The 144,179-nt window shown below is 42.6% G+C and overlaps 2 protein-coding genes across 9 annotated transcripts; both read right to left on the reverse strand.

Moving 5' to 3' along the window:
- Positions 1-2,746: 2,746 nt before the first annotated feature.
- Positions 2,747-70,531, reverse strand: EFHC1 (EF-hand domain containing 1). 2 transcript variants are annotated; one of them, XM_060110894.1, is made up of 11 exons: positions 70,315-70,531; positions 55,142-55,363; positions 46,963-47,250; positions 42,354-42,503; positions 41,004-41,196; positions 31,719-31,939; positions 26,045-26,185; positions 22,333-22,546; positions 21,837-21,984; positions 4,371-4,581; positions 2,747-2,973 (listed from the first exon to the last, which is right to left on the reverse strand). In XM_060110894.1, exons 1-11 carry the CDS (start codon positions 70,372-70,374, stop codon positions 2,902-2,904), a joined length of 1,920 nt encoding a protein of 639 aa, XP_059966877.1. In that variant the 5' UTR covers positions 70,375-70,531; the 3' UTR covers positions 2,747-2,901. The 2 variants fall into 2 exon arrangements, with proteins under 2 accessions (XP_059966877.1, XP_059966878.1); XM_060110895.1 differs by lacking the exon at positions 55,142-55,363.
- Positions 70,532-78,306: 7,775 nt separating this feature from the next.
- Positions 78,307-118,681, reverse strand: PAQR8 (progestin and adipoQ receptor family member 8). 7 transcript variants are annotated; one of them, XM_060110356.1, is made up of 5 exons: positions 118,501-118,681; positions 116,194-116,412; positions 89,004-89,108; positions 88,171-88,264; positions 78,307-84,823 (listed from the first exon to the last, which is right to left on the reverse strand). In XM_060110356.1, exon 5 carries the CDS (start codon positions 84,802-84,804, stop codon positions 83,740-83,742), a length of 1,065 nt encoding a protein of 354 aa, XP_059966339.1. In that variant the 5' UTR covers positions 84,805-84,823; positions 88,171-88,264; positions 89,004-89,108; positions 116,194-116,412; positions 118,501-118,681; the 3' UTR covers positions 78,307-83,739. The 7 variants fall into 7 exon arrangements, with proteins under 7 accessions (XP_059966339.1, XP_059966337.1, XP_059966338.1 ...); XM_060110354.1 differs by lacking the exon at positions 89,004-89,108 and adding an exon at positions 115,577-115,691; XM_060110355.1 differs by lacking the exon at positions 89,004-89,108.
- Positions 118,682-144,179: the final 25,498 nt, after the last annotated feature.

The raw sequence follows: 144,179 nt of genomic DNA on the forward strand, positions 1-144,179 counted from the left end.
ATATTTGTTCGTTGTGGTCATGTGAGTTAGGGAATTGGAATTAAGGACGGAGAAGGAGTCAGTTATATTGAGTGGTGGGTAGTAATTAGCCTCGTGTTTATTGGTGTCTGTAACAGGGAAGTGTGAACGTGGAAAGGAGTGTGATGACATGGGGGGGCAGGAAGCGCCACAAGGAGGCGCACTGTGCCTGCTGTACGGCTGCCCCCATCACCCATGGGAATATGTTCTGAGACCCACTCCCCCAGTGGATGCCTGAAACCCCAGAGAGTTCCGGGCCCTAAATGTGCTGTTTTTTCCTATACATACCTACCTATGGTGAAGTCTATAAATTAGGCACAGTAAGAGATTAACAATGATAATAAAATAGAACAATTATAATCATATACCATAATGAAAGTTATGTGAATGTGGTCTCTAAAATATCTTACTGAGCTGCACTCACCCTTCTTCTTACGATGTGAGGTGACTGAATGCCCGAGTGATGAGGTGACGTGAGCTGGATGATGCAGACGCTGTGGTGGAGCACTGGGCTACTACTGGCCTTCTGACGACACGTCAGGAGAGGATCACTTGCTTCAGGTGATCGTGGATCACTGAGCCATGACAATGTCAACGGCTGGGGATCCCGGGTGGGACCAAGTGGGAGGCTGCAAGATCTCATCACGCTACTTAGAATGGCGCACAGTTTAAAACTGATGAATTGTTTCTGGAGCTTTCCATTTAATATTTCCAGACCATGGTTGACCATGTTTAACTAAAACTGTGGAAAGTGAAAGTGTGGATAAGGGGGACGACTGTGTTATGGCGTCACCTGGCTAGGAGAGGGTGGGGCTAAGTCTGTGTATAAAAGCCACCAGATGTCAGTATAGGTGCTGAATAGGTGCTGTCCGAGCGTTGGTGCCAGCAGCGGGCACGGACACTGCTGGCGTCAGATGGCCTGTTGCCCATGGCTGTCTGCTGTTTTTCCAGAACCATCTCCAGAGAGAGCTCAGGAGATGAGTGCAGTTAGTTGAGGACAGGCATGGGCTATGAGGACCAAACAGGAACCATGTACCCTGGCAAAGGCACGGTGCCAACGGAGAGCAAGCGGCTCAGCCGGAGAAGCTGGTGACCTTGGGCAGTCAGCCTTTCTGAGCCTGCTTGCTCATCTGGGTTCAGCATTTTGGGGGGGTGTCGGCTGGCTGGTTTGCTTGTTTTTGCAGGGAATGGTGGTGGTAAGATTTAGTGATGGTGAATGCTAAGTTCATGGTTCAAATAAAGCACTCAATAATTAATTTCTTACAGGAACATGCTCGTGCTCCTACACCAGCAGGCTAGTCACTCACCCAAGTGATCCTTGATTTTCTGAAAACATCTAGAGACATCTTCTCAGGTACCTCTAAAGCCTATAGATACGGGCTTGATACACCCTAATTAGATGGTATTTTCAGGCCCCTGGTGGTGTAGACAGAGTACAGGTAGGAAGGAATCAGAGACAGCATTTATAAAGATGAAGTTGGTGGCTGACTTCAACTAAGGAGCAGCCCTGCTTCTGAAAAGTCCATCAGAGCTCAGTTGATAACCAGTAGCTGCTACTAGTCTTTTCTGCCTATCTTGAGGCCAGGCTCTCTAAAAGCAGTTTTTCTAAAAAAATTTTTTTTTAACTACAGCCCACCATCAAAAAATGTTTTACATCATGACCCAGTAAATACACACTCATTTGAAACAAAAGATTCATGAAACAAATCAGTGTACCAAACTGTGATACTTCCTGTTATCACAGTGTCTGCCTGCCAATGCAGGGGACACGGGTTTGAGCCCTGGTCCAGGAAGATCCCACATGCCGTGGAGCAACTAAGCCTGTGCGCCACAACTACTGAGCCTACGCTCTAGAGCCCATGTGCCACAACTGCTGAGCCCGCGTGCCTAGAGCCCGTGCTCCGCAACAAGAGAAGCCACTGCGGTTGAGAAGCTCGCACACCGCAAGGAAGAGTAGCCCCCGCTCGCCACAACTAAACAAAGCCCCCACGCAGCAACTAAGACCCAACACAGCCAAAAATAAATTTAAATAATAAATAATAAAATGATATAAAATGCAGGTCTACTAATGGGCCTAGAACTGCCATTGAAAAACATGGTGTCTACTTCCCTGCGGGGCAGGGCGGGGCAAGCAGCGCTGTCTGCAGCACCACACCCGACCTGATGTCTCTCTGAGCAAATTCTATGCATCCTCCTCCTGATCTTAGTCACTCTACACCTGCATTAGTCAGGATTCTTTCTCCAGAGAAGCAGAACCGATAGGCTGTATATATAGAGAGAAAGGGACTGACGATTAAGGAATTGGCTCCCGTAACCGAGGAAGCTGACAAGCTCCAGTATCTGTAGCCAGCGACCTGGAGGCCTCTGAGGGCTGATGGAGTAGTTCCTGTCTGAAGGCCAGCGGGCTGGAGCCCCAGAAGAGCCGATGTCTCAGTTTGAGTCCAAAAGCAGGAAAAAGCCAATGTCAAAGCAGGCCGGAGGAATTCTCTCCCATCAGGGAAAGGTCAGCCTTTTTGTATTCAAGCCTTTAATGGAATGGGTGGGGCCCACCCACATTGGAGAGGGCCATCTGCTTTACTCCATCCACCAACTCAAATATTAACCTCATCCAGAAACGGCCTCACAGACACACCCAGAAATGTCCAGGCACCCCATGTCTAATCAAGTTGACACATAAAATTAACCATCACAACACCCCTATCTCCCCTCCCTAAATAAGGCACCAACCTTAGCTCCTACAAGATCCAATTTAATTTAGACTTCAGTGGTAAAAGAACCAAAAAGGAGATATAATTTCAAGAGCTCTGTAAATACCTCTATGAAGAGTACAGGTATACGTAGGCCCAACCTCAAAATACTGTGCTGCGCTCTGTCCTCAGCAGGTCAGCTGGAGAAAGCACGGACGAAGTTACAGTAGTCAACCTTGTCTTCTCCGTGAGAGCACATCCTGATGAGCTGCGGGCGAGAGAAGGGGAGCCCGTGAGAGACAGATGGGCTGCTTTCCGCTCAGCTGCAGCGCGCTCTTTAGTGCCTGTCCCCTGCCTTTGTAAACCAGCTCAGGCTTTTTATACCCTCGGCTGATTCTGAAATGATCCTGTAAACTGGGAAGGTAGGTCAGAGTATCCCCATCTTCACGAAATCAAAGCTCAGATGGAGTAAATGGCCTGCCCAAGGTTTCAGGTTGAACATTTATAAGAGCACTGTCACTTCCAAAGCATTTTTGTTCTTATATTCAATTACAAGACTTTGTCCATCCAGTCAGCACAGAGTAAGACTTAGAATAGCAGGTTGCTGCTATCACAGCCTAACAGAAAAATCTAGTCATGTCACTGCTCAAACCAAGTCCCCTGAAACACCTGTGAGTGGCAGTAAGCACACTGATCTGCTGTGGCTACTTTAAGGACGTGTGCAAATCCATCCCGCCCCTGCTCTCCCTGTCCCACCTCCCCTGACTGCAGCTCCTCTCTCCCAGGTCAGGTCGCAGATAGCACAAATGACTTAGAAATCGAAGGCTGGGTGTGCTGTCAGCCTGAGACTTGGGAAGCTAGATGGGCGTTTGGCCCACTTGAACCGTTATCCTTCTACCTGCCTCCCTCACTCCTTGCTAATGTTCCCGTCTGAAAAACCCTCGTCTCCAACCTAGTCACACTGGCTCCAAACAGAAGGCTTCCCTAAATGAGTCCTAACTTCCAAACATCCCTTTTTGCTAACGTATCATTAAGAAGGACCACAACATCACAATGTTCTTGATCAGTGAGAATGTCTCAATAACATTAGCCACCGTCGTTGGCAACTGTGGGAGAAAGTTTGTCCCGACTTCTAAGGGATCCCTGGTCAAAGGGGTTTATAATGAAAAAGAGGTATGAAATGCCCTCTTCAGCTCCCTCATGGACACTCTCGGAGGAGATCGTCCATGTCATCCCTCCACTGGCAGCTGACCATGGACCCCTACTGGCGGATGCTGCTGTCCAGGGCAGCGGTCACGCCCTCTCCCACGCCAGCCCTACTGATGGGCTAACGTAGGCTGTGAAGGTGTCAAAGGCTCCCACCATCCTGCTCAGTCCAGCTTTTCAATCTGCCCTTGGCAGCCACCCTCCTTTAGCCCTGACATGGCTCACTGGCCGCTCTGTGCTGTCTGGCCCCTGCCCACTTAAAGAGATGCCCTACAGCAGCAGTTAGGAAAGGATGCCGATGCTAGAGTCGAGGGCAAATGCAATAATCAGGACCAAACAGCAGATCTGAACACCCCAAGTCTTCCCCAGTTAAAACAAAATACAAATGCAACCGCCTTTGGGAACGAGTGAGCAGTGCCCAGCCTCTGCAATCAACCCCGAAGAGGAACTCCTACTCACCTCCTTAACCAAGGAATCATCAACTGGGAGGTGAAAAGAGTCACAGATTTTAAAGAACGTCTCCCTGTCCACATGTCCTGAAGCTTCCTTGTCATAAATTTGAAACATCTTGCGGATGTTGTCCCTGCACGGGTGATCTTTCCCTTGCTTCTGGATCGTGTCTATCAGGGCCTCCAGTTCCTGCACGCCTGGGTCCTCTTCCATTTGCTGGCTGTGGAGAGAGGAGATGGATGGATGTGGTGTTTATTCTCGAATGGTCTTACCTCAGTGACCAAAGTTCTCACTTGGTGAAGTCGGGGAAGCATCTGATGACAAACAGCTCTGATGCTGAGCTGATCAGTAACTGAGCACTTGCCTGCAGGGGCTGGCAGATGGCTGAGCTCACGTCAGGAGCCCTGACTAGGCTCAGCCTCCCCTGCTGCCGTCTATCAAATCCCTGCAAAGAGCCAAATCTACCACCACTACCACCCCCAAGTCTGGTGTCTGTGGGAGTCGCATGATTGTCATCATCTATGTTACAGAATCTAAAAATAAATGCTTTAGAAACAGACTTAAAGGTAGTATGATGGGGACTTCCCTGGTGGTCCAGTGGTTAAGAATCCGCCTTTCAATGCAGGGGATGCAGGTTCGATCCCTGGTCAGGGAACTAAGATCCCACATGCTGTGGGGCAACTAAGACCTGATGCAGCCGAATAAATATTTAAAAAAATAGTAGTATGATGAAGAAATCAAAGAGGATCAAAAGGGAAACAAAATATCTAGAAGCAAAAATGGAAATACAGTTGACCCTTGAACAAAGCAGCGTTTAGGGGCATCAACCCTTCGCACAGTCAAAAATCTGCATATAACTTACGGAACAACCACATATTTGGAGGGCTGACTGTATCTGCAGATTCAACGCATTAAGGATTGTGTAGTAGTATAATACATATTTACTGAAAAAAATGTGCATATAAGTAGATGACACAGTTCAAACCTGTGTTGTTCAAGGGTCCCCTGTACTACACACCAAAATTTATGGGATGCAGCAAAAGCAGTTCTAAAAGGGAAGTTCACAGTAATAAATGCCTACATTAAGAAAAAAGAGGGAGTTCCCTGGCGGACCAGTGGTTAGGACTTGGTGCTTTCACTGCTGTGGCCTGGGTTCAATCCCTGGTGGGGGACCGAAGATCCTGCAAGCTGCATGGCACAGGCAAAATAGAAAAAAGAAAGATCTCACATAAACAACCTAGTTTATACCTCAAGGAACTAGAAAAAGAAAAAAACTAAGCCTGAAGTTAGCAGAAGAAAGGAAATAATAAAGATCAGAGCAGAAATAAAGGAAAGAGAGACTAGAAAAATTATAGAAAACATCAGTGAAACTAAGAGCTGTTTTTTAAAAAAAGATAAACAAAACTGACAAACTTTTAGCTTGACCAATTTTTTAAAAAAGAGAAAAGACTTAAAATCAGAAATGAGAGGAGACATTACAACTAATACCACAGAAATACAAAGGGTAGGAAGAGACTACTATGAACAATTACACATCAACAGATTGGATAACCTGGAAGAAATGGATAAATTCCTGGAAACATACAACCTACCAAGCCTGAATCATGAAGAAATAGAAAATCTGAACAGACCGATAACAAGTAAGGAGATTTAATCAGTAGTCAAAAGTTTCCCAAGAAAAGCCCAGGACCAGGTAGTTTCATGGTGAATTGTACCAAATATTTAAAGAATTAATACCAATCCTTCTCAAACTCCTCCAAAAAACTGAAGAGGAGGAAACACTCCCAAATTCATACAAGGCCAGCACTACTTTGACATCAACACCAAACAAGGACACTACAAGAAAAGAAAATTACAGACCAATATCCCTGGTGAACACAAAAGTCCTCAACAAAACACTAGCATAGTGAATTCAACAGCACATTAAAAGGATCGTACATCATGATGAAGTGGGATTTATCCTTACTATGCAAAGATGATTCAACATATACAAATCAATACACCACATTAACAGAATGAAGAATAAAAATTGTATGACCATCTCAATAAATACAGAAAAAGCATCTGACAAAATTCAACATCCTTTCATGATGAAAACTCTCAACAAATTAGGTATAGAAAGAATGTACCTCAACGTTATAAAGGCCACACATGACAAGCCCCCAGCTAACTTCATACCCAGTAGTGAACAAGACAATGCTGCCCACTCTGTAAGATCAGGAACAAGACAAAGATACCTACTCTTGCCACTTCTATTCAACACAGACCTAGCCAGAGAAATTAGGCAAGAAAAAGAAATGAAAGGCATCCAAACAGGAAAGGAGGAAGTAAAACTTTCTGTTTCCAGATGACATGATCTTAATACCATATATTAGTCTTTAGAAAATGTTACAGACTACCAAAAAACTGTTAGAAGTAATCAACAAATTCAGTATACAAAACCAACATACAAAAATTAGTTGCTTTTGAACTTCCCTGGTGGCGCAGTGGTTAGGAATCCACCTGCCAGTGCAGGGGACATGGGTTCGAGCCCTGGTCCGGGAGGATCCCACATGCCGCAGAGCCACAAAGCCTGTGCGCCACAACTACTGAGCCTGCACTCTAGAGCCCGCGAGCCACAACTACTGAGCCTGTGTGCCACAACTACTGGAGCCCGTGCACTTAGAGCCCATGCTCTGCAACAAGAGAAGCCACTGCAATGAAAAGCCCGTGCACCGCAACAGAGTAGCCCCCACTCGCTGCAACTAGAGAAAGCCCGTGCGCAGCAACAAAGACCCAATGCAGCCCAAAATAAAATAAATAAAATTTATTTAAAGATTAGTTGCTTTTCTATATACTAACAATGAACTATCAAAAGAAAAATTAAGAAAACAATTTCATTTACAATAGCTTTTTAAAAATTACTTAGTAATAAATTTAACCAAGGAGGTGAAAGGCCCATACACTGAAAACTGTAAGACATTGATCAAAGAAACTGAAGAAGGCAAATGGAAAGATATTCTGTGTTCTTGAATTGGAAGAATTAACACTGTTAAAATGTTCATACTATGCAAAGCCATCTATAGATTCAATGCAATCCCCACCAAAATTCCAATGGCATTTTTCATAGAAATAGAAAAAAAATCCTACAATTTGTATGGAACTACAAAAAACAAAATAAAAACCCAAATAGCCAAAGCAATATTGAGAAAGAAGAACAAAGCTGGAGGCATCACACTTCCTGATTTCCAACTGTATTACAAAGCTATAGTAATCAAATCAGTATGGAACTGCTATAAAAACAGACACATAGACCAAAGGAATAGAACAGAGAGCCCAGAAATAAGCCCACACATATATGATCAACTAATCTTTAACAAGGGTGCCAAGAATACACAGTGGAGAAAGGATAGACTTCAGTAAATGGTGCTGGGAGAACTGGATATCCACATGCAAAAGAATGAAACTGGGGGCGGAGTCAAGATGGCGGTGTGGGAAGACACAGAGTTCCTGTCTCCCCACAACTAGGGTGCCTGCTGGATGCTGGTGGGGGACCCTGATGCCCAAGGAGACAGGAAGAACCCCCAAGCGAACTGGTAGGACGTCAGGGGACTGAGTAGGGAGGAGAAGTGGAGGCCAGACAGGACCAGAGCCCCTGAGGGGCGGCTGAGAAGGGGGAGGGGTTCGCACGCCTGGAGGGACCCTCAGGGGCTCGGATCGGGGATAGCGCGCCCAGCATTTCCCCTACCCAATTGGCCAAGGAAGTCTGCCCGACTCTCAGGCCAGGTCCTACGCCCTCAGAGGACCCCTGCAGGCCGAGGTGGCCCTGGGGGTGTAGGGGGAGAACAAGAGAGGCAGGTGGGAGGGGCCCTCCAGGACTGGTGGGTGTCTGCCCCACCCACTCGAGCCCAGGAAGCCTGCTGGGCTCCCAGGTGGGGTCCCCCGCCCTCTGAGACTGGAGGCAGGAGGGACACCTGGGCCCCCTCTGTTGAGCCTAAGCTCCACCCCCAACAGCCTCCAGGACCTTTTCCAGCCCTGTGGGTCCTAAGCATAGGCCCTGCCCACCACCCAAACCCCACCCCTGCTTAGGCCCCGCCCTCCACAGCAAGGTCTTTTCCACCTTTTTAAAAAATTTTTTATCCTCCTCTTTTTCACTATTGTGGTTCTGTTTTATTTTCTGGTTGTTGTTTCATCTATATTTTTATTTTTATATTCTTTCTAACATATCTGTTAGTTTCCTAGTCTAATTATATTTTTTACTTTGTTATTGTTCTCCTTTCTTTTGTTTGCCACCCCGCGCGGCTTGTGGGATTTTGGATCATGAGCCGGGGTTCAGGCCGAAGCTCCTGTGGTGGGAGCTCTGAGTCCGAACCACTGGACTAACAGAGAACCTCAGACCCCAGGGAATACTCATCGGAGTGAGGTCTCCCAGAGGTCCTCATCTTGGCACTAAGACCCAGCTCTACCCAACAGCCTACAAACTCCAGTGTTGGAAGCCACAGGCCAAACAACCAGTAAGACAGGAACACAATCCCACACATAAAAAAAAATGAGATGACAAAAAAATATGTCACAGATGAAGGAGCAAGGTAAAAACCTACAAGACCAAATAAATGAAGAGGAAATAGGCAATCTACCTGAAAAAGAATTCAGAGTAATGATAGTAAACGCGATCCAGAATCTCGGAAATATAATGGAGGCACGGATTGAGAAAATACAAGAAATGTTTAACAAAGATCTAGAAGAACTAAAGAAGAAACAGAGATGAACAACACAATAACTGAAATGAAAAATACACTAGAAGGAATCAGTAACAATAACCGAGGCAAAAGAACGAATAAGTAAGCTGGAAGACAAAATGGTGGAAATAACTGCTGAGGAGCAGAATAAACAAAAAAAGAATGAAAAGAAGACAATCTCAGAGACCTCTGGGACAACAATAAATGCAGCAACATTCAAAGTATAGGGGTCCCAGAAGAAGAGGAGAAAAAGAAAGTGTCTGAGAAAATATATGAAGAGATTACAGTTGAAAACTTCCCTAACATGGGAAAGGAAACAGTCACCCAAATCCAAGAAGCACAGAGAGTCCCATTCAGGATAAACCCTAGGAGAAACACACCAAGACACATATTAATCAAAATAACAAAAATTAAATTCAAAGAAAAAATATTAAAAACAGTGAGGGAAAAACAAAAAGTAACATACAAAGGAATCCCCATAAGGCTATCAGCTGATTTTTCAGCAGAAACTCTGCAGGCCAGAAGGGAGTGGCAGGATATACTTAAAGTGATGAAAGAGAAAAACCTACAACCAAGATTACTCTACCCAGCAAGGATCTCATTCAGATTCGATGGAAAAATCAAAAGCTTTTCAGACAAGCAGAAGCTAAGAGAATTCAGCACTACCAAATCAGCTTTACAACAAATGCTAAAGAAACTTCTCTAGGCAGGAAACACAAGAGAAGAAAAAGACCCACAAAAACAAACCAAAAACAATTAAGAAAATGGTGACAGGAACATACATATCGATAATAAGCCTGAATGTAAATGGATTAAATGCCCCAACCAGAAGACACAGACTGGCTGAATGGATACAAAAACAGGCCCATATATATGCTGTCTACAAGACACCCACTTCAGACCTAGGGACACATACAGACTGAAAATGAAGGGATGGAAAAAGATACTCCATGCAAATGGAAATCATAAGAAAGCTGGAGTAGCAGTACTCGTATCAGATAAAATAGACTTTAAAATAAAGACTGTTACAAAAGATAAGGAAGGACAGTACATAATGATCAAGGGATCAATCCAAGTAGAAGATTGTAAATGTTTATGCACCCAACATAGGAACACCCCAATACCTAAGGCAAATGCTAACAACCATGAAAGGGGAAATCGACAGTAACACAATAATAGTAGGGGACTTTAACACCCCACTCACACCAAAGGACAGATCAAACAGAAAATAAAAAAGGAAACACAAGCTTTAAATGACACAACAGACCAGATAGGTTTAACTGATATTTATAAGAACATTCCGCCTGAAAGTAGCAGAATACACTTTCTTTTCAAGTGCACATGGAAGATTCTCCAGGATAGATCACATCTTGGGTCACAAATCAAGCCTCAGAAAATTTAAGAAAATTGAAATCATATCAAGCATCTTTTCTGACCACAACGCTATGAGACTGGGAATCAATTACAGGAAAAAAAACTGTAAAAACACAAATACATGGAGGCTAAACAGTGCACTACTAAATAACCAAGAGATCACTGAAGAAATCAAAGAAGAAATTTAAAAATAGACAGAAACAAATGACAATGAAAACACGACAACCCAAAACCTATGGGATGCAGCAAAAGCAGTTCTAAGAGGGAAGTTTATAGTAATTCAATCTCACCTCAAGAAACAAGAAAAATCTCAAACAATCTAACCCTACACCTAAAGCGACTACAGAAAGAAGAACAAAGAAAACCCAAAGTCAGTAGAAGGAAAGAAATCATAAAGATCAGAGCAGAAATAAATGAAATAGAAACGAAGAAAACAATAGCAAAGATCAGTAAAACTAAAAGCTGGTTCTTTGAGAGGATAAAATTGATAAACCCTTAGCCAGACTCATCAAGAAAAAAAGAGAGGACACAAATCAATAAAATTAGAAATGAAAAAGGAGAAATCACAACTGACACTGCAGAAATACAAAGGATTATAAGAGACTACTACAAACAACTATATGCCAATAAAATGGACAACCATGAAAAAATGGACAAATTCTTGGAAAAGTACAATTTTCCAAGACTGAACCAGGAAGAATTAGAAAATATAAACAGACATATTACAAGTAATGAAATTGAAACTGTAATTAAAAATCATCCAACAAACAAAAGATGGCTTCACAAGCGAATTCTATCAAACATTTAGAGAAGAGCTAACACTGATCCTTATCAAACTCTTCCAAAAAATTGCAGAGGGAGGAACACTCCCAAATTCATTCTATGAAGCCACCATCATCCTGATGCCAAAACCAGAAAAAGATATCACAAAAAAAGAATATTACAAACCAGTATCACTGATGAACATAGATGCAAAAATCCTGAACAAAATACTAGCTAACAGAATCCAACAACATATTAAAAGGATCATACATGATCAAGTGGGATTTATCCCAGGGATGCAAGGATTCTTCAGTATACGTAAGTCAATCAATGTGATACACCATATTAACAAATTAAGGAATAAAAACCATATGATCATCTCAATAGATGCAGAAAAAGCTTTTGACAAAATTCAACACCCATTTATGATAAAAACTCTCCAGAAAATGGGCATAGAGGGAACCTACCTCAACATAATAAAGCCCATATATGACAAACCCACAGCAAACATCATACTCAATGATGAAAAACTGAAAGCATTTCCACTAAGATCAGGAACAAGACAAGGATGTCCACTCTCGCCACTATTATTCAAGATAGTTTTGGAAGCCCTTTCCACAGCAATCAGAGGAGAAAAAGAAATAAAAGGAATACAAATTGGAAAAGAAGTAAAACTGTCACTGTTTGCAGATGACACGATACATAGAAAATCCTACAGATACCACCAGAAAACTACTAGAACTAATCAATGAATTTGGTAAGGCTGTGGGATACAAAATTAACGCACAGAAATCTCTGGCACTCCTATACACTAACAATGAAAAATCAGAAAGAGAAATTGAGGAGACAATCCCATTTACCACTGCAACAAAAAGAATAAAATACCCAGGAATAAACCTACGTAAAGAGACGAAAGACTTGTACTCAGAAAACTATAAAACACTAATGAAAGAAATCAAAGATGACAGAAACAGATGGAGAAATATACCATGTTCTTGGATTGGAAGAATCAATATTGTGAAAATGACTATACTACCCAAAGCAATCTACAGATTCTATGCAGTCCCTATCAAACTACCAATGGCATTCTTCACAGAATTAGAACAAAAAATTTTCCAATTCGTATGGAGACACAAAAGACCCCGAATAGCCAAAGCAATCTTGAGAAAGAAAAACGGAGCTGGAGGAATCAGGCTCCCCGACTTCTGACTATACCACAAAGCTACAGTGATCAAGACAGTATGGTACTGGCACAAAAACAGAAATATAGATCAATGGTACGGGATAGAAAGCCTGGAGATAGACCCACGCACATATTGTCACCTAATTTACGACAAAAGAGGCAAGAACATACAATGGAGAAAAGACAGCCTCTTCAATAAGTGGTGCTGGGAAAACTGGACAGCTACATGTAAAAGAATGAAATTAGAACAATCCCTAACACCATACACAAAAATAAACTCAAAATGGATTAAAGACCTAAATGTAAGATCAGACACTATAAAACTTAGAGGAAAACATTGGAAAAACACTATGACATAAACCACAGCAAAATCTTTTTTGACCCACCTCCTAGAGTAATGAAAATAAAAACAAAAATAAACAAATGGGACCTAATGAAACTTAAAAGCTTTTGCACAGCAAAAGAAAATATAAGACAAAAAGACAACCCTCAGAATGGGAGAAAATATTTGCAAATGAAACAATGGACAAAGGATTAATCTCTAAAATATACATGGAGCTCAATATAAAAAAAAAATCCAATTAAAAAATGGGTGGAAGACCTAAATAGACATTTCACCAAAGATGATATACAGATGGCCAAGAGGCACATGAAAAGATGCTCAACATCACTAATTATTAGAGCAATGCAAACTGAAACTACAATGAAGTATCACCTCACACCGGTCAGAACGGCCATTATCAAAAAATCTAGAACAATAAATGCTGGAGGGGGTGTGGTGAAAAGGGAACCCTCCTGCACTGCTGGTGGGAATGTAAATTGATACAACCACTATGGAGAACAGTACAGAGGTTTCTTAAAAAACTAAAGTAGAACTACCATATGACCCAGCAATCCCACTACTGGGCATATGCCCTGAGAAAACCATAATTCAAAAAGAGACGTATGGGGCTTCCCTGGTGGCGCAGTGGTTGAGAGTCCGCCTGCCGATGCAGGGGACACGGGTTCGTGCCCCGGTCCGGGAAGATCCCACATGCTGTGGAGCGGCTGGGCCCGTGAGCCATGGCCGCTCAGCCTGCACATCTGGAGCCTGTGCTCCGCAACGGGAGAGGCCACAACAGTGAGAGGCCCACATACCGCAAAAAAAAAAAAAAAAAGGAGACATACGTACCACACTGTTCATTGAAGCACTGTTTACAATAGCCAGGATATGGAAGCAACCTAAATGTCCATCGACAGATGAATGGATAAAGAAGATGTGGCACATATATACAATGAAATATTACTCAGCCATAAAAAGAAACGAAACTGAGTTAACTGTAGTGAGGTGGATGGACCTAGAGTCTGTCACACAGAGTGAAGTAAGTCAGAAAGAGAAAAACAAATACTGTATACTAATGCATATATATGCAATCTAAAAAAAAGTGGTACTGATGAACCTAGTGGCAGGGCAGGAATAAAGACGCAGACACAGAGAATGGACTTGAGGACATGGCGGGGGCGGGCAGAGGGGGAAGCTGGCGCGAAGTGAGAGTAGCATCAACATATAACAGTTAGCTAGTGGGAAGCAGCAGCATAGCACAGGGAGATCAGCTTGGTGCTTTGTGACGACCTAGAGGGGTGGGATAGAGGCTCAAAAGGGAGGGGATATGGGGATATATGTATGCATATGGTTGATTAACTTTGTTGTACAACAGAAACTAACACAGTATTGTGAAGCAATTCTACTCCAATAAAGATCTATTTAAAAAAAAAAGGAAGAATGAAACTGCATCCCTATTTTATACAACTCAAAAAAATTAACTCAAAATGCATTGAAGACCTAAACATAAGACCCGAAACTGTAAAACTCCTAGAAGGAAACAGGAAAAAAGGTCCTTGACACTATTCTCAGCAATGATTTTTTGGATATGACACCAAAAGCACAGGCAACAAAAAACAAAAATAAACAAGTAGGACTACATCAAACTAAAAAGCTTCTGCACGGAAAAGGAAATAATCGACAAAACAAAATAACCAACAGAGTGGGAGAAAATATTTGCAAACTGTCTTCATCCATTCGGGCTGCTGTAACAAAAAACTAGAGACTGGGTCGCTTATAAACAACAGAAATGTATTTATCACAGTTCTGGAGGCTAGAAGTCCAAGATCATGGTGCCACAGATTCCATGTGGTGGCTAGTGAGGGCTCTCTTCCTGATTCATGGCCAGTGCTTTCTCACTGTGTCCTTGAAAGGTGGAAGGGGGCTAGTCAGCTTCTGAGGCCTTCTTTATAAAGCCATTAATTACCTCCCAAAGGCTCCACCTCTTAATAGCATCACATCAGGACATCAACACGAATTCTGGGGGGACACAAACATTCAAACCATAGCACAAACCATATATCTGATAAGGCATTAAGATCTAAAATATATAAGGAATTCACATGTATCAACAGCAAAAAACCCAAACAATTCGATTAAAAAATGGGCAGAACTAAAGAGACATTTTTCCAAAGAGGACATACAAATGGACAATAGGTACACAAAAAGATGCTCAACATCAGTAATCATCAGGGAAATGGAAATCAAAACCACAATGAGGTATCACCTCACACCTCTTAGGATAGCAATTCCCAACAGTGGTGGGAATTGGTGCAGCCACTATGGAAAACAGTAAAGAGGTTCCTCAAACAATTAAAAATAGAGCTACCATATGCTCCAGCAATCCCACTTCTGGGTGTGTATATACATATATATGAAGGAAACAAAATTAGTATCCCAAAGAGACATCTGCACTCTCATGTTCTTTGTAGCATGATTCACAATAGCCAAGATATGGAAACAATCAAACTGTCCCTTGAGAGATGAATGGATGTAAAAAAGAAGTCCTGCCACTTGCAACAACATAAATGAACCTGAAGGACATTATGACTAGTGATTTTAGACATATTAAAAAATGCTGAACTCATAAAAACAGAGAGTAGAAGGGTGGTTGCCAGGGGCCGGAGAGTAGGGGGAAAAGGAGATGTTGGTCAAAGGGTACAAACTCAGTTATGAGGTGAATAAGTTCTGGGGACCTAAGGCACAGCACTGTGACCATATAGTACTGTATACCTGAAATTTGCTAAGAGTGTAGATTTTAAGCATTCCCGCCACTCACCCACAAGAATAAATGGTAACTATGTGAGATGGTGGATGTGTTAACTGACTTGACTGTGATATCATCACTTCACAATGTATACGTATATCAAATCATCACATTGTACACTTTAAATATATACGGTTTTGTCAATTATACCTCAATAAAATTGGCAGAGGAGAAGGAGTAGGATGAATTTGGAGCCAAGTTCCAGGATGACTGGTCTGGTCACTGTGTGCAGTGGATTAAGGAAGAGAGTGGAGGTGGGCAGATGAGTCAGGAGGCACTGTGGGTGCCTCAGCAAATACTGGTGGGTACCTGCCCAATATTCACCCTCTCCTTTTTCCTAACAGAGCCCTCACTTTGTTTGGAGCAGCCATCAGGAGCGGCCGAGTGATACAGCCCAGACAATGAGATGTAAGGAGAAGTCGCTAGGTGGTGCTTCTGGATAAGCCCTTTAAAAACAGGAAAGACATGGCAAGATTGGCTTTTCAGTCTCTTACCCCTTTGTCCTTCCCCTCTTCTTGCCTGGAATATAGATGCAATGCTGGAAATGGAACATTCGCTTGTAACCACAGAGAGAAAAGCATGAGGACAAAGGCTACTTGCTCAGAATATCTGAGGAGAGAGAGAAGTCAGGTCTCTGTTGGGCTGGGAAAGCTCTGGACCACTGACCTCCAGACATTGCGTTCCATAAGAAAACATAAAACCCCACTGGGTTAAGCTAATATAAATTGGTTTCTGTTGTTACTGCTGCTGTTGTTAAGTTCAGATAAATGCAATTCCAAACTGATTGAGTGCTTTAAATTAGGAAATGGTGGTGCGAATGAAAAGAAGTCAGAAGCAAGAGATATCGTAGAATAAAATAAAAGAACTTAGCAGCATATTGAATATGGTGCAGAATAGAAGAGGAGGTTTCAAATCAAGGTAAATGGAGCCCTGAGGTGACCAAGAGAAAGAGGGGAGCTGACTTTCACTGCTTGCTTCCTGTGTGCCAGACACCAGGCTGGTGCTTTACACACATTATCACAACTCACTGTCATCGCCACTTGATGAGACAGATGAACAGAAAGAAGGAAGGAGGATGAAGGAACAGCAGGTGTGCCAGGAAGGTGACAACAACAGTGGTCTCATCGGTAGCTGCACGAAGTGAGAGATGCTGGCGGCTCAGAGGCATGGAGACCCATCGAGCAGGCAGACAGGAATCTGGGAGCAGAATCAGGAGAACGTCAGGATGGAGGGCGACTTATTCAGATACTCTGCGATGTGATGAGATCGTCCAGGGTTTAGAGAAAGAGAACAGGAGGACCAAAACCAGAACCTTGAGAAACACCAACCTAGTAGACAGAAATAGGAAAAAGATACAAAGAACAAGCTTCCAGGGAAGTAGGAGGAGTATCAGAGACTCTGACTTTCTAGAACTCAAAAGAAAGAGTTTCAAAAAGGGGGTGGTAAAGAGTAATTTACATTATATGTAGATCAAAAAGGCTCAACGCTAGACCAGGGGGTTGGCCCAGAGGCCAAAGCCAGCTGGCAGCCTGTTTTTCTAAATAAAGTTTAATCAAAATACAGCTACACCTACTCATTTACACATTGTCTATGGCTGCTTTCACCCCCACGGGCGCACAGCTGAGTAGTTACAACAGAGATTCTGGTATGGCCTACAAACCTGAATTATTTACTGCTCTCTCCAAAAAAGTCTGCCAACCTCTGCCCTAGACAATGAGCTCCTATTCCCTCACCTGGCTGCCTAAATGTTTATTAAAGTCTGGCATATGGCACAGGCGCCAATATCACTGAATTGATGAATAAATGACAAGAGACCATTAGATTTGAAAACAATCAGTAACCTCAAGGAAACAACTTCTGAAGAGTGTCTGGATACGAGAGCAGTCAGAGAGGAGGCAGTGACAGACACAAAAGAATTAAATTTGGAGAAGTGGGAGCTACTTAGCTGTGACAAGAAGGTAAAGAGATAAGTAAAGAAACACTCTAAGGTGAAGAGTAGGAGAACAGAAGCAGCTCACACTGCATCACTGGGTCTGTCTGAGACCATCTGCAAAGTGAATATGGAGGCACTTGGGGCTTAAAGAAAATGGAAAAGAAAGTGAGAATATCTGGAAATGCCTATATGGGAAAAATTGCTGGAAGTGAAAAAGAGAGGATGAAAAGGATCATCGAGCAGGGGAGGAGGGTCCTCTTGAAGCTGAAGAGCACAGATGGGCAAGTCAACCGAACAAGGACAAGATATGCGAACACACGGGTGTTTATGCTCTTCACACAGGGAGGGTTTGTGCAGAGGAGTGGGCTTATGAGCAATCTGTTATCTGTAAGTCTGAGTTCAGTGTACAGCAATGAAGATCCAAGCCCGAAAAGAACTTCAGATGAAGTCAATACTCCAACCACTTGTGCACTGTTTTAATCTTCTAGCTCAGAGAAAGAAGATGCTTAACTCCAAATTTCATCATCCTGTAACTAACACTTGATATAAAAAGTTCTCAGGCCTGACAAGTACTCAGGATCCCTTTTCATTATTCTTAGCAATGATTACTCAAATACAGGATTTGTATTTCCTTAGAGCATGACCCTTGTATTCATATCACCTTCAAGCATCTTCTCTCATTCACCTCTCTGACCCATCAGAGAGGTGAGGGGTAAAGTGAGGATCAAAACAAGGATAGCATGGATTTCTTAACCCAGAAGTTGAATTTCTCTTTATCTTATTCTAAGACACCAATACCTTCTCTTGACCCCACTTCGCCGGCCAGCTACTCCCCCATTTCTCTGTTCCCCTTTGCACCAACTTCCTCAAGAGGGGGCTATACTTCCAAGCTCGAATTCCTCTCCTCCCATTCCCTTAAGCCCACTCCCGCCCCTCCTATTCCAGTGGCAGTCTGCACTGAGGTCCCCAGTGTCCCCTACACATTGCCAAATCCCCATGTGACACAATGAATCACTGTCTTCCTTGATTTGCAGGCAATTCTTGTTTTTGCAAGGCTCAGATATGCATGAATTTCACTTACCACCATTTGGTCAAATAACCCAGTCCCTCAACAACACAGTTCAAATTTCAGTTAGTAACTGTGAGTAACTGCCTAAAGTGCAAATTGACTGTCAGATTTTCAGTCCAGGAATCATTACATAAATAATAGATGTGCATCACGATCAGCGACAATCATACCACTTCTTTGAAAGTCTGTCAGTGACTGATCACCGGGCATCTGTTTTTCAAGTCACACACAGACAGCAAAGTGTGTAGCTATGTTGCCTCCTTTTCTCTAAAGGATAAACTCAAGTGACATTTTACAAAAATGGATAACTGAAAGAGAGAACTGGTCAACAAAGATGAGAGTGTGGCAAAGAAACCAAAAGAGATAGAGCTAGAAGCAGAATTCAAGTCAAACACAACGGAGTTACAGAAGAACTAGCTGACCGTGGGAATGCTGACACTGCTGTGGTTTAAGAGACTCTCGATGTGCAGGCAGAGGACCCTAGCAAAGGCTGGCTTATTGACATAAGTGAGGGGAGTGGTTGTAACGAAAAGGATGAAGACACATGCCTTGGAGCAACTAAGCCTGTGCGCCACAACTACTGAGCCTGCACTCTAGAGCCCTCGAGCCACAACTACTGAGGCCCGTGCGCCTAGAGCCCGTGCTCTGCAGCAAGAGAAGCCACTGCAATGAGAAGCCTGCACACTGCAACAAAGACCCAACGTAGCCAAAAAAAGAAAAAAAAGGATGAAGATATCCCAGATGCCAGCAAACAAAAAACTTCACATTAAAAGAACTCTGAGATATTTCATTCATTAAAGGAACTCTAGGATGTATTTCGCAACACTGAAAGCAAAAATAATAAAATGTTGGAAGTCAATCCAAACTTGGAAAGAAACATGACAATTTGCCGAGGCACAGAAAAGACGTTCACTCTGTATCATAAGTTACGTGACAAGAAGGCAAGCACTGTTCCAACTACTCTTAATATGCTTTTTATAAAGAAATAAAACACTCTTAATTCTCAATGTTGCCAATGTCTTAAATTACAGTGCACTAAATAAAAATCAATTTTACTATTTTTCATTTCCCTATACATTTATAACCATCAGAGCTTTTCATGTTTTGACAAAAATTTTTTAAAGTTGCAGAACAGCAGTAAATTTTCCCATTGGTGCTGAGATTGTTTGCATGGTCACGTTTACAGTCCCGCACTACTGTGCAAAAGGGGACGGCCTGGATTCAGGACACCACACCCACTTGGCTTTCTTCCTGCCTCACTAGTTGTCCTGCTCAGTTTCTCTTCCCAACTCTTAGCGCTGTAGAACCCCAGAGTGCAATCCTTGGAGCTATTCTCTCTTCTTTGTCTACAATGACTACCTGAGAGATTTCACCCAGTCTCATGGCTGAAAATATCATCTATATGCCCACAACTCCCACAGCCCCACACCTCTCACCTGAGCTCCAGATTTATATATCCAACAGCCCATTTGATCTCTCTACTTGAATATCTAATAGGTATCTTAAACCTAGTACATTGGACTTCCCTGGTGGCGCAGTGGTTAAGAATCCGCCTGCCAATGCAGGGGACACGGGTTTGGAGCCCTGGTCGGGGAAGATCTCACATGCCGTGGAGCAACTAAGCTCGTGTGCCACAACTACTGACTGAGCCTGTGCTCTAGAGCCCATGAGCCACAACTACTGAGCCCGCAAGCCACAACTACTGCAGCCCGTGCACCTAGAGTCCATGCTCTGCAACAAAAGAAACCACTGCAACGAGAAGCCTGCACGCCGCAACTAGAGAAAGCCTGTGTGCAGCAATGAAGACCCAACGCAGCCAAAAAAATAAGTAAAATTAAATAAAAATTAAAAAAAAAACAAAACAAAAAACCCCCTAGTGTATCCCTCCTGTCCCCGCCCTGCCAGAAAAAACCCTCCTCTACCCACAATGGACTTCTTCCCCATCTCAGTTGGTGCCAACTCCTTTCCAGTTGCTCAGGCCAAAACCCTTAGTCATCCTTACCTACTCTCTCTCTTAGCTCCCCTGTATCATCTGTCTGAATCCTTATTAGCTCTACCTTAAAATATACCCCAGGGCCTCCCTGGTGGCGCAAGTGGTTGAGAGTCCGCCTGCCGATGCAGGGGATACGGGTTCGTGCCCCGGTCTGGGAGGATCCCATATGCCGCGGAGCGGCTGGGCCCGTGAGCCATGGCCGCTGAGCCTGCGCGTCCGGAGCCTGTGCTCCGCAACGGGGGAGGCCACAACAGTGAGAGGCCCGCATACCGCAAAAAAAAAAAAAAAAAAAAAAAAAAACTGTCCTTGTATAATCTAGAGATGAAGGGTAAAGATCGTGCTAATAAATCATATTTATAAAAAAAAAAATATATATACCCCAGATCAGACCACTTCTCCCCACCTTCACTGATACTACCCTGGTCCATGCACCGTCATCTCTTGCCTAGATCACTGCCACATTCTCCTAACTAATCTCCCTCTGAATCTATTCTTAACACAACAGCCCCTTCTTTTAAAACACATGTCAAATTGTGCCCCTCCTCTATTCAGAAGCCCCACAGTGGCTCTCGCTTTCACTCAGAGAAAAGCCAACATCCTTCCAGAGACCTAGCAGGTCCTACACAATCTGGCCCCTTGCTAACTTCCTAACTCCAGCTTCTGATCCTCTTCCTCACTCCTCCACTGCAGCCACTCACCGGCCTACTTCTTGCCAGTGTTACCTGTGTGCTCCACGTATGCTAATACGTAGGGTCTTAGCACTCACTGCTCCCTCTTCCTGGAAAGCTCTTCCTCCACACGTCCACGCAGCTGACTCCTTTACCTTCACGTGTCTGCTCAGTGCCACCTTCTCAAGGTGTGACCACCTCCCCCAACCAACTGCAACCCAGCCCCACCTTCCAGAACCCTTATCACCCTTGTTTTGCTCCACTTCCCTACAGCACTCATCACCCAACACACTGCATAACTAACTTACTGGTGCTGTTTATTAGCTATCTCCCACTGCTTAGAGGGTCAACTCCATGAGGGCAGCAACTTCTGGTCTATTTTGTTTACTGATAAAAGCCTAAAGGCCTAGTGATAGTGTCTGATACATACAAGGCACTCAATAATTATTTGCTAAATATATGAAGTTGAAAAAGTTCTAAGTTACTAGTTATTATACTGGACCCAGGTAACCTAGGTATGTCTAAGACCTTCCATTGGTGAGGGAAATCTGAAAATCTAAAATGTGATCATCCACTCATTTTAAGAACTGCTTCCTGAATATCTCATTGTGCCAAAGCCAAAATGGACCTTAGATGGTCAAACATACTTGTCCAATTCTGGTGCAGGAGCTTCTTGCTTTCGAACACGGTTCTGAATTGACAGGAGGGCTTCTGGTGAATACTGGGCAGCATTGCTCTCCATGTATTTCAGAACATGGTCGTCTGTATCAAGGATGACGAACCGGTGGCCAAACACTGGGGAAAGGGTACAAATACACTTAGCCTGGTTATGTTCTTATCAGGCAACCAAGAGTAAAAATTCACAGATACGTATATGTGACCTAGACTAATGAACTTTCAGTTGCTCTCTAAACTAATGTGCACTAGTTTGCTCAGTGTTTAGGGAGCTCAGAGTTTCCATCTACAGCCAACAAATGCAACCAATTTACAGTTTAATTGGTAAAGGAGATTTATACACTATACCACATGTATAGCTGGACTGCAGACTAACTGCTTCCTACAAGGGTTAACTGAATTAAATTCCCAATAAGAAGAACCCATTCACTTGGCCAGAAAGAGAGCCTAAACTGTGCTGAGACTTACCCTCAATCACAGCACCAATGAAGAAGTCACTGGGGCCATAATAGATGGGGTTTTCCACCGAGGAGCCTGGCTTGACAACTTTAGTTCTGCCAAGATACTTGCCCCCAATGATACCAGAATTGCGAACAGGAGGCTCAAAGATACTGATCATGTCAGTGGCTAGAAAATAAGAGAAGACAAATCGGCGGTCTTTGTCTTCTGGGATGGGGGATTCCTGGAAAGGTGAAGCAAAGAGGATGTTACGAAGGTACGTGATCTACGCAGAAGCCTCAAACTGAAATATCTACGGGGACTAGGGTACAATAGAAGCCTAACATATGAAGTATAATATAAATGAACAGTATGGGGTGGGCCTCGGGGGGGCCGGGAAAGGACATACCTCATCTAAGGGAGGCTGCCCCAACTCACCTCCACTTGATTGTTGCCATGTGGGAATGAATATAGGCCCAGTGTTGCTAGATCCAATTTTTCATGAGAAAACAGAAATCTGGATTACTGTATAAAAGCCCCGACTTTAAAATGTTGACTTCAACTCTTTGAAAGCACCAGGCAGGCCAAAGAAAACATATGGGCTACATTCTGTCCACAGGCTGCCGGTGTGAAACCTCGTGGCTGACATTACGTTCAACTTCGAGGACACTAAAGTGATTAAGCAAAGCTTATGCCTTTAAACAAATCCATTTTTATACACAATTTAAAAAAGAAAATTTAAGAAGGGAGGAAGGAGTAATATAATGTCATAGAGTTGAAAGTGATTCTGAGAAACTACGTTGTTGATAAGACTTTTCCTAAATCAAATCACCAAGAAACAAATTCCAGACTGAACAAGCCTAAATACAGACATGCTTATTCTTGACTAAAATCCTCTCACATCACAGTTTCAGCACACACCTTCTCATTCAGACCATGGAATTATTTGTGTCATAATTTCTCATTTAGTAGAGAAAGTCATTGGATTTCCTCTTAGTAAAATAATTTCCTCATACCATTCCCTATCTGACAGTCTCCAAACTTTTTTTGTTGAACACACTTATAATAAAAAAATTTTTTTTTTAACAAACAAAAAATAAAAATAAAATCACATCATTTCTCTCCTCTCAAACCTCCAGAGGATTCCCATCACACTTAGAATAAAATAAAGTTCTGAGCAGGACTACAGGCACGGGTTTAGAATAAAATAAAGTTCTGAGCAGGACTACAGGCACGGGTGTACAAGGGGGTTGGGAGCAACAGCTCACCCTGGCAGGAAGTATTTAAAAATTTTTTTAAAATTGTTTTTGCCATTTTATTTTGAACTAAGTTTATCAGACTTACAGAAGAGTTGCATAGTTGAGAATTCTCATAAGCCCATCACCAAGCCTCACCTAACAGTAATATCTTACATAACCATAGCACAATTATCAAACCTAGAAAATGATGGTATAATGCTTTAAATAAACTACTGTCCTTATTCAAATTTCACCTGTTTTCCACTTATGTTCTTTCTCTGTTTCAGGATCCTATACTGCATTAGTTATTATTTCTCTTTAATCTCATCCGATTTGTGACAGTTCCTCAGTCTGCTCTTGTCTTTCATGACCCTGACATGAGTACTGGCCAATTATTTTGTTGACTGTCCCTCATGCATCTCACTTTTGCATCTTTGGCAAAAATACCACAGGGAAAAAAAAAACAACATGTCCTTCTCTGTGCATATCAAGGAGTTCATGATAACAAAACATCTTCTTATTGGTGATGTTGAACTTGATCACTTGGTTAAGAAGATGCCTGGTGGGTTTCTCCCCTGTAAAGTTACCATCTTTCCCTTTGCAGTTAGTAAATATCTTGAGGGAGATACTTTGAAATCATGAAAATCTTGTTTCTCCTCAAAGGTTTTCCCACTAATTTTAGCATCCGTTGATGGACCTTGTCAGCAACAAGTACTGCTGAGGTGTGTGCTTAATGGTAATATTCTATTGCACTCTTCTCTTCTCCATTTGTTCACTGAAATTCCACTGTATGATAATCTCCAGGTCCATCATATTGCTGCAAATGGCATTATTTCATTCTTTTTTATGGTTGAGTAACAGTCCATTGTATGTATGTATGTAAGTGTGTCTGTGTGTGTGTGTATATACATACATGCATATATATGCCACAACTTCTTTATCCATTCATCTGTCGATGGACATTTAGGTTGCTTCCATGTCTTGCCTATTGTAAATAGTGCTGCTATGAACATTGGGGTGCATGTACCTTTTCAAATTATATTTTTCGTTAGGTTGAGTCCTAGTCCTGCCTCTGTCTAAGCAGTAAGACCTGGGACACACCAATTAGCCTCTCTGATTCTTATGTTTTGAAACATAAAATGAGTATATTAAATTGCCTGACCCACAGATAGTGTATGTGTAAATAAATTCATTTACCCATTCACCCAACAGTTATTGAGTGCCTACAAAGTCTAAAGAGACATGACCCCTGCCCTCAAGGAGTTCATAGTTACTATGTCATAATTCAACAAACCTCTTGAACTTTAACAGTAACTCAAAGAACTTAGCAACAATGCAAAATCTTCATTAATCAGAATTCTTAACGTATGGAGTGTTCTAGTTGACCTAGAATTTGCTAGAACTCCCTTGTTTCAAAGCTTTTTCAATATTTGAAAAATACATTAGTCAACTATGTTCTCATTTAATTTTTATTTTTTCAAATACATTTCTATTCCCAGAGTAACTTATTTCAATTTCTCCTATTTATGTCTATATTTCTAAATAAAATGGTTATATTTCTATTTCTGCATTTTTTTCTATTTTTAAAGACATTATCCTTTGAATTCTTATCAGTAATTTGCTTCAGGTAATTCAGCCAGTGAGTGGGACACTCAGGATTTGAATTTATGTCTGTTTCCAAACCTCTTAGCCACTAGCCACATGACCTCTCAAAGTTCACATCTATTAAATTAGTATGATTCCATTTGTTACATTTAATGAATATAAAATACATCAAGCTAGATATCACCAGTGATAAAAATTAGTAAGACATGGTCCTTACCCTCAAGAAAATCACAATTCACTGGAAAGGCACACAAATAGATAATTTGAGTGTAAGTCAGGCTTTCATAATTGCTTAATAAAAAAGGCCAAAATGCCTGTCAAAATTTGAGGGATAGAGAGATTAATGATTTAAGGAAGATTGTGAGGGCAGATAGCACTTGAGCTAGGTCTTGGTTCAGGGGCACCATACTTAATACTATCCAACCTGCCTGAAGGTTGGAGCCAATGGTTGTTTAAATAAACACATAACTCTGACAGCTGTTACTCTAGAGCTTACAGACAAAACGGACAACTGTGCACAGTACTGAGACAGAACAGAATCTTAGGATATAAAAATTGTCCTTGGGGCTTCCCTGGTGGTGCAGTGGTTGGGAGTCTGCCTGCCGGTGCGGGGGACGTGGGTTCGGGCCCTGGTCCAGGAGGATCCCGCGTGCTGCGGAGCGGCTGGACCCATGCGCCGCAGGTACTGAGCCTGCGTTCCGGAGCCTGTGAGCCACAACTACTGAGCCCGTGTGCCACAACTGCTGAAGCCCGTGCACCTAGAACCTGTGCTCCACAGCAGAGGCCTGCGCACCACAACGAAGAGTGGCCCCTGGTCACAACTAGAGAGGGCCCGTGTGCAGTGGCGAAGACCCAGCACAGCCAAAAATAAAGTAAATTAAAAAAAAAATTGTCCTCACCAGTGCAGCCAAATAACGAAGCACCTTGTTCTCATTCATCAGCATTTTAATAACATCTTTTTTGGGAGCTTTTGGAATGAGCGCAAAGCAATTCTGAGCAGAGTCTTCAACTAGTCCATAACCATTATAGGGAGGTAATTCCTGAAGAAACACAGGAAGCAAGAAATAAAGCAGATGCTCCTTGTTCTAAAAATTAAAGGTAACTGTAAGTTTCTTTTTAAAATCTAGAAAACATTTATTTAAAAGCAATTTCTACATATACAAATGTAATCAGAAAAAATAACATATCACATACTCCATTCCTCTTTATAGATTTTACACCATGATCACTGCTCATACAAGTGACTGATGATGCTACAAAGTAACCCTCAGGGCTGGATTTAATCTATCACAGATGTCCACTGACCCCTTACTGCCAAAGCAGAACCTGGCCCTGCTCCCAGCCCTAATCCTGGCCCCTGTGGCCCTCCAGCACGGTGAAGCCCATGGGTCTGTCTGTGACCTCTTTGTCTGGGGTGTGGGTCTCAGCCTGGCAGATCTGGAAACTGTTTTCTCAATTCACCCAAAGTGGGCACGTGTGTGTGTCGGAGGTGGGGGTAGGGTGGGGGTGTCAGGACTTGGTTCATGCTACTTACTTCCGATTTACCTCCGTATTTCTAATATTTTAATTTCTTTTTTTTTATTTTTAATTTTATTTATTTATTTTTGGCTGCGTTGGGTCTTTGTTGCTGCGTGCGGGCTTTCTCTAGTCGCAGCGAGCGGGGGCTACTCTTCGTTGCGGTGCACAGGCTTCTCATTGCAGTGGCTTCTCTTTATTGTGAAGCATGGGCTCTGGGCGCATGGGCTTCAGCAGTTGTGGCTCGGGCTCAGTAGTTGTGGCGCACGGGCTTAGTTGCTCCGCGGCATGTGGGACCTTCCCGGACCAGAGCTCGAACATGTGTCCCCTGCATTGGCAGGCAATTCTTAACCACTGCACCACCAGGGAAGTTCCTATTTTTATTTCTTCATTTTTGCCTAAGAGACTGATAGCCATACTTCCCTGAGAACTCACACCCCCCTGTCCACACAGGATTCCCCTTTCTTAGTGAAGGAGCAAACTCATGGAACTAAATTCCAGATGCAAAGGTTATTTGGTGAGTGTGAAAGTTTAGGATGAACTTATGTTTTTCATTTAGGTTCCATGAAGGGCTGAAAGCACCGCTATAGGATGCTAAGATTTGTTTGTCTAAAAACTTAAGTAGAGGGCTTCCCTGGTGGCGCAGTGGTTGAGAATCTGCCTGCCAGTGCAGGGGACACGGGTTCGAGCCCTGGTCTGGGAAGATCCCCCATGCCATGGAGCAATTAGGCCCGTGAGCCACAACTACTGAGCCTGCGCGTCTGGAGCCTGTGTTCCACAACAAGAGAGGCCGCGATAGTGAGAGGCCTGCGCACCGCGATGAAGAGTGGCCCCCGCTTGCCGCAACTAGAGAAAGCCCACGCACAGAAACGAAGACCCAACACAGCCACAAATAAAAATAAATAAATAGATAAATTAAAGTAATAATAATAATAATAATAAAACTTAAGTAGTTCAGAGGTTGCTTTCCTCCCTCTCATCAATGCTAGGCAGACTGCAGCTGAGTTCTTTTTCTCTGACTCCTTTCTGCTATGCTTTCTCAGCAAACTAGCTTGTACCATGCTTTTACTTGTAGATACCCTCCCCAAATCTTTTAATATACTGTATTCAGGGACTTTAACAAATTAGTCTATATGAGCCCTGCTCTATCTGCAACAGGGGACTCCCTCAGAAACCAGGGACTCTGCTATGTTCGTCCAAGGTGGGGTGCTTAGAACACTGATCCTTCACCCACTTCCTGGGCTATAGTTAATGTGATCTTCATGGCTGGAATATGACTAATGGATCCAGTAGATGGATGATGACTTAATTTGCTCCAAACGCAAAACCACTACTCAGTGAATATACACGGTTGCCATGGACAGAGGGACTTTGGGTGAGACACTGCATGCTAAGCTCTGACTTACTCTGGAGGTGGGCGGAAATGCACAGTGGTGGAGTCTAGTATCAATACACTGTGAGCGCAGCCTGGTTGGGGGGTGTGGGGGGAGGTTAAGGAGTTTTAAAATAGGGAGGTAAGTTTCTGAGCACCTTCCTCTCAAATTCCTTTTGTTTTAACAGGCTTCTACCTATTTTTCCCAAGTTGCATCTCATTTCCTCTGCTTGGAATAAAGACCTTCTCTAAATATCAGCCCCTGTGCCTGTGGTCCTGGCACCATGCTTTTCATGCTCCAAGCTACCGCCTGGGTCCTGTTCTAAACTAGAACCATTCCTCTGACTGTGGACATTATCACGCCTAGACACTCCTGTTCGTATGACCCACCTTCCAGAGTTTCTGCCCAGGCTTTCTTCATTATGCACGCACACACAAAGTCCTAGAGTCCCTCATCCTTCAGATGCTGCCTTCAGAGGCCAGCTCCACGGCCGATGAGCTCTCCTGGTCCTGGCTTCTTCCTCCTCCCTGCTAGCATGTCTCCAGATGGATCCAGCACATTTGGCTTCTGGATCCATGTGGACTTACTCCTGATCTGGCAGAGCAGCCTGACCTGGGTGTCGGATTCTCGAATTAAATATACGCACTGCATACCCACCTCTGTCCCTGCCCCTCAGCTTGACTCCAGCTTGGTCCCTCTAGAACCTGCTACGGCTCTCATCCCTGTGTTCCAACTATACTGTGTAGAGTTTAGATGACTGAGAGGTAATGATTGAGGAGAGCTAAAAGGTATTTGCTGCTTGGTTAAGTGGAGCATTCCTACTCATTTCCAACAGACTTTCATGGACAGGCAGAGAGGATTTATTTGTAGCAGAGTTATTTATTATAGAGAAAATAAACTGACCAAACACTACAATTAATGTGCCGTATGTAAGGATGGAGAATTCATTGTATTATACAGAATGACTGAGACAGGGCAAAACAAACCAAAATCTATAGTGCTTCTCCCGTTCTCTCTGCTCTCTAGCCAAGTCTTCCCTCCCTTTCTTTCTTTAGAAAACAAGTTTGGGGGGTGGAAAGGTAATAGTAATGAGGATGGAGAGCAGGGCTATTCTAGGACTCAAAGCTTTTATCAGCTCAAAAGACAGATCAAAGCCGTCCACTAGGAAAAGTGCACCAGTGTGCTACAAGCCCTCCCCATCCTACTTCCTGGTTAGGTGAGACTACTCCTTATGAGAATGTTTGACATTTAACAGGATCACCCTTGTACTTTTCCTTGTGATGCCTGGACAGCGATCTCACACAATACTTATCTATAAACTCAAGTGGTGGAGTAGTTTGGTTGATCAAAATCTAGACCTGTTCACATGGTATTTTTCCTGTAGACTGCATCAAATGCTGCCCCCAAAACGGGGGCATAGGGACATGGGTTTTACTGTAATTCTTAATACATGAGCACATTCATGGGTAAGGAGTTCTATCAGAGGAAAAACTGACAGCAAGAGGTATTATCATCACCCACACTCCCTTCTGGAAGTTTTATTGCCCCAGGAATGCCTAGCACCAAAATCAAATCCTTCTTTGTAATTGTTTTTATGAGATGTTGGTTCTAAAAGCCTTGCCTAAGATATCACTTGCCTTTGAGGGGAACAAATACGTACTGCCTAGGCAGTCTTCTTCAGTCTATCCAGGAAACATACCACATACCTCCTAGTTGCCAGGCACCGTGTTAGGTGCTAGGAGCACAAAGATGAACAGTGGTCCTGCTGTCAAGGAACTTAGTCTCATAGAAAAATTCATAAATAGATGTTCTAATACGATAAGTGCTAGTGGAGGGAGGCACAGAGTATCCCAGGAACACAGACGATGCGGGGCGAGCCCTGCCTGGGACTTCAGAGAAGCCTTCTTGGAAGAGAGAAAGCCTACACTGAGTTGTGAGAGGTAAGAAAAAGCCGTGTAGAGAAATGATGGAGAAGTGGTTCAAGCAGGAGAAAGAGCATTAGCAAAAGTCCAGGGGAATAAAACCGGATGCAGAACTACCTATTCAGTAGAATTGGAGGCTAAGTGCAAGCAGCATGGGCAGCAGATGCGGGGGAGGCAGGGGCCCAGGCTAGAGGAATTCAATCATTCCATCCTTCCAGTAGTGTCTTCCAAAAAGAAAAGAGCCCACGGACATTATTTTATACACACGCTGGCAAAATAAAGATGGGTCACAGGTGCTAACACTCTATTTTATACATGGGCAACAAAGAGGTTGTTTGAGTTGTTCCTGCTCCAAATAGGTACAACAAGCACCAGTGTTTTGGTCTACGACACTGTGGGCCTTAATACTTCAGATGCTTGTTGAATCTGCTGTGTAATGTGTAATTCTGAAAACATGCAATTGTCATTTCAAACTCTAAAATATGTGGCTGAGCCACTCTGAAGGTTCAAGTTTATTAAATTACTATTTTGGTGCATTAAAGACACCATGAACTTAGTCTCAGAGTGGACTCTGAGGTGTACAGAACTGAATTTTGGGGTTCTGCGTGATTATAAGGAGAGTGATGTTGCAATTAAAGAACACCGTCTTCCAACATCTTCAGTGAATCAGTTTTTGTTTTGCTCCCAATCACTTTTTAAGTAAAAGGGTTTGATAAATAGGCAAGAAAAAATGAAATGCCTTAGGGGTCTGGAATTTGAAAAGATGTCTTTTTTTCAATCAAAAGGTTTTTAAATTATTAAAGTAACACAAGGCTTGGTATAAAAACTGAAATTAAGGGAACTCCCTGGTGGTCCAGTGGTTAGGACTCCACGCTTCCACTGCAGGGGACATGGGTTCAAGCCCTGGTCAGGGAACTAAGATCCCGTAAGCCACGTGGCATGGCCAAAAAAAAAAAAAAAAAAAAGCGAAATTAAAACCACATAGTATAGAAAGAAAGCAAGCTCCCTGGTCATCTCCCACTTCCCTCCCTCCCTCCCCTTCCCACGGTGAACTAACCACTGTTAATAGTCCGGGGAAACATTCCTCCGGGTCTTTTTCTCAGTAATATAAGCAGATGTTGTATACAGTAATCTACAAAAATAGTGCCATGTCATGTATTCACAATCCCTTAAAAATGTTATGGACATTTTCTCATGTTAATATGCAAAGACTCCCTCTTTTTTTTAACAAGTCTTATAGTCCTCTAATTATATGGATGGATATACTATAATTTATTCTGCCAATGTCCTTACACTTTATTATAAGTAATGCTACACTACACATCCTCACACATATCTATTTATAATCCCCAAACCAGATTTTCTGGGTCAAGAGATACGTGATATTTTATTTTGAAAAAGTTAAAATGAGACTAACTGCCCCTCGGAAAAGTTTTTCTCATTGGTTCGCCTATTAACAGGACACGAAATGCCTACTGCATCACACCAGGGCAAACACTGGATATTGTGAGTCTTTTTAAATCAAATAGATCCTAAACCTCATTATTTTCATTTCTCTTTGTTTGATTATCAGTTGAGGGTCTTTCCGTATGTTCATTAGCCATTTGTAGTTCTTCTTTTGTGAACTGCTCTATTTCACATGCTTTGTCCATTTTTTGGGGGGGGTATTCACATAAGAGCCTTTTTTATCCTTTTCCTTAAACTTCTATTAATGCATCAGAAGATAAACTCTCTCTCTAACCTCAGAACCAGTGTCCTGTTACCTGTTTCACAGGAGGTGGTTCCTTTTTGCTCACATCAATGCGTGGTAAATCGGAGATTCCAAATTTTTCTTTGTAATACTGCCGAGTAAATGGATCACAATCATAAATGAAGAAAGTTCTCCCAAGTATAGTGAGTGGCTTCCCAACAATGAAGTCTTTGGCAGTATACCATTCCAACACCTCCTTGTCTGAGATTTCCAGCACACACCGAGGGAAGTTCTCTAACAAAAGACAGCAGGGAGAGGAAAGAAAAGGAATGAGGATGGAAAGAAAGACTGACACACAGCAGCCAGGCATTCCTGAGAACCAGAGGGAGTGCAGGCTTCAGCTCTGACCGAGGGTCAGGGACTCCTCCACACTCCCGGCAGAACACAGGGCTGAGTATTTCCATCTGCGAACAGGACACATAAATAATAACCCAGATTGTTTCTGTAAAGTCTCTCTCCCATATTCGGCTTGAACTATCCCTAGAGGTCACCAATCTTAGTAGAATTAACGCTTACAAGGAATCATTACAAGAGAAAAGAATAAATGTCCTTCTATAAAGACAGAGTATTGGATCCAGGGTGGGCGGTGCAAGTCATTTACTTCAACCACCCACCCATTTATCCATTCATCTAACAAATTATTAGTGACCACATATACCGTGTACCAGGTGCACTGCTGAATACAGAGATTATAACAATTAACAGTATGGATAAAATTCCTGCCTTGATGGAAAAAACATTCTATTCGGGGCCACAGACTCTAAACACACAAAACATGGTTTCATTTCAATTGTGGTCACTGCTATGAGGGCAGTCTGATCTAATCCTGTGCCAAGAGGCAGGGATAGTCGGCACAATGGTTCTGGTAATCCATTCATCTGGGGAATCAACAGATTTTCAAATGTAGAATCAACCTTCCAATTTTGGAATAAATCTAATTTGTCACACTCTCTTATGAAAACTAGGTATTGATTGTTTAAGACTGATTCCCTGCAACTTGGCCTCCATGGAAACCATAAGATCATCAGTCAGTTCTAGTGAGGTGCCACACTTTGTAGCTGGAACCACAAAGCCTGGCCCCAGAACTCTGATGACAGGGGGCATAAGAGGGGGGTTGGTACTATCCTAATTGATAATTGCTAAGAAAATAAGGAAGGAGGCTAAGGTTCTGCTACAGCATTCAGAAAACCTAACACTCCAGCCCTTGATTTGCCAAAAGAAAAGGGTTGGCTGCTTCCCAATCATGCATCTTAAATGCCCTATAGACCAAGGGTTCCTTCTCCCAGTGTCTAGTGCCCAACCCTACTAGAGCTCTCTGAGTTACCCCAGGAAGTGATGGGCAGTGGAGGACACAGCTCATGACTCTGTGGCATTGTTTTCTTTTTTTGGCCACACCATGTGGCTTGTAGGATCCCAGTTCCCTGACCAGGGAACAAACCCAGGCCCTTGACAGTGAAAACACAGAGTCCCAGCCACTGGACTGCCAGAGAATTCTCCAATAATTATTACTTTAAATGTAAGTGGACTAAATGCTCCAATCAAAAGACACAGAGGGGCTGAATGAATAAAAAAACAAGATCCATCTACATGCTGCTTACAAGAGACTCACTTCAGACCTAAGACAGACAGACTGAAAGTGAGAGGATGAGAAAGGGTATTCCATGCAAATGAAAATGAAAAGAAAGCTGGGGTACCAATATTTATATCACACCAAGTAGACTTTAAAACAAAGGCTGTAAAAAGAGACAAAAAAGGGCATTACATAATGATAAAGGGATCAATCCAAGAAGATATAATAATTGTAAATATCTATACAGCCAACATAGAAGCACCTAAGTACATAAGGCAAATATTAACAAACAAAAGGAGAAACTGATGGTAACACAACAATAGAAGGGGACTTTAACACTCCAGTTACATCAATGGACAGATCATCCAGACAGAAAATCAAAAAGGAAACACTGGCCTTAAATGACATTAGACCAGATGAACTTAATAGAAATATATAGAACATTCCATCCCAAAGCAGCAGAATACATTCTTTTCAAGTGCACATGGAACATTCTCCAGGACAGATCACATGCTAGGCCACAAAACAAGTCTCAGTAAATTTAAGAAGACTGAAATCAGATGAAGCATCTTCTCCAACCACAACACCATGAGACTAGAAATCAACTACAAGGAAAAAAAAAAAACTGTAGACCTTGAGATTACCTTACTAGTGAAGTCAGAAGGAGAAAGACAAATATCATATGATATCACTTATATGTGGAATCTAAAATATGACACAAATGAACCTATCTACAAAATAGAAACAGACTCAAAGACAGAGAACAGATTTGTGGTTGTCAGGGGTGGGGTGGGGGAGGGATGGATTCAGAGTTTGGGGTTAGCAGATGTAAACTATGATATATAGAATGGATAAACAACAAGTTTCTACTGTACAGCACAGGGAACAATATTCAACATCCTGTGATAAACCATAATGGAAAAGAACATAAAAAGAATGTGTGTGGGCTTCCCTGGTGGTGCGGTGGTTGAGAGTCTGCCTGCCGATGCAGGGGACACGGGTTCGTGCCCCGGTCTGGGAAGATCCCACATGCCACGGAGCGGCTAGGCCCGTGAGCCATGGCCGCTGAGCCTGCACGCCCGGAGCCTGTGCTGTGCAACGGGAGAGGCCACAACAGTGAGAGGCCCGTGTACCGCAAAAAAAAAAAAAAAAAAAAAAAGAATGTGTGTGTGTGTGTATATGTATGTATATATACGTATAACTGAACCACTTTGCTGTATAGAAATTAACACAACATTGTAAATCAACTATACTTCAATTAAAAAAAGAAAAAACACTGTAAGAAACACAAACGTATGGAGGCTAAACAATATAGTACGAAACAACCAATCAGTCACTGAAGAAATCAAAGAGGAAATAAAAAATACCCGGAGACAAATGAAAATGGAAACACAATGATACAAAATGCTATGCGACACAGCAAAAGCAGTTCTAAAAAGAAAGTGTATAGCAATATAAGCCTACCTCAGGAAATAAAAAATCTCAATCTAACCTTACACTTAAAGGAAGTAGAAAAAGAAGAATAAGCAGAATCCAAAGTGAGTAGAAGGAAAGAAATAATAAAGATCAGAGAGGAAATAAATGAAATAGAGACTAAAAAAAAACAACAGAAAAGATGAATGAAACTAAGAGGTGTTTCTTTGAAAAGATAAACAAAATTATAAAACTTTAGCCAGATTCATCAACTAAAAAATGAGAGAGGATCCAAATAAATAAAATCAAAAATGAAAGAGAAGTTACAACTGACACCACAGGAATACAAAGAATCGTAAGAGATTAGTATGAACAATTACATGTCAGCAAAATGGACAACCTAGAAGAAATGGATAAATTCCTAAAAACACACCATCTTCTAAGACTGAATCAGGAGGATATAGAAAATATGAATAGGCTGATTATTAGTAATGAAATTGAATCAGTAATCAAATAACCCTAAAAAACAAAAGTCTAGGACCAGAGGGCTTCACAGGTGAATTCTATTAAACATTTAAAGAAGAGTTAACACCTAACCTTCTAAAGTATTCCAAAAAATTGAAGGAGGAGAAATGCTTCTGAACTCATTCCATGAGGCCAGCATCAACTTGATACCAAAACCAGACAAAGGCACCACAAGAAAAGAAAATTGTAGGCCAATATCACTGATGAACATAGATTCAAAAACCCTCAAAAATATTAGCAAACAGGATACAACACTATGTTAAAAGCATAATACAATATGATCAAGTAGGAGTTATCCCAGGGGTGCAAGGATGGTTCAAAACCCACAAATCAATCAATGTGATTAACAAATTGAAGGATAAAAATCATATGATCATCTCAATAGGTGCAAAAAAAGCTTTTGGTGAAACTCAGCATCCATGTATGATAAAATCTCTCAACAAAGTGGGCAGAGAGGGAACTTTCCTCAACTTAATATAGGCCATACATGACAAGCCCACAGCTAACTTCACACTCAACAGTAAAAAGCTGAGAGCATTTTGTCGAAGACTAGAAACAAGAGAAGGAAGACCACTCACTCCAATTTTATTCACCATAGTACTGGAAGTCCTAGCCATAGCGATCAGACAAGAAAAACAAATAAAAGGAATGCAAGTTGGAAAGGAAAAAGTAAAACTGCTACTGTTTGCAGATGATATGATACTATATATATAAAATCCTAAAGGTGCCGCAATAAAATTTAGAACTAATAAATGAATTCAGTAAAGCCTTAAGATACAAAATATACAGAAATCTGTTGCAATTCTATACGCTAACAAAGAACTAACAGAAAGAGAAAACAAATCCATTTACAACTGCATCAAAAAGAATAAAATACCTAGAAATAAATCTAACCAAGGAGGTAAAATACTTTTACTCAGAAAACTGTTAAGACTCTGATGAGAGAAACTGAAGACAACACAAACAAATGGAAAGGTACACTGTGCTCATGGATTGCAAGAATTAATATTGTTAAAATAAACATATTACCTCAGGTAGTCTACAGATTCAATGCAGTCCCTATCAAAATACCAATGGCATTTTCCACAGAACTAGAACAAATAATTCTAAAATTTGTATGGAAACACATAAGGCTCTGAATAGCCAAAACAATCTTGAGAAAGAAAAACAAAACTGGAGGTACCATGCTCACTAATTTCAAACTATACTACAATCCTACAATAATCAAAACAGTATGGTACTGGCACATAGATCACATAGATCAATGGAACAGAACAAAGAGCCCAGAAAGAAACCCACACTTATATGGTCAATTACTCTATGACAAATCAGGCAAGCATACACAATGGGGAAAAGACAGACTCTTCAATAAGTGGTGTGGAGAAAACTGGACAGCCACACGTTAAAAGAATCAAACTGGACTACTTACTCACACCATATACAAAAATTAGCTCAAAATATAATTAAAATTTAAACCTAAGAATTGAAACCATAAAACTCCTATTAGAATACATAAGCAGTACATTCTTTGACATCAGTCTTAGCAACATTTTTTTTTTGGATATGTCTCCTCAGGCAAGGGAAACAAAAGAAAAAATAAACCAATGGGACTACAACAAACTAAAAAGCTTTTGCACAGTGAAGGAAACTGAGAACCAAACAAAAAGGCAGCCTACTGAATGGGAGAAGCTATTTGCAAATAATACATCTGATAAGGGGTTTAATATCCAAAATATAGAAAGAACTCATACAACTCGACATCAAACAAAAAACCCACCTGATTAAAAAAATGGTCTGAGGACTTGAATAGAGATTTTTCCAAAGAAGACATACAGATAGCCAACAGGCACATGAAAAGATGCTCAACATCACTAATCACAGAGAAACACAAATCAAACCCACAATGAGATATCACATCACACCTCTCAGAATGGCTATTATCAAGATGACAACAAATAACAAATGTTGGCAAGGATGTGGAGGAAAGGGAACCCTTGTGCACTGTTGGTGGGAATGTAAAATTAGTGCAGCTACTATGGAAAACAGTATGGAGATTCCTCAAAAAATTAAAAACAGAACTATCATGTGATCCACCAATTCCACTTCTGGGTATTTTTCTGGGGAAAAAAAAACACTAATTCAAAAAGATTTATGCACCCCTCTGTTCACTACAGCATTATTTACAATAGCCAAGATATGGAAGCACTCTAAATGTCCATGGATAGATGAATGGATAATGAGAAAGTGCTGTATACACACACACACACACACACACACACACACACAATATTACTCAACGATAAAAAAGAATGAAATCTTGCCATTTTTGACAACAAGGACCTAAAGGGTATTATGCTAAGTGAAATAAGTCAGACAGAGAAAGACAAATACTGCATTTCACTTGTATGTGGAATCTAAAAAAGTAAAACAAAAGAATAAACATAACAAAACAGAAACAGACTCATAGATACAGAGAACTAACTGGTGGTTCTCAGAGGGGAGTGGGGTAAGATGATGAGTGTCACTGATGAGGGAAACTAAGAGGTACAAACTTTAGTTGTAAAATAAATAAGTCATGGGGGTGTAATATACAGCATAGGGAATATAGTCAATGATACCGTAGGGACTTCCCTGGTGGTGCAGTGGTTAAGATGCCATGCTCCCAGTGCAGAGGGCCCAGGTTTGATCCCTGGTCAGGGAACTAGATCCCACATGCACTCCACAACCAAGGAGCTGGCAAGCCGCAACTAAAGAGCCCACGTGGCGCAACTAAGCAGCCAGTGAGCGGCAACTAAGGAGCCTGCGAGCAGCAACTAAGGAGCCTGCGAGCCACAAATAAGAAGCCCGCCAGCCACAACTAAGGAGCACACGTGCCACAACTAAGACCTGGCCACAACCAAATAAATAAATAAATATTTTTTAAAAAGCCTGGCTATGCATTAGAGTTGTCAGGGGAACACTGAAAATAACAACAATAATAATAATACTGTAATAACTCTGTGTGATGACAGATGATAACTAGAATTATCCTGGTGATCATTTTGTAATGTATAAAAGTATCAGATCACTGTGTTGTACACCTGAAACTAATATAGTATTGTAAGTTAATTCTATTTCAAGAAAAATAAATAATCCATAAAAATACCCAAACATTTTTCAAAATTTGTTGTTTTTTAATCCTATCACTGCTCCAATATCATTACTGTAATATACTTTAATTTTACCTTGATATGTTTTAAGCCCCTCAAATTTAACATTGTTCCTTTAGTTTGTATAGTCAACGTTTATTTAGATTTACCTACATTTTACCATTTTCTTTATTTATCACTTCTTATATCTCAGATCTTACTTCTGGAATCATTTTCTTTCTATACATTAGATTTTTTCTAGTAAGGGTCCATTGTTTAGGTCCACTCCCAGCTCTCCCACAAAGCCTTTAGGCTTTCTAGCTCACACCTCTTCTTCTGAGCTTTGTCTACATGACATAACTAGTTAGCAATCAGATAATCTGGAGTACCTGTGTTACTGTTTAAGAGCTTTGAGTATTTATATTACTTGTCTCCCCAGCCACTAGAAGTGACTGAAGGACAGGGATTCTAGGTCTAGGAGTTACATTTTCATCTTATCCTCCATAGCACAGCACTTAGCACATGACATAGTTCGCATAGCAGATATTTAACCCTTGTTTAACTGAATTCAATAAAAATTATCCTTTGGATTAATGCCTCTGGGAGTCAGTCAGACACTTTAACACCGTGGTTCCAGTTAAAGGAATTATTTAGCTGATGGAAGCTTAGCCTTTTCTGTCTGCAAGACTAACAATAACTTTCACAAAAAGATATGTGTCCTACCTTTTCAAAGGACCCTACATAGGTCACCAGGCTGCCTTTCCATCTATCCCTGCTGAAAATTGTTAAAATTTGGGAAGTTATAGATGAGGATGATTACATATTGAAAAGTCTAAACACAGGCCACAATGATAAGGCACATTGATAAGGCAGACACAAACATGGAATCTGAGAGTTCAAGAGATTTAGTGACACTTTTTTCATGCCACCCTGAATACATCCCCATTCTTCTTCTTAATCATAACTCTGATGTTTGTTAGCTCCAGATGGCAGGCATTGCAGGCTCATTTAAGCATTCTGGAAGGCCAAAATTAGTATATTAGCCCCAGTGTCACAGAACTTTAAGAGGGTTCTATGGGAGCTAAGTAGAAGAAACACGGCAGGCAGCAGCCAGACTAAGTTGAACTAGGGCATGGATCCAGTTATCGCTATTTGAGAATGTAAACTGTGTTAGCAATTATTCTCATTTTTCAAAAAAAGAGGTGTTTAATGTTAAGTCTCTTAATTTAAAAATGATGACAATTTTGACTCCCCTTTATCCTTTTCCCCAATCTCATTCTCCTCTGCCTCACATGTAACCATGCTAATGAGCAGCTTTCTGATTATATGCATACTTACACTGTTTTGTGTGCATTTTACTTCATGTAAATGGTATTGCGTTATACATCTCCTTTTACTTTTTTTCTACACAGCACGATGCATTTAAGATGCATCCAGGGGCTTCCCTGGTGGCGCAGTGGTTGAGAGTCTGCCTGCCAATGCAGGGGACACGGGTTCATGCCCTGGTCCGGGAAGATCCCACATGCCGCGGAGCGGCTGGGCCCGTGAGCCATGGCCGCTGGGCCTGCGCGTCCGGAGCCTGTGCTCCGCAACGGGAGAGGCCACAACAGTGAGAGGCCCGCGTACCAAAAAAAAAAAAAAAAAAAGATGCATCCATTTGCTTTCTTGTACATTTTGCTTCTATTACATATTTATCAGGATATACCTTCACCACATTCTGATTATCCACTCTCCCAGTGATGGAAATCTCCACCTCCTTGCCCCCAAATAACTCTGCATTTTTAAAAAACACCGTGCAGACCAAGCAATACATGTGGGTAGGCTGGATTTAGCTTTCAGACTGCCAATTTGTTTATAACCTCTAAGACAAATCTCTTGCTCAATACCTGGAATTTCTTATCTCTTAGTTCCAAAACAGAGTTAAAAAAAAAAAAAGTATTTATTACAGAGTTCTGTCAGCCATCCAAACATTGGTCATTACATGTGACCAAGATGACACTTTTGTAAGAGAAAATTCTTAAACTATTAAGTCAATAACTAAAGCAAGTCTACTTATTCCAGAAAAGTAGTGAGACAGCCTGTCTCGGCTGCATTTTGTTTGCATTCTCACACTCCAATTGATAAGGTTATTTTATATCAGCAAAGAAAGACCAAGGGTTGATACAATGGGGATCCACCATTATGAACCACAGACATGCCTTTTCCCATCTGACGTTATCCCACATAAAACTTCCTGATTAGGAAGTGGTTGAGGTGAGAAGCAAAGTCTGAAAAGCACATAAGGAAATGGTAAGCTGTATCTCTGAATGAAAACAAGCTTGTTTTAGAAATGCATTAAAAATCTGACATGAAATTGCTTCAGCTCAGAAGCCTTGCTCTTCCACACTTTAAATAAATTTTCCACACTTTAAATAAATCTTCCACTGCTGTTTTGGTTTTGTTCCCTTGATCTTGGTATCAGTCATCTCTGCCAGACCATTTCAGATACAAGCTTGGATCGAGGGGCCAGTAAAGAAGGGAAGTTATGGGAAAGCTGCTTTTTGAGAACCTAAGAGAACACAGCAGGCACCTCCCAAGTGTAAAGGGAATGACCACACTGATTAACTCCTTTGAGATCCAGGAAAGGTCCCAATTAACAGAGGATAAACTGAATCACACATACTTGCATTCTCCACCAAAACCTTGGGGATGCGCTGGCGGCTCATGAGGAGTGGGAAGGGATCTCGCCCATCATTCCGTTCGTGGACCTCTCGAATTTCCACTGTATCATCCATGAGATAGTAATGAATGATGTAGGTCCGACATTCACCAAACATGCTGTCTGTATCATCCCAGATCGCATAGAATCGAAGAACCTTTGAGGAACCCAAAGCAGTGACTTAAGTAAAAATTCTACAGGTGGAGAGTTTAACTTAGCTACTTTGGCATTTCTGTATCAGACAATGATGAAAAGATTAACCAGAAAGACTATGACATAATCTCAGATGGTTAAAAACAAAGTATTCACCAAAGATACAAAAACATATGAAATCATATGCCAGATGTCAACAGCTGGAAAGTATTAAATAATAGTCTTATAAGCTTGTGCTGAGAAAGAATGATTCATTTTGATCCAAAATATTAGTCAGTGAAAGAGAAGCTGAATTAAAAGAGCAGTGGGCCCTTTGTTCAGTGCTTTATGCGTATTAATAAAGGTACATGTGAATGGTTTGTATATAATTAGTATGGAAAGAATTTTCAATTATTAATCAGTCTTTTTTTAGCTCTTTCAACTGTTCCTTCTAGTAACAGTATCAACAATACAATCTTTAAATACAAAATAATGACAGACATATGACTGATATAAAGAATGTTCTTAAAAGACCTTGCTAGTGCTAGGTAAAATTTTCTGAACTAAACGGAATTAGATGTCTGAGAGAAAAAAGCAGCAAAGAAACACTGAGGGTGATCTCTCTGCTTTCTCTTTCCCTTTAGTACAGTAAAGGAGAAGACTCAAATACACCAGTCCACAAGGGGAAGATAGGAAGGTTGGAACAGAGCTGGAAAATACCCAGAACATTCTGTACTCACACATCAATATAAAATTGAACAAGGAAGCATCTGTAATGGGAATGCTGTGAAATTACTAGTTTAACACTAGAAACCTACATAAATGCAATAGCTTTGAAATATCCCAATAATTCATTTAAGGTTTCCCAAATGATTCTTTGACATTAATTCATATTTGAGAAAAGAAGTAGGTGGTTAGAAGTAAAAAGCAGGGAGCAGATGTTGCTCAGCAATTGCTTTAAGATTTAAAAGTTTGGTGGAGCTCACAAGACTTAACTCCACAATCATCTTTGAACCTCTGATATGAAACTCAGGCATTCCTGTACCTCTAACCCCAGAAAGATAACACTGTATCTGACCAGTTAAATTACAGATGTAATGTTTCAAAATATACATCTACCAAAATAACTTGCTAATAAGCAGTGCTACATTTGGAAACAAGTAAACCTACTGGGTCACTTACTTGTTTGTCAAAGGTGAGAAACTGCTTCAGTTGATCAAAGTCTGTTGGGGTCACATACTTACGAAGAGGCTGTTTCCGGAGTTCAGTGTAAGGATCGAGAGCCATCTTCTCTGGTGGATTTAGTTCAATTCCTTGACTTTCCAAAAATACCTACATAATTCAAAAATTAATAATGAATCTCTTTCTTGAAACTTCTCAAAGTAAATATTAAGTGACACTGTAAAAATAAGTATAATAAGAATTTCTAAGCTACTGCCCCCCTTAACCATTAGTTTGAAGCTTGAACATGTCTTAGCAGTACTAAGCCTTTGATTGACTCAGTTCTATAATGCAGATAATAACTGATAATCACCTTAAGTATAAATGGAAGACATGATGGTAAGGTAACTGGCTTCAAATATGAATTCAGATCAATTAGATTTAAGTAGGTACCCAGGAACAGAGGAAGTACTAGGACTGCTTACATACATACATCGGGAACCTAACCATAGTTTGAACAATATGTAATTCATATCAGGTTTGGGGGCAAGCTGCACAATGGCAAAGTTAAGCTGAAGTCAAATCCCCAGCTTTCCATCTCATTTAAAACAAATATATGATTAAGTACTTCCCGCAAAAAAAAGAAAGCATACCCACTAATTATTTTAGACCAAAAAATATTTCAGCCAAATAGGAAAGACGAATCAAGTGCTCAAATCTCCCTAAAAAAAAGTTAAAGAAAGCATCTGAACTTGATGTGATCATTGAATTTTATTTTGCTAATTATGAGTAAATAAAATATTTTAAGTCACTATATATTTTAATACAACTTGACAATTCTTCTTAAAAGCACAATAAACTATCTTTTTTATTGACCAGAAAAGAACAATTTCCTGGGATCTGTTTACATTGCGGAACTGGAAATTAATCTGAAGTCTGGATTTCTTTTGGGAATTGTGTGGTTTGCTTTTGGACAATTCAATAGAAAATATACAGAACTCAGGGCCAAAATACATGGGTTCTAGTATCAGCTCTGCTAACTAGCTTATAATCTTAGTATTTAAAGTTTTATTAGGCAGTCTCCAATATCCTTTCTTTAAAAAAAAATTATTTATTATTATTATTTTTTGGCTGTGTTGGGTCTTCATTGCTGCACACAGGCTTTCTCTAGTTGTGACAAGCAGGGGTTACTCTTCATTGTGGTGCGCGGGCTTCTCACTGCAGTGGCTTCTCTTGTTGTGGAGCACAGGCTCTAGGTCCGGGGGCTTCAGTAGTTGCGGCAGGGGCAGGCGGGCTCAGTAGCTGTGGCTCACGGGCTCTAGAGCGCAGGCTCAGTAGCTGGGGCACACAGGCTTAGATGCTCCGTAGCATGTGGGATCTTCCCGGACCAGGGCTCGAACCTGTGTCCCCTGCGTTGGCAGGCAGATTCCTAACCACTGTGCCACCAGGGAAGTCCCACCACTATCCTTTCAATATTATAATATTATGATCTCAACATCTATTAAAACTACTGAATTGCAGATGAAAAAATTCTCCCCTCCCTTGAGATGGTCTACTAATGTAGCAGGATTATTGACTGAGAAATTTAATGGGTGTTTTACTCCTTTTTGTTGCTTACAACTGATAACCAGGCCCTTTGTTAACCTTACTTTAGGGATTTCGGCAGCAACGTAGAAGCTTCCTGAAGTTGACTATTCTTCCTGTCTCTTAGAAAAAGCCTAAACTCTTTGAAGTGATTATTCTAAAGTGTCCCAGGAGGAGGGGAGAGAAGGGAATGTCTTTGAGGGCAAGAAGACAGAAAGGGGGAGATTCCCCCAGCCTGGAAAACAGACACAGGTCCGTGGGCCTTAGAAGAGCAAGACTCCCCAGGTCTCTTCAGGGACGCTTGGAGAACAGGTGTTCAGAGTCCAGTCTCTTACTCAGCACCAAGCTTCAGGGGGGTGCCCTTGGTCACTGGACAACCTAGGGACCCTGCATAGATAACCCCTTTGGGTCTGGGAGTGCTGCTGCTTACTTGCTATTCTTAGGGCTTAGAATCTTTGGCAAAGCTGAGGGCGAACAGAAACACCAGGCCAGTTTGACTGGGGCTCAATTAGGTCTTAAGTTACTTTTCAAAAACAAAGTAACATTTCTTGTGCACCTGTATCTGTGGAGTAGGATTCACATCTGTGACACCAGCGGTAATACTTTGGTGAAGATAATAAATTCTAGCTCTCTGAGTTCTGGAGCTCTATCTTTTAACGTGTTCAGTTCATTCTGTCTATAGGACCATTTATGTGGAGCCATGAGGAGGGGGTGAGAAGGGATGGTGATGATGATTTGTGTGAATAGAGGTGGTTCCTTGTCTAAATCAAACTATAAAGCCAGTCTCTTCCTTATCCACTCATAGGTCCAGCTGTAGTGAAAACCATCAAATTAGATAAGATGTGAACAAATCTCAAACTGTTATAGAAGCCAACTTGTAACCTAACAGATCAATTATTGAAAACATAATTCAATCTAATCATCAGTGCCTGAAATACTCAGCTCTTGTCTATCATTAGTAATTAAAATACAGCTGATCCCCATTATTCACAAATTTCTGTATTTACAAATTTGTCCACTTGCTAAAACTTATTTGTAATCAACCCTCCTGGCGCTTTTGTGGTCCTTTGCAGCTGTGCACGGAGCAGTGAAAATTCTGAGTTGCCAGCTGAGGCTGAACAACGTGAAGTTCTGCCTTCTTGTTTTCAGCTTTCCTGGTGAAGAAGTGTCCTTTTCATGGTCTATTTGGAGCCACTTTTTCTCACTTAACGTGCTTTCTGTTGGTGATTTTGCTGTGTAAAGTAGCCCCCAAAGAGCAGTGCTGTTTTCTGTTCTCAATACAAGAAGACTGTGATATGTACTCAGTGCCACTAAACTGTACATCTAAAAATGGTTAAAGTGCTAAATTTCAGGTTATGTATATTTTACCAGAGAAAAAAAGGCAGCTGTGATGTATCTTAAGGAAAAAATACAAGTGTCAGCTAAGCTTCATTCAGGCATGACTTACAGTGCTTTGGCCATGACCTCAATGTTAATGAATCAACAATATATTTTAAATATGGCATCTGTAAACAGAAAGAACACACAGAACAAGGTAACATTTTGACCAGAGGCTTGTAGGAACCTAACTCTGTATCTCTCTTAGGAGCAATGGTTCAGTATTTGCTAACTCAGTGTTTGTGGCGACTGCACTGAACACAACTACCATTAATAATGAGAACTGACTGTAACTGGCTTAGATCAATGGCTCAGTGATCAACTTGCAAATGTTCAAACTGTCTATAAAGACACAATTGTAAAAACAATTGTAATACCTTAAATTTATACATTTCATAATTTTTCATTGTCGGCACAATTCTGGAACTGCCTATGATAAAAAGAACTTCAAAACCTAAAAAATGAGAGATCAGAACACATTTGAAGGGGACAGTATCTCAAAGATGGTCTGGCACCTCCACCTTCTATACAGTTTTCTCGGCAGCTCTGGGGCGACAAGCCAAGGATGCCATAGCTCCTTTCCTCACTGCCCTGAGGTCCTGTCCCTGCATCATCTCATCAGTGAGGCCTTCCCTGCCCAGCCTTTACATATCGTGCCCCCTCCAACTCCCATCTCCTTTACTCTCTTTAGTTTCTTCCATAGCTCTTAGCAGCATCTGACATATTATACATTTATTTGCTTATTATTTGTCTCCTCCAACCACAATGTAATAACCTCCATAAGGGCAAATACTTTTACCTGGCACCTAGAACAGTGCCTGGCACACAGCAGGCACTCAGTAAGCATTTGCTAAATAAATTACTAAATGAAAAAAATAAATGAGTGAACTCACAGGAGCTCAGTGCATGGTAAAAATTAATCACATTTGGCATTAAGTCACATGGGATTAAAGGCATAAAAAATTCAGAAACTATACTTTTGCTACTAACATTTTTTTTAAGTGAAACAAATTTGGAATTGATTTCCTAATACCTACACTTTGTGCTAAAGAAAGCGCTCTCTCTCTCTCGCTTCTTTCTTTCTCTCTCTCTCTACAATTAAGTTATCAAAAAATCCATATTTACAAAATAGAGAAATGGAGGATTTTTCTCACTATAAAAAAGTGTTTTCCTTTAAAAATGCTTTTATTCCAGGAATTCTTTAGATAGCAAGTTTCCCTAGAACAAAGCAAGTATGAGTTATGGAAAAAATACGAATTGTACAAAAAATTTTAGGCTCATATCTGCTAATAGTGGTAGTGCTATTTTTGTAAACCCAAACTTCAGCTAAATTGCCCAATGCCTCTTCCATATTTCTACCCCATCAAGGGAACTAGCTCCCCTATTCTCTATCTGAACTGGCATGTGAACTGATTTCTTATCAAATGATTCAGCTGTGAAGGGAATTTAACTTTATTTGAATGGATATGTAGCAATATCATTTTGTAAAAAATGATGTCACTACATAGTGATGGCACATAGGACATAGACAAATGCCATATTAACCTACACGATAATCCACTCAGGACAGATGATCAGTGCCCTCCTCTTACCCTAACAAGTGACATGTATCCTTCTGTAGATTAGAATAATGCCTAAGCACCACAGCTTCCAAAAACATATACTATACCTGTGTGAACCTGTCACAGTCAACAATGCGGAAAGTTCTGCCATAAATTGTGATGTTTATTCCTCGGTTTAGGTCTTTCCAATGGTAATGGTCTCCCCGGTCATTCTTGGCTAGGCGCTGTCGTTTGATTAACTTGCCTTGAGGGATCCCGGAGTTTTCCACAACAGGCTCTATGACAGACATGCTGCCATCTTCCAGATAGTAGTAAATGTTCACTTGGCGGATCCTGTAATGTTCCTCAGTTGACAGAGGAACATCTTCTTGGAAATAGGCATCAAATTTCAGCACCTGTAATACAAAAGGGAGGGAAAAATGGTGTATTAGTGTCTCATCCAAAAATACCAAGTACCTTCCTGTGCCGAGAAACACTCAGGGAGATTCGAATACTCATCCCTCCTTCTTCTAACTCAAGGGTTGCCAAACTACGATCATGGGACAAACCTACCCCTGCCACCTGTTTTTGTATAACCTGCAAGCTAAGAATGTTTTCATATCTAAATTGTTGAAAAATCAAAAGAATAAAATTTCAAAACACATGGAAATTATATGAAATAATTAACACGTAATTGCTAATGGTTGCTTTCCCATTACGAAGGCAGAGCTGAGTAGCTGGGCTACTGCTATGGACTGAACTGTCTCCCACCCCCACAATACTCATATGTTGGAACCCTAACCCCCAACGTGACTGTATTTGGAAATAGGGTCTTTAGGAGGTAATTCGGATTAAATGAGCCCTAAGGGTGGGGCCCTAATCCGACAGAACCGGTGGCTTTGTAAGAAGAGGAGGAGAGCTCTCCCCTCTCTTAGCCCACAGGCACTGAGGAACAGCCACGTGAGGACACAGCAAGAAGGCATCTCTCTGGAAGCCAGGAAGAGAGCCTTCACCAGAAACCAAATTAGCAGGAGTCCTGATCTTGGACTTGAAGCCTCCAGAACTGTGAGAAAACTAATTTCTATTGTTTAAGTCACCTGTCTGTCTGTATTTTATTACGGCAGCTCAAGCAGACAGCTGCAAAGCCCAAAATATTTATTATTTGGCTCTTCACAGAAAAAGCTTGCTGACCTCTGCTCTAAATACTCAAACTACGTGTAGACTGTTTATTAACACGGTCCTTGACAAGATGGCTTAAAGACCTTAACTCTACTAGCTTTACTTCAATGTCAAAAATCCCTCTTAGAATTTCTGGAAAGAATAAGAGACTATGACTCTGGTTTCAAAATGAAAATGAAGTCTCCAGTCCATTTCTTCAGGAGTGCAGTCCCCTGTAAATGCACATTAATGACATATTCATTCTTAGAGACTTTATAGGAATGACTCTCAAATCAACAATCCACCGTAGACTCTTGGGTGGTGTGTCAATACCCTCACTGCACTCAGAAACATCTATTCTAGATGAAGCAAATCCTAGGTCCTCTGGAAGCATCAGTGCAAAGTCAAAATGACACATCTACTGTACATTTGAAAAAACATTTAAAAATAATATAAAAGGCTTATGTTGGGAATTCCCTGGTGGTCCAGTGGTTAGGACTCTGCGCTTTCACTGACAAGGACGTCGGATCGAGCCCTGGTCTGTGCACTAAGATCCTACAAGCGGCACGGCGTGGCCAAAGAAAAAAAAAACTCATGTTGACATGCGCTGGGATTTTAAAATTTCTATAATTCTATTTTTAATACTTCTTTTCAGGGCAAGAACGTATTAGAATGATGCTTCAGGGAGGCAAGAGTGTTAACCCGAACCTCTACTAGAGTAAGAAGAACAAACCAAGGAGACTCTTTAGTGAAGACAATTATGGTTCAATGGATGGGAAGATGAGATAATGTATAATGTCTGCTGCGGAAGAACAAGATAAAAAGCAAGAGAGAACAGGCAGTTGCATAGGAGAAATATGAATATAATGAAGTCAAGACCTTAAAACTCATAATAAAAAGATGAGATGGATGAATGTAATGGAATGTTTAAAGGAGAAAAATCACATGGTAAAAGCAAAAGACAAAGATCCTTTAAAAGTAACATTTTACAACAGTTGCAAAGAATTGAAAGAGGACATGATCAGTAATTCACGTACGAAATGGTCTGTACTTGAGCCACAGGCTTACACAGATTTACCTGAGAAGATAGCTCTGTAGAGCAGACGGTGAGCTGGATTTTAGACTTCTGAATTCAGCACGCACAGTTACTGTGGCAGGAGGCAACCTGAGATGCAGGGCTGGGTTTTGGGAAAGAAGTCAGTATTAGAGGAGAATCAGGATGGCTCAACATTCTGACTTGACCAACCGAGAAGATGGAACTGCTATCAACTTGATACGGAGCAGAATGCAGTGGAGCAAGTTTGGGGGTGGGGGAAACAAAATTAGGGGTTCAGTTTTGAACATGTTTAGTTTCAGATATCCACTGAATATTCAAGAGGAGATGTCAGATAGGCAGTTACATCTAGAATTCAGGACACAATTCACTGTGTAAAGCAGGGGTCCCCAACCCCCGGGCCGCACAGCAGGACATGAGTGGCTGGCGGGCAAGCAAAACTTCATCCGTATTTACAGCTGCTCCCCATCAGTCACATTACCACCTGAGCTCCGCCTCCTGTCAGCAGAATTATTTCATTACATATTACAATGTAATAATAATAGAAATAAAGTGCACAATAAATGTAATGCGCTTGAATCATCCCAAAACCTTTACCCGCCCCTCTCCCCAGGGTCCGTGGAAAAACTGTCTTCCACGAAACCCGTCTGAGGTGCCAAAAAGGTTGGGGACCGCTTGTGTAAAGGACATTTCAAGGCATGAGTCTGGAGCAAAGGAGTGAGCATAGACAAAGAAGAAGACGAAAGATTGAAGCCTGGGGCACCCCCAGTTTCCTATGCCATCTGTTTTCTAAGATGGAGGGGATGAAAATACCTTTGGCAACAGGAACCCGGCCTCAGAATGGGAGGCAGGGAAAAGATACACACACATTTTAAAGGCTCAAATAATCAGAATTTTTTGCATTCTGTTTTTTAAAATGTTAATGATAATGAATTATTTAAAAACAAACCCTATAGAATTATGCCATGTGATCAGTACAAATGAATCCTAATCTCCTATCTTTGTACATTTACAGTAGTGAATTGTGACCACATGATCATTTTGTAAAATCCAAAACATTCCTTTTGAAGCAAAGAAAAATTAAATAATGTAAAATTAAATAATGCACAGTTAAGTGTTCGCTTTATATTCATTTTAGTACATTCAGATTGTACAGGGAAAAGAAGTAACTGATTATGTATATATGGTATATTTGGTATTTATTGAAGAAACTGACTATTCAGTTAACTAGGGCACTAAATTCTTAAGTTCTCGGTTATTTGGGAGTTTGTTGTCTGACATAAACTGTAAGTGGTAAAAATTTTACCCATTAAAAGAAAACCTAGAAGTTTTTTTCTGTCTGTACATTTATCTCTGATTTTTAAAAATGAATCCGTTTGTGCAATAAAGTACTTGGGTTTCCTCTGGCATGTGATCTATACATATGGCTAAAACTACATGTTTTCACCATGTAAGTCACATTACAGAGAGCCAGACCAACATGTGAAGACTCAGGAAAAAATACTCTAACCCTGAATGTACTTATTTATTTGACTGTTAATCAAAAAGGCACTTAGCTACTTATTAAGAACAGAATTAAGAGTTCTGTGCTCCACCCAGAAAGAAATGACTGGATTAGAGTTAATCTAGGAAAACTGTTTAGCAAGTAGTTAAGATAACATTAGCTTTCCCAGATAGAATAAGAAGGAAATATATTATGTAAAAAGGAAGGAAAAAGGAATATTTAGATACTGTGCTTAAAAATTTATTTTTCATGGAATTTTACAGCTGGATAGATTCCTACATGTATTCTAACTAATTATATAGATGAGGACACTAAATATTGAGCCTCCTCAAGGTGCCAACACAACACCCAGAATTAGAATCCAAGTCTCCTAACTCCCAGGAAGTGCTCAGAATGCCCCAAGAAACTTGGAACTATTCGCAATGATGTCAAATTGATGGGGAAGATGCTGAATATTTTTCATATCACATACGATTATAAAAGCCTAGGTACTTTTTTTTATTATTTTTTATTTTAGTCTATTATATCTGTGCGTTGCATGCTCAGCTTGCCAATTTTCAGCAGTGACACAAATATGTTAATTTTATTTCTTAAATAATGATTCATCTCATTTTTTTCAACTAATATTTATTGTGTACCAATCACAGAATAGACCAGATGAATCCTTGCGCTAATGAAGTATACACTCAAGTAGGACAGATAAACACTAAACAAATCAGCAATACAAACTGTAATACACTACTGTGAAGGAAACAAAGAAAAAAATGATGGAGAAAAATATGGAGGGACCACCTTAGCATAGTGGCCAGAAGAAGCTTCATAGTAAGTCACACTGAAGGATGAGATGGAGTCAGCTGCTTAAGAGCAGAGGGAAAGCTATTCCAGGTAGGGGGAACAGCACATGCAAAGGTCCTGGGGTGGTGTATTACAATCTCAAGAAAATAAGGAAAATAAACCGAGTATGACTGAAACACAGTGGGTGAGGAAAAGAGAGGCCCAGGAAAAGGCTGCAGAAACAGCAGGGAAGGCCAGGTCTTGTGGTGACTGCAAGGAACCTGTACAGTTGTATATATGAGAAAGCCATGGAGAAGTATTTTGGTCAGTACGTGACATGTTCTGATATTTATTTTTAAAAGATAGGCCTGGTTGTTCTGTGGAAAATGAATTAATGGTAATGGTGGAGTTGGAAATATGTAAATGGATTAGTTATATATTTTAGAGACAGAAATGACAGAGCTTGATGATAAGATTGGATGTGGGTTTTGAGGGAAAAGAAGAGTCAAGGATGACTTTCAGGAGGGGGTGGATAAATTAGGAGTTTGCGATTAACAGATACACACTGTTATATATGAAATAAATAACCAACAAGGACCCACTGTATAACTCAGGGAACTATACTCAATATTTTGTATAATAACCTTATAATAATAAGGGAAAAGAATCTGAAAAAGAATATATATATATATGTATAACTGAATCACTTTGCTGTACAGCTGAAACACAACATTGTAAATCAACTATACTTCAATTAAAAAAATAAAATTAAAAAAATTTTTTAAAAAGGATGACTTTCAGCTGGGGGCTAGAGCAGCTGGGTAGTGGTAATGTTCTCCCTGAGAAGTGATATCATCAGAGCTGTGCTTTGGGGAATAAACCAAGCAGTAGACCTGTTATGAACATAAAAAACAAGAATGAGACTAATACAACAGTTAACGACATGTTAGCTGTTAACACGCTGCTTGTTTGAACTAAGATAGCAGGAGAGGAAAGGGAAGTGAGAGATGCTCGATTCGGCAAATCACTGAATGTGGGGAGTGAAGCAAGAAAGAGCCAAACGTGGCTCAGATTTCAAGCTCTTCAAGCTTGCATTACCTAGGGGGACACAGAAAGAGCACATCTGCGGGAAAAGGTGATGAGCTGAGCTACAGACACACAGACCCTGAGGTGCCAACAGCTCATCAGGTGAAGAGATCCCACGGCAGGTCTGGAGTTTCAATAAGGTCAGAATTGGAAATAAACATTGACAGTTGTCTACCTTGAGATGACAGCTGAAATCACAAAAGTGGGTGAAATCTCTCAACAATATAGAATAAGGAATGAGAACAGAACCTTGAAAACACTTACCGTTAATAAATGAGAGGAGGAAGGAAGGCCAGAGCAGGAGCATTGAGAGAGAGAAAGAGAGAAGAAAACCAGGAGAGTGAAGAGTCCTGGTAGCAAAAGAAAAGCAGAGTTTCAAAGAGGAAGGGGGGTCAGCAATGGCAGATGTTGTAAACAGGTAAAAGAGAATGCTGGCAAAGAAAACCTCTCCAGATCTGACAAGAAAAACAACCACTGGCTACTAAGAAAAAGTAGTTTTGGGCTTGAGGGTGAAGTCAGCTTCTAAGCAAAGTGACAATCAAGTGAGGAAAAAAGTTGCTTAAAGGGTTACAAGTAGAAAGAAGGCTTCTTAAGACAGGATGGTATGACCCTAGGTAGAGAAATAGTCACCTGAGTGTTTGAAATGGCAGTAGGATGGAAGTTAAAGATGAAGAAGATGAAAGAAGAAGAACACCAGGAACACAGAGTGGAAAGTTAGCCTGGGAAATGGATACAGTGGGTGATGATGATGAGAACAGTACAGGAACAAAGAGAAAAGATGCATGCACTCCTTGGAGATATCCTGGTCTTTATAATCTACGTAAGAAATAGTTATATTCTAAGGATGAGGAACGGTACAAAGAATGTCCAAAACATGGACAAATATGTTGGCTATTAAGTGGACTTCTGTGTATTACCAAAAAAATTTAAACTCTGATTTAATTCAGAAAACCCATAGTTTTCTTATCACAAAAAAAATCTTAGTTTCAAAACCATGCATTTAACTACTCTACCTCATTATCTATGGTAAGAATCATTTATAGAGAAATGGTGATGATCCAAGTAAAAAGGGTAGGAAAACAAAAATGTAAATATTCTTTTCATGAGCACTATTTTTAAAGAAATGAATTACAAATAATATTTTAAAAGTAAAAATTACGTAATGACAATTAGCATAAAATTACATAGAAAAACAAAAAATAAGAAGCTTATTTCCTATTCTGGCACAATTCTCCCTCTTTGAATTTCATTAATACTTTTTTTCTTAAGTCTTTACTGAATTTGTTACAATACTGCTTCTGTTTTATGTTTTGGATTTTTGGTCGCGAGGCATGTGGGATCTTAGCTCCCCGACCAGGGGTCGAACCTGCACCCCCTGCATTGAAAGGCGAAGTCTTAACCACTGGACCATCAGGGAAGTCCCTCATTAATACTTTATTACTTTCTAGTTTACGATAGTTATTTGCGATTGTTTTCAGTAAAAATTGAACCTAACCATTTGTATCTTGATAAACTGTTAAAATGCCTATCCCACTCCTCTCTTGTATTTTCACCCCTTTCCCTTTTCTACTGGTTTTGCAGTGCCTGTCACAGCTGTAAATAAACAAGAGAAATAAGAAAAAGGTAAAGAAATACCCAATCATACCACTGATATGGATGTTTAGGTTCAGCCTATAAGTGGACATGTCAACAAGTTTGTATCAAATGAGTTAGTTGAGATGGGGAAGGGGAGATGATACAGATTACGTCTGATACATTAAAAAAATTTTTAATTAAGGGATTATTAATGTAAATGGCATATTTTCACCACTAGATTATTTTGTACCTTCCAGCCTCTAGCTTCAACAGGTACTCTATTAATAAAGATTGGCCAGCTGGATGAAAATGGTATAGACATTTAACAAAAATAATAAAATGAAAAGTAAGACCAAAAAAAGAGAGAAATAAGATAGGCTAGGAGTAAATGAAGAAAGCTAACTTATAAAAACTAGTCAGTAGTTCTCACAGCCAGTTATACATAAAAATCATCTAGAAATTAGAATCAGTGAGGGCTGGGGCAACATCCAAGTTTCTTAAAAGTCCCATCAGTAATTCTGCTGCATGGCTAGGGTTAGGGCAAGCTCACCTTAGTGAAAAGAGGAAGCTCAGTGACAAGGAAAATCAAGGATGATGTGGAAATGTTAACAGATGGAAATAAAGCAACTCACATTACAAAAGCATAAGGGTAAACAAGACACAAACAAAAATGTTATACTACCCTTTGGTTATATTATGCCAAATCTGAAATGTTCCCTGAAAAACAAAACTTATGGAGACAGCCTGGAGAAAACCGACAACAGATGAAGTCATTGTCACGATACACTCTGCACTACACAGAGATTAAGGATTTGTCATTACTACAGAATACAGGATTTTTACAAAGTAGAAAACACAGAACAGGTAAACATAGCAATATGAACTCAAGAATTCAGAACTCATCCAACTTTTTAAAACTGTATTTAGAAAATATTTCAGTGACGTCTACAGGGAATTATTTTCTGTAATCGGCTTCCTGAGTAAAGAAAGGGTCTTTCAATCCTGAGTTCAGCTGTCTATGACTAAGGGTTGAGGCATTTGAACAATTTTCTCCTCAGAGTATCTGGAAAGGCTGTGGTTTACTGCTGCCTTTTCTGAAAACAGTTGGCTCTCAGAGATTTGAATTCAAGGGGTACCCTTCCATCCCAGATGATACCTTTTTGTCGAAAGCCACATAGGCAGGAATGAATTCTGCGCGCGGGGCCTGCTTGGGCTGGCCGTACGTGAGGACTGGTGCCTCGCTGGCCAGCTTGTCCAGCTCAGCCTGAGACAGCTGGCTGACCTGGAGCCGGTCCCCGCCGATCCCAACTGTTGGACGTCGAACAACTGCATAGCCATTCCTATAGCCAAGCGTCTGGCTTCTATGAAATGCTGTTTTCTGAAGAAAAAAACGAAGTGTGTCTTTATAATATATTATAAATATTTGTTAAGTAAAAAAGCTAACATTCAAAAATATCATAACTTCAACCTTTGTTTATAAACATCCACAAACCTTACATCAAAAAGTTTACCTACTTTAGAAGGTTCTTGTATTTTAAGCTAAAACACTCGGCCAGAAAGGAGGAGGGATGCAGCAGCCTGGGCTTAAAATAAAACTTAAAGCCCTGCTGCTCAAAGTCCAATTTAATTACCAGCTCACTTTCCACAAAAAACTAAAATATTATCTCATGTATACTCCTAATTTTGTACTAGTCTTCCCATGTTTTTCATTTTATCTGGTGGTCATAAACCATGGAACTGAGAAGATCTAGTTCTGTGAAATGAATTTTTACCTGAAATGAAACAAAGGCCCTCTTGCTACAGTGATGCTAATATACTCATATAACTTTTTGGAAAGCAAATGGATATTACAGACTTAAATTGAACAGACTTGAACTCAATAATTCCACCCCCAATCCTTTAAGGGTATAATCCAAAGTCACAGGAAAGAACAATATGCCTAAGGCTGACCATTATAATGTTCAATAGTTATAATTACAATAGTAAATTATAATAGTTATAATTACCATAGTAAAACATGGCATGGGAAACAATCTAAAAGACAAGCATAAGTAACTGATGGAAAGCTCACCTAATGGGCTATTATGCAGCCATTAAAATACTGGTTTTAAAGACCATGTGGTAATCTGGGAAAAATATTTATGATTTAATAAATCCAAAAAAGCAGCTTACAAAATTATATGCATATTAATTACAAGCATTCAAACACGTGCACAAAAAAGACTGGACTTGGAGAATGTTCTCTGTCTGTACTATACATTTCTTTTTTTTTTTTTTTGTGGTACGCGGGCCTCTCACTGTTGTGGCCTCTCCCGTTGCGGAGCACAGGCTCCGGATGCGCAGGCTCAGCGGCCATGGCTCACGGGCCCAGCCACTCCGCAGCATGTGGGATCTTCCCGGACCGGGGCACGAACCCGTGTCCCCTGCATTGGCAGGCAGACTCCCAACCACTGTGCCACCAGGGAAGCCCTGTACTATACATTTCTGAATTATGTTGCTTTTTTTTTTTTTTTTTTTTTTACAATCAACACATTTTCAATGGTAAATGGAAAAAACAAAAGATTACAGAAAAAAGTGTAAAGGAAATATTTTTGAAGGTACAGGAGACCAAAACAGTGGCATAGGATACCCAGCCTCCCCATCCCTCCACAAAGATCAATGGTTGGACAGCTGTCCATGAACACCTCTGGAAGAGGTCCAGAGTCCATTTAGGAGGTTTCAGCAACACAGTAAAACAAAAAACTGAGGATATTCATACAGGAAGAGAAGGAAGACAACCCATTTTGTCTGCATCATCCCATCCCCCAAGCCAGCACTGTTCAGCCCCAGGAGGCAACTTCCCCTCAACCAGGAAAGGAAAAGCAGGGTGGGCAGTCAGCTCTCCAGTCGTTGGGAGACACTGCACGAAGGTCCCACCTCAGTTTCACCCCACAGACTAGTGAAGCAGAAGTGTACAGAGCCAGTTAGGAACAAGGAAGAAAAGTAGGGGCTACTGGCAGCACCCACTCAGTGGGAGCCACTGTGGTTCACAGAGACCTGCTTGGCAGACAAACAGCAGATTTTGACCCACAGCCAACAGCCAGCATAATTGCAGCTGCCATGTAGCCCCTGCAGACTTCACCAGCTTTTGTCCCACAGGCATTCAGGGTTGCCCAGGCCACCACCTGAGTCCCTCCTGGCTCCCTCCTCTCCCCTGTCCCCAGCAGAGCCCAGTAACCACACAGGCAGCCAGCTTAGGCCTCTAGAAAGTGATGAAGAAAAAAACTGCCAACCAAGAGTACCTTACCCAGAAAAGTTGTCCTTCAGAAATGAAGGCAAGATAAAGACTTTTCCTAATAAGTATAAGCTAAAGAACTTCATCACCACTAAGTTTGCCTTACATGAAATGCTGAAAAGAGTTCTTTGAGCTGAAACAAAAAGGTGTTTATTAGTAACATGAAACTATACAACACACTGGTAAAGGTAAACGGAGACACCCTAATACTGTAACATGGTGATGTGTTATCTACTTAACACTACTATAAAGACTACTTAACCCTAGCTTCAACAATTTGTTAATGGATACACAATACAAAAAGATGTAAATGGTGACATCAAAAAAATAAGGGGCAGGGAGTAAAAGGGTAGATTTTTATGTGAACAAATACTGTTGATCTGAAGGGTGAAATAGACAACAAAACAATTTTAGCAAGGGACTTCAATACCCCACTCTCAACAATGGACAGATCAGCCAGATAAAAAAAATCAACAAGGAAAACACTGCACTTGAACCATACTTTAGATCAAACAGACCTAACAGACACATACAGAACAATCCATTCAACAGCAGCACTCTTTATTCTCAAGCATGTGCAAAACATTCTCCAGTATAGATCATATGATAGGCCACAAAATAAGTCTCAGCAATTTAAGAAGATTGAAATCATACCAAGTGTCTTTTCCAATCAAAACGGCATGAAACTAGAAATCAATAAGTGTAGGAAAGCTGGAAAATTCACAAATATGTGAAAATTAAAAAACACACTCCTGAACAACCAATGAGTCAAAGAAATCAAAGGGAAATTTTAAAAATCTTGAACAGATGAAAATGGAAGCACAAAAATGAAAATCTACAGGATGCTGCAAAAGCAGGTTTAAGTTTATAATGATATATGCCTGCATTGAGAAATAAGATCTCAAATAAACCACTTCACTTTATACCTCAAGAAACTAGAAAAGAACTAAGCCCAAAGTCAGCAGAAGAAAGGAAATAATAAAGATCAGAGCAGAAATAAATGAAATAGACACTAGAAAAATGACAGAAATGATCAAAGAAACTAAGAGCTGTTTTTTTGAAAAGACAAACAAAATTGACAAACCTTTAGCTAACTGATTAAGAAAAAAGAGAGAGGACTCAAATAAAATCAGAAATGAAAAGGGAGACATTGTAACTGATAGTATAGAAATACAAAGAAGCATGAGAGTCTACTATGAATAATAACATGCCAACAAACTGGATAACCTAGAAGAAATCAATAAATTTCTAGAAATGTACAACCTACCAAGACTGAATCATGAAGAAATAGAAAATCTGAACAGACCAATAACAAGTAAGGAAACTGACTCAGTAATCAAAAACCTCCTAATAGAGAAAAGCTTGGGACCAGATGGTTTCACTGGTGAATTCTACCAAACATTTAAAGCAGAATTAATGCCAGTCCTTCTCAAATGCTTCCAAAAAACTGAAGAGGAGGGAACACTCCCAAACTCATTTTACAAAACTAGCATTACCCTGATACCAAAGCCAGATAAGGAAACTACAAGAAAATTACAGACCAATATCTCTGATGAACACAGATGTAAAAATCCTCAACAAAATACCAGCAAACCAAATTCAACAGTACATTAAAAGAGTCATACACCATGGTCAAGTGGGACTGATTTCTGAGATGCAAGGATGGTTTAACATGTGCAAATAAATAAATGTGATACATCACATCAACAGAATGAAAGATAAAAATCACATGATCATCTCAACAGATGCAGAAAATGCATTTGGCAAAATACAATATCCTTTCATGATAAAAATGCTCAAAAAACTGGGTATAGAAGGAACATACCTCAACACAATAAAGTCCATAGATGACAAACCTACAATTAACATCATACTCAAAGGTGAAAGGTTGAAAGCTTTTCCTCTAAGATCAGTAACAAGACAAGAATGCCTACTCTCACCACTACTATTCAACATAGTACTGGAAGTCCTGGCTAGAGCAATCAGGCAAGAAAAAGAAATAAATGGCATCCAAATAGGAAAGGAAGAAGTAAAACTGTCTTTGTTTGCAGATGACATGATCTTATACTTATAAACCTTAATGACTCCACCAAAAAACTGTTAGAACGAGTCAACAAATTCGGTAAAATTCCAGGATACAGAAATCAACATACAAAAATCAGCTGTGTTTCTACACACCAACAATGAACTACCTGAAAGAGAAACTAAGAAAACTATCTCATTTATGATAGCATCAAAAACAATAAAATACTTAGGGATAAATTTAACCAAGGAGGTGAAAGGCCTGTACACTGAAAACTACAAGCTTTTGATGAAAGAAACTGAAGATAACACAAATAAATGAAAAGAAACCCATATTCATGTTTGGAAGAATTAATATTACTAAAATGTCCATACTGCCCAAAGCCATCTAAAAGTAAATGCAATCAGTATCAAAATTCCAATGGCATTTTTCACAAAAATAGAAAAAAAAATCCTAAAATTTTTATGGAGCCACAAAAGACTCTTAATAGCCAAGCAATCATTAGAAAGAACAACAAAGTTGGAGGCATCCTGATTTCAAACTATACTACAAAACTACAGTAATCAAAACAGTATGTATTGGCAGAAAAATAGACACATAGACCAATGGAACAGAATGGAGAGCCCAGAAATGAACCCTCACATATACAGTCAACTAATCTTTGGCAAGAAAGCCAAGAATACACAATGAAAAAAGGATAGTCTCTTCAATAAATGGTGTTGGGAAAACTGGATAACCACATGCAGAAGAATGAAATTGGATCCCATCTTACACCACTCACAAGAATTAACTCAAAATGGATTAGACTTAAACATAAGACCTGAAACTGTAAAACTCCTAGAAGAAAACAGAGGAAAGCTCCTTGACATTGTTCTAGGCAATGATTTTTTGGATCTGACAACAAAAGCATAAGAAACAAAAGCAAAAATAAATAAATAAATGGGACTACATTAAACTAAAAAGCTTCTGCACAGCAAAAGAAACCATCAACAGGGCTCCCCTGGTGGTGCAGTGGTTGAGAATCTGCCTGCCAATGCAGGGGACACGGGTTCGAGCCCTGGTCTGGGAAGATCCCACAAGCCGCGGAGCAACTGGGCCCGTGAGCCACAACTACTGAGCCTGCACGTCTGGAGCCTGTGCTCCGCAACAAGAGAGGCTGCGACAGAGAGGCTGCCTCAAATCATAAAAAGTCCGCAAACACCCCAAAACACACCACCAGACGTGGACCTGCCCACCAGAAAGACAAGATCCAGCCTCATCCACCAGAACACAGGCAGTAGTCCCCTCCACCAAGAAGCCTACACAACCCACTAAACCAACCTTAGCCACTGGGGACAGACACCAAAAACAACGGGAACTACGAACCTGCAGCCTGCAAAAAGGAGACCCCAAACACAGTAACATAAGCAAAATGAGAAGACAGAAAAACACACAGCAGGAGAAGGAGCAAGATAAAAACCCACCAGACCTAACAAATGAAGAGGTAATAGGCAGTCTATCTGAAAAAGAATTCAGAATAATGATGGTAAAGATGATCCAAAATCTTGGAAATAGAATAGACAAAATGCAAGAAACAGTTAACAAGGACCTAGAAGAACTAAAGACGAATCAAGCATCGATTAAAAACACAATACATGAAATAAAAAATACTCTAGATGGGATCAATAGCAGAATAACTGAGGCAGAAGAACGGATAAGTGAGGTGGAAGATAAAATAGTGGAAATAACTGCTGCAGAGCAAAATAAAGAAAAAAGAATGAAAAGAACAGAGGACAGTCTCAGAGACCTCTGGGACAACATTAAACGCACCAACATTCGAATTATAGGGGTTCCAGAAGAAGAAGAGAAAAAGAAAGGGACTGAGAAAATATTTGAAGAGATTATAGTTGAAAACTTCCCTAATATGGGAAAGGAAATAGTTAATCAAGTCCAGGAGGCACAGAGAGTCCCATACAGAATAAATCCAAGGAGAAATACACCAAGACACATATTAATCAAACTGTCAAAAATTAAACACAAAGAAATCATATTAAAAGCAACAAGGCAAAAACAACAAATAACACACAAGGGAATCCCCATCAGGATAACAGCTGATCTCTCAGCAGAAACTCTACAAGCCAGAAGGGAGTGGCAGGACATACTTAAAGTGATGAAGGAGAAAAACCTGCAACCAAGATTACTCTACCCAGCAAGGATCTCATTCAGATTTGATGGAGAAATTAAAACCTTTACAGACAAGCAAAAGCTGAGAGAGTTCAGCACCACCAAACCAGCTTTACAACAAATGCTAAAGGAACTTCTCTAGGCAAGAAACACAACAGAAGGAAAAGAACTACAATAACGAACCCAAAACAATTAAGAAAATGGTATATTCTGTTCTGCAAGAGAGAAGCGGAATATTTTGTCCCATCAGTCAAGCAGACCTTTGAAACTCACAACTCTACTACACCTCTACAAGAAAGAAGCCTTGGGCTAGATGTAAATATGGATTCAAGGATCATTCATGAAAACAAAACAGAAAAAGAGAGAGTCCATAGAGTGACTCAAGAAATTTTTGGAGACTATCCACAACCAAGACTAGAATTTGCACAATATAAGCTTGAAACGAAATTCAAAAGCGACCTAAATGGGGGCATCCTGGCTGAGAGAGAAGAACCCCTCCGGTGCCTGGTTAAGTTCTCTAGCCCCCATCTTCTGGAAGCACTGAAATCCTTAGCACCAGCCGGTATTGCAGATGCACCACTTTCTCCATTGCTCACTTGCATACCCAATAAGGGAATGAATTATTTTAAAATTAGAGATAAATAAGATGTATGTGGTTTTGTAAGCACAGCATCCTTGACTGTATTGCATATGCATTTTATAATGACTAGCTGGATAGCTTCTATCTGCAAACTTGTTTTAGAGATTAATCCTTGATGTTGATGATTTAGAAATGTTCAATATAATTCTTGGGACTGATTCTTTCCTCCTCCTGCAAAGCATAGCAGTTGTGGGACTTTAAGATGGGATAGGATGTCTTTTTTCTCACTCCTGTCTCTCAATCCCGGAGAGGTCTGGTTCCAGTTGCTGGTTTCCAGGGATTTTCTCTTAAGCCTTGGATCACAGAAAGAAGCAACAAGAAACTATACCCAACGCAAAACTTCCCAGGAGAATCATAAAATTGGTCCATTCAAAAGGTAGAATTGGGCCCATTAAGTTATTATTGCAGGAGGTAGCCTATCAGTTGATTCAGCTATATAAAATAATGATTTCATTGTAAATGTGATACTTCTCATCTATTTTATCATACATATGGCATTTGAACTGACAGATAATATACAGGTTTGTGAATAAAGATATTTAAAAATGAAAAAAAAAAAAAAAAGAAAATGGGAATAGGAACATACATATCAATAATTACCTTAAATGTAAATGGACTAAATGCTCCCACCAAAAGACACAGACTGGCTGAATGGATACAAAAACAAGACCCATATATATGCTGTCTACAAGAGACCCACTTCAGACCTAGAGACACATACAGACTGAAAGTAAGGGGATGGAAAAAGATATTCCATGCAAATGGAAACCAAAAGAAAGCTGGAGTAGCAATTCTCATATCAGACAAAATAGACTTTAAAATAAAGACTACTAGAAGAGACAAAGAAGGACACTACATAATGATCAAGGGATCAATCCAAGAAGAAGATATAACAATTGTAAATATTTATGCACCAAACATAGGAGCACCTCAATACATAAGGGAAATATTAACAGCCATAAAAGGAGAAATCGACAGTAACACAATCATAGTAGGGGACTTTAACACCCCACTTTCACCAATGGACAGGTCATCCAAAATGAAAATAAATAAGGAAACACAAGCTTTAAATGATACATTAAACAAGATGGACTTAATTGATATTTATAGGACATTCCATCCAAAAACAACAGAATACACATTTTTCTCAAGTGCTCATGGAACATTCTCCAGGATAGATCATATCTTGGGTCACAAATCAAGCCTTGGTAAATTTAAGAAAATTGAAATTGTATCAAGTATCTTTTCCGACCACAATGCTATGAGACTAGATATCAATTACAGGAAAAGAGCTGTAAAACATACAAACACATGGAGGCTAAACAATACACTACTTAATAACGAAGTGATCACTGAAGAAATCAAAGAGGAAATTAAAAAATACCTAGAAACAAATGACAATGGAGACACGACGACCCAAAACCTATGGGATGCAGCAAAAGCAGTTCTAAGAGGGAAGTTTATGGCAATACAATCCCACCTTAAGAAACAGGAAACATCTCGAATAAACAACCTAACCTTGCACCTAAAGCAATTAGAGAAAGAAGAACAAAAACATCCCAAAGTTAGCAGAAGGAAAGAAATCATAAAAATCAGATCAGAAATAAATGAAAAAGAAATGAAGGAAACGATAGCAAAGATCAATAAAACTAAAAGCTGGTTCTTTGAGAAGATAAACAAAATTGATAAACCATTAGCCAGACTCATCAAGAAAAAAAGGGAGAAGACTCAAATCAATAGAATTAGAAATGAAAAAGGAGAAGTAACAACTGACACTGCAGAAATACAAAAGATCATGAGAGATTACTATAAGCAACTCTATGCCAATAAAATGGACAACCTGGAAGAAATGGACAAATTCTTAGAAATGCACAACCTGCCAAGACTGAATCAGGAAGAAATAGAAAATATGAACAGACCAATCACAAGCACTGAAATTGAAACTGTGATTAAAAATCTTCCAACAAACAAAAGCCCAGGACCAGATGGCTTCACAGGCGAATTCTATCAAGCATTTAGAGAAGAGCTAACACCTATCCTTCTCAAACTCTTCCAAAATATAGCAGAGGGAGGAACACTCCCAAACTCATTCTACGAGGCCACCATCACCTTGATACCAAAACCAGACAAGGATGTCACAAAGAAAGAAAACTACAGGCCAATATCACTGATGAACATAGATGCAAAAATCCTCAACAAAATACTAGCAAACAGAATCCAACAGCACATTAAAAGGATCATACACCATGATCAAGTGGGGTTTATTCCAGGAATGCAAGGATTCTTCAATATACGCAAATCAATCAATGTGATACACCATATTAACAAACTGAAGGAGAAAAACCATATGATCATCTCAATAGATGCAGAGAAAGCTTTTGACAAAATTCAACACCCATTTATGATAAAAACCCTGCAGAAAGTAGGCATAGAGGGAACTTTCCTCAACATAATAAAGGCCATATATGACAAACCCACAGCCAGCATCGTCCTCAATGGTGAAAAACTGAAACCATTTCCACTAAGATCAGGAACAAGACAAGGTTGCCCACTCTCACCACTCTTATTCAACATAGTTTTGGAAGTTTTAGCCACAGCAATCAGAGAAGAAAAGGAAATAAAAGGAATCCAAATGGGAAAAGAAGAAGTAAAGCTGTCACTGTTTGCAGATGACATGATACTATACATAGAGAATCCTAAAGATGCTACCAGAAAACTACTAGAGCTAATCAATGAATTTGGTAAAGTTGCAGGATACAAAATTAATGCACAGAAATCTCTGGCATTCCTATATACTAATGATGAAAAATCTGAAAGTGAAATCAAGGAAACACTCCCATTTACCATTGCAACAAAAAGAATGAAATATCTAGGAATAAACCTACCTAAGGAGACAAAAGACCTGTATGCAGAAAATTATAAGACACTGATGAAAGAAATTAAAGATGATACAGATAGATGGAGAGATGTACCATGTTCTTGGATTGGAAGAATCAACATTGTGAAAATGACTCTACTACCCAAAGCAATCTACAGATTCAATGCAATCCCTATCAAACTACCACTGGCATTTTTCACAGAACTAGAACAAAAAATTTCACTATTTGTATGGAAACACAAAAGACCCCGAATAGCCAAAGCAATCTTGAGAACGAAAAACGGAGCTGGAGGAATCAGGCTCCCTGACTTCAGACTATACTACAAAGCTACAGTAATCAAGACAGTATGGTACTGGCACAAAAACAGAAAGATAGATCAATGGAACAGGATAGAAAGCCCAGAGATAAACCCACGGACATATGGTCACCTTATCTTTGATAAAGGAGGCAGGAATGTACAGTGGAGAAAGGACAGTCTCTTCAATAAGTGGTGCTGGGAAAACTGGACATGGACATGTAAAAGTATGAGATTAGATCACTCCCTAACACCATACACAAAAATTAGCTCAAAATGGATTAAAGACCTAAATGTAAGGCCAGACACTATCAAACTCCTAGAGGAAAACATAGTCAGAACACTCTATGACATAAATCACAGCAAGATCCTTTTTGACCCACCTCCTAGAGAAATGGAAATAAAGACAAAAATAAACACATGGGACCTAATGAAACTTCAAAGCTTTTGCACAGCAAAGGAAACCATAAACAAGACGAAAAGACAACCCTCAGAATGGGAGAAAATATTTGCAAATGAAGCAACTGACAAAGGATTAATCTCCAAAATTTATAAGCAGCTCATGCAGCTCAATAGCAAAAAAACAAACAACCCAATCCAAAAATGGGCAGAAGACCTAAATAGACATTTCTCCACAGAAGATATACAGACAGCCAACAAACACATGAAAGGATGCTCAACATCTTTACTCATTAGAGAAATGCAAATCAAAACTACAATGAGATATCATCTCACACCAGTCAGAATGGCCATCATCAAAAAATCTAGAAACAATAAATGCTGGAGAGGGTGTGGAAAAAAGGGAACACTCTTGCACTGCTGGTGGGAATGTGAATTGGTACAGCCACTATGGAGAACGGTATGGAGGTTCCTTAAAAAACTACAAATAGAACTACCATATGACCCAGCAATCCCACTACTGGGCATATACCCTGAGAAAACCATAATTCAAAAAGAGACATGTACCAAAATGTTCATAGCAGCCCTATTTACAATAGCCCGGAGATGGAAACAACCTAAGTGTCCATCATCGGATGAATGGATAAAGAAGATGTGGCACATATATACAATGGAATATTACTCAGCCATAAAAAGAAATGAAATTGAGCTATTTGTAATGAGGTGGATGGACCTAGAGTCTGTCATACAGAGTGAAGTAAGTCAGAAAGAGAAAGACAAATACTGTATGCTAACACATATATATGGAATTTAAGAAAAAAATGTCATCAAGAACATAGGGGTAAGACAGGAATAAAGACACAGACCTACTAGAGCATGGACTTGAGGATATGGGGAGGGGGAAGGGTAAGCTGTGACAAAGTGAAAGAGCGGCATGGACATATATACACTACCAAACGTAAGGTAGATAGCTAGTGGGAAGCAGCCGCATAGCACAGGGAGATCAGCTGGGTTCTTTGTGACCGCCTGGAGGGGTGGGATAGGGAGGGTGGGAGGGAGACGCAAAAGGGAGGGGATATGGGAACATATGTATATGTATAACTGATTAAATTTGTAAAATAAAAATAAAAATAAAAAAGAGAGAGGCTGCGACAGTGAGAGGCCCAAGTATCACGATGAAGAGTGGCCCCCGCTCGCCACAACTAGAGAAAGCCCTCACACAGAAACAAAGACCCAACACAGTCCTAAATAAATAAATAAATAAATAAAATTTAAAAAAAGAAACCATCAACAAAAGGAAAAGGCAACCTACAGGATGGGAGGAAAATGTGCAAATCATATATCTAATAAGGGGTTATTATCCAATATATAAAGAACTCATACAACCCAACAGCAAAACAAAAACAATCCAAATAAACAAAGTCTGGTTAAAAAATGGGCAGAGGGAAAAAAAAGGGGTAGAGGAACTGAATAGATATTTTTCCAAAAGAAGAGACACGAATGGCCAAGAGGTATGTGAAAGGGTGCTTGACATCACTAATCATCAAGGAAATGCAAATTAAAGCCGCAATTAGATAACATCTCACACCTGCTAGGATGGCTACCATCAGAAAGACAGGAGCTAACAACTGTTGAAAAGGATGTGGAGGAAAAAACCCTTGTGGGAATGTAAATTGGTACAGCCATTACGGAAAACAGTGTGGAGGTTCCTCAAAAAATTAAAAACAGAACTACCATACAATCCAGCAATCTCATTTCTGGGTATATAACCAAAGGTAATGAAAACAGGATCTTGAAGAGATACCTGCACCCCCTTGTTCAGTACAGCATTCTTCATAATAGCCAAGATATGGAAACAATCTGTTTCAACCAATGGATAAAGATATGACATATATGTGTGTATGAATGTGTATATACATATTTATACATGTATATACAATGAAATAGTATGCAGCCATGAGAAAGAAGGAAATCCTACCATTTCTGACAACTTGGATGAAACTTGAGGGCATTATGTCAAGTGAAAAACATCAGCAAGAGAAAGACAAATACTGTATGCATGATATCATTTATATGTGGAATCTGAAAAATCCAAACTCATAGAAACAGAGAGTAGAGTGGTGGTTACCATGGGGTGGAGGTAGAGGAAATGGGGAGAGAGTGGTCAAAGGATACAAACTTCCAGTTTATTCAGTTATAAAATGAAATCATTCTGAGGATCTAATGTACAGCATGATGATTATAGCTAACAATGGTGTATTACATACTTGAAAGTTGTTAAGAGAGTAGATCTTAAATGTTCTCATCACAAAAAAGAAATGGTAATTATATGACTGGATGGAGGTGTTAGCTAATGCTATGGTGGTGATCATTTTGCAAAATACAAGCATATCAAATCAACAGGTTGTACGCTTTAAATTTATACATCAATTATATCTCAATAAAGTTGGAAAAAAGTGGAAAGGAAAATTAGAGATTATGTTAATTTGATGGAATTTTTTTTCCTTTTTCTGTTCTTTGCAATGTTGCTTTCAAAATCATATTTATACACATACATATACACACATAAATCATAAAATGTTTTTTATGAAAAAAATTACTGACTTACCTACCTAATTTCTTTGCAGCCCAACCAACCATCTCTCAGGATCTGTACTAACATAAAAGGTGCAATAGAGTAAACTTCTTTTGCTAAGAGTTATGGACTGTTAACTTTATTTTATGGGTTGTACATTCAGGGTCACATATCAGTTGACAGGACATAACACAAATGACACAGAACAAAATGGGCTGAGTTGACTTCATCACTGGGTAGGTAACCTGTGTAACTTCAAGCTCCTCTTCTGTCACCTCTAAAGACAGAAGCAACATCAGCTGCTTCATTTGCTTTTCCCGTTTGAGACAGACACCTCTACCATCACTCAGCTATACGACCTTTATCAGTGGACTTCAAGGGCACCCCAGGCAAGGCCACCTCAGGCTCCCCACCTTAGTCCCTGTGGTTCATCTTCTGAAGGTCTTGAGAGTTACACATACCTAGTCTTTCAGGGCTGAAGACAGTGATGTTTTTCACATATCAAAATAAGGCAAATTGGCTGACACTTGGCCAGTGTATTTAAAATCTGAAATATGTCCAATGCACAGTTCATCTTACTTGTAGTACGGCAATATATGTTCTCAGAGCCTGGCACCTCCAACCCACACCTCTGTAATCCCAAATCAAATCAACCCTGCCCCATGGGTAACCCACACTCACCAACAGCAAATGGTAAGCTGTTCCTGCACAGGGCAAGAACGTGCCTACAACATTTTTAAGTTTCATAAAACTGAAAAGTCCACTGAAGCAAAAAATCTACAATGCTGTGTCTTAATGCAGGAATAACTATGAAGAAGAGATTCAGAATCCAAATTCCCTCACCAAACATTCAATTTCAATTCATTCTCCCAAAGAAAATAAATTGACTATGTGTTTTATCTGACCTTCATGATCAGGGAGAGGAACTTATAGTTTAGATTATTAAACTATGTAAATATAAAGTATTATTGTTTCATCTCTGATAATCAGCCTATCAGCCTACTGAATCTTAATGTTGATATTCCAACATATATTTCAGTAACCCTGAAATTTCAGAGTTAAATAATAATTTTGTCAAGGGCTAAACTATGTCAGAGAAAAAAAAGCACAAGCCTATATTTTTTCTCTTCAATTTTGTCTACAGGATGCAACTAAAAACACAAAGTAGGGGCAGAGTGAAACAAAATCTAAACAGGAATCTTTTATAAAAATGTTAAAGCGAAAAGAAAAGGGCTAGGACAAGAAAAAACAGCAACGAATCAACTGTAGTGGAGGGAATTTATGTGGAAGTATCTCCTACAAAGCACCTGAGGATGGTTTGGGAGGAAGACGGCCAAGTGTTGAAAGTCTAACTTTTGGAGAAAGAACAACTGGGAAAGAAGGTTAAACAAGAACAGGGTGAAGGTGGGACTAGACTGTAGAAAAGGGATGAGGTGTGGTAGACGCATAAATGAGAAGGGAGGAGACTGCAATAAAGGACCTGGCAGAAAGCAGCCAATGGGTGGAAGTGGTAAATAAGACAGGAAATGGAGCTGGGAGTGGGAGCGATTACTGGGTCTAGGATTCAGAAGAGGGAGAACGCGGGCGGGAAAGATAGGCCTGGGGAGAGTGGGTGGGATGGGGCTGTGGAAATAAGGATGAATGTGTAGAGAGGCAGAGTCGGGGAAAGGGCCCAGACTAGGGGGGAGGGTTTAAGGGTGGAGCTTATCAGAGAAGGGTATGGGGTGGGAGAATGAGCTAGGGAGAGGACCGAGGGAGCGCTCGGGAGCAAGGTGGGGAAATCAGCGATCTAGAGGAGGCAGAGGCTTGAGGAGAGCAGCAAGTAAGAACGCTGGGAGGCCAACACACTGCCAGGGTGGAGTGGAAAAACTAGAGAGGGATGGGCGGAGGGCAAAATGGGGGAGGGAGGGTGAGGCTGGGTGAGGGAGAAAAGAGAACAGGGTTGGGGCAGAGGGACGGGTTTGAAGGGAAAGAGGACAAACTCGCGCGGACGAGAAAGGAGACGCAATCTTTCGAGCAGCTGCGAGCCCTCCGAGGCCGCCCGGGGGTGGGGATAGGGGGTTGGGCAGAGAAGTCCTCACCGTGGAATCCTTAAAGGACGTGCCCGGGAGAAAGGGCAGGCCATGCACTGGGTTGAACATTATCGCAGCCGCTCTCGCCGCGGCCACCTCGGTCGGATTTGGTCCTCCCGCGTTGCCGGGGGGACCAGCGGCGTCCTCAAGGGCCCCAGCAGCTCCCTGGTAACGCCAAACATCCCGAGCGCTCGCGGAAGAGGGGCCGGGCCTGAGGCGCAGGCGTGCTGGGTCTGCGCGTGCGCCGTCCGCGGGACTGGGAGCTCTCGCGGGAGTGTGGCCTCGGCGAGCTGGCCCCGCCCCTCCCCTCTCGGGACGCGGCGACGTGAGGGCGGGTGGGGGGGGCGGGAGGAGGCTGTTGCGGGAGGAGGCTGTTGCGATGACGCGATGGTTCTCGCCATGAGGTCCAGGTTCGGGGCGGGCCCTGAGGTCAGTTAGAGGGGAAGCTTCCTTCGTTCCACCGCAGTCCTCACCGCGCTCCGCCCGATCTCTCTTCTCCCACCTGTGGGAAAAGGGCTCTTGTCCCAGTTCACACTGAAGTGCCAGTGGTTGGTTCCGGTTGAAAGTGTTACCTCTCTCGGACCCGTGCTTCCCTGAGGCCAGGGGTTGCGGATTATTCGTGGTTATAACTCTGTTGCTCAAGGATGTTCAATGAACAAATGCAACCGTCTGGTCCCTAATCCTCCCACTACAGCATTCTGTTTTTTTCCACTTTACCTTTCTTTATTCTACTGTCAATCCCTGCAGTTCTGCACCCTCCCAGTTGTTGGCCGGGCCTTTGGGTCTTACACATTCACCGCAGGACACTCAATATTTGTTGACTGAACAGCTACAGGTCTCTCGTGTCAATTCTCCATGTCTCTAGTATCTACCTACTTGCAGCTGCAATGAAAAGATCAGAACCAAGAGAGGAAACGCATCTCCTTCAAAGAGGAAACTAAGTCATAAGAAAAAAGCAAATAAGTGTGGTGACATATTATCAAACTCATAGGTACTCTTTTTACAAAACTTGTTTAAATTACTATCCCTTAAAAGAAATGTAATCCTATTCCTGAAACATTTTCAGGAAAGAAAAAACAAGCTATCCAGCAGCACTGAGGAGCTTAAAAAGAAGAAAAGCAAACAAAACCCAGCTGCCCAGACATTGGATTCATCGGGTCTGAAATGGGTCTCAGGCATCTGATTTTTATAACAGCTGTTTCTGATAATGAGCCAGTTTAGGAACATGATAGAGTAACAGACCTCAATCAGAAGGCTTCCACGTCATGGGGCAGTTTACTGCCAATACAGACAGCAGCTTTAGTTTTACTGCTGCTTGTCCAAGCAAATCCCCTTGTTGGGTTTCACTAATAGTTGTAAACCTCATGGGGCCCAGGACATCAATCCACTAGTGGTACCTGAAGCAGTTATTGGTGGCTGTCTCCACACCCTGCCCAAAGAGTTTCTTTCCTTTTTTTAAAAAAAATTATTTTATTTTTGGCTGCATTGGGGCTTCGTTGCTGCGTGCGGGCTTTCTCTAGCTGCGGCGAGCAGGGGCTACTCTTCATTGTGGTACGTGGGCTTATTGTGGTGGTTTCTCTTGCTGCGGAGCACGGGGCTCTAGGCATGCAGGCTTCAGTAGTTGTGGCACGTGGGCTCAGTAGTTGTGGGGCTCTAGGCACACAGGCTTCAGTAGTTGTGGCACATGGGCTCAGTAGTTGTGGCCCACGGGCTCTAGAGCACAGGCTCATCAGTTGTGGCTCACGGGCTTAGCTGCTCCACGGCATGTGGGAATCTTCCCAGACCAGGGCTCGAACCCGTGTCCCCTGCATTGACAGGCGGATTCTTAACCACCACACCACTGGGGAAGCCCCGAGTTTCTTTTCTAATAATACTTCCTCTCCCCAACTACTTCTAGTTCCCATTTTTGTCCCCTCTCTTTTTTTCACCTTTACAATTTTTTTTTAAATTTCTACTGGTGTAGTACCTTAATGTAGGTGTTTAATACATTTTTTTAAAAAAAATCAATGCATTGTTGAAGATACTGAAGACCTTTAAAAGTATCTGTCCATTGCATTATATCTTAGCCACTGACCTAGAAGGGAAGTGTGGACAAAGCATGTCACCTGCCATATCAGTAAATAACAGATGTCGCCAACCCATCGAGTCAGCAGCCACTGCATTTCCCCACAACTGTGCACCCTGTGGGAATTCAGGATGGAGAAAAGCAGGCTACTGGCCCAAATGGCTAAGATGCATATAAAAGGAATAAGTTCAATGAGCCCAGACTCTGGCACCTTCCGATACAAAGAAAAGCACTAAACTCATTAACTTGAGATGTCTGCATTTTGTGACTAGCAGTAATCTTTAATTTTTTTATTTTTTGCAGTACGCAGGCCTCTCACTCTTGTGGGCTCTCCCGTTGTGGAGCACAGGCTCCAGACGCGCAGGCTCAGTGGCCATGGCTCACGGGCCCAGCCCCTCCGCGGCACGTGGGATCTTCCTGGACCGGGGCACGAACCTATGTACCCTGCATCGGCAGGCGGACTCTCAACCACTGCGCCACCAGGGAAGCCCTAGCAGTAATCTTTTGATGTTCCAACTACCTGGATTTGTTGCAAAAACTATGTATTCGGGCTCCTCCCTTACCTCTTTGGAGCAGTCCCTCGGAGCTATCTGAGAGGCTGTCTTCCTGGCTGGAGTCCTTGGAAAGTCCACCGAATAAAACATAACTCTCAACTTTTAGGTTGTGCTTTTTTTTTTTTTTCCATTCAACAGAAGCCAGCCACTGGGCGAATATTTCAAAATGGCAAGTTCAACCTCAGAATCACTGGGAGCTGTAATCCTTGCTGACCCTTCATGGTAACCTTACTCTTCCCAGTTCCACGATCCCTTCCTGCCCTTTCTCTTAATAAAAGTAAATCCATGGCATTAGGATACACTCAGAAGAGCCCTCCTGGACTAACTGCAGGGTGGCACTTGGGTCTGTATTCCCTGGGCTGGATAGGGGAGCCAGTGGGGCTTGGAAAAGGTGAATCGTGCCTAAATCTACTGTTCTTTGTGGCATCTGTTTCTATTGGAGGAGTGCCTTCTGCTCAAATGTCTTTCTTTCCCAGAAGAGCACACTAGTTAAATGGTTAACAGGTGTTTTAACTACTTTCGGACCTAGAAATGTAAGGTGAAGTAAAATTCTCTTGGCCTGTGGCCTTGTAAAAATGCCATCACCTGTGAGGAGGGGAAGCCAGGCCATACTGGATCAGTGCTAAAAAGCACAGGTACAGGTCTGTGAAGAGGGAAGAAAGGGCCTCAGAAAACCGCTTGAACCCTGAGAAGGGTGGGTGTGATTAAGAGTTTACAGCCTATTTCTCCCAGTCAGGATGACTCAGCATGGATTGCACTCACCATCAACCTGCACTCACCACTAATCACCTGTGGAATATATAGGAGAGGGCGGGAGCCTGACCATCCCCAGCAGCTATAGTAGAAAGTGTGATGTTTGGAAGGCTGTACATAAAGCCTGGACTCAGAAGGCCACAGGGACGTTGCATGACCTTAGAGTGTGCTACAAAGCTTGGGGAATGGAAAAAATGGGAAGATCAGACTGCCAGGAGGCCAAACCTGAAAGAGGGCCTCTCTGGGGCTGGATGACATCTCCCAGAGACACCTGATGGGAGGAGTCGGAATGCAGAGGCTGCAAGCAGCCACCTAAAATAAAAGTCTCCTTTTTCAGCATTTTGCCCGGAGCTGGCTTTGCCTAGAATTTGTTTAAAATCCTAGGACATCCTTATTCTTCAGTACCTAACATCACAGGACAGATATCAAGCAGGTTGCAGGCGCGCGCGTGATTGTGGTGCGTTACTGCCCTCTGCTGGACAAAAACGGTACAGCAAGGTTTCTGGAAAGCAAACTCAATGACCCACCTGCACGTTTGGAAGTACTGGGAGTGTGGCTAGTGAGTGACTATGGAGATGACACCTTGCAAGGGCGTGTCCCTCAGTCAGATGCTCTCTACCCTTCATTTCTATCACTCCGTGGTCTCTGGAATCAATTATCTGAAAAGCGTGCCGGTCAACCACTTTGATCTTTGCAAGGTATGGAGAAAGGTGAGAGAAACCCTGATTTCCAAGCAAATTCTGGAACAGATTTAGGACCCACAGGAAATCTTCATTTGACACAAAAATCACACAGTTTGGGTTTAGATTATTTTAGTTTTGCAGTGGGCTCCTGCCAAGGGGTTGAAAAAACTCGTGTTTCTGATGCTTTTTCCTCTAAGTCAAACCCATTCTATGACTTTAGCTGATTTACTCAGAATTCCCTTCCCTCTGAAAAATCGTATCAAACATGACTTCACAGAATTAGAGATTACATAAGATGTAAGCACAGGATAAGTGCTTTGTTTTTGTTCAGTGCCATTTTCTCAGCTTCCACCACAGTGTCTAACACCTCTTAAATACTCAATAAACAGTTGTAAAATAACTGACCAAGTAAATGAATAAATGATGACTTGAAAATCACCCAGTAAAGTATTTTTCAAATAGCCAGTGGATCCCCATTACTAGGTCTTAAAAACATCTTAATGATTGTGAAAACAACTAGAATTTTTTAAAAAATGAAATAGACTATAAATGATCAGGATGCATCCCATGTTGAATGGGTAAGAATAATTCAGTGAAAAAGTATTTTTAGATGTATAAAAACATACGCATTGGCATCGTGGGTATTAGTGCGGTCAGAGTCAAAAAACTTGGAAAGTGATTAACACAACCCAGCCCCTCATTTTACTGATGAGAAATCTCCAGATCAAAAGAGATTAAGAAACCATGGGTTAATGACTGGTTACTAATTGGGTATTTCTTACACTCAACCTCAATCCTCACACAGCTGGGAAGGATATTCTTCCTTCAGCACATGAGGGATCATTGATCTTAGCATCCAGCTTGTAAGACATCTGTGCCTTAATCAGGTTCTTCACAGGATGGAGAAATAGAAGTGTTAGAGTGATATGGCAGTAATATTGATTATAGGTTTAGATTCCAAATGTGGACAGGGCATGAATCCATTGATCCAGGTAAATGGCAACCTTGAACACGGGGAAATGCCTCTGATTCCTCCTCTCCCACTGAATATCTCAATCCACTCATCCTTCTCTCTTCTCACATATGCGGCATGGAACAGAATGCATGCAGCACGGAGCAGAATGTATGCAGCATGGAACAGAAAGTGAAATGCCCGTTTGGGAGTCCTGAGGGCTATATTCATGTCCTCACTGTGTCTTGAATATTTGTGTGAGCTTGGACAACTTACCTACCTGTGTTTCTGGTTTCTTCATCTCTAAAATGAAAAGCCTGGACCAGAATTAATGATCATTAATGGTTTTGAAAACCTAGTGAAAGCTATGGGTCCTGTCTTCCCCAAATGTGCATACTCACAGGTATAAATGTTAGTTATGATTTTATGGAGCCCCAGTGGGTCTAGGGTCTAGAACTGTTCCCTCTCTGAAATACGATACAGAAGGAGTCCGTATCATAGCTCCCCAGAGGCGGAACGACGTGTAGGTAGAGAGTACTGACTGTAGGAAGCTCTTCAGGACAGATGACCCTTTTTTGCCAACAAATGAATTGCAGGGAGGGGGACTAAGAGTGAAGTGGAAGGGAAACCCATAGTTTAAAAGAGACAAATAACAAGTCGACCGACTGCAACTGGTGGGCCCTGTTGAGATCCTGATTCAAACAAATACACTTTAAAAATAACAATGCCATTTATGAGACTGCTGGGAATTCGAATGTGAGAATGTTAAGAAATTGTTCTTCAATTTTTTAGGCATGATCGGTATGATGGTTTTGCAAGAATGTCTTCATCTTCTCTAAAAACTTTTATTTCTCTAAAAACTTTTAGAGATACATACCCAAGTGTGTATCATGGAGAAAATGATAAGATGTCTGGAATTTGTTTCAGAATAATATGAGAAGGAGCAAGTGAGGGTAGATGACACCAGATTGCCTGTGAGTTGACCCTTGTTGACATGACTAAACACTTCATTAAACATTTCTGTCTACTTTTGTATATACTGAAATTTTCTATAATGAAGAAGTTAAAAAAAAAAGTATGGACTCTGGAGCCAGATGGCCTAGGTGCGGGCCCTGATTCTATCACTTACCAGATCTGTGAACTGTGGGAATGTCTTAAACTTTCCTTACTATAAACATATAATAATAATTATTTGCAACTCATAAGGTTGTTGTGAGCATTAAATGAGTTAGTATATGTAAGTATGAAGCATGGTGCCTGGCACATAGGAAGTACCCAGGGACTGTTTGCCATTAGTGTGGTCTAGGGGACTCTTCTGAATGGACTGTTTGGAGAGTGACTGGGGACTTGGAAAAATTGTGGATGATCAACTAAAGACAGGAAGGTAAAAGGAAGACAGGGAAGGGGGCAAGTGTGTTAGGCCTTTTAAAGCCTGTGTAACATTTAGGTTTGGCACATGTGACTTATGTCTTTCCTCTTTCCTCTTGTACCCTCCAAACATCTCACAGAGACAGACAGACACACACACACACACAGAAACATACACACAGATAAACACAGATACGCACACACAGACACAGAAACACACAGATACACAGACACGCAGACACACACACAGAGACACACACAGACATACACACACAAACACAGACACGCAGACCCAGCCACAGACACACACAGATACAGACACGCAGACACACAGATACACACAGACACAGAAACACAGATACACACACACACAGATACACACAGATATGCAGACACACACACACACAGACACACACAGATACATGGAGACAAACACACAGACATACACAGATACACAGACAGAGAAACACACGGATACACACAGACATGAACACACACACACACACACACAGAGACACAGAAACAGACACAGATACACACAGACACAGAAACACAGACACACACAGGTACACAGACACACACACACACACGCACCCTAGATCCCTTTAGGGGGTGGGACTCCAAACTCTCTTTGCGGTTTGGGTTACAGAAAAGCACCAGCCTCCTCCCGTGCGCTGTGGAGGAGGCTGGGGACCGGAGCTTCCCACAGCGCCCTGACCTTTGCCGTGTTCCTGTGGTCACCACCTCCCTTCTGTCCCCACTGGGATGGAGAGCAGACTGTGGCTTTGCAGCCTCTGCAGCTGAAGGTGAAGGCACGCAGGTGGACAGGTCGCTGTGGGAGCTGAGAAGAGGCAAAGACCTGGGAGGGGAGTTGCCAAGGGGCCCAGGAGCCCCTGCTTCACTGGGTGGAGCCCTGAAAGTGGCCTTTTGGAATTTCTTCTCTGTGTTTAACCTCCTACCACAGAGGTGCTACTGCATCACATGAGTGATAAGCTTCCCAGGAGTATTTCCACGGAGTTCACCCATGAGACCCCCAATCCCATTTCTCCCTTTAATGGAGGGTGGGTGGGGACAATGGGGTCTCCACGTTCTCTGTTCTCTTCTCCCCCTGAGGCCGCTGAGCCCAGGGCCACTGGGCAGCCAGATTGTATCAGCTGATAGAAGTAAAAACTGAGAACGGCCTTGAACCAGGTGTTAATTTCCTAGGGCAAACATCACACAGCACGATGGAGGGGCTTAAACAGCAGAAAGTTCTGCTCTAACAATTCTGGAGGCCAGAAGTTGGACATCATGGTCCCAGCAGGGCCACACTCTCCCTCCTGGCCTCTGGTTGTTCCCGTCCACCCTTGACCCTCCCTGCCTGCATAACTCCAGCCTCGGCCTCTGTTGTCACCACTGTTCTCCCCCACGTGTGTCTCTGTGCTGTCACGGGGCTGGGCGTCCTCACCTTTTCTCCGTGTCTCTCTCTTCCTATAAGGACATCGGTCACCTTGGACTAAGGGGCCACCCTACTCCAGTATCACCTCCTTACATCTGCAGCTGCCATTTCCAAAGAAGGTCACTTTCTGGCTTCTGAGGAGACCATGAGATGCAGAGAATGCTTTATTTGATATCCAAGGACATCCACGATGTACTTCTTCACCCCCAAAGAAGTGATACAACCCTGGCTATTCATGAGGTATTTAGGAACAAAAATTAAAATGAGATTGGGTAAAGTATACACAATACGTTAAAAAGTGCTTTACACACTGCAAAGCACTCTGCAAATATTTGGTGTTGCTGTTTCCAATTAGCTGGGCCCTGAATTTATCTGAAGGAAAAAGGACTTTGAGTTTAAACATTCCTAGTTGTGTGACTTTGAAGCAATCATTCTACTTTCTTAGTGTGTTTTCTGGTTTCATGGAGCTCTTTCTGGTTTTACCTCACGTGACTAGTTAGGAAAGCAAATGGTTGTGGAAATGTTTGGGGAAGCACAGTGCTCTATATAACCTGAGCTGTTATCCTGGAGCCTTTGAATTGGCCAAGGCCTCCTAGAGTCTAAAATACAGTGCATACAATAAAATAAAATAAAATAAAGTACAGTGCATAATTTCCTATGAGAATCATGTTGGTAAGAAGTGCCCTTACCTTAGATAGATATGCTCCCAAAGTTAATATCTAAATGATTTTTCTCTTTAATGCAATGATTTTCCTTCTATATTAAATATTTCTAAAAAAATTCCATAAGGGATAAGGTGGATTTTTTTTCCCCCAAAGAAAGCAGCCAAGGTTGTAGCATGCTGTTTCCAACTTACCAAATCAGGAGCTTGCACTCAGGTTGGAACCCTACATCCCTTTCCCTAAAGGATGGGCTTTATGGGAAGTCTATACAACCTGTGGAAATATAGGGCTTCTCTCTGTGTCTGGCTGTGTCAAGGATTCCCCAGGACTGGATTAAATCAACTAGAGGGCAGGAAGATGGGCTGGGGAGGCAGCAGGGGTGTCAAGAAGGGTTGAGGTGACTCTAAGGTGACAGCCTTGCTGGAGTGGGAAGTGTTTCCAGCCTGGAGGGGAAAGGAGAGAGCTCAATCCTTTTGAAAAGGGGCTGCCCAAAGCAGGTCCCAGCCTCCCGTGGGTCTGGCAGGCCATCTGGCCCTCAGGCTGTGACTGGAACCAAGTCCTGGAGAGGGGCCCCTATCATGGCCCAAGGTGGGAAGACACTGGTCCTCCGTTAGCATGGAGGGTCCCGGTTTTTTACCCTCACTGTGGTATCTCCAGAGCCAACATGGAGTCTGCCGCCAAGAGATGCTCATAAATACTTGCTAAATCAGTAACTGAAAAGTGGTTAAACTATTAGCAGTGACAACAGAAGTATTTGCAAACTGCCCAGGGTCCCTACTGGTGATAAAAAGGGTTTGGGCAAGAGGGGTATCCATAATTCTATCAGTGGAGCCTCTAGCCAGAGAATGCTGTTTTCTTCCTGTTATGGTGATAGTAGAATCACCTTCTCCACAGCTATTTAAATCTAATAGTTAAGGCCACAAAATCCTTTGGTTGACAGGTGCCACATTTCATAACCATAGTACCTGTTATGGTATAACAATAGTACAGTTCATAATTTTTAGGTTTCAAAAAATACAGTCTATGAATTCAAAAGTTTGGAATATTTAACTCTATTGTCCATGAGATTAAAATATTTATTCAATTAGACTGAAAATCCTTAGAGAAATCAACTCCATAGCTTTTGGGGAGGGGGCCCACTTTGATCTACTCACAAGTGGGGATTTGGGGGAGGGGGAGAATATTTTGGGATTTTGGGTATGGAGATTTTTTTCAAAGCTTTTATGCTTTCCTACTTCTAGGTGGCTATGAAGTGTCCTGATCTCCTTCTGGCAACGTTTGTCTAGATAAAACCTTTCTTTAAGATAGGCCTTGTCAAAGACACAAGGTAGCTGTTGAGAGTATAATAATGCATTTACAAAATCTGTTACATGGTCATTTGTGTAAGTAGATTTATATAAACAGAAAATAGTTCTATTTTTTCTTTGCCAAGCAATCAAGCAAAACCCTAGGAACAACAAAATTAGGCGGAGGCCTTGGGGACAATGGCCATGCCTTCTCTGAGTAAGACATGAGCACCATCTGGAGGACCCATTTGAAACTACAGCGTGGCAACTGAAGAACCTAATGTTTTCAAGCATCAGGGTACAACTGGTGAACAGGTGGGCAAACAGAGGCAGGAAAGAACTACCTCCATTCCATGGCTTGAGTGCCTACAATTTCAAGCTTCCGGTAGAGGACTGAGAATAGTGTTACTGAGTGAGGTACTTTCAGCCAAGGTGGGAGATGAAACCCTAACATCTGAAGAGTATTAACATTAGCTCCCTAGTAAATAAAGGTCAGGAAGTGCTTGCAAGAGGGAAACAAACAGGCAAATAGGTCCCCAATTCGCTGCATCCGGTTATTCCCTCTCTCTACCCTGAGTAGGGGGCCACATACAATACCCATTTTATTCCCAAGACATAAATGACTAATAGTTCAGTTTAGTTTTTTTTTTTTTTTCCCCAGAGGCATTTACATTTTAATAGGTTGAAAGCCTTCGTAAAAAAGAGAGCAATAACAGCAGAATTTCCAATAGATGTCAACTTTTGGCTTTGGTGGAATAAGAAGAACCATCCCCTTTATCAAATACTTATTATTCCTTTTCAACAAACTAGGTTTCTTCCTTACTGATTCAATCGTTTGAATGAAAATGTTTTAAAAGGAGTATTTAACCCCTCAAGAGTCTGAGTATTTAAAAACGCCTGCATCTCCTGTGTCTCTATGTCTCATGAGATACTGGAATTTCTAACCAGATAGTAGTCCCTCAACTCAACACTTCTCAAATATCTCTGGTGAAAAAAATTTTTTTTAATTTCCGGTACTTGAGGGACCAACCAATACTTGGATAAATTAAAATCAAAATGTTATGAATTTTACGTTCATATCTAAGAGTTAGTGTCTCTCTGTACTTATCTTGTCACAGACCAGTAAGTGTGCAGACTGGCACTGGTCTGCAGATGGCGTTGGAAGATCACTGCTATACCTTGTGTTTTCTCCCTTAAAAAATACCTGCATTTGGCCTAAAGATCTCTGCCCTCCATGGCCACCACAGTTACATGCAAGAGCTTGCCTTACATCTTCCTTCCAATTTTTTTTTTTTTTTTTTTTTTGTGGTACGCGGGCCTCTCACTGTTGTGGCCTCTCCCGTTGCAGAGCACAGGCTCCGGACGCGCAGGCTCAGTGGCCATGGCTCATGGGCCCAGCCGCTCCACGGCATGTGGGATCTTCCTGGACCGGGGCACGAACCCATGTCCCCTGCATCGGCAGGAGGACTCTCAACCACTGCGCCACCAGGGAAGCCCCTTCCTTCCAATTTTTAAAAGAAGATAGCCTCTGAATCCATAATTACAGACACTTTCTCATCTCCATTTAAACTGACCCTCTACTTGCACTGTGTTGACACAACTTTCCATTCCCTTGTTCATCAGTTCAACCGGTTTGGTGTTGCTCACTTTATTGGCGGTGAATTTGGCCTGGATGCCAGAAGCTCGTGTAGGACACTTGGGTAGCACAGAAGTTCAGGTATTTGAGGATTCCCAGGAGAAATCCATCTAGGAAAACAACATAACTGACAAGACATATGCTTGGCTTTTTTTTTTTTTGGCCACCCCATGGCATGCAGCATCTCAGTTCCCTGGCCAGGGATTGAACCCACACCCCCTGCAGTGGAAGCAGGGAGTCTTAACCACTGGACTGCCAGGGAAGTCCCGACATTCGCTTTCTTGATATAAAGATTACAGGAAAGCCTCAGTTGAATTTTTCCCTACAAAATACAGGTTGAAAGAGTCTTCTGATGGATAAGCAATTCTGATATTCAGAAGTTTTTTCATCCATGGGTTGGAAGGCAATTAATTCTTTTTCTCTTATCCCTACAACCCCAAACTGAAAATTCCACATGGCCATGTATTAAGTGTATTAAGTTCATACATTTCCATTTATAAGGCACAAACCCTACACATCTCTCAAGAGAAAGGAAGAAAACAAAGATATGAAGACAACAAGTAATTAGGAAGAGAGGAGGTTCATCAAACTGGAATGAAAACCCACCTCCCTTTTTAGTAAACAGAGACCTTACACTGATAGGAAATACAGCCTCTGGGGAGGGTTCCAATGCAGCCCCCTTCACTGGATCAGTGCAGAAGGCAGTCCTCAGGGGGGCTGCGTGGCCAGAACACATCAACTGCAAGCCCCGCCCCATCCCATAGAAGCCGCTGGGCAGCTATGTCCTAAACAGAACATTCTGCCTACAGGGTGCCCAGTTCACCATCCTCACCCAAAGGAGCCTTCGGGGACCAATCCACCATGAATGCACACATGTGCCTGTCCTGGGGCTGGATTAATTTAAGCTGCTCTAAGCTGAGGTACAACTGCCTCCCCGAGGACCCTGAACTAGGGTAGTTATGCGGGTCCTTCATGGGGCAGCATCTATTTAAGAGGCTGGACCTTGAGTTCCTCTTGAAATAATCAGATCCCTAGTGGGACTCTTAGAACCAATTCACTCTACCAGGGGCTTTTTGAACATGCTGGTCAAAATCTGGAGAAGATGCTCTGGAAAAAGCTCCAGATCTTCTGGCATGTAAGGCAGCCCTAATAGATCTCAAGTAATCCTGCAATGCACAGGTATAAAACAGAAGGGTCCCATGACACCAAACGGTATCCATGCTTGCTGGCTGGACCTCCTGATGGCTCTTGGCACTGTACTTTCTACTACCGTTTCCATTAGTATTATATGAGAGTAAGTTTCCTGAATGTCCACATGGATCCAAGCATTTCCGGGAAGTATGACTGCTTCATCGTCCTCTCTACCATCATGCAAGGTACAGATGGGAGTGAACAGCACTTGGGAGAAAACAGCCAGTCAGACATCATCCTGAGAAAAGGGTCAGTGCTAGAGTGGGCCAGAGAAGGGACCAGAAGTCAGATGAACTGAGTAATTCACCATGTCTGAGGGTTTTACGGAATCTTCTTGAAGATTCTGACTTCTCCACCCCGGACAATCTGAAATCCAAATGAAATCGGGTCCTTGGGTCAATGTACCCAATTACCAAAGACCAGTATCATAGAAGAATGCTCATTTCAATACAGTGTGGTCCAGCCACCTCCTAACTTTTCCAGTCCAGTTGGATTATCCCTTTAGACCAGGCCTTGCCCCTGGAGGCCACAGTCGGAATTCTACTAAATTTTCAGGCATGAAGATGGTTCTTAATTCAGTGTCCAGTGAATCTTAGCCAAGGTCCCTTCCCTTCCTGTGTCTCGTAAGGCTACAGCCCAGAGGATAAAGGAATACTTTCATTCACAACAATAACAGCAAAACTCTTGGACCCTTTGGCTTCCTAATGCCACAGTCATAGCCACCCTTGGAAATATGTACTCATTTAAAAGCCTGCTCTAAAAAACAAAAAGTCAGCTCCTACTGTTGATTCAAGTTTTCCCCAAATCGTATCAGGCCAACTCCACACCACGCCCCACCTGCCGGCCTCAAGAATCTTTCTTGGTCAGTCTGGCCTTGATTTTTTGCCTCAAGAAGGCTGCAGTAGCTGCACTGCAGGTGACCAAAAAGAAGAAGGACAGGCAGGCCATGTAGATGGTCAGGGGGCTGTGGCGCTGCAGGAAGATCTCCTGTCGCCCCTTGTAGTCTAGAAGGATGGCCTCGAGCTGGGACAGTGTGCAGACAGACAGAAAGGCGTGGAAGATCTGATGCCCGTGGCCCACGATGTCACAGGAACCCGGGAAGTACTTCTCCGGAACCGGGCAGGAGAAGAAGTAGGCACTGACCAGGAAGAAGACAATCTGAAGGGAGTGGTACCAGACCGCCTGCTCCTGGCAGCCAGACAGGTGGCACAGAACCACGCGATGTGCCACAGGGCTGATGTCCAGGATGAAGGCCAGCCCCGCCGGCACCACCTGACAGATCTTCCTCATGACTGGGTAAGGCCTGCAGTAACGGTACTTAGCGTAGCAGCAGCCGGCGCAAGATAACCAGCCACAGAAGGCGGCTGCGGGCAGGAAGAAAAGCCAGAAGTGCTCGTACCAGGCCTGGTCGGAGGTGTAGAAGAAGTGGACCAAGGCACTGCCGTACTGGTAAACGCTCACGCCCACGTAGTCCACAAAGTAGAAGGTGTAGTGGGAGAGCTCGGACTTGGACTGCAGCAGGTGGGCCAGGAGGCTGAAGGTGAGGTAAGTGATGGAGGACAGGACGTAGAGGAGCAGGGGCAGGGCATGGGCAGAGGTCCACGGCAGGCCCTCGGCCTCCACAAAGGCCCAGAACCGCAAGAGGACGGCCAGAGCCGCCAGCAAGTGGGTCCAGACGTTGACCACCTCGTTGTGTTTCTGAAAGAGGCTGAAGAAGTAGTAACGCCACTCATGGCCGGTGGGGCGGTACCCAGCATGGATGTAGGGCTCCCGGAAGAGCTGGGGCACGTCGGTCTCCGGGACGGTGCCGGGCATCTTGGGCAGCCCATCCTCCAAAATCTTGGGCAGGCGGCGCAGATGCTGTCCACTCACGGACAGGGTGCTCAGACGCTCCAGGATGGCAGTCGTCATGGCTACACGGGGATGCAACCTACAGGAAACAGAGTAAAATGGGCAAAGATGCGGTGAGGGGGTGCTGAGCAAAGACAGCGAGGGAACTATGGGTTTGCTAGTGCAGCTGGGGAGGCGGGACTGCAGACAACTTCTTTGAGCCTCCTTTTTTTTTTTCGTATGTAGATAATTATATAGAGTTGGACCAAGATCGCTTACTGCTCTGACATTCTGACTTTGTCTCTACTGCTCACTACAGAGTGAGGCAAAGTCACATCTTGTAAAACGGGAATGTCAGCCACCCCATTTTATTTTTATTTTTTTATTTTTATTTTTTTGTGGTGTGCGGGCCTCTCACTGCTGTGGCCTCTCCCGTTGCGGAGCACAGGCTCCGGATGCGCAGGCCCAGCGGCCATGGCTCACGGGCCCAGCCGCTCCGCGGCATATGGGATCCTCCCAGACCGGGGCACGAACCCGTATCCCCTGCATCGGCAGGTGGACTCTCAACCACTGCGCCACCAGGGAGGCCCAGCCACCCCATTTTAATGGCATCTAGAAGGTAAGTGAGGGTACCTTTAAAGCTTTCGAGTTTGCTAGATAATATTAAAATGTAACCCTCAGGGCTTCCCTGGTGGCGCAGTGATTAAGAATCCGCCTGCCAGGCTTCCCTGGTGGCGCAGTGGTTCAGAGTTCGCCTGCCGATGCAGGGGCCACGGGTTCATGCCCCGATCCGGGAAGATCCCACATGCTGCGGAGCAGCTGGGCCCGTGAGCCATGGCTGCTGAGCCTGCGCATCTGGAGCCTGTGCTCCGCAACGGGAGAGGCCACAACACTGAGAGGCCTGTGTACCGCAAAAAAAAAAAAGAATCCACCTGCCAATGCAGGGGACACGGGTTCAAGCCCTGGTCCAGGAAGATCCCACATGCTGTGGAGCAACTAAGCCCATGTGCCACAACTACTGAGCCTACGCTCCAGGGCACATGAGCCACAACTACTGAGCCCACGTGCCACAACTACTGAAACCCACGTGCCTAGAGCCCATGCTCTGCAACAAGAGAAGCCACCGCAATAAGAAGCCTGCACGCCACAATGAAAGAGTAGCCCCTGCTCGCCACAACTAGAGAAAGCCCGTACGCAGCAATGAAGACCCAACATGGCCAAAAATAAATAAATTAATTAATTAATTTAAAATATCACAGTGAGCTACAAACTCACTAAAAATCGCTAAAATTAAAAAAAAATGTAATCATCAGACAGGCTCTATCAGTACGAAGTTGTTTTTTTTTTTTTTAAGGAATGGTATAGCAAGAGACACTGTTCCATTTTATTTATAACAGTAAGAAATTGGAAAGAACTTTCTTGTTCAACAATAGGAATTTGGTTTGAAAAAATCATAGAACCATAATTTAAGCCGTAAAACAGAATTGTGAGCAAACCATAGAAATATGTTGTGAATGTATTTAATGACATGAAAAGATCTAGCTGTATATTCATTGTCTATTATCCCAATGTCTTCCTAGTGGAACCTAGTAGTTTTCTCTCTTCAAATCTCCTATACTTCTTCATCCATCCTCACTCAGCCTAACCTTTTTCCTATTTATTGAGAAAACGCAATCAATCAGAAGAGACTTCTGCAATCTACTACCACAACGTTTACCCACCGGCCAGCATTTCTGTCACATATGCTCCTCCCCCGTTTCAATGGCTGGAACCATCTTGGTGAAGACCAATCCTTCACTCAGACATTATATTCTGTCCCTTAGCGCCATCCATTGAAGAGTTGCACATCATTGTAATGACACAAGGGGGCGCTTTAAATGAGGGATCTTGTAAACCACTCCAAATCAAGTCTCGAATAGTCTTGAACTGGCATAGATAAAAGCACTCTTCATCCATACAAAGCTTTTTTATGTATTTTATTTAGTATGAAGTATTATATCGAACTACAAAAATTATCAATGTTTATATTACTAATAAGAGCCTACATTTCTTTTTAAAATTTATTTTATTTTATTTATTTATTTATTATTAGTTTTTGCTTTATAACAAAGTGAATCAGTTATACATATACATCTGTTCCCATATGCCTTCCCTCTTGCGTCTCCCTCCCTCCCACCCTCCCAAGCCTACATTTCTTGAGCACCTAATCTTAAATTACCCACTAATTTCACTGGGAACTTGAAAATCTGAGATAAGCAATAGTTACTGGAACCTCAAGGTCAAATGAGTCATCAATCAGGTTGGTAAAAACCAAGGCATATTCTGAGAAATCTTTTTTTTAATAATCAATTAATTAATTAATTAATTTTTGGCTGCATTGTGTCTGTGTTGCTGTACACGGGCTTTCTTTAGTTGCAGCGAGCGGGGGCTACTCTTCATTGCGGTGCACGGGCTTCTCATTGCAGTGGCTGCTCTTGTTGCGGAGCACAGGCTCTAGGTGTGCAGGCTTCAGTAGTTGTGGCACATGGGCTCAGTATTTGTGGTGCACGGGCTTAGTTGCTCCACGGCATGTGGGATCTTCCCGGACCAGGGCTTAAACCTGTGTCCCCTGCATTGGCAGGCGGATTTCTAACCACTGTGCCCCCAGGGAAGCCCTATCCTGAGAAATCTTAAGAGCTGAACAAAATTAACATGTAGCCTAAATTTAATGAAATCTAATTGCAAAGATTGTGTGTGTATTTTTTTTTTTTAACTATGCTCTGGAAAGCAAGTGGTTTTGAACTTGCTTCTCCTGAGAACCCAAATCTGTATGCAATAAATTTCAGCCCTCACAAATATTTAACTTGGGCTTCCCTGGTGGCGCAGTGGTTGAGAATCCGCCTGCCAATGCAGGGGACACAGGTTCGAGCCCTGGTCCGGGAAGATCCCACATGCCATGGAGCAACTAAGCCCGCGCACCACAACTACTGAGCCTGCGCTCTACAGCCCGCGAGCCACAACTACTGAGCCCGCGTGCCACAACTACTGAAGCCCGCACGCCTAGAGCCCGTGCTCTGCAACAAGAGAAGCCACCGCAATGAGAAGCCCGTGCACTGCAATGAACAGTAGCCCCCGCTCGCCGCAACTAGAGAAAGCCTGCGTGCAGCAACGAAGACCCAACGCAGCCAAAAATCAATAAATTAATTTAAAAAAGAAAAAGAAAAAAAAGAATGTGGATCAACCATAGAGCTTTTTCAGAGCAAGGACTGTCTGCTCAACAATACTCCAGTCTACCAAGGCCACAGAGGAAGAATAAAATAAGACCACCTACCTCAAGCCACTTACAAGAAGAGTCAAACTTCACGAATCAACAGCCACCACCAGACCGCACGTACCAGAGTGTTAAGTGGAGAGAAATACAAACAGGCCTCTACGGAGCAGAGCTGCTCCTGGGAGGATAGGACTTACACATGTGAAGGGGTGAGGGGCGGGCCTTCCAGGAAAGGGGCAGAACACGACCCAGGATGCTACGGCCTCTGTGGGCCCACGAGCAGAGGGACCGCTGCGGAAGAAGGAGGAAGTGAGTGCGGCGGGTGGCATGGCATTAGCGAAGTGAGCTTAGGTTTGATGTTGCAGAAGGAGGAGGAGAGGTTTCTCATCCCTGGAGTTTTTTTTGGTTTTGGTTTTTTTTTTTTTTTTTTTGGCGGTATGCGGGCCTCTCACTATTGTGGCCTCTCCCATTGCAGAGCACAGGCTCTGGACACGCAGGCTCAGTGGCCATGGCTCACGGGCCTAGCTGCTCCGCAGCACGTGGGATCTTCCCGGACCAGGGCACGAACCCATGTCCCCTGCATCGGCAGGCGGACTCTCAACCACTGCGCCACCAGGGAAGCCCATCCCTGGAGTTTTTGCTTGTTCAATCCCTATGTCACCTGAGCTCGGGGGACTCTTGCTATAGACCGGTACCTCCTCTCCTGGCTTAAGTGACACTGCCCTCTGTGGTCCCGCCTCTGCTTTCTTCTCCCATCACCCTGTCAACTGTGGCGTCTGTCCCCAGGGTTCCACCATCAGCCCCCTTTTCTGCCTCTGGTATCTCTCACACAGACACTTCTGCCATGTCCTTGGCTTCAGCCAGGCCCTGTTATCATAGCATCCCCAAATACATGCCTCCAGCCACATCTTTCCTGAGTTTGGATTCAAATATCCAGCAGCTCTGGTTTTGTCCAACTGAATATCCCACGGGCATTTCAAATTCAACCTCTTCAGCCTCCTCCTTCAGCCCAGACTTGACCCATCCCTACCTCTGATCAGTCATGGAGGCCTGTTGATTTTATCTCAACGTTTCTGGAATCCACTTGTCCTTTCCATTTTTACTGCTCCCCCTTGATTTGGGCCTTCAAGATGAACTTGTGTTGATGAGGAAAACAGCGGTCTCATAACTGACCTTTCTTCTTCAAGAGATGGCTCCCCCACCTCACATCCCCAAACCCGCCCTCTAGTCTCCAAACCACTTCACGGTGATAGTTTAAAAGCGGAGACTGATCACCACTCCCCTCCCCAAAGTCCCTCAAGAGCGCACCATTGTTTACCACACACACTCTCAGCCCGTGCAAACAGGCCCTTCTGTAGACCTCCTTCCCCGGTCCTATTCCAGCCTCCTTTCCCAGAGCCCACAGCCAGGCCACTTGGATGGCCTGGATCATAACACTGGGAGTTTTTCAAAGGTGCAACACTCTCTATCTCCCCTGCATGCTTCTGCACACAAGGGCGGCTCCAGCAACCCCAGCTCATCAACACTCTGCTCAGGCGCCAGCTCTGCCTGTGGGCTTTCCTAACCCCAGGCTGGATGAGGGTGCCCCAGCTCCCACCTACCCTGGCCTTGCCTCCCCATCACACTTCTCTCCTGGGGCCCTGACCCTTGGTAATGAGCTCACTTCCCACCACACCCGGCTGCTTTAAGGGCAGGGGCTGTCTGGCATGCAAGTTCCTATGTCTAAGATGATATGTGGCATATAAAATAATCATACACCTAATCATGATTTACTGAACAAATAGTTCTTTAGGCCCAGATGTATGGCACCAATTTCCTTCTGTTCTGCCAGGTTAAGGGAAAAAAAGAAATAATGGTTTGCAAGTCGGGAAGTCTGGATGTTAATATTTGCTCTATACAATGAGCTATGTGGCCATGCCCAAGACATTCAGCTACTCAGCGTCATTTTCCTCATAAATAAGGGTGGGTGGGAGACGACTTCCTGTCTCTCTACCTCTCAGGAAAAAAAGAGAGTCAATAATGATAAAATGGGCAGTAGCTGAGTGATGCTTTGAAAAGGCAAACCATGCACATTAAAGTACCAGCAATATTTGAACTAAAGAACACACAGAAGGGTTATAATTTAGTAATATATATATATATATATTTTCTACCTTATAATTGATTTTAATGCAATCTTTGAAAATTGAAAAGGAATTTAATATTTTTGGTTACATTTCTGGGATTCTTCCAACTGCTTTATTAAAGCTTTAATTAGATTTAGATTATAATGGGATTGGAATTAAAAGTTCTATTTCTTGAGTACAACATCTGCACCATGAATTCAGTAAACATTCACAAGAAAGTGTTATAAAATGTTACATCATGCCTTGGACTATTTAGGGGTCCAATCTTAAAGTTTTATCTCAGGTCCTCCTTTAAAACTATTAATAATGCTAATAGTTTTACACCTAGAGTATGCCATCTAAAAGCTCTGTGTTTGCGAAACGGACATAGTTTGGTACTGATTACATTTTATCTGGAGGCCAAAGAGAGGACTCTAAAGCAATGGTGTTCCCTGATCTATTACAAGGGCCCTATGGGAACTGACCACAAACTCGGAATAGCTGTTTCCCTGGAGAAGCTCTGTATGAGGAATTAACAGTTCCAGCTCTACCAATGACTATGGGATTTTAGGCAAATCACTCAACTTCTCTACACTTGTGTCTTTGCCCATAAAACTGAGGGTATAATCTCTATAAGTTCTAATGCTAAGAAATTCTATAATTCATCTGGACTATGTTTTGCTTCGTGCTGAAGATCCAGCAGTGTGCTGAAGTCACCAACAAACAGATCCTGTGACATCACCTCATGTCATGGCCTCATGAAGATGTCAGGAAGGTGGCCTGCTGGTTGTTGGACAGAGAACAAAAGAGCAGCAATTTCCATCAAAGAGGGCAGAAGAAATGCTTCCAGAATCCACAGAAGCCCAGCCTCCCACAATGCTGCAAAACCATAAATGGCTGAGAAGGAACAGCAGCCAAAATGCCAGCTTGATACCCATTTATAAGGCCTGGAACCCTGCTGTGAGCAGCCTTTGGTCTGACCAGAGACAGAGGTGCACTTGCAGTGGCCTCAGACAACCCCAGGACCTCTTCAGTCATCCATCAAGTGAGAGGCTGCTGGGCCCACACCAATCTTTGCAGCCACATCTGCCAAGTATCACACCACTGTTTATAAAGTCATATTTTAAACAGCGGCAGTACCAGCAGAATCCTATTATGAGCAGATACAATTTTAACATGGATTCAGATTCACCAACCATTAATGCATATCCACTCCATATTTAAGAAAACCTAAAACACAAATAGCATTTCAACATCCAAAAATGGGAGATCTGATTTAATGATGATAAATCTATACAATAGAATACTACACACCCATTAAAATAATTATGTAGATATATTACACTTATTGTTATAGAGAGATACGCAGGACATAAATGTGTGCTCCATTTGTTTCTCACTGCAGTCTCCCTGACACTTAGAACAGTGACTGACCAGCACAAAGTAGATGCTCAACAAAGATTTTCTGAGTAAATACATGAATGAAAGACATTAGTACAAGTAAGAAGCAAATTAAAAGTATGCATCCCATTTTTGTAAAGATATACCTATGGCACAGAAAAAGTATGGAATTGCAAATAATCAAAACATCAATACGGATATTGCTAAGTGGTGGGATGACAGGGGAATTTTACTTTTCATCTGGAGTCGATACTATTGTTATAGTACTTTTGACGATGAATATTTACTCCTTTTGTAAATGAAGTTACTGCTATTCAACAAGTAGGAATATTTGACAGAAATCTGTAAAAACTGGTAAAAAAATTAATTAGTACAGTTAATTAGTACATCCTCCCCCCACCTGCCAAAACACCCAGCATTGTAAAGGAATACATACTTATTTGTATTATTCTGTGGATTTTGAGCTCAACTAGTTAGCAGATCATGTAATAAAGTTATTGTCAGGAGTGTCGACTAGAGAAAAAACACACAACCTAAAAGTTGAGAATTATGTTTTATTCGGGGACCTTACTGAGGACTATAGGCCAGGAGTCAGCCTCTCAGATACTCTGAGGATCTGCTCCAAAGAGGTGAGGGAGGAGCCTGGATATATAGGCTGGATATATGTTGTTGGAAAAACAACATGTAGCAGAACATCGCAAGATCACTGCTAATCTCGAAAAACAGACATCTCAAGTTAATGATTTTAGTGCTTTTCTATGTATGGGCAGATGCAAGAGTCTGGGCTCATTGAAATTATTCCTCTGATTTGCATCTTAACTATGTAGGGCCAGTATCCAGTTTTTCTCCACCCTGAATTCCCCTCAGGGCTCACCGCAGGGGCAGCTGCAGTGGATGAGGGCTTGATGGTGGACAACATCCACCGTTTACTGGAATGGCAGGCAACACTTTTGTCCGCAGGAGTAACCTAGCTATACTTGCCACCACGGATGTAAGCTAATGGTCATGGGGCTGGGGGCGCGGGGTTAAAGGGGAAAAAAATGGGTAACATCTGCTGGTAAGGCAGCAATCATGTTCTCTTAGCTTGGGAAAACCAGTATATGCGATATTGTCGCAAGACTTTTCCCGCAGCGCACAAACCCAAACAGAGTTAAGAAGGGAGTTGGGGCTTCCCTGGTGGCGCAGTGGTTGAGAGTCTGCCTGCCAATGCAGGGCACATGGGTTCGTGCCCCGGTCCGGGAAGATCCCACATGCCGCGGAGCGGCTGGGCCCGTGAGCCATGGCCGCTGAGCCTGCGCGTCCGGAGCCTGTGCTCTGCAACGGGAGAGGCCCGTGTACCGGAAAAAAAAAAAAAAAAAAGAAGGGAGTCAATCCCCCACCTTGTGGGCACCTGACGCGGCTGAACCCTGCCTATAAAAAAAGGCAAGGCTCCGCCTAACATGGACAGGAGAAAGAAAAGACAGCCTTATAATTTGCTGCTCTGCCCTGGGGATTTTTCTCTTTCTCCAGCTGGAACTCTCAGCTGGGATTCCTTGTATTTTCTTTTTTGTTACTTCCCGTCCTTCCCACATCTCAGCTCACCTCCTCACTTGAGCAGGTACTATTTTCAAAACGCATCACTACAGACGCAGAATGCACCGCCCACATGCAATAAGTAGTACCTGTGTTTAATTCTAGCGGGAGAATTCGGAGGAGCTGGGCACAGTTTAGAATGCATTGAGCAGTCTAAGGTCAAGGGCCAGGTTGGCTGGTATGGTGATCCTTTTCTTTCAGAAACTGCTGGTTTGGGTAAAGGTAAGCTCTGATGTCAGAACGGCCTGTTAATTAAAGCCTGGGGACAGGAAGCCTCCCAGGACTTTCCACAAGAGTGTAACCGCTGGCTTCATTCGGCATGGTCTGGCTTCAGCTATGCAGCCTCTCACCTGTAGGAAGCTTTATCACCTATCGGCAAACCTGCTGGGACCCGGGCCAGCCCAGGTGAACTCCGAAGAGAGCCACAGATTGCCATTGGCAGGAAATCAATATTGGAAATGTACTTTCCATAGCAGAAGAATCTGATAACCAAGGAAAGCCGGGTTGGTGCACTGTGTAAGGAGTTTGGCATTTCCTAGCAATTCTACGTTAACCCCTTTGCAGCTAATGCTGTACACTCTCCTGGCGGTCCCAAGACCTTGGTTTTTTATTTGCTACCAAGAATCAAGCAGGTCGCTTCATTCTCAGTTTCTCTTTAGACAGCCTCAAGGCCTTAGTTCAATCCCACATTGGCCATGAAGTTTTCTCCAGGTCATCTTAATTTCTTTCCTCCCAGAGTGCTTACCTACCTACTCCATACATTTCAGTTAGCAGAACGTCTGGACTTACGTGCTACTTCCCTGCTGTGTGTGCAGAGAGCCCTCCTGGGTTGCAAGTTCCCTGAGACAGAAACACGGACTTACCCATCCTTTCTTCCTCCTATCAGCAATTATCAGAGGAAAGGTGGCCCAGAATGTGTCAATGGATGATTGTTCAAAAACAGAGTGAAAGAAGACTCTCCTTTGGCCCTCTTTGCTTCTAAAGGTAAAACCGGTGAGACTTTAGACAAGGAACATGTTAGGGATTTTTCAACAGGAAACAACATCTGACTTGGATGTTGTTTATCTGGGTGTAGTTCATCCACTTGGGAGGTATCCATAACAATATTTAAATTGTTCACCGGATTTCCAATCACCAGATGACTTTTAGTCTATTTCCTCCTATCATTGGTACTTTTGTGCCCAAGAATGCCTAAGCAAAGATGCAGGGAAGGGAGGCCAGGCAGAAGAAAAAGAAAGTAAAAGAACATTGAGGCAGAAGAAAACTAAAGTAAAAGAACATTGGAGCAGGAGTTAGGAGACCTAGTTTTTTTATTCTCACTGCATAGAAAAAAGCAGAACAGACTGTCCTGGTTCCCTGAACAAGCCACACACTTTGCATCGCCAAGTACCCCTCTACGCCTGGCAATCCCTGCTTCTCTCTCAAATCCAGGCTCAGCTATAACCTCCTCTGTGAAGTTTAGCAACAGATTCAAGCAGAATTAATCACAACCTGTTATATCCCCTTAGCCTTATGATGTAGCTGGTTGTATGTGTGCCTTCTTTACATTAAATTGTGAAATTCATTGAGTTGCACAAGGAAGTCACTCAAGGCATTAAAAAAATCTATGTTTGTGTTACTTCATTGTGAGAATAACTGAGGCATGGAGAATTTTTTTTCGAGTTTCCACTATTATCTTTTTATGCATATAAAAATTTGCATTTTTAATTTTTTAAAAATAATTTTTATTGAAGTATAGTTGATTTACAATGTTGTGTTAGTTTCAGGTGTACAGCAAAGTGATTCCGTTTTACATACATATATATATATTCTTTTTCAGATTTTTTTCCATTATAGGTTATTAGAAGATATTAAATATAGTTCCCTGTGCTATACAGTAGGTCCTTGTTGGTTATCTATTTTATATATAGTAGTGTGTACGTGCTAATCCTGAACTCCCCCGCCCTGAGACACAGAGAATTGAAGTGATTTATTCACAGCTCTAAACCGAATCAGCCCTAAGGTAGGGGCACTGCTTCTGACTTTCATGCTGAAGAGCCTAGCCACCTAGGTCTCCGAAAAAGAAAGCCCATAAAACACAAATGGAATAGGAAGAGCTGGATAAGACGTGGGAGCCCGTATGCCTGTGAGCTGACGGCAGGCTAGGAATCCTGGCTCCCGCTGGGACATCTGGCTATGTTGTCCAGAGCCGTCTCCCAGGACACTCCAGCAGGCTCTCCTAAGGGAACCCCTCTCCACTATGGCCTTTTCTACAATTTGAAGGAGAAACTCATAATCAGTAGCTGAGCTGGTTAAAAATCCTTAGTTATTCCACAGGCGAGTTTCATCGGAAAAGTTGATTATTCAGTTCAGACAAACAGCTGTGAACCGTCGCACTGCTCTGGTCTTCATCTCCATCCTGTTACAACCCGGCTTGCAACAAGGCAGTAGTGGTTTCTCACTCGGGGTTACTCGAGCCCCAGGATCTCAGATTTGACATTCCTCCTTCCTGAGCACAATGCTCCTAATTTCCACCTGGACTATTTCCTCACACCAGCTCACATGTTCCAGGCTCCTCAGAACCCCCAGCCCTTCTGTCTTACTTCATCTGCTTCACGTGCCCCACTGCCATCCCAACGTGCCAGCCCCTTTGCTTCTACCCTGGAGCACTCCATGCCTGCCACCCAGCCCCACCCTGATGACATCGAATTTTTCTGTCTCCCTCACCAGTACTGTGTACTGCTATAAAAAGGCATCAAACATTATGAGACCATGTCATATCCATGCCTTTTAACCTCAACAAGACTTCACTTTATCCATCTGGAGATCCCATCAGCATCTTAAGCTTTGTGTGTTTAAAACCAAACCTCTGCTGGGACTTCCCTGGCAGTCCAGTGGTTAAGACTTCACACTTCTACTGCAGGGGGCGTGGGTTCCATCCCTGGTCAGGGAACTAAGATTCCACACGCTGAGCGGCACAGCCAAAAAAAATAAATAAAAAGCAATCAAAAAATCAAACCTCGGGCTTCCCTGGTGGCACAGTGGTTGAGAATCTGCCTGCCAATGCAGGGGACACGGGTTCGAGCCCTGGTCTGGGAAGATCCCACATACCGCGGAGCGACTGAGCCCGTGAGCCCCAACTACTGAGCCTGCACATCTGGAGCCTGTGCTCCGCAACAAGAGAGGCCAAGATAGTGAGAGGCCCGCGCACCGCGATGAAGAGTGGCCCCCGCTCGCCGCAACTAGAGAGAGCCCTCGCACAGAAAAGAAGACCCAACACAGCCAAAAATAAATAAATCAATAAATAAATTTATAAAAAAATCAAACCTCAGCTGTGCCTAGTTCTGTTACCAGTGTGACCAATCTCCTAGTCACCAAGCCTTGAAATCAAAGTGAAATTTCTCCTTTTCCTCCTTCCCTCACATTCCAGTCATCAAATCCTGCCCCCCAACCTTTTTGTTTAAATTGCAGTATATTCCTTCTCTCACTCCCCTGCAGGCTGGTACACTGTCCCAGCTAAACCATGATGATAATCTCCTAAACGACCTCGCCTCCTCCAATCTCTGGCCACAGTTCCGTCTCATTTGATTTAGCTAAAGTTCAGCTCTGATGAAGATAATGCCCCAAAGCTGCAGGGAGCCCTCTCCTCTCTGCCAAGTAAAGCTCAAATCCCTGAGGCTGCCGTCAAACTCTTCCCTGCCCTGAGCCACATCCTCAACATTGTCCACCATCAATTTCATGAAGAACGAAACAGAGTGAAGAGAACAGAACATGTCAGGGTGCACCTCACACTTTAAGGATAAGTACTGTCATGAAACTCCTGGTTCCTAAAATAAAATAGATCTCTTACTAAGGGTCACGTTAAAGTTTGAAAACCACTGATCTATATACCATTTACTATTCCTAAACATGCCCTGTGACTTTCATTTTGAAATTACAAAATACTTCAAATATACAGAAAAGTATAAAGGATGATATGACAAACAATTGCTTGTCAAATCTTGTGTCATATTTACTTCAGATTTTATTTAAAAAAATTTTTTAAGGTATTTTTTTAGTCAATATCCTATAAATAAACCATAATGGAAAAGAATATGAAAAGGAATGTGTATATATATATATATATATATATATATATATATATATATATATATCTGAATCACTGCTGTTCACCAGAAAATAACAAAACATTGTAAATCAATTATACGTCAATTAAAAAAATATATATGCATGTATATAAATACATGCATGTATGTATTTATGTGTATGTGTGTATATATATGTATGACCATGCATACGCATGCCTGTATGTATCATCTATGTCTATAACGCAGGTAACTGGGACCTAGCCTCCTATAATCACTCATTCCTTTCCTTCCTTCCCAGCAGCAGCCACTATACACTGAACCTGGTGTTTTTCATTCCCACTAATGTTTTCATATGAAAACATCATGAGATTATAAAATTATATAACTACATGTAATGATATAATAAAAAATCATAAAATTAAAAATCCAGGGCTCCCCTGGTGGCGCAGTGGTTAAGAGCCCGCCTGCCAATGCAGGGGACACAGGTTCAAGCCCTGGTCTGGGAAGATCCCACGTGCCGCGGAGCAACTAAGCTCGTGTGCCACAACTACTGAGCCTGCGCTCTAGTGCCCGCGAGCCACAACTACTGCAGCCCACGCGTCTAGAGCCCATGCTCCACAACAAGAGAAGCCACCAAGATGAGAAGCCGGCGTACTGCAAAGAAGAGGAGCCCCCGCTCGCGGCAACTAGAGAAAAGCGCGCGCGCAGCAATGAAGACCCAATGCAGCCAAAAATGAATAAATAAATTTTAAAAATTAAAAATAAATAAATAAAAATAAAAATCCATAAACTATATATATTGTTTTGGATATTTTTAACCTTTATATACATTTTGCACCTAACCTCCTGCAGCCTTCTTTCTTTCATTTAATGTTTTGTGTTTTTTCCATATTAATTGCTACATGATTCTCTAATTGATTCATTTTCTCTGCTGAATATTTTCCAAATACCCCAATTTATTTGTCCATCCTCCCGTGTACGGACATGCAGGTTATTTCCTGTATTTGCTATGACAAACAAGGCTGCAGTGTGGTCTTCATAGCTGTGGGTCTAGAAGGGGGATTCCTCTTCAGGTCTTGGGCCAGGCTGTTCCCTTTACCTGGAAGGGCCTCCTCCCTATCTCTACCTTAGAAAACCTCACCCATTCCTGAAGGCACCTTTCAGAGGGTGATTCCCCTACGCCTTCCGATCTACCCAAAGCAATATCCCTTCTCCTGCAACCTGCAAGTTTGTGTCACAAAATGATGTCATCACATATAACTTTGTCCTGTTTGGGTACTTCTATATCCCTAGCAGGCCTTACGGGCAAGCACTGTCTCATGTGGCATTAAATTCCCTCCCCCCAACTTAGAGCCTGGCATGTAGATTTGCCCAGAGTAGACCCTCAATGAATGAATGTGGAGTCCACTGAGCTTTCCTTCCTTCTTTTGCTACTAAGTACTGCTATCACCACGGAATGACTTATATCTAATGACAACAGTATAGACCTAAAGGGTCTATACACCTAAAGAGTGCTACCTTCCCACGAATTATCATTTCACCACCAAGAGAAGCCTGTCTCTACCGGCCACACTCTGTGTTGGGAGAAAATGGATGTAGAGGGGGATACTCAGCTTGGTAACCACCAAGGGCCAGATGCCTGTAGGCAGCTGCTTGTGCATAAAGATCAAGGAAAATATTCTTCCTCCTCTCTTCAAGTCTCCCAAGATACCACGTTTATGCTAAAAATTTTATAAGAATTTTGTTCAGGGAGTTCCCTGGTGGCCAAGTGGTTAGGATTCCGGGCTTTCACTGCTGTGACCTGGGTTCAACACCTGGTCGGGGAACAGAGATCTCACAAGCCATGTGGCGTAAAAATAATTTTGTTCAGAACTAAAAGCAAACATTGGGCAGATAAGAGTGTTATCAAAACACGGGTGGGGGGGTAAGGATGGGGCTATTTTTTAGCTTGGAGCTGTGCTTCTTCAGTCAACCTATGCTCATTGCCATCAGCGTAGACAGGACTTAGAGAGGAAGTAGGCTTCTCCTCCCTTCACCTCACCCCTGCAACTTTAGCAATGATCATGCAACTTTAGTCTGGGGAGACAGTCGCACACAGCATGTGTGTTTTCAGTGGCTGCTGGTGTAGCTTCAGAATCCTCGCCTGGGGCCAGGGTTGTGAAGGGGCAAAGGTGCCTGATACCTACAGATGTTCATCTCCCCTCCAAGTTCAGTGCCGTGGAGGTGGGGGCATGGTGACGGATTTCTTCCTGATTCCAAAGTAGAGATTCATGCTGATTGTACTTCTTCTTCTTTTTTTTTTTTTTTTGTGGTACACGGGCCTTTCACTGTTGTGGCCTCTCCCGTTGCGGAGCACAGGCTCCGGACACGCAGGCTCAGTGGCCATGGCTCCGGACACGCAGGCTCAGTGGCCATGGCTCACGGGCCCAGCCGCTCCGCAGCATGTGGGATCTTCCCGGACCCGGGCACGAACCCGTGTCCCCTGCATCAGCAGGCGGACTCTCAACCACTGCACCACCAGGGAAGCCCTGTACTTCTTTTTGATTAGACATGGAAAAGGTTAAAAAATGAGATGTGAAAAAAATCAATTCAAGAATCCACTGCTGCAAACCTCTTTCAATTTTTTTCATGAGTACAAAGTAGTGGCTTAAATGATGGTAAGTTGATACCTCTTTATACCAGCCTCATAAATTAGTAATGTAACATGTACAGATCACAGGATTTTTCTAAGCAGCTCACTATTTCATGCCATACGACCTACCAGACAGAGAAAAACAGAAGTAAGTACTCCTGAGCTGCACTGCCTAGTTTTGGGTTGACAGAAAGCTTAGCTGAAGCCCTGAAAATCCTAGTCTTATGGAGTTTAAAACATGTATTGGAAATGGGCTAAACAACAACATGCAAACTTAGGTGTAATTAAAAAATCAAACTCCTGACTGTTGTTTCTAGGTTATGGAGTTTGACTGTAGAAAGGGCCAAGTATAAGAACAACCATTTCTCTTTACTGTAATATAACCTCAAGTCTCAGATGACATCTGATTATAATCTGTGCAAAGTGCTACCGGAGTGCCTGGATTGTTTTTCCAGTTGAGTTGAAATGCCCATGTCCACAGTTTCTGCGTCAGCTGCCCACCGCTCGTGAACTTTACAGATACACACCACGTGATCATTGCCCGGGCCTCGCCACACATCATCTGGGGGCCCTGGACGATCTAGACACGGACTGGAATCACAGCCGAGAGACAGACAACTCCTTCCAGGCCTTGCTCAAATCTCATCTTCTCAAGGAGGTGCAGACAAAAAATGTTGCCTGCCATTCCAGTAAACAATGAATGCTGCCCACCAGCGAGCGGTCAGTCACTGCAGCCACCCCTACAGTGAGACTTGAGGGGAATTCAGGGTGGAGAGAAACAGGATACTGGCCCTACAGAGTTAAGATGTACATCTACGGAATGATTTCAATGAGCCCAGACTCTTGTATCTTCCCATAGATAGAAAAACACTGAAATCATTAACTTGAGATGTCTGGTTTTTGTAACTAGCAGTGATATTTTGATGTTCAACTACGTGTTTTGTTTTGTTTTGTTTTGAGCAAAAACTCCCATATATCCTGGCTCCTGCCTTACCTCTTTAGAGCAGATCCTCAAAGCTGTCTGAGAGGCTATCTCCTGGGTTATAGTCAGCCCTCAGTGAGGCCCCTGAATAAAACTTAACTTGCAACTTTTAGGTTGTGCGTTTTTCTTCAGTCGAAATGGGCCTCCCCACTGCCCTATTGATCTAATACTGCATTTGCACCCTCCCGAGCTCTCTAGAACCCCGATACTCTGCTTTACTCTTTTTTTGGTTTTCTATTATACTTTTCACCTTGTGACCTAATATATTATAGTCTTTCTCATATTTTTTATAAAATTGTGGTACATACACCTAACATAAAATTTCCCATCTTAACCCTTTTTAGCTGTACAGTTCAGTAGTGTTAAGTACATTCACATTGTTGTGCAACCATCACCAACATCCATCTCCAGAACTCCCTTCATCTTGCAAAACTGAAATTCTATACCCAGTAAACAACAATTCTCCAATTCCCACTTCCTCCAGCCCCTGGCAAACATCCTTCTACTTTCTGTCTCTATGAATTTGACTACTCCAGGTACCTCATATAAGTGGAATCATACAGCATTTGTCTTTCTGTGTCTTATTTCACTTATTTCACTTAGCATAACGTCCTCCAGGTTCATCCATGTTGTAGACCATGTGTCAGAATATCCTTCCTTTTTAAGGCTGAATAATATTCATTGTATGTATATACTATATGAATATGTATATACTCATCCACTGATGTACCTTTAGGGTGCTTCCACCTTTTAGACTATTGTGAATAACACTGCTATGAACATAAGTGTGCAAGTATTTCTTTAAAACTGCTTTCAGTTCTTATGGGTATATACTCAGAAATGGAATTGCTGGATCATTGGTAATTCTATTTTTTAAGTTTTTGAGGAACTGCCATACCATTTTCCACAGTGACTGCACCATTTCACATTCTCACAATAGTGCACAAGAGTTCCAACTTCTCTGCATCCTTGTCAACACTTATTATTTTCTGGCTATTGACTGTAGCCACTCTAATGGGTATGAGGTTAATATGTTATTTTTATTTTTTTAAATTTTATTTATTTATTTATTTTTGCAGTACACAGGCCTCTCACTGTTGTGGCCTCTCCCGTTGTGGAGCACAGGCTCCAGACACACAGGCTCAGCGGCCATGGCGCAAGGGCCCAGCCGCTCCGCGGCATGTGGGATCTTCCTGGACCGGGGCATGAACCCGTGTCCCCTGCATTGGCAGGCGGACTCTCCACCACTGTGCCACCAGGGAAGCCCAATATATTATTTTTATTTATTAAGTTTATTGTCTGTCCTAGCCCTGCTGCTGGCCCAGAATATAAACCCCATTAGCAGAGGTATTTTTGTCTGTTTGTTCACTTATGTATCCCCTGGTACCTAGAATATTACTTGACTTATACAATAAGTGCTCAGTAAATATTTATTGTAAGAATGAGTGAACAAATGGATGAATGAAAGAAAGACATACTAAAAGTATACTGGCTTTTACCTTCCTTGTTTCTATGTCAAAATCTCAATCTTGGCTTTGAGCATCATATATATATATGAACCTCCATGGATGAACCTGGAGGACATTCTGCTAAGAGAAATAAGCCGGACACAAAAAGACAAATGCTGTATGATTCCACTTATATGAGGTACCTAGAGTAGTCAAATACATATATATATATGTGCATGTGTGTGTGTGTGTATGTGTGTATATATATATATATATATATATATATATATATATATATATATATAGACTTTATCCAAGCTACTTAGGACATTTTTTTTTTTTGGCTGAGCCATGAGGCTTGTGGGACCTTAGTTCCCTAACCAGGGATCGAACCCGGGCCCCCTGCAGTGGAAGCGTGGAGTCCTAACCACTGGACTGCCAGGGAATTCTCCCTTAGGACCTTTTGAAAGCATTTGCTGAGTCTACTATGTGCCATTATTATGTTCAATATTATTCAGATGGAAATTCTGAAGCACCTGGAATTTAATTTGTTTTTGACAGCTCACAAGAAATCCATAAGAAAACCAAGGAGAGAACCTGTAGTACACAGAAAACTTAGTCATTACATGGAACGGGGCTTATTTAATGCCCACAAGGTATCTCTGCTCAGCTGTAACAAAGATACCTCAAAATGAATACAACCCACAGAGAGAATTGAGCTTCTTCCACTAAACCTATTTCTATCCCATGTTCCTTGTTTCTGTTCAGTAAATAGCTTCAGCCAGGTGCTCAAGTCAGAAACCAGAGATATATTTTTCCCTCATCTTAACCTGGTTGCCAGTAATAGTTATTATAATAACTCAGTATAAGGAGCACTTATTCTATGCCGGGCACCCTTCTAAGTTCTTTGCATGTTATTAACTCACAATCATTCCTCACAACTCTATGACATGGGGTTTATTCTTTCTACCTATTGTACAGATGAGGAAAGAGGTTAAGTGTCTTGCCCAAGGTCACCTAGACAGGAAGTAGTGGAGCCAGAATCCAGAACCAGGTAGGCTCACTCCAGAGGCCATGCCCTGAATGTCTACCCTATTCAGGAAGTGCTTTCTGTTCCAATCTCATTTATTGGACATCATTCTAAAATGCATTAGTTCACTTTCCTAAATGTGTAAGTGATAATTTTGATAATTCAGAACTGTCCAGGTCCTTCATCTCCTTCTGGATGTCAGTGGTCATGACGCAGCTTGGATGATGGAGGTACCAATGGTCAAGAAGACTGGATGGTGCCTGTGGTGAACCTAAGGATTTACTGGGAAGTTGTTCTTAAATAAAAGTTCTAACAGGACTTTATTTTCTTGTGTTTTGATGTGTTTGTCTTCAAAGTAGAATACGTCAGTAAATATTAGTTTAACTGAAGACTTTGATTAATCAAAGCTACCCTGAAGTAGATACATGGTCATTAATATCAACAAGCCACAGCCATTATAAACACCATTAAGAAACAGACAACTTCTCCTTCTTTGAAGTTGTATTGATCTTGGAGGTAAAGTGAGCTGGAAGGCAGAAGGCCCAAATCCTTCTCTCCTCAAATTAAATGAATCACATACTTAAAAATAAACCACAATCCTTCTGGCACCAGTAGCGCCATCTGTAAACTGAGAATATTAAAGGCTACAATTTGATATTTCTGAATTAAAGTTGAAGGAAAAAAAAAAGGATGTCATTACAAGCCTAAGACAAGATGACTACAGGTCCAAAAAGTGTCACTTCCAAGTTTTAAGCTTATTCAGTGTCTAACAGCCAATTATATAAGCTCACCATCAAGTCAGCATTCAAATACGATGATTTTAAACTCCAAAGAGTGCGTTCTCAAGTCCCAGGGTGCCGGTAGAAAACAAAAGACACAGTACCAGCTAGAAGCTATTCCAGCAAGTTCCGCAGATCATATGGTCTTGGGAAGAGACAAGCACTTATTGTTACGAGAAAAATTCAAGGTCAGCACAGTACTTGCAGTTCCACTGTCCCAATGCTCCCTTCCACAAAGGATTGTAGTATCTACTGAAAAGTTGCAATTATTCCCCAGCTCGCTATTTCAGCCTCACAGGCCACTTATCCACACCAGAGAATTCAAATAAATACTTTGGACGTTCCTGAATAACAGCAAATGATGTTTTTTGGCTTATTTTTATATGATGTCCTAAAAGATGGAGAAAGTAAAGAATAATAGTAAGCCAGGAGTGATTTCAGCTTAAGTATGATTTTTAGATAAGCATTGCTAGATAAAAGTACACACTTAGGAGAGGGATTCTAAATCTAACCTGATTTTTTGAAAAATACGTTTAGAATACTTGGCCAATCTAATGCGTTCTTTGACCTGTACGGTTTTCCCCCTCTCCCTTCCTCTGCCCTCACTATACTGTTGAGACTTCTGAAGTGGAAAAAGTACCTCTGCCAGTCCTTGCTGGTAAGTCAGAGCACTCCAAAATGAGCTTTTTCTTGCGAAAAGACTTTTTCTTGTAAAAGAATGTACCGTTGATTAAAACAAGAGAAAACCACACTCATGCACACCAGCCTGATCTTAACCTCCCAGACAGCAGCTCGGCACCCTCTGTTAACCATCCTGGAGACAGCCAGGCCTGCAGCAGCCCTTGCAGCTTCTGCCTGACCAGCTTATCAGATGGTAACAATTTCTGGTGACTACAGACGGGCCCTGTACATTATCTATAATATGGTCATAAATACTTATAACATCTTCTGTCAAGGAAGTCCTGTTGCTTCACAGGCATTATCTTAATGCCCTCCAGATGTCTTCAAAAGGATGTTAGTCAGCTGAGAGTGAGTTAATTATAACCAGGCACTAAATTTCTCCTCCTTGCATCTCATTAAACTACACTGAATCTAAATTCAGCTTAATACAACTGCTCTACCAGATTAGGAACTCCTAAAGAACAGGCTTTGGGCTCCCATTTCCTTTATATTCCCCTTGGGCATTAAACATTCTGGTTCTCCATAAAAAGGATGACTTTAATTAGTCTTACTGACTCACCAACCAAATTACAAACCCAATCTACAAACCCACTATGGGTTGGAAAGGGAGAGTCACAACCTTCAATTCCTCCGTGAACCATCAATGTTTAAAACATTTTCCCCATCATCTGCTTTCCAGAAAGGGTTTAGCATGCTTGAGTGGTAACACATCCCCTCTCTTTAATCTGATTCTTGGTGAAAGAGGAGAGAGCTGGTCCCTTGCTGTTAGGGACCTAATGTGACCACAGGCAGAAAGGCTCAAGAGATTTTAGTGTGGGAAGGGCTTTAAAGACCACTTACTTAGGAAAGGGCACAGAGGGGTCAATCCTAGGCCACACTCTTGGTAACTGGCTTCCTGGGGTCCCACAGTGAGAGGCATTCAGGCCCTGGCAAGCTCCAGAGAAGATGCTGTGATCGATGTACAAGACTGCCACCGCTCCTGGGGGACACCAGGCTCAGAAGGGGGACGTGGCACAAAGCCATGTATTTGCCATCCCTGAGTTGACTCTATGATGAAGAGCTAGCAACTCACAGTCTACTGTTTTCCTTAGTTTTCAAAAAGTAGAAGTCACAGCAATCATAAAAAATTATTTCAGGGACTTCCCTGGTGGTCCAGTGGGTAAGACTCTGTGCTCCCAATGCGGGGCCCAGGTTTGATCCCTGGTCGGGGAACTAGATCCCACATGCATGCTCCAGCTAAGAAATCCGCATGCTGCAACTACGAAGTCCGCATGCCGCAACTTAAAAAAAAAATCCCACGTGCCACAACTAAGACCTGGCGCAGCTAAAACAAACAAACAAACAAACAAATAAATAATTTCGAAGATTTGCAACAGCAAAGGTTTAAGGAAAATAGATGTTCCCTGAAAAAGACACAGGCTGAGGTCCTCACGGACCCAGAAATTGTTACCGTCTGATAAAGTGTTCTCATGGTGTTCCCAGAGAGAGTCAAAGGTGGAATTTCTAGGCTCGTCCTCACCTGCACCCTGACAAGGGCCACCATTTAGTGCTTCACAGGCGACAGGATTAAGAAGGGCTGGGTAGGGCTTCCCTGGTGGCGCAGTGGTTGAGAGTCCGCCTGCCGATACAGGGGACGCAGGTTCGTGCCCCGGTCCGGGAAGATCCCACATGCCGCGGAGCGGCTGGGCCCGCCTGTGAGCCATGGCCACTGAGCCTGCGCGTCCGGAGCCTGTGCTCCGCAACGGGAGAGGCCACAACAGCGAGAGGCCCGCGTACCGCAAAAAAAAAAAAAAAAAAGAAGGGCTGGGTAGTCCTCCAGTGATTACATGGCTTCTGTGATTGGACTTCATGGGGAAGGGGGTAAGAAAAGAAACTGAGGTTTGAGAATCACTTAAAAGTCAGCGATTCCCAAAGCCAAAGGAAAAGTATTACACAGAAAAGTCAGTGTGATGCTTGTTTTGATAGGAAAAAATGGAGAATCAATTTCTTGAACTAGCAAAGCTCCTGATAAGTCAATCAACAGTATTCACGTGTTTTCTGCTCTGTTCTTAACCCTGATGGGCCAAAAGGGTAGCCACAAGGCAAATGACACGGTTCCTTTCCCCACCAGCTTATATAATCTCTCTCCCTCTCCCCTGAGGTGGGCTTGGACGCCTGAGGCCAGGTCAGATCTCTGGAGAGACAGGTGGCCTCCCAACATCTACTCTGTGTTGTCAGCCAACTGCTCCCAGGTGAGGGGAACGTTTTTGGCAGCAACCGTAGTACACAGCAGGCAAGATACCTTAAGAAAAGGCAAGGGAGAGGAGGCAGACATGTGATTCTGGAGACAAATAAACACAATTAGCTGTGCTAGAAACGAACTGAAAAGACTCAGTGGGAAGACTATGATTCCTTCTGCCAAGAGAGAAAACCAGAGGAAAATTCATTTTAAAAGAAACCTTTTACTTCCCTTGGCAGCCAGAGCACAATGACAGTCATATTCTCTGTGAAGTCCTTTTCATTGTGGGTTTCTCCACCCTTTCAAACACTAGCACGATAAGGGTTTGACTGCTTTGTCAGATTTGCTGCCCAAAGAGGATCCATTAATATTTCAGGCCAGTCCTTTCATTCCTCGAGATGACAAGTCTAAGACTTTCACAGCCATTCTAGCCCTGTGTACCTAAATAGACCCTGCTTGCAGCCATGATTGGGTGGTTGAATTCACAGAAATCAATAGTGTTGTTCCTGGGAGTTTATTTTCCTGCTTCCAGGATCCAATTCCACAGTGTAGGATTAGCTAGAGCAGAGGGGTCTAATGGCTACCTTAACAGAATGTGGTGGTTAACAGGACAGGCTTTGGAGTTAGGCAACTTGGGTTAGAATCCTGACTCCACCTTGGATGACCTTGGGCAAATAATTTAACCTCCTTGTGTCTCACTGTCTTTACCTATAAAATAAGGATATAGTGGTACCTAAGAGAGTTGTTGTCATGTTTAAAGAATTATGATAAAAGAGCCCTCATCTTTTAGAAATGCATTCTGAAATGCTCCCAAATCACTGGGAAATGGTGGCTTGGGTTTGCTTCAGAATCATTTGGAGGGGGCTTCCCTGGTGGCGCAGTGGTTGAGAGTCCGCCTGCCAATGCAGGGAACACGGGTTCGTGCCCCGGTCCGGGAAGATCCCACATGCCGTGGAGTGGCTAGGCCCGTGAGCCATGGCCGCTGAGCCTGTGGGTCCAGAGCCTGTGCTCCGCAATGGGAGAGGCCACAACAGTGAGAGGCCCGCATACCGCAAAAAAAAAAAAAAAAAAAAAAAATTCATTTGGAGGTAAGAGGTATGTAGAGAAGTTGGCCATGAGTTGGTAGTTGTTGAAGCTGGGGATGGGCACGTGGAGGTGTATTCTACTATTCTGTCCACCTCTGTCTGTCTGAAATATTCTATAATAGAAAGTTTAAGAGAAAGAGAGAAGATAGTACAGGTAAAACTGCTAGCACACAACATGTGCTCAACTAATGCAATCTGTCCTAGATCAGAGAGGGTCTTGAAGCTGTCATTTCTAGGTTCAAAAGGAACCGGGATCACAGCTTGCCTCTCTAGAGACATGAGTTGGCTCTGGGGCCAGCAAGATGGGGGGTCAGGGAGTTGCAACTGAGAACTTCACTGTCACTCTAGGCCATCCATTATTGCCCAATCTTTTCATCATCAAACCTGTTTTTTGGTTTGTTTGTTTGTTTTGCCAAACTGTGAGGCATGTAGGATCTTAGTTCCCTGACCAGAGGTCAAACCTGTGCCCCCAGCAGTGGAAGCGCAGGGTCTTAAGACTGGACCACCAGGGAAGTCCCATGAAACCTGTTTTAAAGTGATTATTATAAGTTCTCCATGCCTTGAAAGTTTTCTAAATCAACCACATCCATTAAATGATTCATTACCCTGTATCTTTCAGCCAGATACACCTAATCACAGGCCAGAGTTTAGATGAGCTGGCAGGTGGCTCCAAATGAAGCTACTATCACCCCAGCCTAAAGCAAAGGACTTTAAAGTTTTAATGGTCTGTGTAGCTGTTTGACACACATATACAGTATGTGGTTTTGTAGGCATATGAAATCATGAAGACGGGCTCAATGCACTACCCCCAGCCCCTGCCCCCCTGAGCCTATGCTTTCAGTAGGTTCAGGGAACCACGTATATAAATTTAGCATCTCCGAGCTTCTGGAATCCTTTAAATAGGGTGATGAGCTGGGCAGACAGGAAGTCCCACCCTGGACCCATTCCAGGTTACAGATGCATTGTAAGGGAGCCCTTTATTAAACCCAAACTCATCTGCCCCAGGCCCTCTCAGAAATGAGCAATCTGTAACCAGCTCTGACACTTACTAACTGTAGTGGTCTTGAGCAAGCCACTTCATTTCTTTTTCTCATTGGTAAACTGGGGTCTCTCTCTCCTAAACTTGTTTCGGGTAGTAGAGACAAGGTTTAAAAAAAAAAAAAAAAAGTGCATTGCACAATGCCTGGCACACAGGAATTGTTCAATACATAGTAGGTATTTTATGTTTCTGTAGGCCTTCATGCACACATGGGTGTATAATCATTAACCCCTTTGGAATTAGGTCAATATATCTAGACACGATGGTCCTCCAGGCCATAAGACATATATCACAGCCACATAATTATAAATAGTTTATTTTTTTTCTTTCATGGGACAAAATTGTGCACATACTTCATGAATTAACCTGAACCTCTTCGCCACAATGAGATTTGATGAATCAGTTTCTACCTGCCTGAAATGCTGCCCAGTTTCAGTGAAATTCTTGGTGCTTTACCTGAACCTGTCTGTTTGGGTGACATTCTACCACTGCAGCCAGTTCCAACCCAAGCATTAGCCCATGCATGAAACTGACTAATGCTACTTTATAAAGTGCCCAGGCTTCCTGGCAACTCAAGAGAACAATATTGATGCCCTTATCTTGCTTAAGTGCAGGAATAGAAAAGCTAAGATGAGACTCCTGGAATGAATTCTTTGGACGGAGTGAAACACACCAGGGAGAATATAAATTTTCTAATTCAAGAGCCACTACACTCATCATTGATTTTACATCCTCCTCCTTTTTCTTCCGTATTTTATACAACCACTTTGAGTCTAAAAGGAAAATGAGAAGATAGTTTTCACCAACAAAGTTTCATTTCTCACAAAAGTACGATCTACAGGCAATATTCAGCAGAGTATGTGTATTTTCATTCCATTTTCAAGTGGTTTGGGTAAGGGTAGTCCTTCTCCAGTTTCTAGACTGTAGACTTATCTTGAACCTCTTGGGAAATTCTCTCAGACTCCAAAGAGCAGGTGCAAGAATAGGGCAAATACATAGTTTCAAGCTACTGGTGAAAAGCAACAAATTATCTATTCCTTAAGAATTGAGGTTTTTTTTTTTCTTCTTTGCTTTTCTTATTCTTGGACTACATCACCCTAAGCAGATAAATGTCACTGCCCTTAATGCTAGTCTCTCAAGACCAACAAAAACCTCTTAAATCAATAACCCTAGCTCTGATCTCCTTTAGGTTCTTACAGTCCTAGGAACCAGCTCAGCCTGGAAAAGGGGGAGAGCTCAGTTCATCTCTGGGTGTGTTCGTCTCGAAATCTTGAAGTCTCCCATTACCTCTATCATAGACTAACATTTATTATAATTATTATTAATTCACTCATTCAACAAGCCCTGCTCTGCTACAGTATGGAGTCTTCGTCATATAAGACAACAGGGTCAGTTTATTAGCAATCTAGATGGCTTGGAGCTTGTACCCTTCCAGCCACGCTGAGGACGAAAGACTTCCCCCTAAGCCCCAGGCTTAACTCAACCTGATCGTCCAACCCAGGTGACTTCCAGCAGAGGGCGGTTCCCCACCTTTGGGAAAGTGGGGTTCTGAATGTCCTGTGGGATAACATGAGGTCTTTTTTTCCTTTTTTAATTAATTAATTTATTTTTAAGCTTCTTTATTGGAGTATAATTGCTTTACAATGGTGTGTTAGTTTCTGCTTTATAACAAAGTGAATCAGCTATACATATACATATATCCCCATAACATGAGGTCTTATTCTTCCACTCTAAGCTCCTGAGTACAGTCAACCAGCACCTTCTACTTACACATGGCCTGAGCTTCACTTCAGCTCTGTGTACGGGTATGAAAAAGCCTTGAGGAATCCTTTCCCCACCTACCTCTGAAGCAAAACATCCTCCCTACAACTCAACTCCAAACTGTCACCTCTGTAGGGGCAGGGACTGCATTTGGGTTCAACATTCCATCTTTACCCCCTGTTCAGCAAAGACCCTGGCCCTGGTAAGCCCTTAATACTGATGAATGAATGAACAAACAAACAAATGAGCGAACAAGATATCCTTTGCGTCTCAGACCACTTCCCAGAAGTCCATCAAATCTCACTCCACAGGGTCACTGTTCAGGTTCCTTCTCAGCCAGGACTACCCAGGCCACACATAAGGTTGGCACTCCTAACCCCCAGGTTGCTCAAGGGTCAACTGTACATTTCCTGACATCAGTAGATGTTCAGTCAATAGTTATTATTTTGATGTATTATTTGAAGTTGCATCAAGTTCATGCTCCATCTACATCAGAAGAGACAGAAAGGTGTGGTGGATGGAGCCCTGTAGCAGTAATTGGAAGCTACTCAACCTGGGTTTGAGTCCCTGTTTTTGCCCTTTTCTCATTGTGACTTTGACAAATTCCTTACCATCTCCAGCCCCAAGTTTCCTTCATCTGTAAAAAAAAAAAATGAATATGATATCTGCCTTCCATGCCTCACAGGGTGGTTGCAAAAGTTGTATTTGACAAGGTATATAAAAGCACTTTGAAAACTGTCCAGCAGGACTTCCCCGGTGGCGCAGTGGTTGAGAATCCATTTGCCAATCCAGCGGTCACGGGTTAGAGCCCTCGTCTGGGAAGATCCCATATGCCGTGGAGCAACTAAGCCCGTGTGCCAAAACTACTGAGCCTGCGCTCTAAAGCCTGCGAGCCACGACTACTGAGCCCACACGCCTAGAACTGGTGCTCCAAAACAAGAGAAGCCACGGCAATAAGAAGCTCGCACACTGCAACGAAGAGTAGCCCCTGCTCGCTGAAACTAGAGAAAGCCCGCGCGCAGCAACAAAGACCCAAAACAGCCAAAGATAAATAAATAAATAAATTTATAAAAAAAGAAAAATGAAACCTGACTTGGTTCTGTACACAATGGGTTCAAAAACCAAAGCTGTCTATTTAAAGCATAGTCCCTGGATTTACCGAGACATAAAACTAAGAGTTACCATTTATGGGGCACCTCTGTGAGCTAAGTACTTTATACACACTATCTCACCTAATTCCACAATAGCACTTCAGACTTGCATTTTATAGACACTCAGGTTAAGGAACTCACCCAGGGTTGTTCCAGGATGCTAACACAGGTTGGTCCCCACTCCAGGTCCCTTGCTCTAGTCCAGGGTCTCTCAGCACTACTGACATTTGGGGCTGGAAAATTCTTTGTTGTAAGGGGATGCCCTGTGCATTATACTATACCTAGCAGAATCTCTGGCCTCTACCCATTAGATGCCAGTAACATCTCTCCTCTTCCCAGCTGTGAAAATCAAAAACATATACAGACATTGCCAAATGTCCTGGTGGGTTGGGGGGCGGGGGGATGCAAAAACACAGCCCCTGTTCTTTATTAAGAACCACTGCTCTAGTCTAAACCATGCTGCTGTATTGTTTTCTGGGTGTAAACCACCATTCAGAAGACAGATAGAACAAGGGCCAAATACCGCTATGGATGTGATAATCAGAACACTCTGGGAAAGTATGGAACAACAATAATAGCCCCCAATACTATGGTTATACAGTGATCCCTCAGTATCTGTGGGGGATTGGTTCCAGGACCCTCCTCAGATACCAAAATCTGTGGATGCTCAAGTCCATTATATACAATGGCATAGTATTTGCATGTAACCAACTTACATTCTCCCATATACTTTAAAGCATCTCTAGATTACTTATAACACCTAATACAATGTAAATGTTATGAAAATAATTGTAAATACAATGTAGATGCTATGTAAAGTAAATGCTATGTAAGTAGTTGCCTGCGCATGACAAATTCAAGTTTTGTTTTTTGGAATTTTCTGGAATTTTTTCCTAAATATTTTCTGATGTTTATTTCAAATCACAGTTTAAGGCAAGACAAGAAAATTTTAAACATGAAATTTTCCTCTGTCCTTTGGCCTCCTCCCTCCCCTTTACAGTGCATTGTGCATCTGCATTATGCATTAACCAGACTCCCCAGTGGCAGAAACACCTGTTCAAACATAAAGATCAATTGTTCTTCTGACTGCCACATAACTCTTTAGAAGATAACATTCCTTTGTCAATCCTTAAGGGGTCATAATAACACACCCTCACCTTATACTTGCAGACATCCTTAGTGAGCTTTATGTACAATACCAATATATCATTTCCCTTAAAGATAGCGATTAATGCAGAACAGACTGATGAGATGACCTGGGGAGATACTGGGCCACACCTAATGAAAGCTCTTCACTTAAATACTTGCTTATGACCTCATTAATGCTTCTAGCTATATTACTTGTATTCTGCCTATTGTACAGGATTATTTTCTTGCATGACCAAATGTGTGCCTGAGCCTCCAATAAAATTAATGATGATTAGTCGATTTGAAACGACTGATCAAAGATATAGTTCTACAAAATCAATGATTATAATAGTGTAACTCTAGATGTGGGAAGAAGCAACAAGACGGAACCATTTCCTGGACCATAACGGAATATAAGACAGGTGATCCAGAGGTTTTTGGCTACTGGTAATAGGGCCTAGTCCAGTAATAGCACATTGAGTGGCTTATCAACCAAATCCTCGCCTGACCTGGGAATGAGCATCCCTAGCGCTGTGGGACAAAATGGTCACGAAATGCCTCTCAAACCTTGACTGAAACTAAGACTAAAAGGGAAGGGATTGTAAGATGAAAAATGTTGCCACCATCCATTTCTACGAGGATCAAGTCACTGGCCACTGCAGTCGCTGACCTATGTAGTACCCCGTGAGAGGGATTCAGGGCGAAGATCAGGATGAGGCATTTTGTGCTGCGGGAAAACTGACAGAACTGGCCCTCAGGTAGTTAGATATTTTCAGGAGAAAATTTTATGAATCTAGTTTTTTGCATCTCCCCATACTTAGAGGAGCACTAAAACCATTAACTAAGGTACCTGTTCCTCGCAAATAGCAGTCACCTCTACCAAGATGCGTGCTTGGTTGCACGTACTCCCTTCTCCAAAATCACACCTGTACTGGCCTCCCCCTTTACCTCTTCAGAACAGTCCTCAGAGCTCTCTGAGAGACTGTCCCCTGGGTTATAATCCTCAGGTTGGCTCAAATAAAATTTTCCATTTCTTTCTCGGATTGACTATGGATTAATTTTTTTTAACATCTTTATTGGAGTATAATTGCTTTACAATGGTGTGTTAGTTTCTGCTTTATAACAAAGTGAATCAGCTTACATATACATATATCCCCTACTATGGATTAATTTTTTTGTTGACATTTCCATCCACAGTTGGTTGAATCTGAGGATGCAGAGTGCCCCCCCCAACTCCAGCCCCCACAGGGAAGGTAGACTGTGCATCACTTTACAATTCACTAAATATTTTTAGAGCTCTTATCTCCTTCTATGGCATCTGAGTGCATAGCAGGATCTAATCCACGTCAAAAAATATGAACACTATTGAGAGATCTATATATTTAACCTTCTCCAAGAAATTGAGGGAAAAGAACATGCAGTGAAATCCATATTAATCCTTAGCCCTATAAGCCATTAGGAGAAAAAAAAACTCTTGCTAATGCATTGTCCTAAGAGAGCACATTATGTGAACTTCTGGAGGAAGAAATCTGTTTCTTATACCTCTGTCTCCTGAACAAACTTCGCTGAAACACAGAGAACTCTCACTAAAAGTCGAACATTTCATGAAACCTCTTATTTCATAGTAACCCCGAACCATTTGATTAAAAATTATGATAAAATTTGTATGCAGGGCTTCCCTGGTGGCGCAGTGGTTGAGAGTCCGCCTGCCGATGCAGGGGACACAGGTTCGTGCCCCAGTCCGGGAAGATCCCACATGCCGCGGAGTGTCTGGGCCCGTGAGCCATGGCCGCTGAGCCTGCGCATCCGGAGCCTGTGCTCCGCAACGGGAGAGGCCACAAAAGTGAGAGGCCCGCATACCGCAAAAAAAAAAAAAAAAAAAAAATTTGTATGCAAATATTTTTAATAAAATTCATAAATCTGCAAAAAATTAAAGTCGATATTTATGGAAGAGCTGAGAACATAGTGCCAGGTTCTTCCTCCCTATCATTTAAGAAAAGCAGAACAAAACTCCAGTTTAACTGAAACAAATGTTCCCCAGAATCATCCCTCTCAATATATGCCAAGAAAACTATAGCTATGTCGTTAGAATAATATTTTATTGGATCAAGGGAAAAAATTATAGGAGAAGCTTTTAAACAATTTTCCTTCAGCTTTTGACCAAACTCTTATACCTAACACACAATCAAAACAGGACTGTTCGTTTTTTAAAATATCAGAATTCAAAATAAAGTAGCTAGCTCTGGTTGCAGTAAAGGTGACTCTTTAAAAATTCCTGAGAGGCTAGGAGAGTAAAAACCAGGTGTTCTCACTGACATGTTCATTTGCAAAGCCCAGCCAAAGGGAATGTCATTACTTGGAAATGATAAATTTCTACATGGCTTAAAAGGAATTTTAATACAAAACTATCAATAAGCACTATTAATAACACAAAGAGCAAGACTTTTATGTATGGGGCACTGATCTCAGGGTTCTATATGCATAATCTTATTTCATTTTCATCACAGTCCCACGAGGTACCTACTCATTATATCTTCATGTTAGGGTAGAAAAACTGAGGCCAAAAGAGATGAATAACTTGTCCAAGATCACAGCTAAATCAAGATTCAAGCCATGGCTATATGAAGCTTTGGGTTAACCTGAAAAAAAATTGGGAATTTATGGAACCAATGGCAGAAAAAGGATATGTTAATTTTTCACGCTGTGTGCTATGGAATCCCAAAACTGAAATGGATTTTCAGAAATCATTCTCTTCCGCTTGGTTCTATATAGATTCTTTCACATAAAAACTCAGATACCAGGCATTAATGACTCATGGCGTAAGTGACTTTCTGACTACATTTTTTTCTGAAATAACAAGTCTTTTGTTCATCTTGCTTTCTGTAAAAATGCAAAGGGATGGAAACTGCCTGGTAAAGAGTACATGGAAGGGGAAAAGAAAGGCTTATTTTCTCCAGTCCAATGAGCCATAATGTATAGCAAGGTACTATAGGGCCAGTTTTTTACACACATACCAGAGCACAAACATACAAATGAAGGTTGCATTTCAAAGCAACTACTTTACAATCCTAAACACATACATATACTCTTTACCAGATGACCCCTGTAGACCTGCTAGTCCTTCAAGAAGACTTTCATTACCTTAATGGACATACTTCCTATTACAACCTCGATTCTCCACCACAGCTGGCTCCACACAGTGTTTGGCTGTTTCCCAGCTTCAAAAGGTTTGCCATCACAGAGGCAATTCAGTCAACGTGTTGCCAGCTCTGAAGGCAACTCCAAAGCAGGAGCTCCAAAATTATTCTCAGCAATGACAGCAGCACTAGAATTAGTCCACAGCTGGCCAAGCCGAGGCTTCTGAAGGGGAGAAACATGCATTTATTTGAATGTATAAATACTGGCGTATTTACCCTAACATTTGGATAAAGAATTGGAAGAATCAGCTAGCTCTACGTCCAAGTGGACAAATACGCTAACGCAATAATAATAATGCAGATTTTGGTTCAAGGTTCTGACCACCCCCTGGTGAAAAAAAAAGAAAAGCTTGTCCTGAAATGATACCTGTGAAATGAATAGATCACTCTTCCATTAACTTGCATAATTACTGAAGAGCTTTCCTTTTCATGAAGGGGAAAAAAAAAAAGGCCCAACATATGCTAGTTGCCAAAAATCTTTGGTCCTCCCAGGAAGCTCAAATCTCAGTGTGCATCAGAAGATGGACCTATATCTACAGCAGAAAAGAAAGAGAGTGGAAGGCATCTCTCACCCACTGCCCCTTAAAGCCCAGGAACCTTCTAAGGGAGAAATCCACTTAACAGGATTCCCAGGGCCCTGGGTCTTCCAGAATTAGCTGTTATATCAAATAATTAAACTAATTACAACACATAATTAACCATACAGGATATGTTAATATAAGATGTCATTATTATTTAACTAATTAAAGGGAGCCAGGCACCCAAGACAAACAACAGAAAAAAACAAACCAGACAGGGTACGGGTCGTTTGTTTATCTTCAGAAAGACTTTAGAATGCCCATCCACTGAGGTCCTAAGCCGCCTAGTGCCCTGCCGGGTGACTTGTTCAAGGGTGTAGCAGCTCAGGGGTGGGTATAGGCTGTGCACATCCTAAGAGGGCAGTCAAGGGCAGTCCACCTTCCGTGCAGGTAACTCCTATTAACGCCAGTAAAGGGAGCCCTCGCCAAAAGAAACAATCCAAAACTGTACAACACTCCTCGTGTTTACTCGGCTGAGGAATGCAATGCATTTGTGGGCGGTTCGGGTGTGCATGTGTGCATGAGAGCGCCTTCCTGATTTTCTTCCAGTTTTTACTCAGAATCAGCCTCTCAAAAGTACAGGAGAGGGGGCAGCAAGTAGCACATGTGCATCTAAAAATTACACACACACACGTAGAACTTACCTGTACATTTGAAAACTCACTCCAGAACTATTCTTTTAAGCCAAGACTCTTCTCATCGGATCCCGGGGCAAAATCACTTCTAACCCAGCTCAGAAATACGAGATGCAACCAAAAGCCCGCCCGGCCCACGGGTCTCCCTTTTGTGAGTCTGTGCCTGAGGGCCCCCAGACGCACAGGGCGCTGCGGTGCCCGCGTGGGGTCAGCGAGGTTCGCCCCTCCCCGGTGCCCCCGCCCAAGGTTCCAACACTCCCCGAGCTCGCTTGGTGCGGGGTCCCAACCTGCGCCCGTCTGGGGTGGCCCGTCTTGCTCTCTCGAGTGGGTGCCCTCTCGAGATTGCCATGACCCCATTCCACCGAGGGGGTTGCGTCGCCTAGGCCGAGATGTTCCCTGAGTCCCTGACGCACCCCTCAGCCCGCCACCTCGGACCCCCGCCGCGGCGTTCCGGCCCTCCAACCCCCTATCCTCCAGAACAGAACCCCAGGCTCCCCGCACGACTCCGCTTCCCGCGCCCGCCCTCTCGGAGAAGCCCCCTCCATCTTTCCCCGGAGAAGCCACTCGCCTCGCCCCACCCTGCGCTTTCCGGGGCTCCCCTCCCTCGGGCTCCCCTCCCGCCCCGCCCGCCTCGGGCTTCCTCTCTCCGCACTCCCTTCCCGGGTCCTGCTCCCCTCCGCCCGGAGGAGGGCGCCCCAAGAATGCCGACAGGGCACCCCTCATTCCGCAACCCACCGGACCTCTCCAACGTCAGGATCCTGACCGCTCAGTCCTCCAGGCTCGGGCTTCGGGACGCCCCAACTTCGCCCTCCTGAACCGCCGCCTCGCCCTCAGGGCTCCCGGACTCCCCAACCCCGGAGCACTGACTCCCCGCCCCCGGGCTCGGGTTTCTCCACATCGCGACGCTCCTCCGGGCTGGGGTCTGGGGCTCCCCAACGTCGCGAGCCTGACATCCCCGAGCTTGCGCCCGGGGTCTCCTCACAGCCCGGTCCTGACGCGCCTCCCGCCCCGCTCCGCGCCGCCCGCCCCGGGACTCACCGGCAGCGGCGGCCGAGCCCGTGCACGCAGCCCAGCCCGCACTCCCGGCCCCGGGTCCCGGCTCCCAGCTTCCTGCAGGCTGCAGAGACTGAGGCCGGCACTTCTCAGTGGAGCAGCAGGGAAGAGGGGACAGCGGGGGGCGGGCTCCGCCCGGCTCCGCCCCTTCCCGACCCGGGGGCGGGATGCGCAGACCCGCGCGCCCACAGCCGCCGCGGGTAACGCCGGTAAGGAAGTTGACTTACGCCTCTTCCTTCCAGCCCGGTGTTAGGTCCGCACAGCCCCCTTTTGGCGGCTAAAGGCCCAAGGGGACGGGAGAAAAAGAGACTAGTCTACCGCTGTCCTGTTCTTTCCAAGACCTACCCCAGGGGGGCACTGCCGAAGTCTTTCGGGAGGGGGAACAAACAACAAACTTCATCTTTTATCTTAAGAATTCAATCTACTCTCACCACCCGAATCTGCACATTAAGCGTCATTCTGCCTATGAAATCATGTTTTGACACACCCAGGAGGGCTATTGCAGACACACTTTCACACCCCCGAAGGACTTATGCACCACGGGAACACACCTCTTATACTGACATGCTAGCACCCACTTCTATACTCCTGTCTCTTCTAGCGGGTACCGATAACAGTGACCTACTTATACAAGTGGGGGCGGGGTGGTCAGGAGAGGAAATTCCACATTTGGTCCCAGACTTGTCCTCCCCACCCACAATGCTGTCCATATTTTACCATAAGAAAAATACACTTAAGATATAGGAGCATTGGTACTTCCCTGGCGGTCCAGGAGTTAAGACTCCGCACTTCCACTGCAGGGCGCTCGGAATTAAGATCCCGCATGCTGCGCCACGTCAATTAACAAATCAAATTGGCTTTTCTGTTAAAAAAGCAGTCTTCATTATCTGGAAAAAAAGAGAGGCCCATCAGATCCTGGGAGGATGGTCCACACCAGCGCTATTCTAGGAGATTCATTTAATTCATTTCATGACTCTGCTGAGACAGGCCCAATTCTTGTCTGTTGAAACCTGGCACTTTTCCATTATATACTGTATGAAATCACTTATATGTGGAATCTAAAAAATAATACAAACAAATGTATATGTAAAACAGAAACAGATTCACAGGTATAGAAAATAAACTTGTTACTGAAGAGGAGGGGCAAGATAGGCCTATGGGATTAAGAGATTCAAACTACTGTGTATAAAATAGATAAGCAACGAGCATATACTGTATAGCACAAGGAATTATAGCCATTATCTTGTAATAACTTAGAATATATTCTTCAAAAATACTGAATCACTATGCTGTACACCTGAAACTAATGTAATATTGTAAATCAACTATACTTCAATTTAAAAAATTGAGATCGGGCTTCCCAGGTGGCTCAGCGGTTAAGAATCCGCCTGCCAATGCAGGGGACACGGGTTCAGAGCCCTGGTCCGGGAAGATCCCACATGCCACGGAGCAACTAAGCCTATGTGCCCCAACTACTGAGGCCACGTGCCACAACTACTGAAGCCCACCCACCTAGAGCCCGTGCTCCACAACAAGAGAAGCCACTGCATTGAGAAGCTTGCGCACCGCAAGGAAGAGTAGCCACCGCTCGCCACAGCTAGAGAAAGCCTGCGCGCAGCAACGAAGACCCAACACAGCCAAAAATAAATAAATAAATAGATAAATATTTTAAAAAGGTAACTATCCTTTAAAAAAATAAAAAATTGAGATCAAACCAAAAAGTACAATAAAAATAAAATTTGCTTTGCTAAATACACATAACAAAATTTAAGACATTTTAATTGTGGTAAAATATGCATAATATAAAATTAACCACCTTAACCATTTTAAAAAATATACAGTTCAGTAGTGTTAAGTACTTTCATATCCTTCATGCCTTTTAAAACTACTTGGATCTCATACTGGCCCCTTTCATTTCCTACTCTGAGATGGTGGCCCACTTTGGTAACTCTGGAAAAAAGAGTGACCTTATTATTATTTTTGAGTCATTATAAGAGGCTCTTGGATCTTTCATAAAAGAGATGACATAAAATTCATATTTTAAGCCAAGAAAACTTTAAGCATAAACCTTCTTCTCTGTCCTTTGGCCTCCTCCCTCCCCTCTACCATTCATTGTGCATCTGCATTCTGCATTAGCTAGACTCCCCAATGGCAGAAATACCTGCTCAACCATAAATGTCAGTTGTTCTTTGGATGCCAGCCACGTAACTCCTTAGAAGATAACATTCCTTTGTCAATCCTTAAGGGGTCACAGTGATCCACCACTCACCTTGTACCTGCAGACGTCTTTAGTGAACTTTACATACAATAACAATATGTCATTTCCCTTAAAGACAGCTATTGATGCAGAGCAGACTGGCAGACTGGTCAGATGACCTAGGGAGATACTGAGCCACACCTAATGGAAGCTCTTCACTTAAATACTTATGACCTTGTGAATGCTACTAGCTATATTACTTGTATTCTGCCTATTGTACAGGATTATTGTTTCTTGCATGACCAAATGTGTGACTGAGCCTCCAATAAAATTAATAATGATTAGTTGACTTGAAACTACTGACCAAAGATATAGTTCTACAAAATCAATGATTATAATAGTGTAACTCTAGATGTGGGAAGAAGCAACAAGACGGAACCATTTCCTGGACCATAACGGAATATAAGACAGGTGATCCAGAGGTTTTTGGCTACTGGTAACAGGGCCTAGTCCAGTAATAGCACATTGAGTGGCTTATCAACCAAATCCTCGCCTGACCTGGGAATGAGCATCCCTAGCACCGCGGGACAAAGTGGTCACGAAATGCCTCCTAAACCTTGGTCAAAATTAAGACTAGGGCTTCTCTGGTGGCGCAGTGGTTGAGAATCTGCCTGCCAATGCAGGGGACACGGGTTCGAGCCCTGGTCTGGGAAGATCCCACATGCCGTGGAGCAACTAGGCCCGTGAGCCACAACTACTGAGCCTGCGCGTCTGGAGCCTGTGCTCCGCAACAAAAGAAGCCGCAATAGTGAGAGGCCCGCACACCATGATGAAGATTGGCCCCCGCTTGCCCCAGCTAGAGAAAGCCCTTGCACAGAAATGAAGACCCAACACAGCCAAAGATAACTAAATAAATAAATAAATAAATTTAAAAAAAAAAAAATTAAGACTAAAAGGGAAGGGAGTGTAAGATGAAGAATGTTGCCCACCACCCATTTCTACAAGGAACAAGTCATTGGCCACTGCAGTCGTTGACCTATGCAGAACACCCTGAAAGGAATTCAGGGCGAAGATCAGGATGAGGCATTTTGTGCTGCGGGAAAACTGACAGAACTGGCCCTCGGGTAGTTAGATATTTTCAGGAGAAAATTTTATGAATCTAGTTTTTTGCATCTCCCCATACTTAGAGGAGCACTAAAACCATTAACTAAGGTACCTGTTCCTCGCAAATAGCAGTCACCTCTACCAAGATGCGTGCTTGGTTGCACGTACTCCCTTCTCCAAAATCACACCTGTACTGGCCTCCCCCTTTACCTCTTCAGAACAGTCCTCAGAGCTCTCTGAGAGACTGTCCCCTGGGTTATAATCCTCAGGTTGGCTCAAATAAAATTTTCCATTTCTTTTTTAGATTAATTATTGATTAATTTTTTTTTATCCACAAAAGACAGAATAGCCTCTAGTATATAGAAATTCATAGCTAATGTCCCTCTATGCAACACTCTCATATGGCAACAAAATTTTGACCTGTGGTTTTTCAAAAGCTGGAAAGAGGCCAGATCTTGGATTGCAGTGTTTCCTCTAAAAGAAGAATGCTAAACTCTTACTGCAATCCACATTCTATCAGACACAGTGCCCTTTCAGACTGCTCTTGAAAGCCACAGAACAGGCATATGCAACATGATTAAAAAATAGATATGCAAGACTAAGGGGCTATTTTTGTCCCAAGCTCTAAGGAATTAATTTGGTCCATTTTATACTGTGTACATACCACACTGACAGTGTTTTTCTGTCATTTCTACTGTGTGTTTATATGGAATTGCTTCTGCAAGAAGTCCAAAGTGCAAGTGATGACATCATATCCCTAAACTTCATAATTTTATGTAAAGTAGGAAAGGCGTAAGAAATGTTAGCTTTACTGTAACATGGAGACATGGAAGTGTGATGTAGTTAAACCATCTGCCTGGAATGTCTGGTATACTCGTTTATACTGGTCTATCCTAAAAGAAGACCAACTACAAGACCTACCTGTGAAAACTTACACAAGAAACAGAGCTGTTTAAAAGCCCTAGTTATTATTGTTTTCTTTTCACATCTAACAAAAGACTGAGGGCCATTGGCTTCTTTGCGATGTTGGCAGAGAAAAAGAGAGGCACTTTGCGATGAGGTTAGAAGTGTGGTCTTGGAAGTGAGACCATTCTGAGTCTGAGACCCAGCCCCACCACTTAGAGCCTTTGGTAAATTACTTAACCTTTCTGTGGTTCAGGCTCCTTATTTGTAAAATGGAAATAATCATAGCCACTTCCTGCAGTTATTGCTAGAATTAAATGAAAGGCACACATTAGACACTCAGCATTGTGACCATCACATAATAAGGGCTTGATAAACATGGGTAAAAAGGCAATAGTTTCATGTAAGCGGTTGCTTATAGGATCCCTGATCCAATTCTACTTGAAGGAAAGATGTAAGGAATGGCATGGGAGGAAATGGGGAAACTTAAAGATCTCTATTTTTAGCCTGTCAACTGAAATAAAAACAGATAATGTGAGTTTCAGTTTTATTTGGGGACTTACTGAGGACTATAGCACAGGAGACAGCCTCTCAGATGGCTCCAAGGAACTGTTCTGAAGAGATCAGTGTCTCTGATTTTGGCGAAGGGTATGTGCAATCAAGCACACATCTCGGAGAAAGGGCTGCTAGTCACGAGGAACAGGTATCTTAGTTAATGGTTTTAGTGCTTTTCTAAGTACAGTATGAGAAGATACAAGAATTTGAGTTCATAAAATTTTCTCCTGAAAACATCCAACTATCTGAGGACCCGTTCTGCCAGTTTTCCCAGAGCACAGAGTGCCCTGAATTCCTTTCAACTTGTACTGCATAGGTCAGCGACTGCAGTGACTACTGACTTGATTTTTTTTTTTTTTTGGCTGTGATGCATGGCATGTGGGACCTTAGTTTCCCCACCAGGGATTGAACCCGCATCCCCTGCAGTGGAAGCACAGAGTTTTAACCACTAGACCTCCAGGCAAGTCCTGACTTGATTTTTGTAGAACTTGATGGTGACAAATACTCTTTAGCTGGCAAACCCTTAAGTCAAATCTATCTACTCCTTAACATTCCATCATCAGATAGCTGCCCATACTTAGCTTTTCTATTTATATTCCCTGCCATCTGGCCAACTGGGAAAGTGACCATGACACTAATTTCACCAATTTCACACACAGGATGCTGATGAGCCATGGTTGAATCAGATTGAAATGAAAATAATGATTTTCTTATATTGTGTGTCTATGTTATCTCATTTAATAGTGGAATGATAAGTTTCATTAAAGGCTAGCTTGATTTCATCTGGTGTGGTTCATTCCTTTTAATTTTTTCCCTTTTATTTCTTTTCCTTTTTTTAAAATAAATGTATTTATTTTTGGCTGCGTTGGGTCTCCATTGCTGCACGCAGGCTTTCTCTAGTTGTGGTGAGCGGGGGCTACTCTTCGTTGCAGTGCATGGGCTTCTCACTGAGGTGGCTTCTCTTGTAGCGGAGCACGGGCTCTAGGCGCCCGGGCTTCAGTAGTTGCGGCACGTGGGCTTCAGTAGTTGTGGCACGCGGGCTCAGCTGCTCCGCGGCATGTGGGATCTTCCTGGACCAGGGCTTGAACCCGTGTCGCCTGCATTGGTAGGCGAATCCTTAACCACTGCGCCACCAGGGAAGCCCCTATTTTTTCCCTTTTATTTCTTAATAATAACTATTAATTAACAATTCCGGGAGCAAACCAATTAACACAGGTAGACAAGAGAGACAAGATGCAGAAATTGCTCCTGGGGCCTCAGTAAACCTGAGCACGTTTGAGGTTGTGTGGCATTGCATCTGATCTCCCCTCTAGGTAACTAGTTCCTGGTTGAAGAGTTACCAATGGCAAACTGAAACAAATGAATGATAAAGTGACCAAATAGGAAACCTTCATATTATTAATAAAATAACATGAATTGCTAAATCCCAGCAACATTTGATGTGTACAAGGGTTAATTTTAACATTTGTTCCTAAATCAGACTTAAATTTAAGACATACAGTATGTAATTGGATCAATTGGATCAATTGTAAATTACCATTTACAATTACAGTATGTAATTGTAAATGGTAATTTAGAGGCAAATAAACATGTGGATACTAAAATATGAGGCCTTTTCTTACTCTTCAGTAGAAATTCGCAACTAAAAATCCTCAGACTAAAAAACCCCAATGGCTCCCCTCTTCAAAGGTCCTGAAGGGCTTCCCTGGTGGCGCAGTGGTTGAGAGTCCGCCTGCCGATGCAGGGGACACAGGTTCATGCCCCGGTCCGGGAAGATCCCACATGCCACAGAGCGGCTGGGCCCGTGAGCCATGGCCGCTGAGCCTGTGCGTCCGGAGCCTGTGCTCCGCAATGGGAGAGGCCACAACAGTGAGGGGCCCACGTACCGCAAAAAAAAAAAAAAAAAAAAAAAAAAGGTCCTGAAAACTGTGTTTCTTCCATTCACTTTGCTCCTGAGTCTTAATCATTATATCCTGGGGTAGGAGTGGGGGGTGGGGGTGGGTAGGAGATGGGGAAAATCAGAAAAATTGAACTTCAAAGACTGATGTCAAAAGTTTTGAGAAGTAAACGTTTTTCAGTCTGCCCAACTCCAATTCAATCCAGACTGAGTTCTAAACGAAGATTTTGGAAGGAAATTTCTCAGATTTACTAAAGAAAGAAAGCCATGTGAATTTACCCAGGATGGAAAACTGAGGTTGAACCTTTGGACTTTGCCACTCCCTCGTTGGTGTGTTGCTAGGGGTGGCACATACCCTCTGATGGCTCATTTCGGTCAATCATCTGTCATCTAAATTAGGCCGATGAGCAAAGCCATGCACCATCCTCTGTGAACAGTTGGGGCTCAGAATCCCCTGCAGTGGCAGTGTTCAGTCCATAGCTTTTTAGCTGATTTCTGTCTGGAGGATTTATCTTGGCTCTCAGTTTCTTTAAATAGGATGGAAAAATGAAAACGGCAATTTTGGACAAGAAGAGTAACAATTGCACTATTCATGCTTGATTCTGGTTTGGTTTCAGGGTTTTAATGATTTAAAAAAGAAAAAAAAAAGCATTGCATCAATTGACCAGTTTAATTCAGCTGGTGTTTACTGAGTCTCTTTTCACTGCTTAGGGGGGAGCTAGGGGGCAGAACTGGCCTGTCCAGATGAGACTGGGATGGGACAGATAAGTGTTGGAATCTTCTCCAGTTCATACTTATGCCTCTCTGAATGAGCTCAGGGACTTGGGTAATGAGACATAGCATCTTTTTTTTTTTTTGAGACATAGCATCCCGAGCTGACTTCTCTTACATCGTTACATCATTTTGTAATTCCCCATTTACTTCTTTAGCTCCTCCATTGGACTGTAACCTTCTAGAGAGCAAGGTTTATGTACATGCTATTAATTGCCAAATCCATGTGACCCAACACATAGTACAAGCTGGAAAAATATTGTTGAATGAATGAACCAAATAACATGAATGCTTAGCATATTTGGAATTCAGTTAGACTAGGAGTCCACGATCATTTACTCCAGAGCTCTTAGAGGATGCTAGAACCATCTAGGAATGGACTAGAAGGGGATGTGTCCTAGGCGTGGAAACGACGACAAGAAAAAGCAATTGAGGTGAAATGCTTTCCCACCTGGGAGAAGGGGAGAGAGAAGGACAAATAATGAACAGGGTTACTTCTGGGTCCCTAGTAGGATGTGCTGCAGAAAAGACCACTCAATTTTTTTTTTTTTTCCCCGGTACGCAGGCCTCTCACTGTTGTGGCCTCTCCCGTTGCGGAGCACAGGCTCCGGATGCGCAGGCTCAGTGGCCATGGCTCACGGGCCCAGCTGCTCCGCGGCATGTGGGATCCTCCCAGACTGGGGCACGGACCTGTGTCCCCAGCATCGGCAGGCGTACTCTCAACCACTGCGCCACCAGGGAAGCCCAATTTTTTTTTTTTTAAGTGACAAATTGAACTGAAGTAAACTGAGTTGTAGGCATGCAGCCTACAGAAGGGGCATCCAGAAGAGTTCCACCTAAAGCAAAAATCTCCTTCTTCGTCGACCTCCCAATTAAGTTGAATTTCTCTATCTCTGATTACCCTTCCCACTAACCTGGGATCCTTCAGCTCTGAAGACAACAGGGAGGAACCTGAAAGCCATTCATGTGTGGGACCCAACTTCACTAGGTCTTTCTCCCCAAATGTTCCTGAGAGACTCCAAGAATGATGTAACAGACTGGGGGTCTGTACCAGAGCCTTAGAATCCTGGCAATGCCAACCAAAATTTCTAGCAGGAAGCTTACAAGGCAAGTAGTCCCTGGGATAAGATATAACCACTGAGGGAGGCCTGATCAAATTAACTAGGGTCCGTGCATGAGATGGAATGCTGTACAGTCTTCAAAAATTGTAGGGACTATATGGCACAGAGAAACACGCTCCTGCAGTTCTGTGGTTTAGTAAAACAAAGCAGGTTATAGTGAAATGTGATCCAATTTTTTAAAAAGACATATAGGCGCTACAAAAAAAAAAAAGAAAAAAGGTTGTACCCTCATAATGATTATTTTTAAATGGTGATATTCCCAGAAAACTTAATTTTCTTTTTTATAATTTTCAATATTTTTCAGAAATAGCCTTAATAAAATAAATACACAAATGAATGGCTGTTGTTCATAGTTCTGTACCTAAGTATAATTCTCATGGACTATAATTAAGTGTAGATTATTACAGGACAGAAATATAATAAAGTTAATTATAGCAATTGTAAGGTGCTTTGTGGGCGCTGCGCTTCTGAGCTCATAACAACAAACGAGAATCTTTATTCTCTTTTTAAAATAGATGTAAAAAGAGGTAAACTGCTCAAGGCAGCAATGAACTGTGTCAGTCACTTCATCATCAGTGGTACCACAGAAGCAGGTGGCAGGGAGGTCAGCCTCAGCGAGCTCAGATTCCAGGATCCCGAGCTTCTTGGAGGGGACATGCGTGCAAGAGGCAATGTGTCCCTTCTCTTCACAGCCACTAATGGGCATGATTGTCTCCTTTGACCTGCTCCTTTGGATCCCTTCCTCCCACATACTCTTTTAATGGTGCATTCAACACTTGTCCCTCTATTAAATCAGGGCTGGAGGACAACTGTGCCAGCTGATCCAATTTTATTGAGATTGAGTCCAGTAAACTCTGAAGCAAGATGAGGCTTGGCTGCTTTAAGTCTCTCCCCCCCATCATTCTCTTCCCTCTCTCTCTCTCTCTCTCTCTTTTTCTCCCTGTCTTCTGTTTAGACAAATCCAATTAGCCCTGACCCTTCCACATTTCTAACAAGGGGATCAGCAAATTGTTTAGGTGAGAAGGGAAGCTCCTTAGTAGGATGCTGTGAGGATACTAAATATGATTTAGTCTGGCGACAAAAGGATATGTGGCAATTATTCAATATGCAGTATTAATTCTTAATTAATTAAGTTCTTAATTCTTTCATCTCTTCAGAAAGGAGTTATTGAAAATGACCTAGGTTGCTAAGAGCACTTTGCTAAGACCTAAAGATAAAGAGATGAATATGATACAACCCCTCAACCTCCATCTAGTGGAGAGGACACACAAACAAATAATTGCAATACAGTGTTACAAGGGCTGTAAGAGAGGCACACTGGATGTTATGGAAAAAGCAGAATAGGTGCTACTGACCTAGCTTTTTAGTGTTAAGAGGGTCAGCAAAAGCTCCAAGGTGAGCCATGAAGGATGAGGTCGAATAAGCAGATAAGATGGGAGGGAAGCATTCCAAGCTGAGGGAACAGCAGGTGCGAGAGCACAGAGGCACAGAGGAGGATTATAAAAGAAAGTCAAAGCAGTTCTTTGCTTTGGGCATGTTCCAACTTGTATAAAATCCTCAAGAGAAGAGATGTCTGGGGGCAGCTCTTCTTACCCAACCATTTCCTCTAACTTGCATCAGGACTCAGTGTCAACATGCCCAGCGGCCACATGGTCCACACCCAGAGGAAGCAAGGGCAGGGAGCCACGTCTCCTCTTCTGGCTCTCTCTGTCTCCTCTCTCCTGCCTCCTTTCCTTGGTCCATTTAAACTCTTCTGTGTCTTCCTCTCTCTGCACTGCCCAGTGTCCCTCCTCTTCTTGAGCTGAGTCTTACGGAGGTAGTCAATCACTCAGTGCCATCCACTTCTGCTGCTGGACTGGATGGGGGCTACAATCAAGCGGATGGCAGATAGAGACCATGAACTGGTCCCAGGGTCAGATATCTGAAAGCTTTTCAGAACTTTAATGTGGCCTTAGTTCAGCTACCTGGCAACAAAGAATTGATGAATGTTTATAATAAGTCTATCAATGTCTCTGCCTCAGGAAGCATTCTCAGCTTGGTGATGAGTAGATTATGGGGATTGTGAGAAACTGGAGAAAGAAAATCCATCCTCCAACCACATGGGAGGAGCCATGGTAGTGAGATTGGAGAGGTAAGCAGGGGTCACCTTATGAAGGACATGGCATGTCCTGGGGAGGAATTTGAACTACACAATGATTCTCCACCGGAGTTGAGAAAGAGGGTCAACCCTCTTCATGTCATACATCACTCTAGCCTTTGCTCTGATGGGAGCATGTTTTAGCCTTCAGGTGTGTTGAGTCACTATAGGAGATAAAATATTATAAATAAGGAAATTGCAGGAGGAGGTGTTTTGTTTTTGAATGATCTTTCTGGCAGCAGGGTGGGAGAAGAATTTGAGACTAGCAAGGCTGGAGGCATGAGAAACGGGGACAAGGAGACCAGTTAGAAAGCAGCTGTGGTCATGTAGACAGCTGATGAGGCCTTGAAGGAAGGCAAGGCTGCTTTGAATGAGGAGCAAACACCAGATTCAAGAGGTACTTAGAAGGCAAAATCAATAGCATTTGGTGAGTAATTGGGGGTAGGAGTCAGCTCCCTGTACCCCCGGGCCATTGTTCTCATCTCACTGTGTTGGAATGATTGATGAGTCCCCCCAGGGTCCTCCACAAGGGCCAGAACCCTGTGTGTCTCATTCCCAGCTATGTGTCCAGCACAGAGAGCCCTGTGCCTGATATGTGAGAGGTTTTTCAAAAAGATTTGCTGAATTGATACACAAATGATTGAATAAGGAATGACTCACACATGGATGGCTTAAATGACAGGATGGTCAGGGGAGCTATCAACTGAGGGAGGAAATACAGGAGGAAAAGGAGGTTAGGGTCCAACACTACAATTTTATTTTCATCAGGTTGGGTTTGAGGTGCCTATGGGATCTCCAGGAAAGTGTCAGCTGCAGGGGAGTCCTAGGCTGGTGTAACAGATTAGGGAGCTGTCAGTGAATAAACAGACACCCACACACAGGTGTAGGTAGGACAAGTATAGCAAATGAAGCAAAGAAGAGAAAGAAGCTTTTTCTAATCAGAAGGCTGGTGTTTTTTTAAATTTGTCCTTGTATTATTTTTGTTTTATTGAGATATAATTCACATACCATAAAATCCACCAATTTGAAGTATACAGTTAAATTTTTTTTGTATGTTCGCAAGATTGTACAACAGTCACGACTAATTCCAGAACATTTTCATCATCCTCAAAAGAAATCCTGTGGGCTTCCCTGGTGGTGCAGTGGTTGATAGTCCGCCTGCCGATACAGGGGACATGGGTTCGTGCCCTGGTCTGGGAAGATCCCACATGCCGTGGAGCGGCTGGGCCCGTGAGCCATGGCCACTGAGCCTGCGTGTCTGGAGCCTGTGCTCCGCAACGGGAGAGGCCACAACGGTGAGAGGGCCGCATACCGCCAAAAAAAAAAGGAATGGATCCGGGCTGGCCAATCAGAGTTTCCTAACCCTTGGCAGCAGGGATGAATATGGAACCCAAACTGGACCATTTGGTGTTTTCTCTGGGACTAGCAGGAATCACTAGTAAAGAGACACACTTTTTCTCTGCATCATCGGCTTAGCAAGGACCATGTAAACTCAATGCTGCCTTTGGGATAATGACTGCCATTTTGAGAGAATCTGCCTGAGAATGAAACCATGTACCTTGTTCTGGCCTACGCAACTTAAAGAAAATCTGCTAGACTTGGCTCTGGAAAAATTTCTGTTAGTAAAGGAGATGGTCATGGTCCCTTTTAGTTTTCTCTTCTGACCTGAATGCATATGTTATGATTGGAGCTGAAGCAGCCATCATGAGACCATGAGGGAAAGACAAAGATCATCACAATGACATCAGTCCTGACATCTTCAAGCCACCCAAACAGTAACTAGCAACTACCTTACTCTAGTCAGCGGTTGACAAACTACAGCCCTCAGGCCAACTTTGTGTTCCTATGTCTCAGAGGTACCGTAAGCTGTGGAGACCAAGCCAGGGACTCCTCCTCTGACCCTACTCCCCCATCTGCCTTCCTTATGGCACAGAACATCTCGAACCCCCTGTGCCTACAGCGACTGCAGCTCAGAGCGGCAAAGCAATCTCATTTCTCACTCTTGTGAAGAGAGAAACCAGTATTTTTAAAAAGAATGAATGTTGTAAATCAACTATATGCCAGTAAAGATTTAAAATGAAATAAAATAAAATAAAAAGAATGAATGGAACAAAAAAAAGATAGCGTATTACACATAGTAAGGGTACGTATTGTTTTGTAAAACTTATCTTCTAGTTATATGTGTGTATGTACATATATATAGGGTCATAATGTAAAAAATACACATATAGGGCCTCCCTGGTGGCGCAAGTGGTTGAGAGTCCGCCTGCCGATGCAGGGGATACGGGTTCGTGCCCAGGTCTGGGAGGATCCCATATGCCGCGGAGCGGCTGGGCCCGTGAGCCATGGCCGCTGAGCCTGCGCGTCCGGAGCCTGTGCTCCGCAGCGGGGGAGGCCACAACAGTGAGAGGCCCGCATACCGCAAAAAAAAAAAAAAAAAAAAAAAACACATATATTACATATATACATTTTAATTATAAATTATATATATTACTTTATACATATAATATATATTTTATAATATATAATGCATAATTTTATAGTGCATATATATTAGATATAATATATAAACATTATATGATATATAAATATATGTATATTATGTGCATTTTTAACATTTTGACTATATATATAAACACACATGTAACTAAAACAAATGATTTACAAAGCAATGTTTACCCTTACTATATATAATACACAATCTTTTCTTTTTATATATTCTATATTTTATATATAATTTGTAGTATTATATATTATGTTATAATATTTCTTGTTGTGGGTAATGATAAAGTGAAGAGTTTAAGAAACTCTGTAATAGAAGATGGTGAGGGCTTCCCTGGTGGCGCAGTGGTTGAGAATCTGCCTGCCAATGCAGGGGACACGGGTTTGAACCCTGGTCTGGGAAGATCCCACATGCCGTGGAGCAACTGGGTCTGTGAGCCACAACTACTGAGCCTGCACATCTGGAGCCTGTGCTCTGCAACAAGAGAGACTGTGACAGTGAGAGGCCCGTGCACCGCGATGAAGAGTGGCCCCCGCTCGCCGCAACTACAGAAAGCCCTCGCACAGAAACAAAGACCCAACAGAGCCAAATAAATAAATAAATAAATAAAATTAAAAAAAAAAAAAAAAGAAGAAGATGGTGAAAAGGTAGGCTGGGGCTAGATTGTAAATGTGAGTCTGAGGAGTTCTGGCTTAAAGCTGCCTTCCGTGAGGTGCCCTGGGGGCTTTTCAGGAAGGAGATGATGTAACCAGATACACAGAAGCAAGAGATTGAGGGGGAGAGAGACCTACTAGTGGGCAGTAAATTCCACAAGGGTACTGCAGGTACTAGAAGGCTGAAAAGAGAGTGTAGAATTTGAGGTTGTTTCTGTGAAAGTGATAGAAATTCAACTCAAACCCAGGGAAGCAAGAGTTTATTTATTGCTGGCACAGCTGAGAAGAACATGCGGGTATTCCAGAGAATCAAATGGTATGAGCTGCAGGAAAGCAGAGATTTGGTGACAGTATGGGGACTCCTTGCTGCTAAGTCTCTCCTTCCCTCTCTCTGAGTTTGACCTTGTGCTTCCCTCATTCTCCTTTTCTCTATGAGTTTGGTACAGAAGCTCTCCGAATGTGGTGATAAAGACTGTTTCCCCAGCTTAGCAAAGCCTACAGGACTTTGTCCAGAATCGGGACGTCAATCCCAGTAAATGACTCTGAGAGGCCCTGCTTTGGTCGCATGCCCATCCCTTGTTCCGAACTTTTTTTTTTTTTTTTGCGGTACACGCACCTCTCACTGTTGTGGCCTCTCCCATTGCGGTGCACAGGCTCCGGACACGCAGGCTCAGCGGCCATGGCTCACGGGCCCAGCCGCTCCGCGGCATGTGGGATCTTCCCAGACCGGGGCACGAACCCATGTCCCCTGCATCGGCAGGCGGACTCTCAACCACTGCGCCACCAGGGAAGCCCTGTTCCGAACTTTTTACAAGGTTTCAGTTAGAGTGTTTTGGGCTGGAAGCTGTAGAACATCTATTTTAAAGTGATTTAAATATGAGGATAACATAAGTATTTTACTTACAAGAAATTCTGAGGCAGGTTACTGTTTGTTAAAATAGAGATTCTATGATGTCAGGGTCCCAGGTGGGCTTCTCTGCTCTTCTCTTGACTTTCCCTTAAGGGCAAGACAGGTTGCTGCATTTCCAAGAATCATCTCCTTGTATAACAGGTCCAGGGCAAGAAGAAGCAAGTCCTTGACTTGCATCTATATTTAGGATGAAGAAAGCTTCCCAGGAAGAACTCTCTTCAGTTTTGTTTGTTAGAATTGTGTCATAGACCCGTGTTCAACCAATCAATCATTGGTGAGGCAAATGGAATAAATGAGACCAGTTTAGACCAATCAACCTATACCCCATAGGGTTGGAGAGGGACCCATAAAGCACATGGGTGCTCAAAACCTAAAACACAGTTAGTGTCTGACAGAAAGAACATAGGGGAAAATGGTTGATAACCAACTCACATATTTGCCATGCAACAGGGAACGGGATACTGCATTAGTTTTCTATGGCTGCATAAAAATTTACTACCCATTTAGTGGCTTAAAACAAGACACATGTCTTAACTCGCAGTTTCTATAGGTCAAGAGTTTGGGCAAAACATCACTGGGTTCTTTGCAAAGCTGCAATCAAGGGGTCAGACAGCACTAGGTTTTCATCTAGAGCCTAAACTTGGGCAACATCCGCTTCACCCAGGTAGTTGGCAGAATTAGCCATCTTGCTATTGTGGGATTGAGGTCCCTGGTTTCTGGCTGGCTATTGGCTGGAGGCTGCCCTAAGCTCCTAGAGGCCACCCACAATTCCCTGTCACTGGGCTTCCCCAACACGGCCACTTACTCATCAAACCTGCCAGAAGAATCTCTACAGCAAGTCTTCTAGCAAGACAAGTCTTATGTAACACAATGTAAACATGGGAGTGACAGCCCATAGCCTTTTGCCATAGTCTGTTGGGTAAAAGCAAGTCATAGGTTCCACCCACACTCAAAGAGAGGAGAACACACAGGGGCATGAGCCCAAAGAAGTGGAGACCATGAGGGGTCACACTAGCATCTGTCTGCCACAGACATCATGAGTAGCCATGCCTGGGTCATATACCTGCTCAGTTACCAGAAGAAGGGGGATGGGAAAGCTTTCTGGGAAATAAAAAAATATGGCTCCTTCAGTTCACATGAAAATGAACGAGATATTCTGAAAATGGAATTGCTGAGACTTGGCAACCATTGAGTATGGCACAATGGTGTAGGAAATGGAAGACAGAAAGGTGACTCAGGGCTTTAGAGCCCGTGACTGGAAAGAGGACAGCGCTATGACTGAATCTGGGGATTCGAGCAGAACGAGAGAGAAGGAAGATGAAGAGATTCATCTGATGTTCCCATGGGACATCCACATGGAGTTGTGCATCTGGAGCTCAGGACAGAGGCCTGAGACTTAGATTTGGATATCATCAACCTAGAAGAAGAAGACATGCACAGTTGTGGGAATGGATGAGACATTTGTGTACATAGCAGTGGGTGACCATGTCCACACACTCCCCTGCTAAAAGCCTTTCATATCTCCACTCACACTCCTGAAGCTTGCAAGATCCTTCGTGGTTTAGCTCTTGTTTATCTCTCTCCACTTTTTTTTTTTTTTTTTGAGGTATGCGGGCCTCTCACTGTTGTGGCCTCTCCCGCAGGCTCCGGACGCGCAGGCTCAGCAGCCATGGCTCACGGGCCCAGCCTCTCCGCAGCATGTGGGATCTTCCCGGACCGGGGCACGAACCCGTGTCCCCTGCATTGGCAGGCGGACTCTCAACCACTGCGCCACCAGGGAAGCCCTCTCTCTCCACTTTTGATAGACCCTCTCCCTAGAACTCTATTGCACTCCCTACAAGTCTCTAAAATGTCCTGCTATTTTCTCTGAGCTTTGCTTACCATTTTCCCACTGCAGGAAATACTCTTCATCCCTCCCCGCTCTCATTGCCTGGCTATGTATCCTTTGAGTCTCCATGTAGATTATGCTCCCAGAAAGCCTCCCATGATTCCCTGAGACAATTTACGTGTTCCCTCTTTGTGCTTCCATAACATGGTGTACAAACCCCTTTTGTAGTACTAATGGCACTATCTTGTCATTATCTATTTACTTGTCTCTTACTAGCTTACAGGCTTCTTGAAAGCAGAGACAGGGTGTGGCTTACAATGGTCTCCAGGTCCTAGCTCAGTCCTTAGCAAAAAGAAGATACTTGATGAGTATTTGTGGTTGACCGCGAAGTGAAAGTTAAGGTACCTCTCTCTCAGTTAAAATTCATTTGCTTATACGTATCAGAAAACTCAATCCAAAAGGGGATTAATGCTTAAGCAGAAAGGGGACTTAATGGCTCATGGAAGCAAGGAAGTCCAAGAGTTATGTTGCTTTCAGGTGTGAGTTGATGCAGAGGCCCAAATAATGCCGCCAGGACCCAGGTTTTCTTTCACTATATTTTGGCTCTGCTTTCTCTGGTTATAGCTCCATTCATTGGCTAGGTCTCCCTCTTGGGAGCAAGATGGCTGCATTTGTATCTGGTCTTAAATCTTCAGGCTTTCAAGCCCAGTGGGAAAAAAGGGCCTCACTCCCAGAAGGTTCAGTAGATATCTCAAGGACCGCAATGATGCTGTGGAGTCTCCAGGCCATTCCTCAACCAAACACACTATTTGTACAGGAAGCTGCAAGACTCTGACTTGCCATGTCCAGATCTGCTCCATCAAAACTACTCGCAAAAGGGTGGGGGATAGGAGAAGGTCAGGGAGGGGGGAGGTTGGGAAGGGAGAGACTCTCCAGGCAGAAATCTTGGACTTGCCCTGGATTTTTGGTGAGGGGACCCCCCCAAAAGCTAATTTCCACTAAGCAATGCCTGCAATTCAGGGGGATTGGGAGGATAAAGATCCTGCAATGAAATTCTAAGTAAGAGAGATTAAAAAAAAACAAACTAAAAAGACTGCGTAGTGTCATCAAAGGTAAAGAGACTAATATTTGTTTAGCATCTACCATGTGACAGGAACTTTTCAGACAATATCTCATTTAATCCTCACAATAACCCTGATGCATAGAATTTTCAAATTCCCAGTCAACAGAGTCTCAGGGTAAACATCCCACAAGAGGGCTGGGACAAGTGAGCACAAAGGTGAGGGTTGGACATGTGGAAACAGGAAGTCCCAGCTGATGCTCCTGATGGTTATTTCTGAAGAGCTAGGAGGGCCACAGGGAATGAGTAATGAACAGGTGGTTATTCTTCCGGGGAGTTTGACAATGAAAAGAAGGATAAAGGTGGCACCAAAATACACCTGTTTAAATGTGCTTCCTTGGGGCTTCCCTGGTGGTGCAGTGGTTAAGAATCCTCCTGCCATTGCAGGGGACACGGGTTTGAGCTCTGGTCCAGGAAGATCTCACATGCCGTGGGGCAACTAAGCCCGTGCACCACAACTACTGAGCCTGCACTCTAGAGCCCTAGAGCCACAACTGCTGAGCCCGCGTGCCGCAACTACTGAAGCCCATGCACTTAGAGCCCGTGCTCTGAAACAAGAGAAGCCACCGCAATGAGAAGCCCACGCACTGCAAGGAAGAGTAGCCCCCACTCGCCACAACTAGAGAAAACCCATGGGCAGCAATGAAGACCCAATGCAGAAAAAAATAAGTTAAAATACATAAATAAATAAATGTGTCTCCTAGACCACAAAGTGGGCTTCTTAAGAGTCAAGGACCTTATCTGTTCCTATGTCTCCAGCCTAGGAGAGGGCCTTGCCCACAGTGTCCATCACTACGTATTTGTTAAATTAATGAGTAAATGAGTGAATGAATGGAAGAAGAAAAACAGTATCCCAAGAGGAAAGGAAGAAAGAGAAAGAAATGTACAGATAGGTTAGATTTAAACATGTTTCTAGAGCACGTGCAAAGAGGTTGACAATGAAAGAGAAAGTGGATGAATGAAGCAAAATTCCCTATGAGGTTCAAATCCCATGGAGGAGTAAGTCTCAGATAAAGATTTCCATTTTCTTCCCCCAAGGCAAGAGGGAGGGCTATGATCTTCAGAAAGTCTAGGGTGGAGGGGACGAAAACCAAATGCACTTGTGTCTACTGCCCTCAGTCTTCACTGTGAAATAGTAAAGGTGCTTATTTCTCTAACTCTGTTGAAGGTACTTTCAAGGCAGCCCTAATATTTTAATTCATGTCTCACTCCCACAGTGCCAGGCATAGAATAGGTGCTAAAATAAATGTATCAACTCAGTGAGTTGAGTTGAATAAAATTAAATTATCTTTTATAAAAGTTTGAACAGAGCCTGCAGAAAGGACAGCCACAATATAATCCTGATTTGGTGGCTTGTAGGGACTTTGTAGATGTGGGAAGAGGGAGGCAGGCAGTGCAATGTGTACATGTGATCTGCTCTCCAGAATGTCTTTGATGGGCAAATAGCTCCTTACTGTTGTGTTTTTTGTTTTTTGTTTTTGTAGTACAAGCTTACACCCCATTTCTTCAGAACATCTGGGCTTTGGCTGTGATTATGAGGTTGAGCATTTGTAATCACAGGTCTGTCTTGGGAAATTATAGGATGTGAGGTCTCAGAGGTTAGCAATCAGGCGGGATTTACTAAGCCTCTTCTGGGACAATGCCAGGGCCATCCCTCTTAACAGACTGACTCAGCCGTCACTGCCACCTATTCAGCAGGTGGCAGAGTTGGTCACACCTCCTCTGCCCACATGCCCATTCTGCCCATCCCCTCAGGGTCTCTGACACCAGCCAAGTGAGTAAAGCCTAGGGCTGCAGGGTACCTCCAGCTGCAGGGGTCAGCTTCCCCTTGAACTCTAACACGGCTTTAAATGTTTCACCCCATAGAATGAGGTGACCGGGAAGATGGATGATTGCTGATTAGAACAATAGTGAATTGAAAAAATAAAATAATCCACAGTGAAAAACTCACTCTCCCGGCTGTATTTAGTCTCTTAACAGGTACAAGGATAAAGCAAATGGATGGAGTGGGGGTGGGATACGAGGTGGGGTGGTGACATCAGGAGGCCCCCTTTGGTGTGGGCACCTTTATGGATGTGTTCCTGGGAGGAGAAACAAGGAAAGGAGCCTGGAGAGAGTGGAGTTTAAGTCCACCCCGTTGCGGTCGTGGATGGTCAAGAGCAGGCTGGGCTGGGCAGGGAAGCAGGAAGTCTCTTGCCCACCTCCAGGGATTTCTGCTCTTCTTCTCTGTACAAGCAGGTGGTTTATTTCCATGTAAGCTATTTTGAACTTTTACTCTGTACAGAGTTGGTGTGTCTTTTCTGCAGAGGCCCAGAAAGAGGCAGGGAGGGGAGGGAAGTCTGGCATTGAACCCAACCAGAATGAGGTTCTGGATGCATGACTCTTTCACTTAATTTCAAGTACATATATCTGCTCCCTTTACCGTTCCACATACCCAGCTCTACCAGGCAGGGTTCCCATCTGTACCAATAGGTGTACGTTCATCAGCTGCCCGTTTATGGGGGAGAGTCTATTATCAAAACAGGGGCCAGTCCTCGGAAAAACTGTACAATGATTGAAATCCATCTCAGTTTCTCCCTCTCCTGGCCCTGCCGACCCCACCGACTCCTTAGCACAATCTAGTTGTCAAGGAACTCAGTCAATTCCTGGTTGAAGAGGTGACCTTTCTCATTGTCTATATTCATTCTAATAATAGACCTTATACTTTGCTTTCCTGTACATTATCTCATTTGGCAGCAACCCTGTGAGGAAGGCAGTCATGGTCATTATTTCCCAAAAGGTATTTCTGACCACTTATGAAATGAACAGTCATTTACTCAGTACTTTTTGCTCGCCAGACCCTGTGCCAAATGCCTTACATACCTCGATTAATCATCATAACCGCTCTCGGAGGTTGACAATATTACCCCTATTTTACAGAGGAGAAAGCTAAGGATAAGCAACTTGCCAAGTGCCATGAAGCCAACTAGTGGCAAAACCAGGATTAAAGCCTGAGTCTGGCCAAGTCCGAATCCTGTGCTTTTATCTCCTATGCCATTCTGCCTGTGCAGGAGGCAGGCTAGATATCAGTACATCCCTTTTTAAGGGATCTTTTTCTCTTTTAAAAATGGAAGTTCAGAGAATTGTTTTATAGAACCTGGTAGAGCTGGGGCTAGAGCCCCCTTGAATAAATGATACCAGAAGACAAATTACTCCATCTAGAGCGATTGGATTGCTGTGTTGGATTTCATGGTAATAAGCAAGGAATAGGGACTTCCCTGGTGGTGCAGTGGTTAAGAATCCACCTGCCGATACAGGGGACACGGGTTTGAGCCCTGGTCCGGGAAGATCCCACATGCCGCGGAGCAACTAAGCCCATGCGCCACAACTACTGAGCCCATGCTCTAGAGTTGCGAGTCACAACTACTGAGCCCTCGTGCCACAACTACTGAAGCCCTCGCACTTAGAGCCCGTGCTCTGCAAAAAGAGAAGCCTCCGCAGTGGGAAGCCCATGCACTGCAATGAAACCCCCACTTGCCACAACTAGAGAAAGCTTCCACGCAGCAACGAAGACCCAACACAGCCAAAGATAAATAAAAAATAAATTTATATGAAAAAAAATAAGCAAGGAATAATCTTCCTTGTACCTCTCAAATCATACAGTAATACCTGACTGTAATACCTTCCTCTTGCTTCGTAAGTTGAGTCCAAATAAAATAGAAGAACTTCCTAAACCTCCTGCAACTGGCTTCCTTCCCTACTATGTTCCACTGAAATGGCTCCTGTCAGGATCACCTGTGACCATCTGGCTGTGTTATTCTACCTGACATGTGTATCTCTCTTGGCCTCTCTGCAGCATCTAATTGCTGACCACTTATTGAAATTCTCCCCTCCCTTGATTTGGGGGCAGTAGTCTGTTCTGGTTTTAGTGCTATTTCTCTGGCCTTTCCTTCTCAGCCTCTTTCAAAGGCTAAGGTTTTTGTGACCATACCTGTGATGATTTAGGTGCAAAGGGCAGAACCCACCCTGGCTAGTTTAAGCGGAAGGGGATCATTACAAGGTATCCATTGGCTTATAGAATCCATGGGCGAGCTGAAGATCCTAAGCTGAGTTACTAGGAACAAAGATAATGTTAGGACAGAGTTGCCAAGGGAATTGCAGCTCCTGCCACAACTGGGAAGTGCCTGCTGAACCAGGAGCCTGCTGGGATGGTCGCCCACCTGAGAACTAGGGCCGCGCCCTCAGCACCAGCAAAAGGGGTGCCTCCGCCCTGCCTGGCCCCACTCATTCCGCTTGGCAGTTGGAGTCTTACATGAGGGCGTCTAATTGGCAGAACCTAAATCACATCCTTGGAAACCCTAGCTGCCAGGAATCTGGGAAATGACGTTTTAAGCTTTCCAACTTTGCTGTACAGGAAGGCACGCTAAAAGGAGATCCAAATAGGCATTGAGTCACATAGTCCCTTATATTTTGGTATTCTTCAGGCTTATGTTCTTGTCCTTTTCTTTTCTGGTGCTGAGACCTGTCAATTCATGGCGTCAACCACCAGCTGGGTTATCTCTAACCCTGGGCTCCAGATCTGAATGTGTAGCTGGCTACCAGATAGCTCCTCTTCCTCTGAAGTCAGTGTTTTCCATCTCATTAAGTGGTACCACCATCTATACAGTAATCCAAGCCAGAAACTGGGGACTTTGCTTTGTCTCCCATCTGCCTTGTGAAAAAGGTTTTTGGGGTATGCAGTTGGTCTGTGTTTTCCAGTCTTTCTGCAGTTAGATGGGGCCATGTGTCTGCATCCTGGCCAATGTAGTCTGAACATAGGTAGTGTGAGAAAAGTCCAGGTGAAACCCATGGAAACCTTTCATGCAGTATCTGCCAACTGAATGGAGAGATCTTTAGAAACCTGGAGGAGGGTAGAGTCATACACATAAGGAGCCTGGGTCCCTGAATGACTGGATGGAAATCTGCAACTCCCAGAACTGATCCACATGAGACCAATGATGAGGTGGGTGTGGGGTCATGAAAGCATGCTGTTCAGATCTCCTGCTGGGGGCAACAAGATGTATTATGGCTTCAGCTCTGCCCCACTGGATCTATCACTGTGTTTGTGCCAAGCCTATACTTTCTGTGGGCTGGTCTCTGCCAATGACACCCTAGCGGGAGTACAAATTTGGACCCATTCCTGCAAGACCTGGGATTCCTCCAGCAGGTGACTTTGACTATGGATTCTCCATCAGCCTGGCTGAGTCTTTCTTGGGACTACACTGAAGTCCAGAATGCTTCCTACCCATCCTCCTTTCTTGGCTTTCTCCTTTGCAGGTGTCAGAGCTTCACTGTGGTCTGAAAGCTCTCCTTGCCTCCCCTGGCATCCTCCTATTTATCCTTCACAGGCATTTCCCCCAGTAAATCTCTTGCATGTCTAATCTCATCCTGGCATCTGCTCTCAGAAGATCCGAACTAACACAGAGTGAGAAATAAAAACTTTATTATATTATATGATAGAGATTTGGGGGTTGACAATAGTTAGGTTACCCTAATGTAATCATCAAGTGTTGAATATTTCTAAAGGTATTCTCTTTCTTCTTTGTAACTGCCTCCTGAGCTAACTGCTCCTATTATTAGTAAGTCTTCTGTATCTAATCTTGGTCACCAACTCAACTTCAGAATCCACAACCGAATCACCTTCACAGTGATCTTTCTACTACCCCTTTTTTTGTTTGCTCCACCCCTTTTTTGTTTGCTTATTTGTTTTCTTTTTTTTGTTTTGTTTGTTGTTTTTATATTATTTATTTATTATTAATTTTTACTTATTTCTTTTTAGTTTTTTGTTTGTGTGTTTAACCACAACTTTTGAAACACCTATACAAGGTTCTGAATACATGTTCTTTCACTTACCTCAACAATCTTGCAAGGAAATTATTATTAGCTCTATTTTACATAAAGGGAACAAAGATTTAGAGAGGTTAAGTATCTTGCCCAATGTTATATCTCTGGTAACTAACAGAATTGGTTCTTGAACCCAAATCTGTCTGTTGCCAAAATTTGTCTTTTTCTTACTACCCCATCAGTGCTTGGATTTAAATGTTTTTTCCTGTTGCAATATACCATAACAAATGACATTCACAGGCATTATCTACTCCTTTGAGTTAACCTAAATTCTGATGCAAATTTAGCTGGAAAGTAAAGCAAATAGACCACAGGCTAATCAGGGAAGGGGCATTATATTCATAAAAGCATATTATAAATATGTGAGTAAATAAAGTATCCATGTAAGGATATTGATGCTCTAGGCGTGTTTTCTTCACTAAAATTTTCTCTCCGTTTTAAACTAAAAATATAATCATTAAAAAAACTAAAAAGAAAGTGGGAAAAATGTAAAATGCAAAACAATCCCAATATTTGAATCTCCACTGGTATTAGAGGTTACATTCGGTGCCAACTTGAAACACTGATAAGCTGGATGTGAGGTATGCATGCTACACCCACGGCTCTGGAGTTCTTTTGAACTCCATTCAAAAGAACATTTAAAAGCAAGCAGCTCAGAGTGCTGTTATGTAAAGGTACAACCAAGTACCTATTTTAATGCATTAAAAGCAAGTCGTTTATCATTTCCATTCATTATTATTGTTTTCAGGGTTTAAAAGCATCTGATAGAGAAGCAATCTCTACGCAAAGGCATGAGTACCACAACACTCTGCCAAGCCACATGCAAATTTGATGACATCATGCCCTGATAAATAGCTTTCAGAGGCTCCACATCCCACTGAGCTTAAGGAGTAAATTCCTGAGACCAGCACTGCAGGCCCTCTGTGAACTGACCCTTACTTCACCTCTCGCGACAGTCTCCATGGCCACGCTCCACTCCAGCCCAAACACAGCAGTGACAAGCTCTCCCCTGCTTCCTCCTGCCTCTGGGTCTTTGAGAATGCTATCCCCTCTGGAGGGAACATCTTTCTCCCACTCTTGTCATCTGAAAACTCCAATTCCCCAAGATACAGTTCATGTGCCTCCTTGTCCAAAATGCTCTCCCTGAAACCACTCTCAGCCATATCCAACTCCCAGGCTGAATTCGTTGCCCTCCCCACCGACACCTCCCCTCACCCCTTTCTTTCCTGCTCCTCCAGGACCCTTGTCACAGCACACAATTGTAATTGTCTATTTAAACATCAGTCCTACCCATCAACTGCTTTGATCCTTGAAGTTGGAGACTGATTTTACATAAAGGTGTTACTCCAAAATAGTAAGTGCTTAGCAAGCAAATGTTTGTGAAATGAATGAGTGACTAACAGAGGGAGGAAGGAAGGAATAGAAATGTTGGTTTCTTTGGTACACAATTCATATATGCTTTATGCAATTTATAAGGGCAATTCATTTGCCAATATCCAAAAAGAATGGATCTTGTATCTTGTCGTGGGCATCCAACTGTATTTCAGTTTGGCTAAAATTTGGGGGTCAGAATTTTAGGAACTGAGAGTTTGGCAAAGAAAGTAATTAAGTGGTTATTAACAAGGATTTATTCAGGGGTCCTGAACTCACTGAAGTTATATGAAAAATTGTGTTTGTGTGTATATGCATGATGGAATAAAAATTCATATTTTAAGACAAGAAAATTTTGTTTGTTTATTTATTTATTTATTTATTTATTTATTTATTCTGGCTGCGCTGGGTCTTAGCTGCCGTACTGGGGATCTTCGTTGCAGCATGCGGGATCTTTTAGTTGCGGCATGCGAACTCTTAGTTGCGGCATACGTGCGGGATCTAGTTCCCCGACCAGGGATTGAACCTGGGCCGCCTGCATTGAGAGCATGGAGTCCCTTACCCACTGGACCACCAGGCAAGTCCCAAGACAGGAAAAATTTAATTATAAACTTGTCTTTGCTCTTTGGCCTCCCTCCTCCCCTCTACCATGCATTATACATCTGCATTCTGCATTAACCAGACTCCCCAATGGCAGAAATACCTGCTCAAACATAAAGGTCGATTGTTCTT

The sequence above is a fragment of the Mesoplodon densirostris genome, chromosome 10 (genome assembly GCF_025265405.1).
Source record: "Mesoplodon densirostris isolate mMesDen1 chromosome 10, mMesDen1 primary haplotype, whole genome shotgun sequence".
NCBI lineage: Eukaryota > Metazoa > Chordata > Mammalia > Artiodactyla > Ziphiidae > Mesoplodon > Mesoplodon densirostris.

What these genes read in the sequence shown, in the direction of transcription:
- EFHC1 (XM_060110894.1), bottom strand. Translation starts at nt 70,374, where the DNA reads ATGTTCAACCCAGTGCATGGCCTGCCCTTTCTCCCGGGCACGTCCTTT. An exon ending in ACTGTGACAGGTTCACACAG is followed by an intron (nt 42,504 to 46,962) that starts GTATAGTATATG and finishes TGAATTATGTAG; the next exon opens with GTATTTTTGGAAAGTCAAGG. An exon ending in GGTTTTGGTGGAGAATGCAA is followed by an intron (nt 31,940 to 41,003) that starts GTATGTGTGATT and finishes GTCTTTTGTTAG; the next exon opens with AGAACTTCCCTCGGTGTGTG.